At 47.6% G+C, this 121,896-nt stretch overlaps 4 protein-coding genes across 5 annotated transcripts; 2 read left to right on the top strand and 2 right to left on the bottom strand.

The window, feature by feature from the left end:
- The first annotated feature begins 2,985 nt into the window (after positions 1-2,985).
- Positions 2,986-6,459, top strand: DUOXA1 (dual oxidase maturation factor 1). Its single transcript, XM_068964114.1, has 6 exons — positions 2,986-3,132; positions 3,453-3,510; positions 4,473-4,607; positions 4,854-5,067; positions 5,331-5,548; positions 6,218-6,459. The coding sequence occupies exons 1-6, from the start codon at positions 2,986-2,988 to the stop codon at positions 6,457-6,459; spliced, it is 1,014 nt and encodes a 337-aa protein (XP_068820215.1).
- A 1,175-nt stretch (positions 6,460-7,634) lies between these two features.
- DUOXA2 (dual oxidase maturation factor 2) lies at positions 7,635-11,013 on the bottom strand. Its single transcript, XM_068964115.1, has 6 exons — positions 10,867-11,013; positions 9,731-9,788; positions 9,303-9,437; positions 8,834-9,047; positions 8,215-8,429; positions 7,635-7,828 (listed from the first exon to the last, which is right to left on the bottom strand). Exons 1-6 carry the CDS (start codon positions 11,011-11,013, stop codon positions 7,635-7,637), a joined length of 963 nt encoding a protein of 320 aa, XP_068820216.1.
- Positions 11,014-11,888: 875 nt separating this feature from the next.
- DUOX2 (dual oxidase 2) lies at positions 11,889-29,448 on the top strand. 2 transcript variants are annotated; one of them, XM_068966497.1, is made up of 33 exons: positions 11,889-11,958; positions 12,223-12,312; positions 12,570-12,734; positions 13,330-13,517; positions 13,673-13,874; positions 13,979-14,145; positions 14,510-14,570; positions 14,706-14,802; positions 15,257-15,347; positions 15,617-15,719; positions 16,166-16,329; positions 16,860-17,035; positions 17,256-17,374; positions 17,737-17,874; positions 18,097-18,210; positions 18,400-18,602; positions 18,900-19,085; positions 20,170-20,395; positions 20,476-20,569; positions 22,442-22,629; positions 23,141-23,210; positions 23,644-23,727; positions 24,264-24,442; positions 24,583-24,813; positions 24,996-25,095; positions 25,811-25,860; positions 26,147-26,274; positions 26,529-26,682; positions 27,916-28,148; positions 28,346-28,504; positions 28,648-28,803; positions 28,913-29,041; positions 29,326-29,448. In XM_068966497.1, the coding sequence occupies exons 1-33, from the start codon at positions 11,889-11,891 to the stop codon at positions 29,446-29,448; spliced, it is 4,638 nt and encodes a 1,545-aa protein (XP_068822598.1). The 2 variants fall into 2 exon arrangements, with proteins under 2 accessions (XP_068822598.1, XP_068822599.1); XM_068966498.1 differs by lacking the exon at positions 23,644-23,727.
- A 14,640-nt stretch (positions 29,449-44,088) lies between these two features.
- On the bottom strand, positions 44,089-75,953 carry SORD (sorbitol dehydrogenase). Its single transcript, XM_068964738.1, has 9 exons — positions 75,821-75,953; positions 65,584-65,617; positions 61,920-62,084; positions 59,908-60,067; positions 54,312-54,430; positions 51,319-51,384; positions 50,195-50,370; positions 46,536-46,657; positions 44,089-45,606 (listed from the first exon to the last, which is right to left on the bottom strand). Exons 1-9 carry the CDS (start codon positions 75,881-75,883, stop codon positions 45,441-45,443), a joined length of 1,071 nt encoding a protein of 356 aa, XP_068820839.1. The 5' UTR covers positions 75,884-75,953; the 3' UTR covers positions 44,089-45,440.
- Positions 75,954-121,896: the final 45,943 nt, after the last annotated feature.

Raw genomic sequence — 121,896 nt, 5'->3', positions numbered from 1 at the left:
TCCATGGAACAGCCAAGTGAAAACATACACAGGATAGCTGGCCCTTATGTGTTTCAAGCCCAAGTAGGACGTCTGTGTGGAGACAGATCTGAGAAGCATCAGCCATGAAGGGATGAACTTGCCTAGAAAATCATGAAGAGTTACTAGAAGAAGAAAGCCAAGGCAGAATCCTGGGGAGCATGACTGTTTAAGCGGGGAGAAAGAACTAGCAAAGGGGCCACGAAAGGGATGGCCAGAGGCAGGAGACCTAGGAGAACGTGGTGTCATGGAAGCCCAGGGAGGAAGTTAGAAGAAAGAGAAATTACCATGGGGAGGGCAAGAAGGATGAAAAGTGAAAGTTTCCCTTTAAATTTAGCACTTGGTGACCTAATGGGGAAGGATTCCCAGGTGGCTCAGTGGTAAAGAATACACCTGCCAGTGCAGGAGACACAGAAGACTTGGGTTCAATCCCTGGGTAGGGAAGATCTCCTAGAGAAGGGGATGACAACCTGCTTCAGTATTCTTGCCTGGGAAATTCCATGGGCAGAGGAACCTGGTGGGCTACAGTCCATCGGGTCACAAAGAGTCAGACATGACTGAGTGTCTGAGCTCTGAGCACACATGCACACAACCTAATGGAGAAGCTGGGGTTAGAGAGAAGCCAGATTCACTGGACTGAGGAGATAAGGTAGTGGACACACACGGAGACTGTTCTTCCCAAAAGCCTGGCTGTGAAAGGGAGAACATGGGACAAGGTAGCAGCTGGAAGGGACCCAAAAGTTCAACAGAAAGAGCTCCTTCTCTTTGTGTCCTTAAAATGGGAGAAATTAAAGCATGTTCTTGATAGAAAGAGCTGGCAGAGAAAGAGGAGCTGCAAAATCACCAAGAGAAAGGGGGATAACTGATGAGATAGGTGGTGGTGAAGGTGGGCAGGATTGGGGTCAGAGCCTAAGAAGAAAAGATTCCATTGCTCTAGGATGGGAGAGTTGAAGAGTTAAGAGAAAAAGCAAAACTTCATGTTAAAACTGAGGCAGAGGTTATTCGACTTGCCCCAAAGAGAGGACTGAACGTTTAAATTGTCTCTTTGCCTGATACCATGCTTCCTCCCATAGACAGCACCAGGAGGTGGCCAGCCTAGAAGGAGAGGGAGAGTCTGGGAGCCACAAAATTTAGAACTAGAATGGGTCATGGAGATCACCATGCCCAACTGCAGATGAGGAAGCTAAGAAACGGAGGTTTTCATTTGTCTGTCTAGTTATAAAATCAGTCAGTAAAGAACTGGAACTAGACCCAGAACTGATTCCAGCCCAGGGTTCCCTGTAAGGATTGTCGAAAGAGATAAACGGGAAGTAATGAAATGCCCCCCTCCTTCCCAATCTACTAGCTTCTACTTATTAGTATTATTCTGTTCCAGATACTATTCTTAACACTTTATAGACACAATCTAGTTTCATATTCACAATGACCCTATGAAGTTAACATTATCATCATCCCAATTTTAAAAATAACATCAAGTCTCTTTTGAGGTCAAGTAACTTGCAAGAGGCAAAGGCAGAATTAAAATACAGAGCTTCTAAACTCCTAAACTTATCCTTCCATTGTATCACTTAACAAGACACTGCCTGGTCAAACTATAAATTATGGAGCTTCCTGGCTACCAAGGCCCCAGTACAAATCATAGACAGGGAAATGAGCAGAGCTGGGTTCCATGATCATAAGAGGAATTTTTTTTTTCACATTTTGACATGTCTAAAATTGAGATGTATCTTACCAACAATGGCTATTATAGTTTATTTGTTTGTTTGTTTTGCTGCACTGCACAGCATACAGGATCTTAGTTCCCCAACCAGGGACTGAACCTGTGCCCCCTGCAATGCAAGCACAGAGTCTTAACCACTTAACCAGGGATGTCCTGGCTGTCGTGACTTAATTGGCAGGGATTTTTTTCTCTTTCTTTCTTTGTGATACATAAAATAACAGCCTCCATTCCATCTGGATTTCACAAGACACTGTTGATTCAGGTACCATTTTCCCAGTATTTTGTCTGCAAATGGACAAACTAGAGCCAAATAGCTTTGAGATCAGGGAACAGAGAGAACAGAGCTGAGCCAGGGCTTGAGCTGAAAGGAAGCCTGGGAATTTAAATCAAGGAGAAGAGCCGCTGTTGATGATGTGTGGGTGGAAGGACGTCTGGTCCCAGCACTGTTCCTAGTGAAGGGCGGGCTCCTTCAGTGCTCACTGAGGTGCACTAGTTCAGCTCAGTTGTTCTCCAGTTACCAGCGCAGGAGCCAGGGTGCTCCAGAGAGCTGGTCAGACGGGAGGGGGAGGGTCTGGGAATCAGCCCTCTGGTGCTGTAGCTGGATTACGTACACTTAGCAGAGCTCTCTGGCCTTTGTTCCTTTGGGGACTGAGAAGGAAAGCCAACCTTTTTGTAATCTCTACCATCTTTCAGCCTTATGCCTTACCTTGACAGTAAATACAGCTCTTTTTATGTTCTGTGATCTGACTGCTTGTGCTGGAAGCCTGAGGGAGATAAAAGAGAATTATATTTCCTAAGACAGTCCCAGAGGAAGCAGAGAAGCCTTGAGGGTAGCGGTGGCACTGATTTAGGGGACCTGGGGATTACGAAGAAAGCATGGGGTGACAGAGACTTATTGCCAAGACCTTTATTTTCTCACAGCTAAGGATGGCTGAAGGATAGTGGAATGGTGGTAATAGGCATTAGGCTGAAAGATGGTATAGATTACAAAAAGGTTGGCTTTCCTCCTCAGTCCCCAAAGGAACAAAGGCCAGAGAGCTCTGCTAAGTGTATGTAATCCAGCTACCTCACCAGAGGGCTGATTCCCAGATCTGGACTGGCCTCCGGTCTGGTGAGCTCCAGAGAAGAGGGGTCTGGTGTACTCTCTGCTGCATCTCCAGCACCGGGAACAGTGCCTGGCACAGAGAGGGCACTCAGTGAACACCTATTGTTGTTGCAGAGCCTCTGCCTCCCCTGAACAACCCAAAATGGCTGCCTTTGGACACACATTCCCCTTCTATGCTGGGCCCAAGCCGACCTTCCCAACGGACACCACATTGGCCGTCATCGTCGCCATCTTTCTGACTTCACTGGCCACCTTCATCATCATCCTGCCAGGCATTCGGGGCAAGATGGTGAGAAACAAAACAAACCCTGCAGACCCCAGCCCCAGAGAGACCTTGACCTTGGAAGGAGGGGTCCAGACTCTCTGGTTACAATCAGATTCAGGAGAGAGTCTAGTCCTGAGAAAACATCAGCCACCCTCCCAGCAGAGAGCTCCCCACTCCCTGACAGATAATTACTGAGTATCTGTTCTGGGCCAGGAACTTTGATCTCAGTTGACTGAGTGACCTCAGCTTTAGAGCAAACACCCTCCCCAAGTCTGGGAAGAGAAGGGGTGGATTTGGAAGGAGGGTGAGACATCGTGAGCCACCACTCCCGCCCTGTGACACAGAGGCTGTTCTGGATGCTGCGGGTAGTGACCAGCTTATTCATTGGAGATGTGATCCTCGGTGAGTGTGAAGGGCAGCTGACTTGGGCAGCTCCTCCGTCTTGTCTCTCCCATCGGGGTGTCCCCACAGCAGCCTTTGCTTCAGGGTGGACTTCTAGACCTCCCTTCCCACATCTCCCTCGCCCTGGACTTATTCCCTCATGTCTACCCTTTCCCTGAGAGCTGCAAGACTCCTCCATGTGTCTCTCCAACCTTCTGAACATTTTTATTCAGTGGAAAGCAGGTCAAATGAATGCCTGTGGGGAGAGGGTCTCTGGAGACTGGAGGGAAAGAATGGCGGAGGGCTGGCTTCGCTTTGGGGATTAGGCAATAGGAAACACAGAAAGTCTCTGTGTTGAAGCTCCCTGTGTTTGCCTAGAACCATTTATTATGTTAGTGTTTCCTCCCCCAGCTGGTTGAGTAGCGCTCCCTAAATGGGGGAAGAGAGGGGAGGGGTAAGAGGAGTATAACCAGGGGAGGGAGATATTGGATTCTGACCCATTTATTCATTTTTTTAAAAAATTTTATTTTGGGCTGTGCTGGGTCTTCATTGCTGCACGGACTTTTGCTTTAGTTGCAGCGAGCAGGGCCTCCTCTCTAGTTGCAGTGCATGGGCTTCTTATTGCAGCGGCTTCTCGTTGCGGAGCACAGGCTCTGTAGCATAGGCTCAATAGTTGTGGCGCATGGGCTTAGTTGCTCTGAGGCACGTGGGATCTTCCTGGACCAGGGATTGAACTTGTATCTCCTGCATTGGCAGGAGCTTCTTTACCACTGTGCCACCAGAGAAATCCCACTCCACCCCCATTTATTCATCTCATACATGTCGCTGGCAAAATTACTATGACCCAGGCCTTATGCTGGTTAATGGATACACAATTATGAGCAAAACAGACATGGTTGGCCCCCTTGGTGCTTTCCCCCTGGCTCTAACCCAGCAATGCCCAGGCCTCCCTGAGTTCTTGTGTATCCAACTCCCCAACCCAGCCGTGAATTTCAGTTCTGAGTGGTCTGTGGGCCAGGTGAGCACCAACACGTCCTACAAGGCCTTCAGTTCCCAGTGGATCAGCGCCAACGTTGGGCTGCAGATTGGGCTGGGAGGCATCAACATCACGCTCACAGGTGAGGGAGGGCTCTTACCTGTGAGGGAGGGCAAGGCGTGGCTCTGTGTCTTTGGGAGCTATGCTCAGAGTGGTCTAAAGAGCAGGATGCGGGGTGGTAGGAAGGGAAACTCTCAGACCTTGGAAATGGCCTTCTCTCACTGGAGACCATAGCCTGGCCCTCTGTCCAGCGTGATAAAATGCTGCCCAGGTACATCTCCACTCTGGCCCTTGGGTCTCTGTTGAGCACAGCTGCCCTCTTCCCCAGGGACCCCAGTACAGCAGCTGAATGAGACCATTGATTACAACGAGGAGTTCACCTGGCATCTGGGGGAGAACTACGCAGAGGAGTACGCCAACGCACTGGAGAAGGGGCTGCCAGACCCCGTGCTCTACCTGGCCGAGAAGTTCACCCCACACAGCCCCTGTGGCCTGCATGGCCAGTACCGCCTAGCGGGACACTACACCTCGGCTATGCTGTGGTGAGCGTGGCCGGAGGCCCTGCTGGCCTAGACTCAGGAATGGGGCTTCCACCCATCTCTCCTACACTCATGTGGAGATCCCTAGTGAGATAGTCTGGTGCCGGTGACCACAGTACTTGGTTGGGAAGCCTACAGGCAGGAATCCCCACCTCACCTCTTTGGGGTGTCCTTGGGTCCCTGAGCCTCCACCTCAGCCCCTCCAGGTAGAAGTTCGCCCCAAATGAGGCAGAGGTACCAGCCTTCACCAGGTCCTGGCTCTCCAGGGTGGCATTCCTCTGCTGGCTGCTGGCCAACGTGATGCTGTCCATGCCTGTGCTGGTCTACGGTGGCCACATGTTGCTGGCCACAGGTCTCTTCCAGCTGTTGGGACTGCTCTTCTTCTCCACGGCCACATCCCTCACCCCGCCCTGTCCCTTGCGCCTGGGTGCCGCCACACTGCACACTCACCGTGGGCCTGCCTATTGGATCACGTTGACCACAGGTGAGGCCCTGGGACAGGCAGTGGGGGGCTCAGGGCCAGGGCCCAGAAGGCCCATGGGGTTGAGGGTCTGCCTCTGGGGACCAAGGACGCCTTTCCCCTCTTTAGAGCCCCCTCCCTCTTAGATTCCTTATCCCCAGGCTTCACTTCCTTGCATTTGTATGTATCTGTCTTTGTCATATCCCTTATTCCCTAACTCTCTCTTCACCCAGCTCTTCCCAAAATCTTCTGACCTCATGACCCCCCCCCTTCCCCAAAACACTTTCCCGTGTCCCCCATTCCTGGAACACTTCTCTGTCCTTGCCTCACAGAGTCTTAAATTGCCTGGCAGTTTTATTCTTTTCTCCTGTCCTACTGTGTCTGCCCCCTTAAGCCATTTCCTATGTCTCCTCCTGTGTGTCCTGCCCTCCTCCAAGTGCTTCTTGGTTTTCAGAGTTTTCTCTCTCTACCCTGGGATGTAACTGAAGGAACACTGGGTTTAGAGTCCAAAAACTCAGGACAACAGACCCATAACAGCCATACGACCTGATACTGATCATCTCTTGGAGCACAAGTTGCCCTGAAGCAGGGACACCAGGCCTCCCTCAGGAGGGGCCTAATGCTCTTTGGAAAAGATGTCCTTGGGAGGGTGTTCCTATCACTGAGGTGGGATACTTGTTGCTCCATCACCAGGACTGCTGTGTGTGCTGCTGGGTCTGGCCATGGTGGTGGCTCACAGGATGCAGCCCCACAGGCTGAAGGCTTTCTTCAACCAGAGTGTGGGGGAGGACCCTGTGCTGCAGTTGAATCCCGAGGAAGGGGGACTCCTGAGCCCTCGCTACCGGTCCGCCACTGAGAGCCCCGAGCCGCAGGACATCCCTCTGTCAGAGGCTTCCTCCGAGGCCCCCTGCGAGGAGCCTGACTGTGCCCTGTAACCGTTCCTTTCCCTGGTGGCACCTGGACTTCCAAAATGGCTCCAGACTTTTCTGGAACCCACCCCCTCAAACCACCAGAACTGCCGACAGGCTGGGTTGTATCAGTTCCCAGCCCCAGTCTGAAAGTGGAATAGGGAAAGAGGCTCTATCTATTGGTGTTAAAAGTGGAACAAAACAAAAAGCTCTAAGGCAGACATCAAGGCTGCTCATAAACCAGACCAAGCAGAGATTACCTGTTTCTGCCTAGCAACCCTGCTCTCCCCTGGTGGTTTGCCTCAAGGTGGCATTTACTGAGACCCAGCTTCACCCACATAATGACATATGTGTGTGCGGGGTTACAATGTGATTCTTCTATGGTCCCTCTCATTCTTCTGCATGTCTTTGATTTCCTTTTTCCTGGGTCCCTTTTGTTTTTCTTTTACTGCCCCAGCTGGTGTGATTTCATTAATGAAAGTACTGCAAGGGAGAAGAGACCAAACTTCTTGTCTTAGATCTAATATTAACTGAGTGTGCCACATTCTCTCTGAGCGTCTGTTCTAAACTTGCCAAATAAGATTGTAGGATTTGCCAAGGACCTTAAAAAATTCCCAGGGTTTACATATTTATGCCTTGTTGACATAGCTTGGCCCTCAGACACCACTCCTTTGATGAATAAACTAAAGTAGTGAATAAACTCCAAAATAATATTTCTTTCAAGCCCACTCAGCAGAAAGGGATCCCAGGGGGCCAGTGGCAGGGGTGGGGAGCTGGGAAGACCTGTCTGGTCACTGCTACCATGTCCTTGGGGCAGCTCAGGAGGATGCTGGCTTTGGTTGGTTCTTCCCTGGACTCACTAGAGGGCACCCTCTCCCGGGTTACTCTGCATTTTTCAGACAGATAGAACCCGGCGTGAGTGGCAATGCAAAGAGTGTACTAGACTATCTCCAACCTAGGGAAGTCTCGTACGCCCGGAAAGCCTTAAAAAGCCAGGGAAGACAATGGGGAGAGTTTCTAGAAAACAAAAGAGAAAGAATTTATTTCCAGCTCACCCTGGGAGACTCTTTCCCCGGAGCGGGTGTCACATCCGAGGCCACCGGCCTCTCCCATCGCGCTCCCGGAGCTCCTCCGCTCGGCGGGCACCGCACCCCGGCCTGCGCGGGGACCAAGGCGGAGAAGGAGTCCGACGTTGAGTCCTTTCACAAGTTAGTACTGATGGTTAAGTCCGAGGCCCTGAACTGCTTATGCAGTGGGTTGCTGAGGACGAGAGGCGAGCTCCCCTTCGCTGGACTTTCGAGGTCCTTGACACTTCCTTCCAAGAAGAGGCGAAGAGCGCTGGGCCGAGCGTAGTGCAGACTCAACACCGCCGCTCCGAGCAGGAGGCACAGGACGCCTGCGATAGCGCAGTCGGGGCGGGGTTGGGGGTGGGTAAAGGAGGCTGTTAGGGCATCAGAGCCCAGCCTCCCCATCTCCATCTGTTAGAGGTATCTGCATTCACCCCCCCAGCCCCCCCACACACACCCGCAGAAAGATCTCTAGTATGGAATGCATGATACGCGGGTTCTCATGCTTAGTGGGGTAAGATACCGAAGGAACCCTTCCGAACTCCGTTCCCCTCCCTCATCTGCAAAGTAAGTGTAACAATGCCAGCGTCTACGAACTAGTGAGCGGGACAGATCAGATAATTTATGTGAACTCACTATGCAAACTGGAAAGCGCACACTGGTATAAATCCGTCCCCGCTCCCAGCCACCGGGGGCGTGTTCCCTCGGTCCTCACCAGTGGCCAGCGTGATCCAAAAGGCTGCGCCATAGTGAGTGGTGAGCTCGGAGGAGCCGAGGCGGAGCTGGCAGAGAGGCACGCTGGAGATAGAGGCGAAGGCGAACACCGAGAAGAGCGCGAAGGTGCCGGTGATGAGGAGAGCCAGGCCTCCGTAGTGCGGAACCGGCATGGAGAGCAGCATGTTGGAAAGGAGCCAGAAGCAGAAGGCCACCCTGCGGGGGGGGGGGGGGGGGGCCGGGGCGGTGGCGCTGTGAGCCTGGTCCTCCAGCACGCCCGGCTTCCCACGGGCTTGCAGGCTCTACATCCCAACCCAGAATCAAAGTTCGGGGCTGGGATGGCAGAGGCGCAGGGAAACACCGGAGGGGAGTAGCCGGCGTTTAGCCGTTTCTGGTTCTCTTCGGATTCCGGCGGCCGGTACCGACCTCGTAACTATCTGCCCCCGGGGCTGCGAGTCTCACCCCAAGCGCGTCAGGCTGCAGCGGGAACTCACATCCTCTAGCTCACGCGCCCCCACCCCACCCCACCTCCACCCCCACCCCTACCTCCACCCCCACCTCCACCCCCACCCCCACCTCTGCCACATACACACACACAGAGACGCAGAGTGTCTTCTCACCATAGAGTGGCCGAGGCGTAGTGTCCCGCCAGGCGGTATTGGCGGTAAACCCCGCAGGGGCTGCTCGGAGTGAACTTCTCCGCCAGATAAAGAATCGGGTACGGCAGCCCCTTCTCCAGGGCCTCCGCGTACGCCCCGGCATAGTTTTGGCCTAGCCGCCAGACGAACTGCTCGTTGTAGTCGATGGTCTCGTTCAGCTGCTGCACTGGGGTCCCTGCGGATGGCGGCGAGGTTACCGGGCTGCGTACAGCTAGGACCCGGCGACTAAGCGGATTCAGTTGGGAAAGTGAGACTCCGAGCAAAATGGGTTTGGCAGCGGTTGAGGAAAACACCAATCAGTGAGGGCCAGAAGTTATTTGAACTTGTGGGATCTGTCCTCACAGGTCCCCCAGCTGTTCCTGCCATCCTCCCCCGACCCATGGTGTCTGTCTGCCAACCCCAGGAGCTCACATAGCCGCAGCCCCCTCACCTGTGAGTGTGATATTAACACCCTCCAGGCCCACATGCAGACCGACTTGGGCTCGGACGCGTTCCACGCTGAAGGCCTTGTAGGATGTTTTGGTGCTAACGCTGCCGACTGACCATTCTGCGCTGAAGTGCGCCGCTGTGGGGAGACGCACACGGTGGGGGCGGGGAGAGGTCAGGTAGAAGACTGGGGACGTGGAATTGGGAGAGTGGTGATGGGAGGTGGGAACGGGCACAGAGTTGGCGGGGGTGGGTAGGGGGGCGTCTAGAGCCCAATCCATATACACGGTAAGGGTGGAAGCCTGGGTACTAGAAAGAGAATGGGAAGAGGGATTGGGAACCCAACTGAAGTTCTCCACTTGCCCAAGTGTCCTCTGGCCACCCCCTTCCTCACCACAGGTCCTCTCCCCATCCACTGCATGACACACTCACCCACAACTTCTGCTCCTATGAACAGGCTGAGAAGAACTCTCACCAACCAGAACCATCGCTGCAGGAGCACATACTGGGTCAGGTCTGGGTACTGCCTGACCAGATTCCCGCAGACCTCCCTTGACCCCATACTGCCCTGGCCTTGAGTGACTCTGCAACTTCCCTCTCCTGCCCACCTTTCCCAGTTACATTCTTGACCTTTAAAGGCTGAAGTCAAGTCATGCAAGTACCTCTGAACCATTGGCATGTCTGATGTTTTCTGGCTGCATGTTTCTACCTCCCTAGCCCCATTTCCCAGTCCACCCTGCCACTGGGCTGTCTCTACCTTATCCTCTCCCGCCACCCCCATCCCCTTTTTTCTCTGGCTATTGGTTCCTACTCCTGAAGCTGCTTCCTGCTTGGCTCACTGCCATGGTGAGGCTCAGTGAGTCCAGAAGTGCTAGGCAGGCAGGGGTCACCTCCCTCAGGAGAGGGAGGCCTCAGGGTCTGGTCACCAGGTAGAGGAGGTGGGACACTACATCTCAGATATTACTAGGCATGCCAGTTTCCCAGAAAACCAACACAAGACCTGGGGAGCCTTGAGAAGCAGACAACTTAGGTTCTGGGAGAGGGGGAAATCTAAGAAAAAGTGCCCAGTTTACCATAACTTTGAAGAAATTGCTTTAGGATGGGGGCACACGACAACAAAGTGCAGAGGCGAAACATAGCAGTCTGAGTTGCTGTTTTCTGTCCTCTTAGCCAGAGGTCATCACCCGGAGGTCAGGAAGGGGGTGGAAAGGGAGTGGAGGTGCAGCCTGGGGAGAGGAGGGGGTCCCTGCAGCAGGTGAAGCCTTGAACTGACCCCAGGATTACCAGACTGGACACCCACTCTCTGCAGCACCCTCCTGAATGTTCCAGCTTGGTGGGGCAGGGTCCTCTCTGAATGTCCTGCAGAGGCTTTCTCCCTATTCTTGGGAAGGGGTGCGTACTGGACCAGACTACTGGGGTGCTCCCCTTGTGTTCGCCTGGTTCAGTGTGCTTCAGCCTGACTCTTCATGAAAGACCCTGCTGCTCTCCTACCTGTCCTGAGTTCTCCAGAGACAAGCTGTCCAAGATGCCCTCCATCCCCCAGACCAGAGCTTCTACTACCCCCTTACCGAGTGGCCACGAATCCCGGGTAAGATGAGCAGGAAGCTGGCGGCCAAGACCAAGAACACGAGAATGACGATGAGTAGAGGGACACTGAGGCCGGCGGCATGCCGGGGCTGAGGGTAGAAGGGCAGCACACCATCCCACAGAGTCATGCTGCAGCCCGGCTGAGCTGGGTGTGTTCCAGCGGGGAGAGCAATCACTGGCCTTCGAGTCCAGGTCCCACTTGCCTTTACTCTGTCCCCTGGGTGCGAGCACTAGACCCAATGGAAAAGTCAAGTCTGAGCGTCTCCGCTCCCCTGTAAGGAAGCCAGCAGCTAACTGCTCTCAGGCGCTCTGGATTGGCCGATACCGAGTTAGGCAAGTGGGAGAGCGGGCTCTGAGGGTTCGCTCTGCGTTTGGAAGTCGCATGGGACCTGAAACCCCTTTTATAGCAGCGTGAGCCGAGCGCTGAGCGCTGTCGGGACTTTGCAGTTGGGTCCCAGAGGGAAAAGATCATGCAAATAAGAGGCGGAGGTCATTATGCAAATGAGAGGAGCCCCACCCGCCTAGCAAGAGGGAGCGGCCCGGTCCAGATGCTCACATCTGGCGCTGGTCTAGCCTAAGTGGAACACCTGCACAGCTGTCCTCAGAGGATCCAGAGAGGAGGGTGAGAGTGAAGCTGGGGGTGGCTGAGGATCTGCGGAGCTGGGGAGGGAGGAAGTGGGGAGAGGCAGGAAGCAGAGCAGAGAGGCAGAGATTCCAAGAAAAAGACTTCTGACCCGACGGGATCCCTAAGCCAGAGGTTGGACCGGTACTTGGGACTTGATCTTCCCATCCCTCAGTGTCCATGGACAGGTATTCACTGAGGGATATGAGAGGCTTGTGCCCTTAAAAACGTGCCCTGTGGGTGTGGGTTGTTGGCGATACTTCTAAAAGCTTCGCTCCAGAAATGGGGGTGGACACAGCTCGCGCCAGCTGTCAGCTGTGGGAGAGGCTGGCTCTGTGTTCCTCATGTACCACCTCCCACCCCACTGGTCGCAGGGTCAACATGCTCCGCGCAAGGCCAGAGGTGCTTGTGCTCCTGGGAATTCTGCTGACTCTACTCCTCGATCCAACGGGTAAGTACCAGGCGCTAGTTCCCTTGGGAGTTGGGGAAGGGATTGGTGCAGGCAAGAGGCTTCCTGCGGCTGGAATATGGGGTGAGATCGCTGCGCGGCTCAGCGAGATGGAAAACTTCCCGGCGCAGCCTAGAGGCCGCGGGAGCATCTCCACTTGGGTCGGGTTGGGGGCCCTCGGCTGGTTGGAGACGCGGACCGAGGCCATCGGGTCCCCCAGGGGTCGCAGGAAATCTAGCAATGAGCGGACCACTCTCTGACCCACAGGTGGCCAGGACTCATTCTCACTGACCTGGGAAGTGCAGCGCTATGACGGCTGGTTCAACAACCTGAGGCACCACGAGCGTGGCGCTGCGGGTGCGTCCTGCGGCCTGGGGTGGGGAACGGCTAGCGGAAGGCAGGGGTGCGGGAGAACCGGCGCGGAGAAGCCGGCGGGGAGGGAGCGCGCCAGCCAGACGCCCCGCTGCCTGCGCGGCCAGTTCCTATAAACACCTGAGGACTGAAAAAGGGGTCTCGTCCGTGGGAGTGGGGGTTGGAGGGAGGCGTAGGGCGAGGTTCAAGGGCTTGTTGGGAACAGCGTGCTCTGACAGAGCCCGGCTCCCTGCTTCCCACAGGCTCCCGACTGCAGCGCCTTGTACCGGCCAACTATGCGGACGGCGTGTATCAGGCTCTCGAGGAGCCGCTGCTGCCCAACCCGCGCAGACTCAGCAACGCCGCCACGCGGGGCAGCTCCGGGAGGCCGTCCGGCCGCAATCGCACGGTTCTGGGGGTTTTCTTCGGTGAGGGCAAATGGGAGAACAGTTCTGGTGAGGGTTGACCTGGCGCTTAGCTCAGCGCCTAAGGAGAGGGGCCCTGAGGCCGCTCTGCAAGTCCACAGGACACCAATCCAAGACTTCGAACCACGTCCTCACCGTCCCCCAATCCATCCCCTCAGGCTACACTTGGAGACTTTCTTCGTCTTGGACGGATTTGAGGGTGTTGACCAGCGGTATTTTGCTCTCCTAATCTTTCACTTAGCCCTTACTCCAACCCAGGAGTGCCACTAGCCTTCCCTGTAGCTCCTTGGAGCTAGGTCCCCTGCCGCCCCTCTCCTCCCATTGTGAGGATTAACTTCTTTACCCCCGGAGAGGGAGGGGGAGGCACGATCTGTTAGGAGATGGGGACTGGCTCCGGGGAGCCCTTATACTTATTGTATTATTTTGATTCTCACCACGACGTGATGGGGGTGGGCGAGGAGGGTACTATAACCCCACTTTACAGATTAGAAGAAAGTTTTAGAGCTGGTGGAGCGGCGCTTGAATTGGAACATCTGTCTTTAGGCTCCCTGGCGGTGGGCAATAGCAATTCTTACCAGATTGAACCCCACGCCCGCAGGCTACCACGTGCTGTCGGACCTGGTCAGCGTGGACAAGTCTGGCTGCCCAGCCGAGTTCCTCAACATCCACATCCCGCCCGGAGACCCGGTGTTCGACCGCGACCAGAGCGGGGACGTGGTCCTGCCCTTCCAGAGGAGTCGCTGGGACCCCGAGACCGGACAGAGCCCCAGCAACCCCCGGGACCTGGTGAGCGCGGCAGGCGGGGGTGGGGGGTTGGCGGGACCCGAGGCAACCGCGGAGAGGACCCCATCCCGCCGCACCCACGACACCCGCGGGCTCTCACCCCTCCCGGACCCGCCTGGCGGCTCGACCCCCGGCTCAGCCTCCCGCCGTCCCCGCAGACCAACGAGGTGACCGGCTGGCTGGACGGCAGCGCCATCTATGGCTCCTCGCACTCCTGGAGCGACGAGCTGCGGAGCTTCTCCGGGGGGGAACTGGCGTCGGGGCCCGACCCCGCTTTCCCGCGGGCCGCGCAGGCCCCGCTGCTCATGTGGACGCCGCCAGATCCCACCACTGGCCGCCGCGGGCCGCGGGGGCTATACGGTGAGGCGGCGGGGACCGGGCGGGGCGCGGTCGAGGGACGGCGAGGGGCGCCCCGCGGTCCAGCCCGCGCTCATCTCCTCCCTGCGTTCCCGCGGCGCGTGCAGCCTTCGGGGCCGAGCGAGGGAACCGCGAGCCCTTCCTGCAGGCGCTGGGTCTGCTCTGGTTCCGCTATCACAACCTGTGGGCGCAGAAGCTGGCCAGCCGGTACCCGCTCTGGGGGGACGAGGAGCTGTTCCAGCACGCGCGCAAGAGGGTCATCGCCACCTACCAGGTGGGTCCCCCGCGGCCTGGTCCCCGGGAGACTCCAGAGCCCTCGGTCCTGGACGACCCCGCCAGAAACCACCACCCCCTCCCCAGAGAGCCGCCATCTAGGACAAGCCCCTGAGGGTGATAAGCAGGCAAAGCGCTACTCATGCAGGAGGTTTTCTGATGATTATTTCGCAGCCCGCTCCCCACCCACCTGCCCTGGTTGCCTGTGGGGAACAGGAACCTCCGCACCTCTCCTGTCTGAGAGTCTCTCCCGTGACTGCCCCTGCCTGGTGCTCATCTCCCTCCTAAGGCTTCCTTGAGCTCAGATCCCCCGTGGCCTGGCTGCTCCAGCGCTGGCCTCCCCTTTCCCCTCTCTTGACCCTCAGAACATCGCCATGTATGAGTGGCTGCCCAGCTTCCTGCAGCAAACACCTCCAAATTACACAGGTGAGGAACACTTGGGTTGAGGGGGTTTGGGGAGGGGGGTGATTAAGATCCATAGGACAAAGAAGACTGGTGGGTTCTTGCGATGAGAGTATGTGAGGGTAAGGAGCCTGTTTTTCTTATTACCCCTGTGGACAGAGTATCGCCCTTTCCTGGACCCCAGCATCTCTCCGGAGTTCCTGGCTGCCTCTGAGCAGTTCTTCTCCACCATGGTGCCCCCTGGCGTCTACATGAGGTGAGGGAAGGTCTGGCTGAGCAGCACACTGGCAGAGGTGAAGTTTCAGTGGCCTTGGGGCCACTCATATACCTTTCATATACCCCACCCCCACAGTTTCATGGGGAAAGAGAAGCAGAATTTGGTCCCCTGAAACAGAACCCTGGGGTAGGAGTCCAGTCTTAACAGGGAGGTTTCTCCATTTCCTCCTAACAGCTGAACTTCAGCTGCTGAGAGCAGGATTTGTCCAGCAGCTGTGTCACTCTTTTCCCTCCTTCCCTTCCTACCCTGCGTGAACAAAGAGCAACCTCTACCTCCAGTCTACACTGATTGCCAAATCCCTGCTGCAGTCAAGGAAGTTCAGAGGACACCCCTTAGTACTCACCAAACACCCTCTGAATGCCTCACCCCACATCAGCCCCACCCCAGCCTCTTCCTTGAATTCTTTTACCGCATCCTTGATTCCCCATTTCAGAAATGCCAGCTGTCATTTCCAGATGGTCCTGAACGAGGGTTTTGGCAGCTCCCCAGCTCTCAGAGTCTGCAACAGCTACTGGATTCGGGAGGTCAGCCTGGGTTCAGGGACAAGGAAAGGTGGGTCAAGGTCAGTCTTGTCACACAGGCTCGGAAAAGCAACAATTCCAGTTCATAGGTGTTGCTGCCTCAGGGTGGTGGGAGATGAAGGTAGAGTGATCAGAAAATTATCTGGGGACAGCAGCTCAACAGGACTGGCCAAGGGCCCTTTGTCCTGGGGTGCTGCAGTGGTCTGAGTGAGAGGGACCTCGCACTGAGGAGGAGCCTGAGGACTTACCTTGAGTGTGCTGTTTCTTTCCAGAATCCCAATCTGAACAGCTCTCAGGCAGTGAATCAGCTACTGCTGGGAATGGCCTCCCAGATCTCAGAGTTGGAGGACAGTACTGTGGTGGAAGATCTGAGGGGTAAGCACTGGAAGTAGAGGGGATGAGGGCCCAGAGGCCCGTGAGCCTGGGAACCCTTCTGGGTTAGTCACCAAGTAGGCCTAGGATACCTACAATGTAAGAACACACACACAGCAAATAGCCATTAGAAAAAATTAGAGAAAATAACTGTATTCTAAATTACCTACATCTGAGTATGTAGGGGGTAGCACAATCTCTGGCACTTAGGTCTCTAAAGGTTTTTGTCCAGTACCATCTTGAGGTTAAGGAGGTGGGATGGGGAATTTGGTGACTAGAACCATCCTGAGTCTTAGGGAAAGAGTTTTGCCAGAAAAATTGCCCCTGGTCACAAATGGTGACATTGACATGTGCTGGATATGGGTAATGCCAGCAGCCCAATTCAAGGCTGCTGGGTAAAGAAGGGTTAGCGGGACTGAGCCTAGAGCCAGGTCCTCTCTCCTCCTTAGATTACTGGCCTGGCCCTGGCAAGTTCTCCCGCACTGACTACATGGCCAGCAGCATCCAACGCGGCCGAGACATGGGGCTGCCCAGCTATAGCCAAGCCCTGCAGGCCTTGGGGCTGAAGACCCCGAGGAACTGGAGTGACCTCAACCCCAAGGTGGACCCTCAGGTCAGAAATAGTGATGATAATAATGGCAACTAAAGCTTTCTTGAGGTGATACTAAGTCCTTTACATGTGTAACCCATTTAATCTGTGTGAAGAACATTATAGAGTAGACACCATCATTGTCCCCATTTTACCGATGACATAATTGTTAAGTCCATGTCGGAGGCAGGATTCAAATTCAGGCATCTGATTCCAGAGTATCCTCACCGCTCCTCTGTACCATTTCTGCAGAGTGACCCCTGGGTGGGGAGCCATTGTCCTATTCCTGCAGGGTCTTGCCCCATGGGATGGATGACCCTGAAGCTGCTGGTCACTGGAGACAGACAATCTGGGTGGTGACACACTGGTCCTCCCACCAGACTTGTCACTACCTGAGGGGGCTGCCTAGAAAGAGGAGACTCCCTCAGGGCTGAGCAGCAAGCCAGGCCGCGGACGGGGTCCCATGTTTGAGGGATGGGGCAGTAGTGGCCGCCCTCCTAACACAAAACCACACACGTATGCTCACACACTCCTCACCTCCTGTGGTGCTCCAGGTGCTGGAGGCCACGGCGGCCCTGTACGACCAGGACCTGTCCCGGCTGGAGTTACTCCCTGGGGGGCTCCTGGAGAGCCACGGGGACCCTGGACCCCTCTTCAGCACCATCGTCCTTGATCAGTTTGTGCGACTGCGGGATGGCGACCGCTACTGGTTTGAGAACAGCAGGAATGGGTAAGGCCTGCCTGGCTCCCGCCTCAGACTCTGTCTCGGCCTGGACCCCAGACCCTCTGCCTGTGAATGGCCTCCATGGGCCCCTGACTCTCAGATGGCCCACAACTCCCTCCCCAACCCCTCTGGGTCTATTTGTCTCATCTGGGTCCCCAGGCCTGAGTTTTCTGGAGACCTGTGATCCCTTCTCATCCCAAACAATTCCTGGCTTTCCCCAACTTAGGCTCTTCTCTCCAGAGGAAACTGCAGAAATTAGAAGCACCACTCTTCGGGATGTGCTGGTGGCTGTCACCAATGTGGACCCTGACACCCTGCAGCCCAATGTCTTTATTTGGCAGAATGGTGGGTGGCCTGGGAGAGCACAAGCAATGGTGGCAGAGAAGGGGCAGAGGTTGTGTGTGTGGGGTCACTTGGTGCTGTCTCAGGGGCTAGGTACCAGGCAGTTCCCTCTGTGTTGGTCTGGGAGGCCTGCATTAGGTGCCTCCCCCAGTAGAGACTAGACGGTTTGCAGGCTGCACCTTGTGGTCGGGTTGGGGTGATGCTGAGAAGTGGGATGTGGAAGAGGAACTTTTGAGGGGAACAAGTTCCAGGGAGGTGGGTCTGGGAGGGAGTGGTTACCTGGCCCTTTACAGGAGAAGAGGGGAAGGATGCCTGCGAAGGAGTGGGATGCTCAGGCCTTGAGACCTTCTGTGCCTTTCCCTCAGGTGCACCCTGCCCTCAGCCCCAACAGCTCACAACCGAAGACCTGCCCCCCTGTGTGCCCCTGACCGAGATTCATTACTTCGAGGGCAGTGGTCCTGGTTTTGGCATCACCATCGTGGCTTTGTGCTGTCTTCCACTAGGTAAGCCCTTCAGCCCCCTCGCCCATGTCTCTTCTCTCAGCTCCCCTCCTCTCCACGGACTGTCCCCACCCCTTGTTACTGACTGACCTGTAGGGTTCAGTCCTGAGTTCATTTGAAACCAGCCTTAGGATGCCTTGGGAAGGGAGGGGCAGCAGCCAGGGCCTTGGCGAACCCACAGGTGAGGGGCGCCTCTCCCCACTGGCTCCTTCTGACCCCCTTCAGTGAGTCTACTTATCTCTGGGGTGGTGGCCTATTTCCGGGGCCGAGAGCGCAAGAAGCTCCAAAGGAAAGGCAAAGAGAGTGTGAAGAAGGAAGCAGCCAGTGATGGAGTGTCAGGTGAGATGAGGCCAAGGGGAGGGAAGGGGGAAGAGAACTGAAGGTGCGGAGTGCTGTGAAAGAACCAGCTTACAGATGTGGGGAGAAAGCCAGGCTTCGGGGTGCTGGCTCAGACTGGAATTGGCCTGAGGGCTGGGGCCTGGGAAGCTCTGCTGAAATGCTCTGCCCTGCCCGTCGTCCCTTCCTTAGCAATGGAGTGGCCGGGCCCCCGGGAGAGGGGCTATCCAGTCACCATCCAGCTGCTCCCAGACCGGCAGCTGCAGGTTGTGGACCGGCGGCTCTCTGTGCTCCGCACCATCCAGCTGCAGCCCCCACAACAGGTCAACCTCATCCTGTCCAGCAACCATGGATGCCGCGCCCTGCTGCTCAAGATCCCCAAGGAGTATGATCTGGTATGGCCCAGCCAACCTCTCCGGCCTGGGCTGCCCTTGCCCATTTCCCTTCTCATGGTGGGTCCTCTCAGGTCACCCTGTCCTCAGCTGCGGGGCTCGTCTGTGAGGGCTGACACTGGGAGGAGGCGCTGCTTTCCGAGGTCCCCACCCAACTCTCCCTTTCACCCCCTTGGGCCACTCACTGGGCCCTAGCCGGGTTGGAATGGGGGCCTTTTAGTTTCCTTCCCCCAACCTAAGGACCTCTAAGGGGAGGCTGAGCCAGGAGCTTGAGCATTGGCACGGCCTTCCTTCTGCCAGGTGCTGCTGTTTAACTCCCAGGAGGAGCGGGGTGCCTTTGTGCAGCATCTGCGGGGCTTCTGTGAGAACTGGTTTCTGGGCCTGGAGGTGGCTGAGATGAGCGAGTATGAGCTCTTCAGGAAAGCTGTGACCAAAGAGCAGCGGGAACGCATCCTGGAGGTTTTCTTCAGACACCTTTTTGCCCAGGTGCTGTGACCAGGCCTTTTGGAGGCAGAAGGGGCCCAGGGGTAGGAGGAAACCTGGACAGTACCCTGTCTAGGGTGCACTGAGCTTCTGTCCTGCGGGCTGGCAACAGACAGCTCCGCTGGAACCCAGGATTTGCTACTCACTAGGGCATCGCCTTAGGCAAATTACATTGCCTCTGCTCTGTTTTCAGTTTCCTCGTCTATAAAAAAGTGATTAAAATAGGATAAATCCCCTTGGGTTATGAGGATTCAGGAAGATAGTCTACGTTTGTGGTCTTCAAAGTGTGCTCCCTGGACCAACAGTAACAGCCTCATCTGGGAATTCGTTAGAAATTCAAGTCCTCAGGCCCTTCCCCCGACTTAGGAAATTAGGAACTCTGAAGCTGGCACCCACAAGTCCTCCAGAGGATTCTGATTCACTCTGAAGTTTGATAAACACTGTTCTATGTACAATGTTTAGCCCAAGTGCTTGGTACATGATTGCATTTAATGGATGGAAGTTACATATATGGGCTTCCTTGGTGGTTCAACGGTAAAGAATCTACCTGCCAATGCAGGAGATGCAGGTTCAATCCCTGGGTCAGGAAAATCCCCTGGAGAAGGAAATGACAACCCACTCCAGTATTCTTGCCTGGGAAATCCCATGGACAGAGGAGCCTGGTGGGCTACAGTCCATGGGGTCGCAAAAGAGTTAGACATGACTTAGCCACTAAACCACAATAAGTTACATGTATGTGACTTTTAAAATCAGGCACATGGCAACCCTGTCTGAACTGACAAAAGAGCATATCTTTAGCCCCTTCCTGCCTTCCATTCATGTCTGCTGCAGTTTCTGTCACTGGTGTAGGCTCTTTCACTTGGCATTCCTAAACACTGTGCCTCCTTGCTCCCACCCCATCCCCTGCTACAGTCGCCCCTCTGCAGGAGAGCAGAAGCCCAAGTCAGAAGTTTGTCTAATGACCATGAGCAACCACCAGGGCTCACCTTTCTGATCCAGACTTCGGGAGATGAGAAGGGTCACTGAACTGCTTCCAGCCCAGGCCTCAACTCTTCCTCTCCCTCCCTCTGCTGCTGTCCAAGTACAGGTGCTGGATATCAACCAGGTGGATGCGGGGACCCTGCTCCTGGACTCATCGCAGAAGGTGCGGGAGGCCCTGACGTGTGAGCTGAGCCGGGCCGAGTTTGCCGAGTCCCTGGGCCTCAAGCCCCAGGACATGTTTGTGGAGTCCATGTTTTCTCTGGCTGACAAGGATGGCAATGGCTACCTGTCCTTCCGGGAGTTCCTGGACGTCCTGGTGGTCTTCATGAAAGGTGAGGGGATGGGTGGACCATCCCAGGTGCCAAGTATCTTTTAGCAGAGAGGTGACAGGGATCCCCCTGTCTCTTCCCAGGCTCCCCGGAGGACAAGTCCCGCCTGATGTTCACCATGTATGACCTTGATGGGAATGGCTTCCTCTCCAAGGATGAGTTCTTCACCATGATGCGGTATGGGGTGGGCCCCTCCAGTTCTGAGATGTCTTGGTATTAAAAACAGGAAAACAGGTTAGGTCAGAGGAGGGTAGGTGAGGAGGTTATGTGGCCATCTGCACTGAGAGGCAGCCTAGACACTGCATCCTGGATGCCCAGAGCATCCAGCTTCAAAGTTTATCTGGCCAGGCCCCTGTGCCCAGAAGGGTCTGTTTCTTCAGTCAACACCAGCCAGAAAATTCTCCCAACTGAAAAAACACAAGCAACATCAAGATGACCAGTAACAAAGCCAACCAACCTCTTTTGGATGCTGTCAGGTCTTTGCTAACTCTTGTTTTTAAAAAAATTTTTCTTATTTTGGTTGCGCTGGGTTTCATTGCTATATGTGGGCTTTCTCTAGTTGCAGTGAGCAGGGGCTACACTCTTGTGGAGTGCAGACTGTAGACAAGTGGGCTCAGTAGCTGTGGCACGCTGGCTTTAGTTGCCCCAAGTCTTGTGGGGCATTCCTGGACCAGGGATTGAACCCGCGTCCCCTGCACTGGCAGGCGGATTCTTATCCACTGGATCACCAGGGAAGTCAGGTCTTGGCTGATTCTTCTAAGGTTGTGCTTTACACAGTGAGAGCATGAATCCTGGAGGACAGATGCCCTTGGTCACTGCCGATCTTAATCACCAGGACAGGCAGGAGGAGAAAAACAGAATGTTGTTCTATATTTCAAACTTTCTCTCTTCCTGCTTCTTAAGCCATCTCTGGTTGTGGTGTGCCAATAAAGACCAGTTTTGGGCTCATAGACATCTAATTCCTGAAGACAGTGCTCCAGTAACCCAGGTTCCTGCAGCTCTACAAGGACAGGGTTCATATCTCATCCACTTCCTCCACACTGTGACTGGCACATAGCAGGCATTTGATGCATAGGCAACTGTATCAGATGAGACAAATGAGCAAATGAATAAATAGAATGCAAAAAACAGCTCAGATCTTTTTAACTTTTCTACCCCTGCAAACTTTACTCATTGCTTTCCATGATCTCCTTCACTGCCACTTCTTTTGCAGACCAGATACAACAGCTGGACATGGGCTTCTGAAAGGGCTTGGGTGAAGCGGATTGCAGTTGTCCCTTGCTGGGTGTGCTGCTGCAGGACCCTCTGGGAGAGGGTTTCTGCCCCTGGGGGCTAAGCTCCCACCTCCTCGTCCTATACTCAGCGTTGCTCTGGCTCAGTCTCACCCTGAGCAAGTGGGATGATGTATTTTTAAAAAATGTGATGGCAGTTGTTTGCTGTGCCATGCAGGCAAAGCTTTTTTTTCTGTTGGACTCAACACAAATGTGCGTGTGTGTTTGCTCGTGTCCCAAAGTGCACCGAAGAAAAAAGTATGGCCACTGTAGGTGCTGTCACATTGGGTGTAGAGACACTTCTGCCTGCGCCCCAGGGTGTTGGCACAAGGAAGCGGAAGCCATTGTGGCTACATCTCCTCCCTCAACTCCCGACTGTCTGTGCCCCCACTCGACCATGAATGGGGTGCCCGGCATGGATGTGGGAGGTATCAACACGAGAGAGCCTGCCACTCGAGTGGGCCGTGGCACACCTGGACATGTCCCTACACACAGTGGACATTTATCCCAGCTGTAGATGCCCCCCGTTTGAGGGCTGCTTTCTCTAACTGGTCAAGGTCACTTTCAGTTTTGTTCTGCCTTTCGGGCCGTGGCCACCCCACCCAGCTTAGCGTCAGCAGCAGGCTGGATGAACACCTTCTTGGTGCCATTTCCTGGGTCACTGGCAACCACACTAGATAGTCTGGGACCCGCCCCACCCAGCACCTGTCTGCCTAAACCTGACCTGGCCGGGTGACAGGCTGCTTTCTTCTTGGGTTCCCCTCACCCCCCGACCCAGGTCCTTCATCGAGATCTCCAACAACTGCCTGACCAAGACCCAGCTGGCCGAGGTGGTGGAGTCCATGTTCCGGGAGTCAGGCTTCCAGGACAAGCAGGAGCTGACGTGGGAGGACTTCCACTTCATGCTGCGGGACCACGACAGTGAGCTCCGTCGAACGCAGCTTTGTGTCAGAGGTGGAGGAGGAGGTGTGTGAGTTTGGAAAGCGTCAGGGATGGGCGCATCTTCGAAATGTCAGTTCCTGGTGCATAGCACTCAGGTCTTACTTCTCTCTTAGTCCTTGGTGCCTAGTACAGAGCCAGGCATATGTAACCAAGGGTGTCACCTACAGTTGTGCAATTTGTACACAAAGGTGCCCACGGAGGGGTCAGGGCAGGCAGAAATCTAGCCTACATGCTGCACACCAGCCACGCACATTGATCTGGGGTGAGTCTGGCCGAGGATGAGCCCCCATTTTCTGTATACAAAGAATCTGCAGGGCTGCATCCACCTGGAGGGGGACCCTTTTCTTAATTGCACAAAATTGCCACATTGTCTAGCAGCGGCCACCCTGTGTGGGTGCTCCGTGTGGGCAGTGAGGGGAGCAAGGCTGGAGAGGATATGGGGATGTGACCAAGTCACTGCCCTGCAGCCATCCTAGGACGGTCACCTCCCCACACTCTTGGGGAAGCCTGTCCAGCTTCTTGTTCTCCTCTCCAGGTGTTGGAGACATTTTTAAACCAAACATCACCTCTCGAGTGTCATTCATCGCTCGGACTTCTGAGGAACGGTGAGCGGGAATGGGGCATGGGGAGGTGTCCTGACTGTGTCCTCTGCAGAGAAACAAAGCAAGTAGGGCTGGTGAGATCAGCCCCTGGGCCAGATATTTGCCCTCTGAAAGTAGCTCTTAATGCACGGTTGTTCTGAGTCTGTATTCCGGCTGCATAACACACATACCCACATACCCACTACTGTTCAGGAGCCTGGCTCTCTCTGCCCCTCCAGGACACAATCATCACACAGAACAGATGACCTGACCATATCCATTCCTTTGGTCCTGCCTTCTGTCAGACCCCTCTCTGATCAGTTTTATGGGCAGGTTCTGTGGACAGAAATGAATCCCAGGATCTACCCCCTCCCAGCCCACCCTCAACCCTGACATGGCAGTTCTTCTCCTGCCTGCAAAGACAAAGGGATCATGAGCCCCATTTTTCTTTCCTCAGTTCTTGCCCTCAGAGAGTGGGGCTCTCTGCCTCAAAAGCCCCGGAGTTGGGAGGCCCTGGGCTGAAGAAGAGGTTTGGCAAAAAGTGAGTGTTTTCTAGAACCTTGATCCACAAAGACACGGGGAGAAGTCTTGGAGTGTTGGTCTGCCCACCTCCACCCACAAGAGACCATCCTGAGACTCATTCCACATGTCCCTGACCTGGCTGGCAGGCTGTTGAGTTGAATGACTCTTCAACCTCTTCCAACTTCTGCACCCTACTCTTCAGGCCAGGGGCCTGGCACTCGATGCGACACCAAGATGGCAGGGAGGGGTCCCCTGGCTCCTGGCTGCTTTGGGCACAGCAGTGAGGCCTGGGTAAGGAGCAGGAAGAGGGATGGATAGGACAGATAGGGGGAAGTGGAGATGGAGTAGTGGGGAGATGGAAGAGTGGGTGGACAGGGCAAGTCAAGATGAGTGGTAACAGCTTGGGAGAGTGGGAGTCACCCGCTAGAAGCTTTTTCTTTCATCTATTGTGGCCCATCCTGACCTCTGCCAGAGCATCAGGTCTCCTTTATAGGGTGGCACTTAGGGGAGGCCAGGATGCCCTGACCTCAGGCCACCTGCCTCCCATTGCTGCAGGGCAGGGGTGCCCCCTCCCCGGCTGTACACGGAGGCGCTGCAGGAGAAGATGCAGCGGGGCTTCCTGGCTCAGAAGCTGCAGCAGTACAAGCGCTTTGTGGAGAACTACCGGCGGCACATCATGTGCGTGGCTGTCTTCTCGGCCATCTGTGCCGGACTGTTTGTGGAACGTGCTTACTGTAAGAGTTTCAAGTTGCAGGAGGGGAGGTGTGAGAGCCTTCTGGTTGTTTTTCCCGAACCTCAGCATCCGGCCTGGGGGATGCAGGTGTTCTGACTCAGGCCTCTGTGCTGTGCTGATCCACCCCAACTCTACCCCCAGACTACGCCTTTGCCTCGCCACCCTCGGGCATTGCACAGACCACTTTTGTGGGCATCATCCTGTCGCGCGGCACGGCGGCCAGCGTCTCCTTCATGTTCTCCTACATCCTGCTCACCATGTGCCGCAACCTCATCACCTTCCTGAGAGAGACCTTCCTCAACCGCTATGTGCCCTTCGACGCCGCCGTGGACTTCCATCGCTGGATCGCCATGGCCGCTGTGGTCCTGGCCAGTATGTGGCACCTGGGCATGCTTGCCATGGCTTCAGGCCCCTGGGTCTAAGCTGTGGGGGAGACAGTGGGGAGACTGGAGCTACTTGTACTTCCTTTTCTCCTCCCTGTGCCTCCTGTCTCCTCGGGGCTGGAGTTAGGGTTGGCCCTGGGAGGCATCTCTAACAGGATCTGTCTCTTTCAGTTTTACACAGTGCTGGCCACGTGGTGAATGTCTACATCTTCTCAGTCAGCCCCCTCAGTCTGCTGGCCTGCATCTTTCCCAGCGTCTTTGTGAATGACGGGTCAGTTCTGGGGAGGGCCCCCCTTGGGAATTCTGGAGCAGGCCTAAGGGTACAACAGAAAAGAGGTAGATGGCTCTAGACTCTCCACTCTCTTACTGAGTGAGAGTAAGAAATTAGCATCCTGAGGAAGCTGAGAGATGACTTTTTTGCCCTCAGGAAGGAAGCTGGCCATAACTGGCCAGGAAAGGACTTTTGGAGATGAAGTTGGATACTCTTTCCCATGTGTACCTGACACACAGCTTGGTTTCTCAGCCTGCCATCCATTCACTGGGCAAATATTTATGGAACATGTCTATGTGTCCATCCCGGAGCCAGAGAGTAAGAATGCCAAGATATATGCAGTCGTTCAACAAGTATTTCTTGAACACTGAGTCTGTGCCTGGCATTGTTTGAGCATAGTGATAGAGCATAGAGGTAAGCTCCCTGCCCCCATGGAGCTTACAGAATATGAACCAGGCTTACAGAATATGAACTCAAGAAAGCAAAGGTTAGCTGCAGTAGGACAATTCAAGATTACACAGGAAGAAGAACTGCTTTGAGATCAGAGAGTAGAACACAGGAGGCTGGGGCCCATGTTCTTTGGAAGGATCCCTGGTCGTCTGGGTAGAAGCCCAGGAACCTCTGTATTCAAGGCCATCAGGAACAGAGTCACATTGCAACAGTGGTGGAGCTCTTCCTGCCCCAGCCTGAGGTTCTGGGTGTCTTTGCCCTACAGGTCCAAGCTTCCCCAGAAGTTCTACTGGTGGTTCTTCCAGACAGTCCCAGGTAAAGAGTAGATGGTATGTGGAGTCTGGGGGTTCTGTCTGAGGACTTCTGATTTTGTCTTCATCGTCCCATGAATACGCACTTGTCTATAGTGTTGACAGTTTCCCTTTGAAGGCTCCAAGACAAGCCTTAGTTCCAGCTTCTTTGGTTAAGCTGTTCTGGGAGCCAGGGAGGAATGAAGCAGGCCAAGGAAGGAGAGCAGAATGGGGACATGCTCTCTGCTACTCTTAGCGCAGGCTGAGGCCCTGAGACCAGGACTGTCTGACCCTGTCTCTGCTACCCCCAGGTATGACAGGGGTACTCCTGCTCCTGGTTCTCGCCATCATGTACGTCTTTGCTTCCCACCACTTCCGACGCCGCAGCTTCCGGGGCTTCTGGTTGACCCACCACCTCTACATCCTGCTCTATGTGCTGGTGAGGGGCTTCTCTGGGCAGGGCCAGGCCACAGGGCAGAGATGAGCATCATGATGTGGGGAGGGAGCAGGCTGAATTGGACTCCAAAGCTTAGATTGAGGCCCTGAGATCTGAGGCCACAGTCTGTGGAGCAGTGCCAGCTCCGTGCCCTCAGCCCAGGCCCAGGGCCCGAGCAGGAAGTGTCTGGGTAAGGTGGGTGCAGAAAGGGGACTGGCCAGCTGCGCCTGTGCTGTACTAACTGGCTATGTCTTCAGCTCATCATCCACGGCAGCTTTGCCCTGATCCAGCTGCCCCGTTTCCACATCTACTTCCTGGTCCCAGCACTTATCTACATGGGGGACAAGCTGGTGAGCCTGAGCCGGAAGAAGGTGGAGATCGGCGTGGTGAAGGCGCAGCTGCTGCCTTCAGGTACCAAGCTGGCCTGACCTCGGGTGGGGAGCACGGGAGGTCAACTCATGGGATGTGGGGAGACAGCTTCCCAGGCCTCCTCACCCCATTGTTGTTTCTGAGACACTCTGGGGAGCCCTATGGCTTTCTTGATGGAACTGCAGCCCCCAGAATGTCTGGACTTAGTTTCCAGGACTTGCACACAATGAAAGGTGACTATGAGAAGAGCCAGCTGAAAGGCGTTCAGAGGGGTTTAAGGATGAGAAAGACCAGTACGTGCATGGCCTGGGAACAGGGCAGGGTACCGAACATCCCTCTCCCATTTCTTCACTCGGAAAAACCCCTCCTCAGAGACAGACAAATGGCCCAGACCACAAGGGTCTGTTGAGAGTCAGTACTGGCCAGAGTGGGGATTCACATCACCATAGAGGGTGGTGGAAGATATTTAAGGGTTGTGGGGCTGGCTGACCCTCAGAACTCACATAGTAAGAAAGTTAGCCTCATTCAACTTTATATCAATCAAGATTACTTAAGAGCAAAGTCTCAGCACGGTCTTCGCATGCCTTTTGCACCCGCCAGTACATGCAAATCTCCTTTTTCCACAATGAAAGAACAAGCCTGAGGCTCAACTGTGGTCAGGCAACAAACAGGATCCAGCTAAAACGTGATAAAATGTGGTACTTTCTATTTAGAGCACATAACACTTAGGTGTGTAAGGTGGTGGTGAAGAGCTTGGCCTCTAGAGTGAGATGGAGCACATGACACTGGTTTTCCACCTGCCTCAGTGACCTAAATGTTCTTCTCAAGGTAAACTGAGTTGAAAAAATAAGTCAATTTAAAGAAAAACATCAGATCAATGATAATGCGGAAGGATAAGCACATAAGTCCCACCACAAAGGTAACGTTCACATGCTGGAAATTTGGTAAACACTGAGGTGGTACTTGGGGAGCCTGAGGTCCCCTGACCTAGGACACTGGTATCCAGGACAGTGGTGTCAGCCTGGGCCCTTAGTGGGACGAAGCAGCAAAGAGGAGGGGAGGGGCTAAAACAGGGGAGCAAAGGAGCCCAGCTCTTGAGTTACCCAAGAAATAGAGAAAAGGGTCCTCCAACCCCCAACCCAGAAGCCCTACTAGCTCAGATCACGTGGCTGCTCCCTGTGCCTGAGGTGTGTGGCGAGGACAGGGCACCTGCTGGTTCTCAGGTACCAGGAACAAGCCCTCTGATCCCTGCCCGTCCCTGCCCACGACCCTCAGGAGTGACCCACCTGGAGTTCCAGCGGCCCCAAGGCTTTGAGTACAAGTCAGGACAGTGGGTGCGGATCGCCTGCCTGGCTCTGGGGACCAATGAGTACCACCCCTTCACGCTGACATCAGCGCCCCACGAAGAGACGCTTAGCCTGCACATCCGGGCGGTGGGGCCGTGGACCACCCGCCTCAGGGAGACCTACTCACTTCCAGCGGGTGACAGCTCTGCCAAATATCCAAAGGTGCCCATCACTGGGGCTACTTTGGGGGGCTCCAGCATTGACAGAAAGTCCCCACCCTTCCTGACCCCAGGATAAGATGCTTTAGCTACCCCAAAGCCAGGCTGGGAGAGGGCTGGGGTGCCTCAAAGAGACTGGTTCTCCCTGTCCCTCTTCCCCCACATATCTAATCTCATCTCATCTTTTTCTTCTGTTGGCAGCTGTACCTCGATGGGCCATTTGGAGAGGGCCATCAGGAGTGGCATAAGTTTGAGGTGTCAGTGCTAGTGGGAGGGGGCATTGGGGTCACCCCCTTTGCCTCTATCCTCAAAGACCTGGTCTTCAAGTCATCCTTGGGGAGCCAAATGCTCTGTAAAAAGGTGAGTGTTTACTCTCGTCCATTCTTCAAAGAAATAGGGACAGACAGCCTGATTGTGTCCCCACATCACAGCAAAGCAGCATGATAAAAAGCCCATGGCTCCTTGAGCGGAGCTGAGTCAAAGCCCTAGTCATGTGTCCCCAGATCTACTTCATCTGGGTGACGCGGACCCAGCGGCAGTTTGAGTGGCTGGCTGACATCATCCGGGAGGTGGAGGAGAATGACCGCCAGGACCTCGTGTCCGTGCACATCTACATCACCCAGCTGGCTGAGAAGTTCGACCTCAGGACCACCATGCTGGTGCGTCAGGGCCGGCCAGGGGGCGACTCTGTGGGTGTGTGGGTGGGCCGAGCAAGGCAGGATGGCCAAGGCGCTGGCCGTGACCTTCTTCCTCTGCTCCCTCCCCCAGTACATCTGTGAGCGGCACTTCCAGAAGGTGCTGAACCGGAGTCTGTTCACGGGCTTGCACTCCATCACTCACTTTGGTCGTCCCCCCTTTGAACGCTTTTTCTGTTCTCTGCAGGAGGTCCACCCAAAGGTCAGTCACACCCCAACCATCCTGCCCCTGCCAGGACTTCCTGGCCCTTGAAGAGCCTGCAGCTGTGTCCTGAGCAGAGGACCTCAGGATGGGGTCCAGGGTTGGAGGAGGGCTTTAAATCCCACCCCTGCCTCCCCAGTTCAAGCCTCCTCCTCCTCAGCGCCTGAGGTCAATGCCCTGGTCACTCCAGTCAGGCTTGGGAAGCCGCTCCTGGGGAGTGAGCATCTCAAGGCCACAGGCCTCTCCTCTGCAACCACTGCCCCCTCTCCCCCAACACTTGATAGGTGCAGAAGATCGGGGTGTTCAGCTGCGGCCCTCCAGGAATGACCAAGAATGTAGAGAAGGCCTGTCAGCTCATCAATCAGCAGGACCAGGCCCACTTCGTGCACCACTATGAGAACTTCTGAGCCCACCTTCCCTGGTTCCCGGTCCCTCCATGGACAAGCCCCGCCAACAGTTTCTGTCAGAATTCACCTCAGGCCTCAGCCAGAGAGCTGAAAGGGCCTCTCCCTCATTGCCCCATCTGTCCCTGGCTCTGAGAAGTTAGCAGAGACACTTGCGCTCACATCACAGCAGGCTGTGGTAGATAAAAGTGGGGAAGTCTATGCCTTGTGATAACTGAGGTGAAGATACGACCGCGTTTTTTTCTGCTAGATCCCCACGTCCTTTTCCCTTCCACAAAATCAGTGTATAGTGTTGGTGTTTTCTTGGCCTAGGCATTTGAGGGAGGATGGGGTGGGGGTACCTGGTGTGAAGAGAGGGCTCAAGGGAAAATCTCAGAGCCCAGCTTAGAAGCTGCAGTGTTAAACCTGGCAGCCCAACTGTCTCAGTTCAGTCTCTGAGGGCTTTGCCCTCCAGCTCTGCCCCAAAGCCCTTCCTGCTCCTAGGAGATCAGGAACGCTGAGGGACCACCAGTGACGCCCACTGCCCTCACCTCTTGGCAGACCCACCTCTTCCTGCTGGAGCAGCCCCTCAGCTCCAGTACCACGGGAGCCCAGCCTCTCTGCCCATCATCCAGAGTCCCCTCTTGGCTCCCCACCTTCACAGGAGTTGGATGACCAGCTGTCCCAGTTTGCCCAGGACTCTCCCAGTCTTAGCACTGAAAGTCTCTTGTCCTAGGAAACCCCTCAGTTCCAGGCAAATCAGGACAGTCGGTCACCTTCCACAGGAGCCAACCTGGGACATCCCCTCCATACTCTTTAAGACCCTTCCTTTTCCTTCTTCAAGTGGCTCCTTCCTCAAAAGCTAAGCTTTAATTTTTAAAAAAAATTTTTAGTATAATTTACACATAGTAAAGTGCACAAATCTTAAAGCTACCATATACAACACGTGTTACTACTACTATCCCGATGAAGATCTAGGACATTTGCATCACCCCAGAAACTTCCCTTGTACCCCTGTCAGTCCACTGCCCCCAGCCCTTGGCAGCAACCACTGATGTGAATTATTTTATCACCCCAGATTCGTTTGCTCATATTGAATGTATTCTTTTGAAACTGGCTTCTTTCACTCAACACAGTGTCTCTGTGATTCACCCATGTTATTGTGTATATCAGTAGTTTGTTCTTTTTTCATGCTGTGTCAAGCTCCATTGTAGAGATGTACCACAGTTTGTTTATGGAGTCTTTTGTTGATAGACATTTAGATTGTTTCTTGTTTCTGAAAATTATGAATAAAACTCCTGTGAACTTTCTTACGACTTATTATTGTTTGGTGTACATACTGCACTCATTCCCAAGAGGGTATGTATCTTGGAATGGAAATGCTGGGTCATAGAGTCCACCAGCCAGTGGGACTTGTGGCAGGGAGAGTTTTAGGCCGTCTCCACTTTCCCGCCCCAGGGTTCTCTCCCCGTTGGTTCAATTCTACCTCTTCTGACAGGTCAAATGCCTTGAGCCCCCTACCCTCTGCACTGAAGGAATCTCTGAGAGAACTGGAAAGACACTAGATCAGGGGCCAAGAGACCTGGACACTACTGCTGACTCTGCTTATAAGTAGCTACAGAAGAAAATCCCGTAACTTCTCTGAGCTTGTTTACTCATGTATTAAAATGTCTGTGTGGATATTAGGAAGACAGACAGTGATACTGCCCCAGAAAATTATACAGATGAGGAAATGTATGAGAATATATTGTACATTGCAGTGGATGATGATTATTAACCTACCTATCTCCTAACAGCATCAGACCTATAGGCCTCCAGCCCTCCTGCCCCTCGCCGGGTAGACAACCAGTCATTAATTCCAAACTCCAGCCCCTTAAGTCTCAGCCTTAGCTGTATTCCCAAATGTGGCTCATCGGTGCCTTCCTTATTCCTTTCTAAAGACCATTCAAAATATCTATCTGTCTCATCCGAACTCACCTGTCCTTGTGAGGCTAGCACATGTTGTTGACGTGGCTGTCATGATTCTCCATAACCTCTACTCAGCCTTATATTCCCTTATGCTTGGGCCTGACTGAAGGTCTCCTGAAGACTCTGTGATCACTCTTGCCCAGGATCCAGACAATGGCGACAGGGGGACATCTGTGCCACCAAGATCTTAGGTAGCCTAGATGACACCCAGCCTGTCTAGCACTAGTCCTGACACCATACCCTAGCCAAGTTCCAGATGTCAGACTGAAGCATGTATTCATATGATCCGGCTACTGTCTAACCTTGCCCAGTTTCCAGAAAGCCACATGTTGCGTGACAGAAGTCAAGGACTCGCAGAGAGGATAGAAGTGTTTTCAGCGTGGTTATTCACCAGAACTTCAACTGGCCCCACCCTTCCTGGAACTTCGAGGCCAAGTCTTGGGAAATGAATTGAAAGGCAGGATCAGGCAGCAAGCAGGCAATGTACCTTTGGATTGAGATAATGAGATCACAGACTGCACAAATGAGACCATGAGTGCAGGGGAGAGGTTAGACACTGGAAAATATGTAAACATAGGAGGCCACCAAAACTTCCAGAGAAAGAGGACTAGGGAAAGATGACTCAGGAAAATTTAACAGACGTGTTTATATCTTATATCTGAGAAAGAAAGCAAATCTTTTCTACTTCAGGTCACAGATATAGGTCTCAGGTCCTAGGACAGAGCCCAGCCCAAGCCCTGCCTTGGGCATGGGAATGGGGCTGGGAATGGAACAGGGGTAGAGAAGGAATAGGGTGGGATTGGAGGGAAGTGGGGCTGCAGATGGAGAGGATGAGGATGAGACTGGGTGAAAAGGCTTCAGGGTCAGGTGGCAAAGGAGTACATGAAGATGTGGGGAGGTGCTGAGGCTGAGCTCTAGGAGAAAGACATGAAGGCTAGCTCTTTGCCTTTCCCCCCAAATTTCCAGACCCAGCACCATTTGAGAGGGGAGGAAGTTGATAAGATGTGGTAAACTTCCCATCCACTTCCCATCCACTTACTCACAAGCATTTCTGAGTGCCCGCGTGCATGCTAAGCCGCTTCAGTCGTGTCCGACTCTCTGTGACTCTATGGGCTGTAACCTGTCAGGCTCCTCTGTCCAAGGGATTCTCTAGGCAAGAATACTGGAGTGGGTTGTCATGCCCTCCTCCAGGGGATCTTCCCAACCTAGGGATTGAACCCATGTCTCTTATGTCTCTTGCATTAGTAGGCAGGTTCTTTACCACTAGCACCACCTGGGAAGCCCCATGAATTTTTGAGTAAGAGGAGCCAATTTAGCATAGTTGTTAAGAGTGAGGGATTTTGAGTCAAACTGGGTCACCAGCTGGGTGACCTTGAGCAAACAAAGGAACTCTCAGTGCATTTTGCCTCTTCATAAAAGGGGGAAAATCCAATGATAAAATTCAATTCAATTCAACAAATATATGCTGAGCTTTTATTAGGTCCCAGGCAAGATTCAGCTCCCATGGAACTTCTCTGTTAATGGGAGCAAATGGACAAGAAACAAGGAAAGAAAGAACAGAAAGATAATCCTAGATCATGATAAAGAGATTCAAAATAATCATTGTTTTATTATTTTTGAATCTCTTTATCATGATCTAGGATTATCTTTGAATTATATTTGAATCATTAAAGGGAGCCCTTTAGATAAGATGATTAAGGAAAGGCTCCTGAGGTGACTATGAGATTTTAACAATTAAATGACACAGAGCTTGCTGTGTGCCCAGTGCTATGGTGAATGCTTTATACATATTAATTCACTTGATTTTTACCTGTATTGCCCTCTATGTAAGTGAGAGATCTGGATTTGAGCACAGGAAGTTTTAACCAGAGACCAGGCCCTTAACTACCACTTTATTTTGCCTCTCAAAAGCAGGCTGCAAGCCTTCAGGCAAAGATAATGTATGATAGCCTTGAACTGTGCCTGGCACTTAATAATATTATTGTTGTTGTCACTGTTATTATTAAGAGAGGTTGAAGCTCTAGGAGTCAGAGCTCCATATTCTGAGGAGTTTGGAGTATGTGGGGCTTGAGTGATGCTAAGTGACTTGTCCTTTTTTAAAAAAAAGATTTACTTATTTATTTTTGGCTGTGGGTCTTCCTTGCTGCACGTGGGCTTTCTCTAATTGCCTTTCTTGCTGCACGTGGGCTTTCTCTAACTGCCGGGGTTACTCTCTAGTTGCAGCGCAGGGGCTTCTCGTTATGCTGGCTTCTCTTGTTGCAGAGCACAGGCTCTAGAGCTCGGGTTCAGTAGTTGTGGCCCACAGGCTTAGTTGCCCTGTGGCATGTGGGATCTTTCTGGACCAGGGATCAAGATCAAACTTGTGCAGATTCCTAACCATTAGGCCACCAGGGAAGTCCAAGTGACTCGTTCTGAGTCCAGATCTGTCCTGTGCTGACTGCTCTCTCCCCTTCCCATCTCTCTAGGAAGGGGGAGGAGGCCTGCCCTACCCTCTAGGGACATCAGGCCCTCAGATCATGTGGAAGTCACTCCTTCCTGGTAATACCTGGAATATGACAAGGAGAGCTAACCTCCCTGCCCAGTCTCCAGGAAGTTGTAAAGGACTGGGAATCTCTCCAGCCATCTTCTCAGGAATTATTTTCCTTCCTGCAGAGACTTCAGATAAACTGTAATATGAAGACACTCCCTTTTCTGAGGGTGAGAGGCTGGCAATAAAATTATAAAGTTGTAGGAGAAGTTGCCCCAAGTGCACTGGATGCTGTGTTGGCACCTGGGTTCTGTTTCTAGCCCTACTACTAAAATCATTGTGTGACCTTAGGGAAATCACCAGAGTCCTCTGGGCTTCAATTTCCTCACCGAGGAAATGAAGGGAGTAGACTAAGACCACTTCCAGATGTAAAAGTTTACCACTTCCCTCTGTGCTCATTATCCTAACTGAACAGAAGCCCTGTATTAGGAAATAGAAGCCCTTCTTTTACCTTCCATCCAAGGTTCAACTGGCCAGGAGAAGGAAACAAACATTTAAAGGTGTGTGTTCTAGACTCTATACCATATTTATACAAATTGCCTCATTTAATCTTCACATTAACTCTTTGAAGAAGGATTTGTTGCTCTCATTTTACAGAGAAGGCACCTGAGGCTCAGACAGTAATTGTGCACAAACATGCAAGAAGGAACAAGCAAAATCAGAATTTGAACCCAGGTCCCATGAAATCTCAGAATTTCTGCTCTTTTCCATCTTGGTGCTTCTAATGGTATAGAAAGAGAAGGCAATCAAGAAACAATCAGGGGCTTCCCTGGTAGCTCAGTGGTAAAGAATCAGCCTGTCAGTGCAGGAGACACAGATTTGATCCCTGGTCCAGGAAGATCTCACATGCCTCAAAGCAGCTAAGCCCATGCATCACAACTGTTGAGCCTGTGCTCTAGAGCTTGGGTGCCACAACTACTGAGTCCACATGCTGCAACTACTGAAGCCCACACACCCTAGAGCCTGCACTATGCAACAAGAAAAGCTACTGCAATGAGAAACCTGCACACCGCAACTAGAGAGAGTAGCCCCCACTTGCTGCATCTAGAGAGAAGCCTGTGCAGCAATGAAGACCCAGGACAGCCAAAAATATATAAAATTATTTTTAAAAAAAGCCCAAACTACAGCATGGTGACTATAGTTAATGATACTGTATTGCATATTTGAAAGTTGCTTTAAAACAGTGGATTTTTAAAGTTCTCATTACAAGAAAAAAATTTGTAATTATATACAGTGACAGATATTAATTAGACTTACTGTGGTTATCATTTCACAATATGGATCATTATGTTATATACTTGAAATTAATATAAATATTATTTTTCAGGTGGCACTAGTGGTAAAGAATCTGCCTGCCAATGAAGAAAACTCAAGAGACGCAGGTTCAACTCCATGGTTAGCAAGATCCCCTGGAGTTGAAAATGCCAACCCATTCCAGTATTCTTGCCTGGAAAATTCCATGGACAGACGAGCCTGGTGGGCTACAGTCCATGGGGTCGAAAAGAGTAAGACACGACTGAGCATATATACTTACATACCTAAATTAAGAAAAGAAACAGTTAAACATTTTCATAATCTGTTTCTCATTGTTAATTATTCAAGTAGCATTTATTGACCAATTGCTGTGACAGGTCATGTTAGAGCCTACAGGACTCAAGAGGACTGCAAGACATATCCCAGCCCTCTGGGAGTGAAAAATCAGTCCAGCTTTGGGGAGAAAGTGCAGTAACTCATTACACTTGCAAGCACAGTGCTTGTTCAAGGTCCGTCTTTCCTGTTATGCTGTGAACTCCTAGAAGGGAGGGCCTGGGCCCCTGCTGTTCACTGTCATTTCTCCACTGCCTAGCAAAGTGTTAGGCACAGAACAGATTCTCTCTGGCTATATGGTACATAGATTATATCACACAATAAATAACTGATTACACGCCAAGATAAGTGGTAGAGCTGTGAGGGAATTTAGGAAAAGTCTCTGGAGGAGGGAACCAATCCTTGAAAAGGGTCAATTATACAAACTCATCTCTGGGCTGGAGTCTGCATTCTACTTGTCCAGACTTGAGCTGTGTGCCCCTTCCACAACCAGACCTCCCTAAAGATGGCATCTTTAGAAGGAAAGAACATCTGTGAATTCCTTTTACCTTTGGCTCTGTTGACATCAGTGTGACACGGCTACCTCATCAGTGCTAGTGACCCCAACGAAGGATCACTTTATAAGAAACAGGCCTCACCTGGCCTGGGTTCAGGTGCTGGGGAACAACTAAGCCTATGGGTCCCACTGCTAAAGCCAGAGTGCCTAGGGCCTGTGCTCTGCAACAAGAGAAGCCACTGCAACGAGAAGCCTCAGTGCTGCATTAGAGAGTAGCTCGCATTCTCTGTAGCTAGAGAAAGACTGCACAGCAATGAAGACCCAGCAAAGCCAAAAAAATTTAAGACTACATTAAAAAAGAAACAAACATGCTGATGTATGGCAAAAAACCCAACGAAATTCTGTAAAGCAATTATGTTTCAATTAAAAAAATAAATTAATTAAAGAGAAAACGAAACCAACAAACAGAACTCAGTGTCACGGAGTCCACAAAACATGGCTAAGTCCAAAAGATGCAGGCATGCAGAACTAGAGGGAAGACTTGCCAATTATTGCCCTCATAAGAGCGGTTACTCCCTTAGTCATCAGATAAAGGACATGATTTACTTAAGAAGACCAAGAGATAAAAACACAAGGGGGCAAACAGTTCACTTCTCAGACCTGTGGTTCCACCCTATGGTCCTGAGGTTTCACAAGTGACTCCTGGGCCCATGATGTAACAGATCACCTTGCCCAGCCTGCCAGGGGTCTTCTAGGGGTCAGGGGTGGGGTTGTAACCAAGATTGGGTGGCTCCCTTTCTCTACCTGATCCTTGGAACTGACTGCAGCTGAAGGATTTCTAGGAATGGAGAGTGTCCTCTGCCTTGGGAGTTCATGATACGGCTCATGCACTTCTGCATTTGACTCTGAAAGCTACAGTGAATTGTGACATCCTTATTCACTTTTTAAAATGATACTGGTCAAACTTTTTTAACTAATAGAGATATTTATACAGTTTAAAAAAATGATGAAAGTCCTTCTGTTTCCCTCCCCTCAGACACCATGAAACCTCCTTCAAATCCTCTCCTCTGGGGTGAACTACCATTAACAGTTTGGTGTCTATCCTTCTAGACCATTTCCCCCACACACAGTCAAATAGATGTATGTATGGGGTCAGGGGAGGGTCTGGGGCAATTATTTAATCTCTGTACCTGTTTTCTCAGGTTTAAAATGGGAGAAATACTAATCCCATAGGGTTGTTGTGAGGCTGAAATGAGTTAAGATACCTAGCACTCTCAGAAGAGAGTCTGGCCCAGGACTTCCCTGGTGGCGGAGTGGATAAGGAATCTGCCTGCCAATGCAGGTGACACTGGTTTGATCCCTGGTCTGGAAAGATTCAACCTGCCGCGGAGCAACTAAGCTCCTAGGCCACAACTACTGAAGCCTGTGCATCATAGAGCGCATGCTCAGCAGTAAGAGAAGCCACCATATTGAGAAGCCTGTGCACCACAATGAAGAGTAGGGCCTGCTCACTGCAACTAGAGAAAGTCCACTAGCAGCAATGAAGACCCAGCATAGCCAAAAATAAATAAATAAACAAGTTAATTAAATAAAAAGTCTGGCCCATAGTAAGCATTCAAGAGGTTGGCTGTTATAACTATCCCCTCATTCTTTTCCACAGCAGCTTAGTATCCTACTGTATAGATGACACTACTGAGGTTTTACTGCCCCTATGACAGATGCCCAGGAACACACAAATAAACTAAATGGATCTCCTAAACTTAGGGGTGGGGGGCCTGGATCCAGAACCCAGGATTCTGCCTGTGGCCCAGAGTTGTTCTTATCATACCACAAGGCCCCCACAAACCCCCTTAAAACCAAAGAGGTCTGAAAGGGGCAGCTGGTCTCACTCCTTGTCCCTCAATGAGATCCTGCTCAGCTGCCCCATCTCATTTGGACCCCAGGCTGTCTCTGATGGGTCTCCAGGGCAAGGGGCTTTAAAAGCAGGTGAGCCCTCTCTTGCTCTGGACATACCCCCCAGGTCCTTTCTCTGCTACCCAGTGAAACACGCTGGGAACTTCTAGCTGCTCTGGGGTCAGCTCAGGGAGACTGCTGAGAAGCAATGGCTCAGAGCTCAGAGTGAGATTAAGCTACTTATCAGGCTACAGACATTTCCAGAGTTCCCTCTGTGAGCACCAGGCACCGCACCAGCCATTGAGGGGTACCTCCATAGTGTGGGTGAGAGGCATAGCCATGGCCTTGGGGAGACCCTAGCCAGTAGGGAGCAATTACTTGCTTAGGGCTCCTGGGTGCAGGGTTCCTCTGGGTGGTCACAGGGGCAGAGCAGGGAAGGCAGATAACAGGAAGTTCCTGAATGAAGTTACCTGGTTCCTACTTCTGCTTGTTCTCCATGTCTAGGTGCCATCTCCTCCTCCTAGCCCTGACAGGTTTATGGAAAAGCAGAGGACACTGGGTCAGCAGGCTGAGCCTTTTCTGTCACCCTGGGAACTTCTTTGAAGCACTTTTGCAGACTTGAGGCACAGAGCTGGAAAAGCCTTGGGGATCATCCACCCTGCCCATTCACCAGCTGAAGACAGGAAGTTTGGTGAGGAAGGGGCAGGGCCACAGTCACGGAGCCATTCATTCTGCCCCTGTGACCACCCTGAGGTGTTCTCTTCCCTACTTAAAGAATAAGGAACCCGAGGCTTTTAGAATTTGAGTTGCTCAAGGTCATAAGAAAATGGAGTAGCCTAACATGTACCTACCTACCTCTTTCTTTCTATGGGGACCCCAAGACATCTAAACACCCCACTGGCCTCTTCCTTTATCACCGCTTCCAAATCAGGCGAGCTTCTCCTGTAGTTAGGCCAATGACAAGATGCATATTGAATGACAGAAAACTCTTCCTCAGCCAACCCCAGCAATATCTGTCTTTCCCCTGGAAGATTCACTCCCTTTGGAACCCTGTTCTGGAAGAGGCAGTATGGCTTTAGGGACCAGCCGAGTTCTAGTTTTGTTGGGTGAGCAGCAAGATGTGGGAATTTTGTATGTGGTAAGTGGCTCAGACGGTAAAGAATCTGTCTGCAATATAGGAGACTCGGATTCAATCCCTGGGTCAGGAAGATCCCCTGGGGGAGGGTATGGCAACCCACTCCAGTATTCTTGCCTGGAGAATCCCCATGAACAGAGGAACCTGGCAGGCTACAGTCCATGGTGTTGCAAAGTCAGACACAATTGAGCGACTAATACTTTCACTATACTTTTCACCAGGGGAAGCCAAGTCTGGGGTGCCCAGGGGAGCTCTGGCTAGAGCGCCTGTGATGTGTTGTAAGCCCAGCTGTTGTTCCCCAGAACAACAGCCCCAGTTTCCAAAGGTCACAGATGAGTCACTTTCTTCACCTTACCCTAGATTACTGGCTCCATTTCCTCTGAGCTTTTTCCTCATTCACTCCCTCTAAGCTCATATGTTTTCCTCTCTTCTGCTTACATAGCAGTTTTTCCAGAAGTTCCTTAGAATCATCAATCGTTGAGATTATCAGTGCTGGCAGTCCTATCTCATCCCATTTAGAGAGTGACAAGGGAAATGATTCACTTTAGGGTTTCTGAAAACACATGACACAAATATGCAAGCAAACTTGAAAATCTACATTGTTAAGCTATATATATAAACATAGCGTTAAATATATATGTGCTTAAAAAAGCAATGTGACAACTGTATTTTAATCACTTGCTCAGAAATTCCAAAAGAGTACTACAAACTGTCAGTCTGCAAGGTCTGAGAATCCAAGATTTGCATGTTATTAACTATTTGAATTCTTTCTATACCATGTTGATTTGCATACATAAGAGAGGTCAGGGCCCAAAAGGAACACTCTATACACACCATCCTCACTTCCTCCAAGTGATTTATTGAAGTGAATGGCTCTCAGAATGCCCTGGCATTGAAGTTCGGTGGAGTGGAGAGAGCCTTCTAGTATAAGTTTATTTACAGGGGAGGGGTCCCCTGCTCCACAGTGATCCAGTCACAGCTCTACATGAATCCTACGCCAGCCCTTTACAGGGGCTGTTTGTTCTCACATCCTGCTAGAAGGGATACTGAGTTTACTAATAAGAAGATGAAGGCCTGAAGAAATGGTGTCCTGTTCAGGTTACAGATGGTGGAGGCCCAAGTCTCCAGCTTTCCCAGGGTTGGCCTGAAGCCAGAGAGCCAGTGACTGCATGGTCCCATCTTTGAAAGCTCTCCTACTCTGCAGAGTGCTCCCACACTGTATGTGGACTCAGGCACACCCAAACTCAGATTTTCTTAGGTGGTCTCAATATTCTGTTTTCTTTTCTAACCAAGTCTCCTTTAAAAGGTGTAAACTCTTCAACTCAGCTATTGTCATTCTAAAATACAACTTCAGGAAAGAGTAAGTTAGAAGTACAAAAATGTGTGTACAAGGATCATCATTGAAACTTTATCATAAGCTCAAAACCCTGCACAGTATCCAAATATCCAAACCACTGTGACTTGCTTTATAAATAATGGTACATCCATATGATGGGATATGGTGATATAGAATGATGATGTGTGACACAGTTAAGGGAGTGGCCAAGACGGTGGAGTAGGAAGACCCTGAGCTCACTTTCTCCCACAGGCACACCAAAATTACAGCTATTTACAGAGCAAAGATCAACCCTGGGATTTCTTTGGAAGGAATGATGCTAAAGCTGAAGCTCCAGTACTTTGGCCACCTCATGCGAAGAGTTGACTCATTGGACAAGACTCTGATGCTGGGAGGGACTGGGGGCAGGAGGAGAAGGGGACGACAGAGGATGAGATGGCTGGATGGCATCACGGACTCGATGGACGTGAGTCTGAGTGAACTCTGGGAGATGGTGATGGACAGGGAGGCCTGGCGTGCTGCGATTCATGGGGTTGCAAAGAGTCGGACACGACTGAGTGACTGAACTGAACTGAACTGACTGACAGAGCAAATTATTAATGAGAAAGACCTGAAAACTAGCGGAAAGGATCTACAACTAAAGATGTAAAGAAGGAATCACAGGCCTTCCCTGGTGGTCCAGTGGTTGGGGGTCTGCCTTCCAATTCAAGGGACATAGGTTTGGTCCATGGTCAGGGAACTAAGATTCCATGCGCCACAGGGCAGCTAGGCCTGTGCGCCACAGCTGGAAAGCCCAGGTACTCTAGAGCTCTCAGTCATCAGCTAGAGAAGCCTGCACACTGTAATGAGAGGTCCTCGCACCGCAACTGAAGAAGGCCCACATGCCAGCAATGAAGACCCAGCACAGCCCTAAAAGGAATAAAGGACTCACAACAAGACAAGTAGGAGGGGCAGGATAGTCAAGCCACACATCCCCCAGCGGATGACCCACACATGGGATAACTACAATTGCAGAGGCTCTCCCCATTAAGCAAGGAAACCAAGTCCCACATCAGGCTCCCCCTCCTGGAGGTCCTACACAGAGAACCACAGCCAGGCTGTGCCTCTGCCCACACACAAGGAAGTCAATCATGGGGCCACACCTCCCCAGGCCCAGCTCTGGGCCTGCAACCTCCACCTCAGGATCACACCTGAGAGCCTGAGGCTAAGGAGTAGAATAAGGTGATGCCAAGAACTTGGGTGTTCCTACAGACAGCTCCTCTCTCCTCCCTCCAGCCACCCATTAACATACAGACAAGAGCGGAACTGAAACCCAAGAATTGCACTCACATCTAGAGCCTAAGTGAAGTCGCTCAGTCGTGTCTGACTCTTTGCGACCCCATGGACTGTAGTCTACCAGGCTCCTTAGTCCACGGAATTTTCCAGGCAAGAGTACTGGAGTGGGTTGCCATTTCCTTCTCCAGGGGATCTTCCCAACCGAGGGATTGAGCCCGGGGTCTCCCTGTCTGCAGGCAGACACTTTACTGTCTGAGCCACCAGGGAAGCAAGGGACACCCCTAAAGGGGTCCTTACTCCACAGGGCCTCTGGATGATGGGAACCTTGTAAAATATCAGCACTCAAAGAGACCTTAAGATCATCCAGTGCAACCCTTCCATTAACAATGGAGGAAACCAAGGCCTGAATTAGGAAAGTGACTTGGGAAGTCACACAGTGAGTTAGCTGCAGGCCTGGGATTAGATACAATCCAGGACTCCTGTACCAAGTCCTTCACAACAAGCTGCCCCTTGCAGGCCTGATGGGTGCAAGACCCTAGAGGACAGAGTCTTCTCTCCAACACATCACCTTCAAGAAGCTCCCGCTGATGATAAGATCCACTGAAAGATCTTTTGGCAGGAACATCTTGCATGAATCCTGTACCACTTCTAGGTGCCCAAGGAAAGAACTCAGGGTCTGACTCAGAAAAGCTTTAAGCAGAGAGGACAGTCAGGAGGGAGACAGGAAGGCCATGGGAGTGTGGCTGTGCTGCTTCAGGATGGCAGTGGCTGCACTGGAGAGCCTCTGCTGCTGCCTGACAGACGCTCCCCTCGGGTTATGAGTTCCCAGCCAGGCCGCCTCACTGCTGCCCTCCCTGAGCCCTCAAGGACCTCGGTGACCTCGGTGTGTGGATGTGACAGTGAAGTTGGAGACCTGCCTGCTACCCAGGCATGTGGGTCCTGTATATTGGCTTTTGTACTCAAAGCCCAGACTGACATCGTGTGCAGAGGACAGTTCTGGGAAAAGGCAAATATCCAGTAAATTCTGTCTCTCCCCCCAACTCTTAAACTCTGGTCCAACCAAGTTCCCATGAGACTCCTTTGCTCTCCCAATGGGAGCAAGATAGGAACCACGAAGGAAGAGGCAGGACTGTGCTACACAGAAGTAAGACTGGGATGGCCTGACACCCAGGGACGGAGGATCCAGAAGTGACTTCTGACAACATCCACCGTAGCCAAATGTGGATGGCAAGAGGAAGTGGTTGGAGCTGTGTCCCCCTCTCCTTTGAGGTCCAGGGGGCAGCCTCCCCCTTGTACCCTTTAACCTGCTGGCAGGGTCCTTCTCAGCTCTCCACCCAAGTTGGGAGTGCCAGCTGGGTGGGGTCCTCAGTATTAACCGGTGCCACACATCAGTGACAGAGCACACAGAGGCCGGCAAGGCCACCTAAGTTTGGGGAGCTCGTGGGGAATTCATATTCTTGTTTCCGGAACTGATTCACTGAATCAATATTTATTGTATTTAGGGAAAGTGGCAGGAGAACTGAATTTCTGGGCTCCCTGAAACCCCTTGCAAACAGTGAAGGGAACATCTCAATAAGGATGCAAAGAGGCCCAGCATCCGCTCAGTTCACTGACTTGGGTCCTCTCACCGCCGGGAGGACTCGCTGGCCCCTCATCCTAGACCACTTCCTCTCCCACCAACCACGCTCTCTGCCCCTGCTAGGGAAGCTGTGAAACACCACAGTAGGTAGAGCTCTGGGGGGATTTGGAAATGGAAAGTGTTTCCTGAACTGTTTTCAGTCAGCCCATTCCCTCCTTGAAACTGCCCACATGGAGGTATCAGGAAGCCCATTTAACAGACCGGGGAGTAGCGGCTCCAAGACCTTAACACAGAAGATCTAGCCCCATCACCACTGTGAAGTGAGCCACATGTTTTTGTCCTTGGTGGTCCTACCTTTCCAGGAGTCCCCACTGCAACTCCTAAGTCCTTTTCAGGTTCAGTGGCTTCCTCCCTCCACCAAATCACAGTCAGAGGAAGAGTGGCTACTTGTGAATTTAACATAGTGAGTCCACCTCCTTTAGGGGTATTTCTATTGGAAGACTTCCATCTAGAAAGGGAAGAGTCTTTCTTAGCCCACGTTCCAGAACGCTGGGCATCACTGAGCTGGAAAGAGTTTTAAGAGAAGGGGGCCAGCAAGTTTGGCCCTATCTAAACAGGACTTGGGGAAGGAAGTAGTGTGGCTCCTGAGTGTGTGCCTGTGCTATGTGTAAATGCAAGATAACTCCAAAGATAACACAAGAAATGAAAAGTAGTGTGAGATCTCAAGCAAATTACTTGATTTCTCTGTTTCCTTAGTTGTAAAATAATTATATTTGGCTTGCTGTGAGGATTAGAGATCATTAAGTTTTCAACAGTCAAAGAAAATTGTACTTGATGCAGAAAATGAGTCACTTTCAAAAACCCCAGATGTTTCCTTTTGTGAAATGGGTAACCAAAGTCAATTTCTCCCCAAACAGGGCCACAAATTGGGGCAGCAGTCATGTACTACAAGCAGAATTTATTACCCAAATCAGTTTGAGGAACTCCAGGCACTGGTTATAGCCTTCCCTGGTCACAAGAAAACCAGAACCTCTTCAAACTCACCTGCCAACCCTAGCTGAACTGAGGGGTAGGACTGCAGCCCAAATCATGTCCCAGCTACTGTGTCTTCATTCGCGACCAGTAACCTCAAAGTCAAAAATGGCATGGTGTGATTTAGACACCAATCTTACCAAGGAAAATCCCATAATTAAAATAGACAAGGTTGGAGCTATCACTCAAACAGACGGAAAGGTACCAAGACCTTTAATTGGCTTTGAGGAGGGAAAAAGTTTCCTGCTCATAAAGACTGGAACTAAACAAACTGTCTAATAATCATTAGTGAACTTTGAGCCTAGAAGGGCATGCTAGTCCTGTGGGGTAAGACAGGTGTACTGCCCAAACTCTCCTGGGCTAGTCTGAACGGAATTTAAGGTCTCCCATGAGGACCCTTTGGTAGGCACCTCCTGGTTGCCTAGTAACAAAGGAGCCTGCAGTGGCTGCCTCCAAATGTGCAAAAGGGTGCAGGTGGGGCACGTTGGGAAGGTGATTCTTCATCTTGCAAAATAAGTCACACAGAATTCTCAGGATCTGAAGAGCAGTGCTGCCAAGTTCCTGGTCTGTTTCTACATTTAAGGAATACAAGCTGGTTTGATTTCACATGAGACTGCAATTTTATTTGTTTGATTTGTATATATCCTAGATCCAGGAAAGTGAATCCCTTATTCTTCCTTTTGTCATAAAACCAAACAGCCCTCATGTCGGGGGAGAGGCACTGTGCTCTGAAGTAGAACTGTTTACACCCTTTCACCCTCAACCCGGAGCTCAGATTTTTGTGAAAATCAGCTTCGGGGCCACTTCAGTCTTGATAAAGTTGTAAATGGTCTCTTCTTACCTGAGCTACCATCTCCCATCTGGCCATGGTCACACTAGAAGCAGGAATTCAATGGGCAGATTTCTTTCCTTCCAGGCACTCCAGGAAGAAAGGGAGTTCCCAGCACCTGTCTGCCAAGCTCTGCTCTACTTGAACTTTGATCAGCATAAACAGGTCATCCTGACTACAAGTTCCCCCAAATTCTCCTTACTTGTGTTTTTAAGGTACAACTCCCCAGCATAAGGCTCTCTGTTTACAATGAATTATTTTAATTATTCTAACTACTCAAAAGAAACTTCCACCACTCCCAGTCAACCACTGAACCCCAACATGCTGAGAGTGGGGACAACGACAGAGCTCAATTCACATCATGGATTCTGGTCGTTGGGGTCACACTTGATCATGACTTTCAACCCCAAACCCTTTTTGGATGTTTCAAAGGCCTCCAGAGCTTTCTCCAGAGGAAACCGATGGGTGACCAAGGGCTTTACATTCACAGACTTGGATGCAAGCATTGAAATCGCCATTGGCCATCTGGAAAAGATCACAAGCATTACACTCAACCTTCAGGAGGAAAGAGGGAGGGCCCCAAAACTACCAAGCACAAGATCAGCTTGGCCACACTTATTAGTTTTTCAGGTCTTTTTTTTTTGACATTTATTTGTAGCTTTGTGGTTCTGTAAGGTTGGTTCTACAGGCCAACAATGGGTGGAAATGATCTTATGACTCGTAATTCAGGAGAACAGTCTGTTCCCAAATGCAATGTCTGCCATGAAGCCTAGAATTTCTTAGGCATGAAGGCCTAAGGCAAGCGTAAGCCTTAGGAAAAGTGAAAAGGCAGATAGCTTCAGGGCGGCAGCCCAGGATGATCTCATCACACCATGTAGCAGCTCATTTGGCAGAGTTTACTGGAAAAGACAGCACTCTGTTGAGGGGACGGGTTCAAATTCTAAAATGGGAGAAAGGGCCACTGGTGGGGAAGATGGTCCTGGACAGAGTTCCCCAGCAGGGAGAGGGTCGAGCCACAAAACATACGCTGGCATTTATTAAGACCGTGTCACTTCCCGGGGGGACCTGGGGACCGGGAGTGAGAACCAAGGAACGAGTTCTTGTGGTTGCCCTCATTTCTCTCCTTCTTCTCTTTAAGGAGGGAAGATGGAGATCTGGCCACTTAGAACCGGAAAAGAGAGCACCTGGGCGATGAGGGACAGACATTCAAGAAGATCATGCCTCATAATCTCCCTCCCTCACTCTCTCCCTACAGACCTGTCAGCTCTGCCCTCCCGTCTTTAACCACGAGTGAATGCTCTCTCTTTGGGGCCTTATCATATCACATGGCTCTCGAGGCCAGGGAGTGCCTCTCATGAATAAACAGGCAGAGCCTCTTGGTCCCAGAGGCCGTGGAGGGCCTCCCTTGGACTTGCTGGCCGCTCGCCACCCTGGTTCACCCACAACATACTCACGTATTACAGTATCGAAACACGCCCTTGATGTCCACCTCCCTGGTGGCTGCGTGCACAAGGGGCACACTGGTCATCTCAGAGCCCAGCCCCACCAGCACCAGGGTCCCACCGGAATGAGTGGCCTAAAGAAGAAGTAAGGACAGAAAACCAATAAAATGAGAAAATACAGACTCTACTCACAGTAGCCCTGTTGCCATGAGGATGCATGCATGCTAAGTCGTTTCAGTCATGTCTGACTCTTTGCAACCCCATGGACTATATAGCCTGTCAGGCACCTCAGCCCACGGGATTCTCTAGGCAAGGGTACTGGGGTGGGCTGCCATGCCCTCCTCCAGGGAATCTTTCCAGTTCAGGAATCAAACCTGTGTCTCTTATGTCTCTTGCACTGGCAGGTGGGTTCTTTACCACTGGCACCACGTGGAAAGCCCATTGTTGCCATAAAAATAGGTAAATATCCAGAAATTTCAGAGACTTTGATTCTTTTTATACAGCTGAACTCTTTAGCATGTTAACCAAACTCAGCAGAGCAGCAGAGTGAACACGGTCTCCTTTAAAGGTCCTGAATGCACTTTACCAGTGGAGGCACAGTGGGAGCATCTCCTGCTGCCCACAGCACCCCAGGAAACAGCATAAGTTCTCCAGAGAGCAATGAGGATCTCCCCTGCAACCAAGGCTGACCCTTCAGCAGCCTCTGAACATCTTTCAAAGCTTTACTTAGTACCAGATGTCAGTGTCAGCCACCTCCTCCTCCAGAGTGCTCACCCACAAGACAGAGGGTCAAATTTCTAAGGGACCACCAACTACGAAGCACTACACCAATGGAGAGGGCTATAGCAATTCTGTGGTTCAACAACTACCTTAGGGGCTTCCCTAGTGGTCAAATGGTTAAGACTCCCAGCTACTACTGCAGGGGGAACAGGTTCAATCCCTGATGGGGGAACTAAAAAATCCCAAAAGCTGTGTGGCCAATAAATAATTAATTTAAATGCTTTAAAAAATAAAAACTGCCTTATACGTGAAGGCTGGCAATTAGAAATCTTTGTTCCAGGGACATTCACCTCAATGGTATAAGTCATAATGGAGTCATCAATGTCCTCTTTGGAGTGGTCAGGAGAGCAAAATTTCTGCTGACAACTTCCACATAACTTTACATGAGTGCTGAGCCTGCTTCAGAGATCTGGGGGGGTGGGGGTGGGGCGGCGGGGGGGGGGAATCATTGCGCTCAGTGTAGTGAGAGACAGAAAAATGGACAGTTTGCTCATGCTAAATTTTTATTATAGCTAACAGTAGAAAGCACTTACTGGGGGCCATTCTAAGTGCTAACCAAAGGGATTTAAGATAGCACACATCACAGCTTGTCTCCACGGGGAAGGATACATCCTGGAGAGAAGCCTGTAATATAGGGGTGACTCCTGGCATTTGTACTTTTGAGCTGTGGGCTCTGAGATGGTGCTGTCAGCCATGGTTGCCTCATGTGTAAGAATAGGACGATGCCTTCCCATAGCAGGGCTGATGGGGTAACAGTCACAGAGGCCGGCACTAGAATGGGCTCAATGCTTAGCTCATTTGCACTTTTGAGGAGCAGTCACTTACAGACCACCTGTGACATACAAACACTGTCAGCCAAGGAAAGGGCATCTCACAACGGGAAAATGTTGCTATCCTCACTGGAGGAGAGGGGTTCAGATTTGTGAGTGAGCCATGGAATACACTGAGAAACTTCCCAGGAAACCTGCTGTCCACGCAGCATTTCCTCTCTGCCTGGTAAGAAGGGAGAGAAGCACCACTCCACTGAACCGGTCATCACAAGCTGCCAGGAGGCCAGGAGCTTACTGATCACAGGCAAAGGAATGCTCAGGCCATTGCTTAGTGGGTATGACGTTCACAACAAGGAGATGACAGCAATTCTACCACAAGCATTTGCTAGGTCTCCTTATGAATATCATCCAGACACAACACAATGGAAAACTGACTCTCAAAAGAGGGCCTTGCCCTATGAAGCCATATCTTTTACTGCCTCTCTGTTGAGTCGGGGGTCATTGACCTGTCAACAACTCACAAACAGCACACACACCTTACTGGTCAAGCTCTCAAGGTGTCTGGCACAAAACCAGGCATATGGCAGGAACCCAAAATATGCCATGGGTTGACATGGCTCCACCGGTAACACACAGGCTCAATGCCTGCTGGATTTTGGTTTCTCTTAGCTCCTTCCATCAGATGGTGATGCTGACCATCTCCAACAGTGGAGCCGAGAGCTGGTTGATTCTGGCTGGAACAGGTCAGGGCAAAGTGGCACCTGCTCCTCCCTCTCCTATTGCTTCCTTGACACCCCGGGGTCACAGGCATCTTGGTAGGAAGAGGGGAAGGCAGCTCTGCTTGGGTGCCAGGCTCGAGGGCCGTGCCACACAGCTTAAGGGATCAGCTTTTCCCAAAAGTCTTGCATGGTGGAAAGTGCCCTTGTGTGTCACTCAGTGTGACTCAGAAGGAAGGGCAGAGGCATGTGCTGTTGTGAGAAAGCAGGCTGGGGGACAGGGCAGGGGTGCCCGGGGGTGGCAGCTGCCGCCATTCTCCCCAGCCCAGCCCCTTCCACCCCAGAATTGGCTCCTGGCCTCTCAATCTATTCCCCTCTGGGGCAGCCAGATGGAGCAAGGAAAGCCCCGGCATTGGAGTAGTGTGCTCCAGGCAAGTCCCTGGGCCTCTCTCATCATAAAATGTGTAAAATGAGAACTCACTGTCAGGGCTATTATGCCGATTAGGACCATGTCTATAAAGCACACAGCCAAGAACATGGCCCATGGTGGAGAGCAGAGCCGAGCTCTTATTCTTTCTTTTCCTCATACTTTGGCAGTGCTACTCCTCCCTGCCCCTCCCCTTCCAATGTCCATAAATTACTGGTGGGTTGCTAAGGGGTGGGTCAGGTATTGGCAGCTTATTTGTTCCTAGTTCTGGGAAAGGACAGCAGAAGACAATTGTGACCCTAAAAACTCCCCTCACCTTTGTGACTAACTGAATTAGTGCCCGTCACCTTGTATCAATGACTCAAAGACTGCAGTTTTCCTCCATAAAGCAAGATAGGGATTTCCCACACTCATCTAAAGCATGGTTCCCTGTTCCTCCTATTGATTTTCTTTTCTTCTTTTTTCTTTTTTTTTTTTTACCAAGAGCACTACTTGGTAAAATCCTATCCTAAAGGTATGAGTCACTTAACATCTTTGAAGGCCCATGTGTATCTGTGGTCTAGTTTGAACATCACAGTGACTCAATGAGGATGTTAGGGAAGTGTCATTACCTTCATAAGAGAGATAAGAAAGCAGATAACAAGGGATTATCTAATTTTGTTTTGTAGGGGGAGCGGGAGGGGGTGCCTTCTACTGGTTCACCACCCTGGGCTGCTTACTCGAAGCTGCCCACCAGCTTCAGCTACCCTTATTTCTACTGGGCCTAATGGCTCAAATGGTAAAGAAGCTGTCTGCAATGTGGCAGACCTGGATTCGATCCCTGGGTCAGGAAGAGTGCCTGGAGAAGGGGCTGGCAACCCACTCCAGTATTCTTGCCTGGGAAATCCCATGGACAGAGAAGTCTGGTGGGCTGCAGTCCACTGGGTTGCAAAGAGTCAGACATGACTGACTTAACACTTTCACTTTATCCCTACTCACATAGATGCCGGCCTGGATGGAGGTCTCCACCCCTGTGCACTCAATTGTGACTTCTGGCTTGCCGCCCAGCAGGCCTTCCACTTTCTTGGCTATTTCCTGAGGGCTCTCGTTGGAGATCTGGAGGATGAAATCAGCCCCGACTTCCTTGGCTTTAGACAACCGAGAGGCTGACAGATCTACAGTTGAACAAAAGTTTCTTTCAAACTAAGAAACTGGACGGTGGATTAGGGGGCAAAAATGAAGATGCAGATTCTGATGGCAAGGAAGCTCTGTGTAGTGGTGTGGCTGAGCCCAACACATACATTCTCTGAACACACACACCCTCACACACAATCTCTCGATAACTTCTCAAATATGCACACCCTTCTATATCCCCATATACCCCCATACCTACCACATAGCTCTCCACAGCTACACATACACTCTCTCACCTCCTCACACAAAACACGCAGTGACACCCTTCTGCACCCCATTCCCTTAAAATATCCACAACACCCCATACAGCACACAACTCTACACATTCACCCACACACTCTCAGATACGTTACACACATACATACACACCTCTCACAGATGCCTTCTCCACACACATACACACAGCTTCAGTTTACACCACAGTGCTCCACACTCACACACACATATGTTATCAGATAACCTCTCCTCACACATACACACTCATGTCTCTCGCTCATATCACATATCTCAAACATAAACATCTTCTTATAAACATATCACACACCCAACTAACTTCACATCACATACACACTCACACACTCACACACACACACACACCCCCTCTGAGTTTGGTCAAACAAGGGCTGAGTCTCTTCTTAGGATCAAATGGGCAGTATAAGTATCTGAGGTTCACATATAAAGAGCCAGGTTCTTTTCTCTGCAGTAGCCACCCTCTCCCGGAAGCTTCAAAAGAGTCTCCTCCTGAGCCCTGACTTGGTCATCCCCTGGAACCCAGAAGAAAAGAGCAGGAGCCTCTCTAAAAACCCAGTACTCCAGGAAGGAAACAGGTTTCATGCCCCTGCCTCAAAACTGTAGGCCCAGCTGCTCCCACCTTAAGAAGATTTGGAAAGAAGAAAAGCTTATCAGTGGTTTTCTTAAGAAAAACTTACCAGTTACCACTACTTGAGCTGCGCCCATTGCCTTGGCTGCAAGCAAACTGACCAGTCCAATTGGCCCTGAAAAAAAGAGCAAATAGGCAATTTTGAAATATCAAACACCACCTCTCCCCCTTGTCCAGGCCAGGGACAGAAACTGCATCTCTAGCATCTCTGCTCCAGTCCCTGATGTACAGTGAGACCTTAACAACTGCTTGTTGAGTGCATGAGTAAATGGACACCTGAGTGCTTGTTCTCTACCTGGAACCTGCTCCCAGTGCTGGGCTCCTGTTCTCTTGCCCCCCACCCGCCTCTTCAGAACCCCTCATGTCTCCCCAGGGTGAGACATATCCTTTAAGGTGCCCACTGAGGAGCCCCTGTCAGGATGTCCTAGGTTGGCTTCCCCGTTTTGGTGTGCTAGGTTTAACACAAAAACCGGATCACAAATAAAGTTATGCAGAATACCTTTGAGACTCTGCTTTTTGGACACTCCAAAAGTGAGTTAGTGAGTTTGCCCAGGAAGCAGAACACGGGGAAATAAGCAACAAATGGGTTAAGTAAACTACAGCAGGATACTATACAGTTAATAAAGAGAGGAATTCCCTGGAGGTCCAGCTGTTAGGCCTCTGTGGTTTCTCTGCCAATGGCATGGGTCTGATCACTGGTCAACAACCTAAGATCCCACAAGCCATGTGGTGTGGCAAAAAAAAAAAAAAAAAAAAAATATATATATATATATATATATATATATATGTCATCTAACTCTTATCTATTGACATAGAAAAATGTTCATAATATATTAATGTTTTTGTAGGTAAAATGAAGCATGATCATCTAGAATGATCTCATGAATAAAACAAACAAAAACAAAACTGAAAGATTCTACATCAAATTCTTACCAATGGTCCTCTCAGGCTGATGACGCCGTCAGTGAATTTTTGTGTGTGTTTGTTCACATGTGTGCAGGCATGGTATGGATAATTTAATTTCTTTTTCTAAGGCAAAAATGTATTACTTATGCAAATTAAAAAGAAAAAATCTGTCCCCTGGATCCTACAGTCTGCTTGGCTCATTGAGGCACATCTGTTCTACACCCATCACCCCTCATAGGAAGCCCTGCAGTCACTTATTTGGCCCTGCCAAAGAAAACCAATCACAAAGTGTATAAGGATTAACTCAAAATGGATTAATGACTTGAACATAAGACCTGAAACCCTAAAACTCCTAAAAGAAAACATAGGTAGCAAGCATCTTGATGTCAGTCTTGATGAGTTTTTGGATTTGACAGCAAAAACAATGGCAGTAAAAGCAAAAATAAACAAAGTGGGGAATTCCCTGGCAGTCCAGTGGTTAGGACTCCATGTTTTCACTGCCAAGGGCCCAGGTTCAGTCTTTGATCAGGGAACTAAGATACTGCGAGCTGCATGGTGTGGCAAAAAAAAAATGAAAATAAAAAATAAACAACCGGGACCATATCAAACTAAAAAACTTCTGCATAACAAAGGAAACATCAACAAAATGAAAAGAGCAACTTGTTGAGCAGGAGAAAAATATTGGCAAATCATATATTTGATACAGGTATTAATCTCCAAAAATATACAGAACTTACCCAACTTAACAGCAGAAAAACAATCCAATTTAAAAATGGGCAGAGAATATGACTAGACATGTTTCCAAAGAATATATACAGATGGGCAACATAAACATGAAAAGATGCTCAACATCAAAAATCAGAGAAATTCAAATCAATATTACAAAGAGATATCCCTGCACATCTGTCAGCATGGCTTTTATCAAAAACACAACAAGTAACAGGTGTCAGGGGGAATATGGAGAAGAGGAAAACCTTATGCATTCGTTGGTTGGGAATGTAAACCAGTCCAAACACTATGGAAAAACAGTATGGAGATTAAATTAAAAATAGAACTTCCATGTGATCTGACAATTCTACTTCTGCTCAGAAGTGGAATTTTATCCAAAGAAAACCAAAGCACTAACTCAAAATGTATCTCTACTCCCATAACCACTGCAGTATTATTTATAACAGCCAAGACATGGAAACCATCTAAGTGTTCATCAGTGGATGAACAGACAGAGGAAATGTGGTGTACACACACACAATGGGATATTATTCAGCCATAAAAACCCTGAGCTCATAGTTATGGCGACTAGACTGGATTGCCAGAGGCAGTGGTGGCAGTGAAGAAATGGATGAAGAGGGTCAAAAGGTACAAACTTTCAGTTACAAAATAAACAAGTCCTGGTTATCGAATGTACAGCATGGTGACTATACTTAATAATACTGTATTGCATATATGAAAGCTGTTAAAAGAACATATTTTAAAGTTCTCATCATGAGAAAAAAGTTTTATAACTATATGTGGTGATAGATGTTGACTAGACTTATTGTGGTGATCATTTGGCAATATACACAAGTATTAAAATCATTATATTACACACCTGAGACTAATAAAATGTTATACGTCAGTTAAACCTCAATAATAATGAAAAAAAAAAGTCTACACCAGATCACACCCACAAGGAGTGAAGCATGTTTTTGTAGGGTCACCTGAAGCAGTTAGAAGCCTAGATGATTCAATCTGAGGTTGCCAGGTTTGTTCAGCTGGGTGGAAGCAGAGGAGGAAGAAGGAGCTAGCTGTAAGCCTATGTGGGCAGAGTGCTGGCTCCCCATGGGTTGGGACTCACTCCTGCTGGTCCTAAGTAGTAGCCATCTCATTCTTGAAAGACCAGGATACCAGTTCTCTGGGATGATCTGAAAGCTCCAAAAGATACCCTTCCCTTTAATCCCAAAAATATTTCCCTAGTTTCCTGTCAAGGGTTGAAAAATAATCCCAAATTGCACTCTTTGAAGGAATGGCATACTTTAATCCTCCCTAACCAGAGAGATTCAAGAATCTATCTCGGCCCTTGGAGTAGGGAGGAGATGGCAGAGGGGTCTCACATTCCCCTTTAATGAACTCATAACCACAGTTGTATCTGTTTCTTACCAGCTCCACACACAAGGACCTTGTTCCCCAGGGTAACTCCAGCTCGCCGGCAGGCATGGATCCCCACAGACAGTGGCTCAATCAGGGCCCCTTCCTCAAAGGTGACATTGTCAGGAAGCCTGAGGAGTCATTCAACATACTCAGTGCCTCTAGGTTAACAATAATAACAATAGCTAATATTTACTGAGCTTTTATTTATATGCTGAGCAAAAGTGGTAAGCAATTTACATATATTCACTCTTATAAATCTTCAGAACAGTTCTGTGTAGACATTATCATTCCCACTTTACAGACAAGGAAAGCAAGCTTTGGAGGAGTGAATGACTTGCTCCGAAAGTTCAAAATCAGGGAGTACTGAGAATCTTAAAAGGGTTTAAATTGGAAACCAGGTACGTCTGATTCCAGAGCCCATATCATACTGCCTCCCTCTGAAAATGCCATCCAAGATAAGGTGCAGTGTGGCTGTCTTTAATAAACGAGTTCATTTCACAAGGGTTTAACTTAACCACATCCCAGCATTTCATCTGCTTCTCAAACTTATAGCCTTTCTGGTTTCATTTTAGCAAATAACCCAGACTATCAGCAGCTTTGCAAAACAGTGATTAGAAGCTGACGTCACTCTGTACATCGTCCCCCATATTACATGCTCCAAAAGAACCACATGTGCTAGCAGCAGCTGCCTGGCTGTCCCTGGACTGGTTAAGATGGGAAAGGGCCTGTCTCCACATAGCAGATTAAATGCTGTGTCACCTTCGTCACTGGGTTCTTGGCTTTCACTTCCCTGTCTACTGGCGTCTTGACCCTTTTCACCATACCACTGATGAAGACAGCAAATATTTGCATAATGCTTTACAGATTAGAGAGCTTTCTCCTCCATTATCTCATTTAATCCTTAGCATGACCTTGTCAAGCAGGAAGGGCAGGCTTTGTTAGTTTTTTCTTTTTTTGGCAGCTTGCAGGATCTTGGTTCCCCATGCATTCTTAGTTGCTCAGTAGTGTCTGACTCTTTGTGACCCCATGGACTGTAGCCCACCAGGATCCACTGTCCATAAGATTTTTCAGGCAAGAATACTGGAGGGGTTGCCATTTTCTTCTCCAGGGGATCTTCCAGACCCAGGGACTGAATCCGAGTCTCCTGTGTCTCCTCCATTGCAGGTGGATTCTTTACCCACTGAGCCATTGGCTGTGAACAGGGATTAAACCCAGGCCCTCAGCAGTGAAAGCCTAACCACTGGATTGCCAGGGAATTCCAGGGCAGGCTTTGTTTTTTATTCTACAGAAGCAGAACTGACTGAAGCCATGAAATTGAAAGACGCTTGCTCCTTGGAAGAAAAGTTATGACCAACCTAGACAGCATATTAAAAAGCAGAGACATTACTTTGCCAACAAAGGTCCATCTAGTCAAAGTTATGATTTTCCAGTAGTCATGTATGGATGTGAGAGTTGGACCATAAAGAAAGCTGAGTGCCAAAGAACTGATGTTTTTGACCTGTGGTGTTGGAGAAGACTCTTGAGAGTCCCTTGGACTGCAAGGAGATCCAACCAGTCTATCCTAAAGGAAATCAGCCCTAAATATTCATTGGAAGGACTGATGTTGAAACTGAAACTCCAATGCTTTGGCCACCTGATGAGAAGAACTGACTCATTGGAAAAGATTGAAGGCAGGAGGAGAAGGGGACGACAGCAGATGAGATGGCTGGATGGCATCACCAACTCAATGGACATGAGTTTGAAAAAACTCCGGGAGTTAGTGATGGACAGGGAGGTCTGGCATGCTGCAGTCCCTGGGGTCCCAAAGAGTCGGACACTACTGAGCAACTGAATTGAACTGAGCAGAACTGAAGCCAGAAGACATTAAAAAACCTGCCCCAGATTACAAGCCTAGTGAGAAAGAAAGGAAGAACTTGAATCCAGATCTCCTGATTTCATATCCCCTGCCTGTCCCACATCAGCTGCCTTTTGGCACAAGCAGTTCTGTAGTTAACTTTTGCTAGTTCCTCACTGCCCAGTACTTATTCAGTGCTCCCAAAACCTCCACATGCAAGAACATGAACTCAAATTCCAAAAAGAAATAAGTGGAAGCCAAAGCATGGGCTCATCTCCATGATCCTTCTGTTCACAACCCTCCACGAGATAAATGACAAGGTCTACATTCGGCCTGACTGGTGCTCACAACCCCTTCTTTCTCCCCTCCCCTCTGCTTCTCTTACACCATTTCCCCCACCCCAATCCATTCTGCTCTGATTGTTGTCATCATCCCTCTACCCGCTGAATCTATCCCATCAATTCAATATTAAGGAAAAAACTCTGAAGATATATACTGACTTGCAAACTCTCTCAAAGACCCCAAGTCACACACACAACTCTCTCCAACAGTCCTGCCTCATCACATCTGGGCCTCGCTCAAAGCTGGTACTGGGACTAAAGTGAGTGTAGCCTGTGGTCAGGAATTGTGTGCTCTTCTCATCCTCACTCTGACTTCCCTGTGACATAAGAATACCAAGGGGAGGGGCTTCCCTGGTGGTCCAGTGGTTAAGAATCCGCCTTGCAATACAAGGGACATTGGTTCGATCCCTCGTCCAGGAAGATCCCACATCCCTCGGAGCGGCTAAGCCTGTGAACTACAACTACTGAGCCTGAGCTCTAGGGCCCATGATCCGCAAATATTGAGCCCACCAGGCCACAACTACTGTGCTCCACAACAAGAAAAGCCACTGCAACTAGAATCCCACACCTGGAAACTGGCAAGTAGCTCCCACTTTCCACAACTAGACAAAGCCCATGCACAGTAACAAAGACTCAAAGCAGCCAATTAAAAAAAACACACACACACACAGAGAAATGGGATTGGAGATGGAGATGAGAAAGGATTATCCTGTGGGAGATTATTCCACTGACAAGGGAGATGTTGCCTTATCACACACAGTCAGAGCCAGAGTCCTGGGAGCAGCCCTTTTCACAGACCTGGGAAGAGCAGCTGGTCCTCCTTCCCCAGCCTTATTCAGTGAAAGCTGAGGGAAAGGGGATGAATTCCTTCCCAACTCCAACTGTTCATGATTTTCTAAACACCAGAGGAGAGTGAAAAAGTTGGCTTAAAGCTCAACATTCAGAAAACGAAGATCATGGCATCTGGTCCCATCGCTTCATGGCAAATAGATGGGGAAACAGTGGAAACAGTGTCAGACTTTATTTTTGGGGGCTCCAAAATCACTGCAGATGGTGACTGTAGCCATGAAATTAAAAGACGCTTACTCCTAGGAAGAAAAGTTATGACCAACCTAGACAACATATTAAAAAGCAGAGACATTACTTTGCCAACAAAGGTCCATCTAGTCAAAGCTATGATTTTCCAGTAGTCATGTATGGATGTGAGAGTTGGACCATAAAGAAAGCTGAGTGCCAAAGAACTGATGCTTTTGACCTGTGGTGTTGGAGAAGACTCTTGAGAGTCTCTTGGACTGCAAGAAGATCCAACCAGTCCATCCTAAAGAAAATCAGTCCTGAATATTCACTGGAAGGACTGATGTTGAAGCTGAAAGTCCAATACTTTGGCTACCTGATGTGAAGAGCTGACTCATTTGAAAAGATCTTGATTCTGGGAAAGACTGAAGGCGGGAGGAGAAAGGGACGAAAGAGGATGAGTTGGTTGGATGGCATCACCGACTCAATGGACATGAGTTTAAAAATGTCTGGGAATTGTTTATGGACAGGGAAGCCTGGCGTGCTGCAGTCCCTGGAGTCGCAAAGAGCTAGACATGATTGAGTGAATGAATTGAACTGAAACACCAGAAAATGACAAGGCAACTTGGAGGTTTTCACAGTGGGATTCAGGGAATAGGCAAAGGTTAAAGAATGATCAAAAAGCCAAGGGGGAAGCAGGAAGATAGAAAATAAGGTGGGTAGGAAAATAAAGAAGCTGTGGTGGTGTGCAAATCCGCACAAAGAGAAACAAGAGAAGAGGGTGTGGACCCAGGGCAAGGCTGGGGACACAGACAAAAAGTACCCTTGGAGAGGAAGAGACGTGGGGGTAGTGTGTCCCCTGAAGGCCCTCCACAGCCCTCCCATTGCCATTGCCAACCAGGACACTTCCTTCCCCACCTCTCCCTACAACGCCTGCTCCCCATTCCCAGTGCAAGGCTCCTTTTCAGGCCTATCCTGGTACCATCCCCCAGACATAAGGCCACAGCTATGACGCAGTCATGGCACTGTTTACTGAGCTCCTATTATGTGCCAGGCCTCGTGTTGAGTACCTGATATGCTTTTCCCATTGAATTAATGCACTAAAATGTATTAATTCTATGCATTTCATCATATCGATGCTATTATTTCCATTTCACCATCTAGAAGATTGAGATTACAAAGTTTAACTTGCCCCAGGTCACACAGTTGGCAAATAGCAGAGATCAGTGGTTAGTCTCAAGCTTTATCACTATGCTCTTCTGCCTTCCACAAAAATCTTGTCGGGCACCTTGACTTGGAAAGGGCCCAGGAAAGGTGGGCTGGTTTAGGAACCACTTGCTCAAAGGCAGACTCTGCCCTTGTAATTTGTTCCCTCCTCGAGTGCCAACTTAAACTCATGAGGTCCCTGGCCTGTGACTCCTCTCAAGGCTTCCAGTAGGCACTAGAAAACTCAGATCTGTCAGACTGCCCCTGTGACGAGTACCTGGGCTCCACTGGACAAGCCCCATCTTGGCCAAAAGAGCCACCGCTGGGGCCAGGCTGGGGTACGGAGAACACGCCTGGCCGGTTGAGAAGGAAAGTAGCACGCCAGCATCCCAGAGCCCCATGGCCAGCCCTGTGCAGAGGTATAGCACTCTGTTTCTGCCAGATATAAGTTCCCCAATCACTTTGAAAGCTGAACTAGGATAGTGAGGATGGGGCAAGAGCCTGAGAATCAGAGCCACCCTGTCTGGACTTCTAGCTCTGTTCTGGGGCCAAGCTAATCAGCCTTCTCCCGCCTCTGCTAATTCTCACATAATCCTGGGGTCCACCTCACCATCACTCTTATGGAAGTCAAATAAGCCATGCAGAGAACTTCATAGCACAAGGCCAGGCAGGTAATAACGATCATTGTGTCTTTACACGCATGGTTCTATTTAACCTCCAGGTGGTTAAAGAGACTGAAATGAAGAAGGTTCATTTCCACAAAGTCACTCACTAGGAGTGAGTGGATCCAGGATCCCAAAGGTCATGCCCTGTGGCTCTATGCCACAGTAGTTGCTAAGGTTCCTACTGTTACAAGATATCTCTGTTATAGCTGCAGTGGAAACCAATAACAGAGGACAATCCCAATAAGTCACCTCCAAGATGGCTGGAGAGGAGTGACCGATTTCAGCAATGATTTTCTATTATTGCTCTACTTGAGGGAAAGTTAGACTGAACGACTATATCTAAGCATTGAGGTTAAGTCCTAGCCCTAGTCAGGTGACTTGTCTTCAATGCATCCAAGAAAGGCAGGCCTGCCGAGAGAATGCTTAATGTCTGGAATTATGAGCGTAAAAGAAGGAACAAACCACTGTGGGAAACTAGAAGAAAGAACACCAAAAAACAGCAGGGAAGAGGTCCCGGGCGCTGTGGCTGGGCCCTGGGCACTGACTTGTAGCAGAAGTTAGCATTGTGCTTGTAGAACCGGCAGAGGTTCCCATCATCGGGGGGCGTGGCGCAGAAGAAGATGGTAGGTGACAGATTGTATCGGCCAATCTTGCAGAACTCATCGGTTTCTCGAGGAGCACCAGGCTCAATGGCAACACGATCACCTGGAGGAAAACAAACATACAGACAAACAAACAGAGGGGCAGAGATGCTGCTAAGAGTCACGTGCTCATAGGTAGACGCCAGCAGGGGGATCTGGCCGAATGAGCCTCCCTCCCCACTGGGGACCCAGGGTAGTCCAGGAAAGCCCAGGCTGTTCGTGTCTCCAAAGCAAATACCAAAAGCAGCACACACACTCTGGAAGAAAATGAACAACAGTCCACTTCTCCACAGGATAGTTTGGCCTGCCTGCCCTTTTTTCAACTCTTGGGTAAGTCCTCCAGTTCCATAGCTACCTCCCAGCTTAGGAAATACAACTAGTCCCAACAAGCCAGGTTTTGTTCCTGTCTCAAACTGCTGCAAAAGAGGTAGCTAGCGTGTGGAATTTGCAGCTTTTTCTTCCCTGTTTTGATAACATGCTGACAGGAGCCATAACGATGGCACATCTTGTGTCCAGTCTCCTAGACAATAACTGATTCCTGGTTAGTAGAACCACTAAGGCAAATGACCCGCAGAGGCTCCAGACTCTACATCAGAGAAACGCTAAGGCTTGTGAACGGCCGGCTCTACTGTACTCCTACTCCCTGCCTCACTACGTCCACTTTGAAACCCAGCCTTAGACTGGCTCTTCTAACTTCTTAGTATGAAAAATTTCTAACATACATCAAAGTCATAGGACATATCCCATGAGTTGAAAAACATACAGCAAAGTTGAAAGAACTGTATGATGAACACCCAGACATTCTCTACTTACTTCTTCAATTAACATTTAGCTACACTGATTGTATCACATATCCACCCCATCTATCGCTCTCTCTTCCACCCATCAATCCACCTTCTTTTCGAATGCATTTCAAAGTAGGCTGCACATACAGGTACATCTCACTCAGCTTGATATCATTAAACTGCAGCTTGCATATCATAACTACAGTTCAATACTTGTTTATGGTATCTTGTTAAGGTAAAATTTAGATGCTGACAAAATGCAGACACGTACCTAGCTTCTTCAGAGCTAGTGGATCCCTTCTGGTGGAGCCAGGCTCAGAGGGCCTGGTAACTAACACAGGATGACACCTCCTGAGAAGTCTCTCCTTCCCAGAGAGAATCTGTTGTTTCCAGGCTATGAGGCGGTCCCACCAGGAAAAGAAGGTTAAAGCCACAGCTGGTTGTTCCAAGACAGCTTGGATTTAATTCACTGCATTTGGGAACATCACAATCTGCCGTAGCTGAGAATTCCTCCTGAATTAAGCAAATTCCCAGGTAGCTCAGTGATAAAGAATCTACCTGCCAAGTAGACTTGGACTCGACCCCTGGATCAGGAAGTTCCCCTAAAGAAGGGAATGACAACCCACTCTAGCAATCTTGCCTGGAAAATCCCATGGACAGAGGAGCCTGGCAGGCTACAGTCCATGGAGTCAAAGTCAGATACAACTTAGTGACTAAACTATAGCAACAAAAAAATACTGATGGTTTCCAAGCCATCCAATAAAATCAATGCTGCATGGAAGGCCCTGGTTCCTGTGGCTGCAACATCTTCCCCTCCCCTTTACCTGGCTTATTTCTTACTTGTCTTCAGGTGTTGAATTAATTGTCTCTTCCTCCGATGAGCCAGGGTTCTGGAGAATAGTATACACTGATCACACCCTGTATTCTCTGCTGCCCTCAACACAATTTTGATTAATTAACTGTCTGTCCTAGTTGCCTTCCCCTGTGCAAGATCCAAGTATGTAGAGATTGAGACTGTCTCATTCACTGCTGTGTCCCCAGTGTTTACCAGAGGCCTGGGCCTGAAAAATCACACAGAAATATATGTGCTGAATGAATAAACAAATCCATTGGCAAAAGGGCTTTGCTGACCTGGTTGTAGGTGCCTGACCAATGATCCCACTTTTACAACTGTTCCTGAAGCTTCATGCCCCAGCACCATTGGCTTTTTCACAACAAAATCTCCAATTCGACCGTGCTGCCAGTAATGGACATCTGAGCCACAAATTCCAACAGAATGCATCTTCAGAAGCACCTCTGATAAGAGAAAGGAGAAGGAGAAAACAAGTGAGGAAGGGAAGGACCCCTCTATCTCTCTGAGGTGTTTTTCCTCTGGACAAATGAGAGGGTTTGTTTTCAAGGTCAGGTATAAAACTTAGATCACAGAGGAAAACAAGCTAAAAAGCAGCTTGACTAAGTCTTACAAGGCAAGAAAGCTTCCAAACAGCAAAATAACTGCATGTGAGGGCTAATTCTGCGCATCAGCTTGGCTTGGCTATGGTGCCCAGCTGTTTGGTCAAACGCTAGATGTTGCTGGGAAGTTACTTTTTAGATGTGATTAACATTTAAGCACATCCATGTTCACTGCAGTATTATTTACAATAGTCAAGTTATGGAAACAATCTAAGTGTCCACTGATGGAGGAATGGACAAAGAAAATGTGGCGTTTTTTATACAATGGAATATTATTCAGTCATTAAAAAAGGAAATCTTGCCATTTGCAACAACATGAATGGACCTTGAGGGCGTTATGCTAAGTGAAATAAGTCAGAGAAAGACAAATACTATATGATTTCACTTACATGCAGAATCTAAAACCAAAACAAAACCCTACCAAACTCACAGATACAGAAAATGGATTGGTGGTTGCCAGAGGCAAGGAGTGGAAGGTGGGTGAAATGGGCGAAGAGGGTCAAAGGGAACAAACTTCTCCTTATAAAATAAATATTAATAAGTCTGGGGAGGTAATGTACAGAACGGTGACTATATTTATAATACTGTGTTGCATATTTCAAAGTTGCTGAGAGAAAAGATCTTAAAACTGTACAATAGCTATTTGTGACGACAGATGTTAACTAGACATTGTGGTGTCACTTCACAGTATATACAGATATCAAATCATCATGTTCACCTGAAGCTAATATAATGCTATGTGTAAATTATATAATACTTTAATAAAACAAACATTTAAACCAGGATATTTTGAGTAAAGCAGATTATGCTCTATAATGTGGATAAACCTTCTCCAATCAATTGAAGGCCTTAAAAAAGTCTGAGGTTTCCTGAAGGAGATGGAATTCTCCTCAAGACTTACCTGAATTTTCAGCCTGCTGATTATCCCTACCGATTTCAGACTAGGCAGCTCCTCTGTCTCTGTTTCTCTATATATAATAAAGCTAATATAAATATAAATAATAATGTCTCTCAGTTCTATTTCCCTGGAGAACTCTAATACACCAAATAAAAGGTATTAGTAGGAAGAAGTGTGTCAACCACGTAAGAGGAAAAAAAAAAAAAACTGTTTTTTGAGGAGATAACTGTTTCCAGACAATTAATATGCTATGCTTGATTCTTGAGTTTCCCAGGTGGTGCCTCAGTGATAAAGACCTCGCCTGCCAATTTGGAGATGCAGATGTGGGTTCGATTTCTGGGCTGGGAAGATCCCCTGGAATAGGAAATGGCGACCCACTCCAATATTCTTGCCTAGGAAATCCCATGGACAGAGGAGCCTGGTGGGCTACAGTCCATGGGGTTGCAAAGAGTCCAACACAACTTAGCGACTGAGCATGCCTGCCTGATTCTTATCTATCGTGAGAAGGAGGTTGGTACGATTCAGGCTTGGCAATACTTTGTGTGCTATCAGGCTGAGTTCTTCATGCTTGTTTTGCTCAAAAGTGCAGCTTTAATTTAAACCATCCAAAGATTTTAACTGGCATTTCTCCTTCACAGGTTTGAATATAGTGAGATTTGGTGATATTGTTGTTGTCAGTTTTCCAAGTTTAAAACGATTGAACTGTGCCCCTTTGCTGAAATAAATCCTAAAGGATTACTGGCCTAGTGTGACTGAGTTTACCACATTACAAAGTATCTCCCTGAGAAAAAGCTCTGCCCTAGAAAGACAAAGAAACCAGAGCTCTGCTCTGCACTCGGATGTCTTACACACTACCCTGTCACAAACCACGGGAGATCCACCAGGTGTGACTCTGTAGAAACTTCCTCGTCCTTGGTGAACAGAGTAAGAAGTGGCAGGGCACATCCTGAGATCAAAGGTAGGGAAAAGTCATTTGAGTCATGAAAATTATCTCGGAGTTTCCTCTCTTGAAGTTAGCAATTTATAACATGAGATTACATTTGAGATGCTAGAACGCTAGCTGAAATTTACCATCATTTCCCTTTTCAACTCAAGGGTGGCAAGGGATAAGAAAGTGAGAGCAGAATGCTGCAGAGAGAAACTGAAAAGGATCCTTTGGGTCCAGAACAACCCTTTTCTTTCTTTTTTTTTAGCCACCTCTGGAATCCACACTAACTTTTCAGAACACAATGAACTGCCCTTTCACTTCTCTGAATATCATATCTTGGTAGATACACTTGAGCCTTAAATATACATTACTTGAATAACACTGATAGAAACAGCTATTATCTGTCTTCTTATTGCTATAAATCAGTAACCCAATTGACGTTTGAGTAACAAAACTCCAGAGGCTCCAGGAAAGCTGCCTTCAGTCTGATGTTCACACAGAAGCTACAGTTCTGGGGTGAGGCAGGGAAGCGTGCACCCAACTCATCAAGGACAGAAAGAGACCCGAGTGGCTGGGTGTGGGATGAGTGATCTATAGACACTTTGCCCCTTGCCACTTGCCTCACTTCCTGCTGTGGGACCCCAGGGCTGAAAGGAATTGGGAAACTGTCAGTTGGAAGCTGCCACAGCTAGGAGGGTGGCATGACCTCCCCAGGTAGAGATATCACCCCAGGAAATGTGCGGGTCAGCTCGGCCGGACAGGTTTGGCCAGAAGGAATGGAGCAAAGGTGGCAGGAACCCTGGCCCAGTGTGCTCACCCACTTTCTGCTCCTGTTTGATTAGGGTAGTAGGGAAGGGCTCCGTGCAGCTCCTCCCACTCCCACTGGAGAGAACGGCCTGGTCTTTGGAGACTGTCCTGGACGTTCCCTTTTGTATTTACAAGATTACGATCTATAGACTCACGCCTTTCCAAAGTTTGGGTTAGCGTTAGGACATGATCTGGCCACCCAAATGGCAGTTTATAGAGGAGAGAGTAACCTAATTCAGTCATTAGTTCAAAAGAGGGACAATTCTACCTTTGTCCATAACCTGAAGAATTTTATGTCAAATTCTCTGGGACAAGTCAGCAGTTTGATATGGTAACTCCTCTATCACTGTTTCTTTTATTTTGTGTAGCAGCCAGGTTGAATCTATCTAGTCATACTGTTGACAATAGAACTATGTTGAAAGCCTAACAAAAGCATAGCTTTCTTTAATTACTTTAATTGGAGGATAATTACTTTACAATATCGTGATGGTTTTTGCCATACACTGACATGAGTCAGTCACAGATGCCCATGTGTACCCCCATCCTGAATCCTCCTCCTATCTCCCTCCCCAACCCATCTCTCTGGCTTTTAATGGAGGTTTTTAAGTAACAAACAGTAGGAAAAGAGGGAGAAAGGGGCAGCGAACGCGTGTCTCCAGGGTAAACAGCAGGAAACAATAAAAGACAAGTTGAATATTCCACGGACCTACCATTTGGGCCTGGTTCAGGGATAGGATAGTTTTCCTAAAGGAAACAAAATAGAAAAATAATTTAGCATGTACAACAACTTTACCTTACGAACATTTCAAAGTTTCATTCAAATATTTCTTCTTATAATTAACACAGATTCAGACCATTCTGCTGCTGGGTAGATGTCAGAGGGGTTATCCTGAATTCTGCTGACTCCAGCTGCTGACCTCACCCAGCCCACTGGTGAAATGTGCCATGGACCAAGAAAAAGTATACAGCTTGCACACCCTGGCAGAAAGGATACTTCTGGGTCTCTAATGTGGGATGTGGATAATACATTCTTACATAGTTTTATTTGGTCTGGCGAACTTGTACTGGGAAAGGATGAAGCGTTTACAGGAAGGCTTTTGTCTCTGGACACGTTGGAAATGGTGTGTGCTCCGCTCACTCACATCAGTGCACAGACCAACACTTGTTACTCTCTTTCAAAACCTCCCACATGGAGTTTTAGTTTTGGGGGACACAGAGGACCTGCATTTTGCACATGCTCACTGGGTTAAAAACCAATCTGATGTTCACAGCTATTTATGATGAGGATAATGATAATTTACCAGGCTTTTTTCCCACTGCCAACTAGCTAGGAAGTTCCTAATGACAAGGTGGAAGGACAGTGAGTGGCCAAATCCAAATGTTCATTTTATTAATTCTTTGAAGGCAGCCAAGCAAGAAGAGGGAGAAGGGATACAAATAAACTGTTCACTGGACATACCATGTGCCAGACAGTCTACTGGGCTTTACATACATCATGGCACATGGCCCACCACTTGCAGATGGGAAACCTGACTAGCAAGTTAAAAAAACTTGATCAAGGTCATAGGGCCAGAATGGACAAACCAGGTCTAATCCCAGGTGTGTCTGACTCCCAAGCCTGCCTCATGGCATCCATTCCACCCTCAAAGTGGAATTTGCCTTTTCTCCTCTAGGGGTGATGTAAGGAGCAATCAGATGATGAGAATTTTGGAACTGGGCCCAGTGGTGAGTGCTCTAGAAGGAAGCATGGCTCAAAGCTTGCCTCCTTCACAAAGCCTCCCCCAGATGCTTTTATGGGAGCAATAAATAATCCTAGCACTATTTTGCTAACATGATAAGAACCTTGTTGCCAAAGACTATGCCTTCAATCTCTGGCACCAGACACAGCGCTCTGCCCCAAACCTGGGAGGCTTGGTACCTGTTAAATATTCACTCTCCGTAACAGTATTTCCACAGAAAGTCTGAGGTTCTTGCTCATCCAAGATTACCACCCTTTTCTGTTGTAACAGTTCAACGCTTATTTGAACTCCCTGTCTCCAGTGAATCAAAAGATCAAAGGGTTAATTCTTTTTTTTTTTTTCCAAAGGGTTAATTCTCATGCTCATTAGTTAACACTGACCAACTTCTTTGTGTCAGGTGCTATGCTCAGTGCTGCTCATGCATCATCTCAGCTCATCCCAGGACAAGCCTGTGTAATGCCTTTATTATCATCCCATTTTCGGTATGATGAGGTTGAGGAACAGGGAGATTTGGCCGTCTGTTCATAGTAACAATAAGGCAGTAAATGATGGAGCTGCACCCAAAGTAGCATGATGTGGGGACAGGAGGCAGTTTTTTCATCTTTTAATACATTTGGAAGGAAAAGAGGAAAGGAGAGGAGGCGAGAAGGGAGGGAGGGAAGAAAGCCATCTAGAAACAGGCAACTCCGGATAGCTGACTGTCACCCAAATCTTTCTCAAAGTTGCTGGTCCCGCATCTGACATATAGCATCAGGGACTGCTGTGTAAGGTTATGTTTCTGTTATACAGAATGAAAATTTAAATTACATGCTAAAATGAAACTAAGACTAAGTAAGGCTTTTTATTTCAAACATGGAACTTCACTCTCCCCATTCCCACCCATCCCCTACCCCCACAAACCCCTAAAGGTGCTAGTAGCAACTTTCCAGGCACTGGGAATTTTGGATGGAAAGATGGTAAGATCCAACCTCAAAGCAACAGTTAGGAGCACCAAGTTGCCCTTGGGTCACCACAGATTACTATTGTAACTGGGAGTTAACAGAGCTCACCAACTTTGGTCTTACCACATGGGCAAAGCTGCAGTGTCTCTCCTGGACACTAGAGGGTGCTGTGCCAATAACCTGTTTTTTCCTTAGTAGCAGAACAGACATGGGGAACTTAAATACCCATCCCTGAAAACCATCTGTCTTTTTCTGTTCTCTTTCTTGCTGAGTCTAAAGACTCTTACAGCTCAGTTTGGCTGTCCTCTCTCTTCTCTGCAGGAGGCATGCCACCCGAGCACAAGACCATGTTAAGATCAGGCCTTAAGATTGTAAATATTATCCTAAGCATGGCTGCAGGGCTCACAATGTTTTCAAAAGTTATTACAGCATGGTTATTAAAAAAATCTTGCTTTTCATTTATGGTTGGTTCCTTGGTACGATGTTGGCTAAATCCTGTTTACTTAATCTCCTTTTCTGTCTCATATTACGGTGGTGATATTCATTTGTCCTATTTCTCATGTATCAAAATTTCTTAGCTCCTCTGAGACCTCATAATTTCACTTTTAACCCCCTGGCCCCTTTCTTCATTCCCAAAAGTTTGTCATCACGCATATTCAAAGTCCCTTGAACAGGATTTCTTATCTTTCTGTGAGTGACAGTAACCAGGGGATAGAGAGGAGTTGAGTGACAGTCTTTACTGAGTTATTTGTGTTTTACAGCATTTTCACTCTGAGTCCCTTCTATGACCTTCAGGTCTTCCTCCTCCTCCACCACCACAAATAAATCACGTAAATACTTTGGGAAGAACTCTGTGGGAACACAGAATCATCTCAGGGGAATCTCACATCCTAAATGTTATCTTGCCTTTCCTAAATATATTTTCTCAAATTAGCTTAAATATATATTCCCTGAATATGCCCTATTGGCCTCCTTTCCTCAACTTCCAGTTGTCCATCTGAGTACGTCTTGCCTGGATGGTAGCAGTGGTCTCAAGATGAGGAGAAATTAGGAGAAAATGCCCTCCCCCTCCTCCAGCCAACATGACTCTGGAATCACCTGTCTGTGTTGAAACACAGGTTCCCCTCCAGGAGCTGTGTGTCCTTGGGGCAGTTACATAACGTTGCTGTACTTTCAATCTTCTTCCTCTGTCTAATGAAGATAATCATAAAAGAGAGAGCCCTTGGGAATTCCTCAGTAGTCCACTGGCTCCAAACTCTCTCTGCCAAGAGCCTGGGTTCAGTCCCTGGTTGGGGAACTAAGATCTCACTAGCTGTGCAGCTCAGCCAAAAAGAAACTGAAAAAAAAAAAAAAAAAAAAAAAAAGAGTGCCTGACTCGTAGTAAATGTTAGCCCTTATTACAAAAGAAATAAAATCAAAATGCTTTCTGTAAAATCAGCTCACAACATGGTTGAACCAGCTGTAGACAATCGTGTCCTTTTTCTTTTGAAAGGGCAACTTTTAAAACTATTTTGGGGAAAAGTTGTATTTCTCTTGTTTCTCATGTCAACATTCAGAACATGACTGCTTCTGAAAAGGCTGGAATTTAGGAGAAAAGTCAAGTAGGATTCCAGCATTTTTTAGGCTTGATTCTAACAGTTGAGTGTAAAGACCGTGCCCCCTGCCTCAGAGTAAGGGCAACAGGCATGGCTGGGAGAAAGCGGCCATTCTCACCCCAGGTCCTTGCAGCCCACCTCTGCCACCTCCTCTACCTGCCAGGCCTCCTGTCAACCTGCTGGCTGGCTGCCCTGCACCCTTAAGGAGACCAGAGCAGACAATCTTATTTTTGCTTCCCTCACTCCTCAATTTTCCTCCTCCCCTGAGGGCTTGAAGGGTGTTTTGAGGGTATGAGGAAAATTCAAAGGTATTCCATTTGGCCACTTTATCCTAAGAGACTTTGTTCTAGCCGGCACTGGTCCTGGCAAACTCTGGTCCTGGCAAACTTGAGGTCAAAGTAGAAGGGTCAGACATTCTCGCAAAGTTCACTGAGCCGGTCTCCAGCCTCCAGCCCAGGCTCTCTGGGCTCCAACCAGTCTTCTGCCGATAACAATCTTCCTAAATTGCAAATTCATTTAAAGTGCCCAGTGGCCCTGCAAAATCCTAAACCCCCTCATTTTGCAGGCTATTTACCTTCTTGCAAGCCTCCTGCAATTTCCAAACCACCCCACACTCACTCCCTCACCTCAAGGGGGCCATTTCTCCACTGGTCAATCCCCTTTCTCCTTCCCTGAGATCCCACAGGAGGTGAGAAGTGAGGGGAAGGGAGTCACCTGGAATGACTTCCTAATTCCTGTGGGAACTCAGGGAGATTTGAGGTTTGGATGTGTAGAGATTACAGTGTCAGGGACATCGAGGTGGGGTTGTCCAGTAGATGGTTGTACCCCTGGGACTGGCACGGATGAATCATGAACACGGAGAGAAACAATCACCTCCTGCAAAAAAACCCTTCTCTGTCCCCACCACCCTTCATCTCCTGAGCTTCCATAGCACCTACAATTGAATCCATACATGATGGTTAAAAGATTCTAAGCAGTGATAAACTAAAAAAATTCCTCCTGATTCAAAACGTATTGACATAACTACACATGAACCTATTAGGTGGTTCTTTATTGACTGGTTAAGTGCTCATTGTGTTCAGGTCTAGGTAACCAAACATTAACATTTCTAAAAAATTACTGAGCTGAATATCACTTCACAAAATCTGACCATATTTTCTCCAATAATTAATGTTCTTCATGTAAATCTGGTTTGGGGAAAACTGCCAGCTTTAACAGCCACACTAAAAGACTTATGAAGTGGACATCAATGTTCTATATGAGTATACATTTCTCCTTAATTTCTCTGTCATGCAATTTTGAAAGAAATTTACCCCACACCCACCCATAATTCTAGTGTTCCTACCAGAACAGGGTTACTTTTACCAGGTCTCTTAGTAGTGCTAGGATTTATAACATAAAGTGTTAAAGTCTGTTTGTGGTATCGTTTACTGCTCCTCCTGCTTTTAGGGGAAAATGTTGGCTTTGTACTTCCTGGCCTTTTGCATTTGACCTTTGGCACTGCCCTTCCATGGGATCTGTTGGCATAAATGGCAGTATTTGCTGGATCTAGTTGCCTGTTGTTATCTGGTTTTGTTTTGTTTTATTGTTGGAACATAATTAAGATAAAAAAGAAAGGAGTTATTTCTTTGGCCTATTTGCTACTACCCCATTTTCCTGTTTTCTGAAGGAGTTTTAGATTCAGCTTCATCTGCCTCTGACTGATAAGTCTAGCTCAGGTATTAAAGGGTTAAGCACCCTCCACCCTCCGTTTCCTCACTCACAGTAATCTCCCAGTTTAGCCCAGCAGTTCCTTAAAGCCTTTGGGGGCCCTTTAATTTAATCCTATAGAAGCAGGCAGCTCAGCCTACTGGCAGCAAAATCAGGGAGAGAGACCTGACATTTAGAATTACCCCAGCTGCCGTGTGTTCATACTCCCCTCTTTCTACAATCCTTTCCTCCTTAACCAAAATCTTAACAGCAAAGTGTATATGCAAGAAAGGGACCCCTTGAGTGTGTATTATAGACTCAGAATTATCTCTCTTTTTAAAATATCATTATAGATTCAAAGGAATTCTTTGGACATCAGATATAATACATTTCCTCACAGAGCAAAAACCAAGAAATAGCTTCATGGTACTCTGATTAATGTTTAAACTTGATGCCAATGCACTATTTTCTCTGCCCTTTAATATTAAACAACATCAACCCATCGCTCTGAAATGATTATTTTCCCTTAACTAGTTCTCTCTTCATACAGCTAATCATAAAACAAAAAAATCTGACTACATCCCCTCCACCAGGTGGGGGCTGTGCTGTTCTTGTTTTCCCTGTCCCCAGGCTCCTGCCTGAAATCTGAAAGAGGTGGTCGGCAAGAATAAGGGATATGCGTGTTCTCAGCATGGTCGATGGACTGCTGCTGATAGGTGATGCAATATGTACAGAAATTATTGGCAGGGGCATTTAGAAATGTTTACAGCATTTTGACATTGCTGCAACATCCAAATGCAGTGATACAAACATATTGATCCATGACCAATTGGAAACAAAACTAAATTGGTCTTTTATCTCAGAAAGTTTGGGAAACACAAACTATTTAAATAACTTCCCTCAAATAGCTTCTTCGGGGAAAAACTAATTAGACTATTTCACATCCCAACTCCATGAAATAATAATTCAGAGAAAGAATTCTGTAAGGGAGCAGAATTCGCCATCCCAAAATATGTCTCTTGGGCATATTAGTTATTTTAAGCTGGTTATTTTTGAATAAGTTCTGAAAACCCAACTGACACATTTGTAAGGAAAATTTCCATTTATAAGGGTGTCTCCCTCAATGTACCAAATAGAGGAAGATGACCAAATCTCTCGAAACTCGTCAGTGGAGAAGGCAATGACTTAAATCTGTATAACAACCTTACCCGTGTTTTCTGAGCTTTCCCTGGCAACCTCCCATAAATGAGTCTCCCCACCCTCAACATCTTCTTTTCTCTTTAGTTGTAGATGGTATTCAAGGTGAGGGCTTTGACCATTTTGGCAAGTTTCTCAGTTGTCCTGGGTCTCTCTCATGTATGCATATTTAATAAAATTTTGTTTGGTTTTCTCCTATCTCATGTCAAGGTCCTATCTCAGACCAGCCAGAAGAACCTAGAAGGGTACAGGAAAATTTCTTGCTCTTCAATGCTATCTAATTCTCACATAGGTCAGAGGTGAGTACTACCATCATCCCCATTATAAAGACAGGAAATTGAAATGGAAAGTAATCTGGCAAGTCACACAACCAGAAGCAGTAGAGCTGCTGGCCACTCTGGCCCCTACTTGGCTTGTGATCTCATTACTGTCTCCATTTGAAGAGGACCTGAGTGGGCTGAGTGTTTGCTGATAAGCTGTGTGTCTCTGTGCATCAGCTTGGTCACCTCTTCCATTGTTTCTTTCAAGTCCACATGTTCTCTATTTAAAATGCTGGGGGTAAGGAAGAGTGAAGGAGTGACAGTCCTAAGTCCTCATTATAAGGAATTATAAAGAAACCCACAATCTCTCAGTGTATATATGTGTACACATTCCCACTCTGATTTACCACCCAACTTACAAATGCCCCAGAGCCCAAACCACAGTGCAGGCCCAAGTCCCCAGGCCAAGGAGCACTGACTCCTCCCTTGCTGTGACTGTGGTGATCACTAGTTACCTAATAGTGAAAGAAAGTGAAGTCGCTCAGTTGTGTCCAACTCTTTGCGACCCCATGGACTGTAGCCTACCAGGCTCCTCCCTCCATGGGATTCCCCAGGCAAGAGTACTGGAGTGGGTTGCCATTTCTTTCTCCAGGGAATCTTCCCGACCCAGGGATAGAACCTGGGTCTCCTGCATTCCAGGCAGACGCTTTAACCTCTGAGCCATCAGGGAAGCCCAAAGAAAAGGGAATCTTGCCTTTTTCATAGGCAGGTTAGAGGAAGGCTGGGTATCAGGTTTCCTTCCTGGTAGGCAGGCCACAAGTTTCAAGTGGCCGCTGAGATGTCTACTCCCAACTCAACCCCAAACCACTTAGCCTATCTGCTTTAAGGAAGGGGGTGCAAGGGCAGAGATATCCCACCAGTTGGCTCCCTATGGAGGTGCTGGGGGACACGCATGCTCAGGAGGAAGTGGCAAGGGCCAGAAGGGTCTGTGTTAGGTTGCAAGTGTTTGGAGAAGGAAATGGCAACTCACTCCAGTATTCCTGCCTGGAGAATCCCATGGACAGAGGAAGCTGGGAGGTTCTCAGAGACACCAAAATGTCCTGTCCCAGAGACATCTTAAATTCAAACCAAACTTATCATTTTAATCTACTGTCTTTTGTCCAGTAAATGAACCCCATCACCTCCAAGAGTTGGGGTCTTCCTGAATCCACCCTGAAGCCTTTCACCCTGTGAGTGTACCAACCCTACCACCACAGGCTACATTCTTCAGCCTATCACATTCTCATCTCTTTCAGATACATTCACCCCATTCCAGCCCCTAATTTGGGCAGTGGGTGGATTCTAAGGCACAGTTGATAAAAACAATTTTAGGTGAGCCTCCCCACCCTCTTCTATGTTCAATACTTAGTTCTACAGAGCCACATAAGCAGTCTGGCTGAGCAGTGGGAGAGCCTGAGTTTAGGAATTAAGGGAAAGGAGAGCCTGGGGTTGTAATTACAGTTCTGCTTATTATTAGGTACACTGAGTTTCCTTACGGCAGGCCCTGGTCATTCAGTGCCTGTGTGATAAGCTGTGTCATTTGTGTCTGCCTCTCTGCAACCTTATGGACTATAGCCCGCCAGGCTCCTCTGTCCATGGGGATTCTCCAAGCAAGAATTCTGGAGTGGGTTGCCATGCTCTCCTCCAGGGAATCTTCCTGACCCAGGATTGAACCCATGTCTCTTATGTCTCCTGCCCTGACAGGGGAGTTCTTTACCACTGGCGCCACCTGGGAAGCCCGAGCATTCGGTATATCACATATTTATAAGACCAGAAAAGAGGACATGCAATTTTGTACTGCCCTTAGTTTGTACTTGCTTTTCCACTTGCCTGAATGTCCCCTAGTTTCCGTCCTCAAGTAGCATCCATCTCCTCTAGGGCCTCTTCCCTGGGCTAAAGGCCCCTGTGAGGCCTTTACTCCCTGTGGCCTCCAGCAAAGCCCTCACACTTGTACCGTTAGTGAGTGTCTAGAGCAGCTTGGGTGTCAGGGCTGTGTCCTCCTCCTCCTCTCTGAGCCCCCAGCCCAGTGTATGGCACACAGCAGGGTCCCTCTCATCCAGTAAATGTTTGTAGGATGCAGGGCTGAGTTTGAGATCACTCTGTAAGCTGTGTATAGCTGTACCACTTTCCTTTCTTCATAATACCATCTGGTGTTTGCAGCAATAAAAACTAATAGTGTCACTTTAATTCAGGATCTTGGCTGGAGGCTCCAAGGGGAGTAGAAAGAGCACTGGAATAAGAGTCTGAAACTGGGTTTTTCTGGGCTCTGCTAACTAATGAAGCCTGTCACCTTGGGGATGGCACTTCCCTCAACTGAGTTGGCTCTGGGCAGGCATTCTGGGGTCCACAGACCTCTAGAGGAGCTATGGAGGGGCAGTAAAGGAAGTCCATGAACTCTGAAATTGCTGCCAAACTCAATCTGTTTGCATTCTATGGGGAGAGAAACCACAAATTATCAAATAGTCAAGAACTACTTGACTACTTGACTAAAGCCGGATAATTTTCCAAGTCTCTCCAGTTTAGATCCTGGCGTACGTTCTCTCTGAGGGGGAAGGAAGTGCTAGGGAATAGGAGAGATGGCTGGCACAGGACCCGTCCCACATACCAACTGCCCAGGCCCATTTGAGACGGACTTTGTCAAAGGAGCCCTGGCACAACTACAGGGCTGACTCCGCAGCTCCCAGAACTTTGGTTCCATGAGCCAGGGAGCAGAGGCAGGGTCTGGGGTGGAGGAGACACATACATATTGCTCTTAAAGGGACCAGGGAGAAGGAATGGGAAGGAAAATGGCTGAAACATAAACCAACTGTGGACTGAGAGGTAAGGAGGAAAGGCGGTTTAGAGACATGAAGACTATCAAGATCCAGAAACTTGGCACAGGCATGGCAAACACCAGGAGTCCTGGAGATGGAGATGTGCTGGCACTAAACGTGGAAGAAGCTGGCACTTTCGGAGTATCTATTAGGTGCTAGGAATTCTGCTGATCATAATAATCCTGCAAAGGGTGTGTGATCAGCCCCAAAGCAAGAAAGATTAAATACGAGTTCCACAGCTTTTAAATGTCTCTGACTCTCCTTTCTGCCTGCACTGTCTACCCAGAAAAGAAGCCCAGCACGTGTCCTAAATGAGGCAACCAGTCTGATATCACTTCTGCAAAATGCAATGACAAGGGGCAGGACTATGAATCCGAAGCTGGCAAAGGAGGGAGAGGGCTTCAATCATTTTGCAACCTTCCTGGGCTCTGGCCACGTGCCGGCCACGGGGCTAGGTTCCGGGAGGCACGTTACAAGAACCCTGCTCACAGCACCTTATAACGAACGGCCAACTGTCCCCCTCCCCCCAACATGGTAACCAGCTCGATCGCCGGGCCAGGACGCGCAGTGTGGGACCCGCACCGCGCTGGAACTGGCAAGCGGAGACCGCGGCTGGGCTTGGAGGCGAGTAGGGCAGGAACAGGCTAGTCTTCCCACTCCCGATCCAGTTTTACCAAGCGCAAGTCTCCGGGTCCGTGCACCACCAGGGAGAGGTTCTCGGGCTTGGCCGCCGCCATGTCTGTCGCTCTCTCCCTCCCAGGTCGGGGCCGCTGTCCGCAGCTTGTGAGGTGGTTTGGTTGGCGGCCCCTTGGAGGGTTGGGGGTGAGGGGCGGGAGGCTGGGCTTTGACTGGGAGCGCGCGCCCGGCCCGGGGCGGGGCCTCCTTGTCCCTGACAACCAGGGCGGGGCTAGCGGAGAGGGGCGGGGCTAGCCTTCCAGGGCTTGCCGGGGGCGGGAGGGGGGAGGGGGAGCGGGTGGGGGGAGGGTGTGAAGAAGGTTAGAGAGTGAAGGGAGGGGGTAGGGAAGGGATAGGGAGAGGTAGGAATGGGGTGGGTAGGGGTGAAGGAGACCAACCCAGCTCCACCTGCAGTGCACAGTTGGTCTGTCTCACATCCAAGGGGACCAGTCTGCTCTGAAAGTAGTCTGCAGAGGCAGTACCCCTCAGACCAGAGTTCTCAAGCTTTAGCTGCGGAGTAATGAGGATGGGCAGTGTGGGGCGGTTTCTCAGGACCAGCACAGGGATTTTGATACATTAAGGCTAGTCTCAACTGAGGCCTTAGGGTCTGTATTATTAGCATTGAGAATGCTGAGGCTGCAGGTGGCCAATGGTCTACAAGTGGAGAACAGGTGCTGCCCTGATGCAGTGTCTATGTTGGTCGCATGTCCCCAGAATGCAGCAAAGTGCCTGGCACCAGAAGTGAGTGAATGAAATGGTGCATCCCCCTGTGGGCCTGATGCACTGGTGTAAAGAAGCCATGCAAGGGAATCTGTGAGTCCCTTTCTCTTACCCAGCTCTGCTTTTTATATTAGAAGCAGGATTTCTCCCCAAATTCTTCCTTTAAGCCTCTCTCCCCTTCAAGAAACAGGGAAGTTTAAGGGGAGAGAGTTGCCCTCTGGGAAGGCCTAAGTCTGCAAAGACCCCACAGTGCTTTGAAGACTTTGAAGACAGTGTATGGATTTCATTCCCTACACCCTTTCCTCCTCCAGACACTCTACCAGATCCTTTCACCTACTCCTGGACACTTTCCCCAGCACCTTATTTCTTGACGATGTCTCAGTGTGGCACCTACTCCGTGCCTCACATACGGGGCATGGCCTGTCTTTTCACTAGTAATCATCCCTTCCTCAGATGTACTGGAAACCGACTGGGGCTAAGGCCTCATTTCTTAAACACAACCTGGTAAACTGGTCTATACAATGAAGGAGCTCAAAAAAGAATATTTGATGATGAACATGGATCAGACTTTGGAATGCCAATAATGGCACAAGGGAAGTGTGTATGTTGGGGCGGGGGGGGGAGGGGAAGTATTACAAGGTATAACAAGGCAATGGGATGGATTTTGTAGGGGACTTACAGAGTCAGTCATGTTTTTGCTTTGAGACTCCTCCCACAAGTTTTGGCTGTGCTTGGCTGGTTCCCCAGGCTGCTCCTGCACTCTGCTGAGCAGGCCGTAGAGAGATGACTAACTAGGGGTTGCTTGCCTTCACTCTGGCACCTGAATTTAAAACTCAGCTTCACCTGCTTGCCTTGTAGCATTTCATCACAGTCTCCCAGAAGGTTTTTCCAATGAGTAAAGCTGAAGATGGAGAAAGCCTCAGGAATGGCTTAAGAGCTGAAAGCTACTTGAAGTAGACACTTCTTGAGTTTTAAGAAAACAGAACATCAGAACCAAAAGTCACTAAAATAATGACACAACTGCCACACTTGGAGTGGTATTTGCTTTCTCCTGAGCAATAGTACTCTTGAAGGTTGTTGGCTGAAGACCAAGAGATCTGGCAGGGCAGGAGAGATACTTTTTGTTTTTTGGCTGTGCTGGGTCTTCCTTGCTTTTGTGTTGGCTTTCTCTAGTTGTGGTGAGCAGGGACTACTCTCTAGCTGTGGTGAGTGGGCTTCTTATTGCAGTGGCTTCTTTTGTTGCAGAGCACAGGCTCTAGGGTGTGCAGGCTTCAGTGGTTTTAGCTCACAGGCTCAGTGTTGTGGCACAGGGGCTTAAGTGCTCGGAGGCATGTGGAATCTCCCCAGACCAGGGATAGAACCTGTGTCCCCTGCATTGGCAGGCAGATTCTTATCCACTGTGCCACCAGGGAAGTCCAAGAAATATACTTTAAGATATATTCTGTGACTAGGGCCCTTTATAGAAAAGTTAACATGGTGAGTTGATAAAGATTCTTAAGAAGCTGACATTTTTAAGACCAAAAAAAAAAAAAAAAACAAGTCTTTATTACAGTATTTAAACAACTAGTTGTCATCTTTCTATGTAATTTCCTAACAGAGACCAGCATTCACAGTGGTGAGGAACAGATTTTTTTTTTAAGGCATTTTACTGAATAAAGGATAAAATGCTGGCTTTGCCTTTGCTGCTGGCCTGCTTAGCACAGCTTCTCTGGGCCTCGGCCTAACTTTCCCAAACAACACAGCACTTTTAGGGACTCTTTCCACTGACTACAACTTCAACAACTTGTCAGTAGAATTCTGCCAGAAAAACTTAATTTGAAATTTAAAAATTAAATCACAGGATGCATATCTTCTTGGGTCACATATCCAGAGAAAGGGGGAACATCCTTCACTGATACTGGGTTACTACAGATCTGGAATTTTACACAGTGCATTAACAATAAAAATCAGTGTGTCGCAAGGCCTTAGTTTTCCAAAGGTCAAAACAGTTATAAAATCTCTGATTTCCAGATTTCTCCATTTTGTCATCAAGTATTCAATTACTCAAACCTGGTTATTTACAACTAACTAACTAAATAAAAACAACCACAAAAGCAACCATGAGATTTCCTGCAGATCTTAAAAATAAGGTTACTCAAGAGAGTTAAGCCAGTAAAATTCATATGCAGCGCATGAGATTAATGGACTTCCTCCAAGGAACTGGTAATATATCCGCCATTAACAAATCTCAAGAAAGAAGGGTTAGAAAAGAACCAAGAGAGCAGGGAATTTTAATCTAGAACCATCCAAGGGAGAGCGGCGCTTGGTAGTGGTAGCAGTGCAGCTGGGACAGAGAAGTGGAAGCAAGTGGACAGACAGGTAAGGTGACTGCCAAATGTCAGCTGAGGATGGTAACTTGGACTTAGACAAGTGGTGGGAGATGGAGTGAAGAGGACAGATCCAAGATTTTTATTTTTAATAATTTTATGTATTTATTATTTATTTTTGGCTGTGCTGGGTCTTCATTGCTGTGAGAACTGAAGCCATATGCTAACTGCTGGCTTTCAAGACAGAGAAAGGTGTCAACAAAGATGCAGCTCTGGATGCTAGAAAAGATGACTCATTAGATTCTCCCAAAGAGACTCAGGAGGAAGCAGACAGCTTGATTTTGGCCCAGAGAAACTGATTTCAGACTACTGACCTCTAGAATTGTAAGAGAATAAATGTGTATTGGTGTGTTTTTCCAGCTTTGTTGAGATATTTACATATAACATTGTGTAAGTTTAAGCTGTACAATGTGATGGTTTGACACGTTTATATCAGGAGATGTTTAAAACTACAGGGCTAGTTTATTAGCTTTAGCTCATCCTTTGGCTCATATAATTACTATTTTGTTGTCACTGTTTTGGTGAGAACGTTAAAGTTCCACTCTCAAGGCAATTTTCAAGGTTACTTGCTGTAGTCACTAAGGTGTGTATTAAGATCTCCAAAATTTACTCATTTTGATTTCATTATGTTGAGCCATTCTTGCATCAGGGATTAAGCTCACTTGATAACCGTGAATGATCCTTTTAATATGCTGTTTAATTTGGTTTGCTAGTGTTTGGTTGAGAATTTTTGTATCTATATTCATCTGATCTTTGGAATATTAGTCTATATCCTGTAATGTCTTTTTTTTGTTGTTTTTCTTTAAATTTGGCTGCAGTGCTTGCGGGATCTTAGGTCCCTGACCAGGGATCGAACCTGAGCCCTGGGAGTGAAAGTAAGGAGTCAATCTCCTTACTTGTTATTGGTCTATTCAGATTTTTCTATTTCTTCATGATTCAGACTCAGTAGATCATATGGTTCTAGGAATTCATCCATTTCTTCTAAGTTATTCAACTTTTTGGAATATAATTTTATTTTTCTGTTACTAGTTAACATCCTTTCATTTCTGCTTGAAGAACTCCTTTCAGCATTTCTTATACATTAATGGTAATGAACTCCTTTTGGTGGCACCAGGGCCGGGAGTCATGGTGACTCATTTCTCTCAGTCCGTCAGGGTCCCCAGCCCTTGACAAGTGATACTGGGAGTCCACAGAGACTGCAAGGGCTGTTGGAGTCCTCAGCAGTGTCTCCAGATCCAGCTGCTATGGACCAGGGCAAGCAGCAGTGGTGGCTGGAGCTACGCACACAGGCAGTGGTGGGGGCTGGCTGCGGGTGCCTGCAGCAGCAGGGGGTAACTGCAAACACACATGGAGTGGTGGGGACCAGAGCAGGCAGCAAGGGCCAGGGCCACCTGTGTATGCACTGGCACCTGCAGGGGCCCTAGCTGACTGTATGCACCACATGGCTGCTGGGTCTCACCACCAGCCTGTGGCAGTGGAGCCCACCTGGGACTGGGCTAAGGGCACACAGGTACACATTTGGAGGGGTTAGTGCAGGTGAGTGCCCTGGCAGAGGCCAGTGACAAAAGACAGAGCCTGATCCAGGCCCTCAAGCAGCTGCAGGGTCCCAGGTCACTGGCATGCTCTGCCTTGGCTGCAGTCTCCCCACGGACATTCATATACAATAGCGGAGTCTAGTGACAGGTGTCAGGCCTGTGGCATGCAAGTACACAGCTAGAGAGGCTTTTGTCAAGTGCATGCACAGTGGCAGGGGCGAACTGCGGAGGTCTAGCTGGGCATCTTCAATTCATGCAGCTGCAGAGGCCTGGGCTGGCTGCCAGTGTGGTTCCTGAGCTCCAGTGGGCAAGGGGAGGGACTCAGGAGGTTGGCATTAGCAAATCAACTACCTTTGGACAAGTGCCAGTGAAACCTGCAGAGCATCCCTAACAGCTGTGCAGGCTGTCAGTTTCTTCAGTGTTGAAATATTTGGGGCTCACCTGCAGAGCAGGTTGGAGAAGGCAATGGCACCCCACTCAAGTACTCTTGCCTGGAAAATCCCATGGATGGAGGAGCCTGGAAGGCTGCTGTCCATGGAGTCACTGAGGGTCGGACACAACTGAGCGACTTCACTTTCACTTTTCACTTTCATGCATTGGAGAAGGAAATGGCAACCGACTCCAGTGTTCTTGCCTGGAGGATCCCAGGGATGGGGAGCCTGGTGGGCTGCTGTCTATGGGGTCACACAGAGTCAGACACGACTGAAGTGACTTAGCAGCAGCAGCAGAGCAGGTTACTGGGAACTGTGGTTGCTCTGATTGTGTGGCTACCACTGGAATCACCTACTTTTCTTCCCCAAACCTAGCTATCTTCATACACCTCAGCTTTGCCAGTCTCTGAGTGGGGTGAACTGAAGCAGGTCCTTCCTGTGGGACCCCCAAAGGCAGGAGAAGCTGGTTGCTCACCCCGTTCTTCCTTTCCTCAGTTCAGTTCAGTTCAGTCACTCAGTTGTGTCCAACTCTTTGTGACCCCATGAATCGCAGCACACCAGGCCTCCCTGTCCATCACCAACTCCCGGAGTTCACTCAAACTCATGTCCATCGAGTCCGTGATGCCATCCAGCCATCTCATCCTCTGTCGTCCCCTTCTCCTCCTGCCCCCAATCCCTCCCAGCATCAGAGTCTTTTCCAATGAGTCAACTCTTCGCATGAGGTGGCCAAAGTACTGGAGTTTCAGCTTTGCATCATTCCTTCCAAAGAACACCCAGGACTGATCTCCTTTAGAATGGACTGGTTGGATCTTCTTGCAGTCTAAAGGACTCTCAAGAGTCTTCTCCAACACCACAGTTCAAAAGCATCAATTCTTCAGTGCTCAGCTTTCTTCTACACATGGACATCACCAGATGGTCAACACTGAAATCAGATTGATTATATTCTCTGCAGCCAAAGATGGAAAAGCTCTATACAGTCAACAAAAACAAGACCAGGAGCTAACTGTGGCTCAGATCATGAACTCCTTATTACCAAATTCAGACTCAAATTGAAGAAAGTGGGGAAAACCGCTAGACCATTCAGGTATGACCTAAATCAAATCCCTTATGATTATACAGTGGAAGTGAGAAATAGATTTAGGGGCCTAGATCTGATAGATAGAGTGCCTGATGAACTATGGAATGAGGTTCATGACATTGTACAGGAGACAGGGATCAAGACCATCCCCATGGAAAAGAAATGCAAAAAAGCAAAATGGCTGTCTGAGGAGGCCTTACAAATAGCTGTGAAGGCTGTCTGAGGAGGCCTTACAAATAGCTGTGAAGGCTGTCTGAGGCGGCCTTACAAATAGCTGTGAAAAGAAGAGAAGCGAAAAGCAAAGGAGAAAAGGAAAGATATAAGCATCTGAATGCAGAGTTCCAAAGAATAGCAAGAAGAGATAAGAAAGCCTTCTTCAGCGATCAATGCAAAGAAATAGAGGAAAACAACAGAATGGGAAAGACTAGAGATCTCTTCAAAAAATTAGAGATACAAAGGGAACATTTCATGCAAAGATCGGCTCGATAAAGGACAGAAATAGTATGGACCTAACAGAAGCAGAAGATATTAAGAAGAGATGGCAAGAATACACAGAAGAACTGGACAAAAAGGATCTTCATGACCTGAATAATCACGATGGTGTGATCACTCATCTAGAGCCAGACATCCTGGAATATGAAGTCAAGTGGGCCTTAGAAAGCATCACTACGAACAAAGCTAGTGGAGGTGATGGAATTCCGGTAGAGCTATTTCAAATCCTGAAAGATGATGCTGTGAAAGTGCTGCACTCAATATGCCAGCAAATTTGGAAAACTCAGCAGTGGCCACAGGACTGGAAAAGGTCAGTTTTCATTCCAATCCCAAAGAAAGGTAATGCCAAACAATGCTTACACTACCGCACAATTGTACTCATCTCACACACTAGTAAAGTAATGCTCAAAATTCTCCAAGCCAGGCTTCAGCAATACGTGAACTATGAAGTTCCTGATGTTCAAGCTGGTTTTCGAAAAGGCAGAGGAACCAGAGATCAAATTGCCAACGTCCGCTGGATCATGGAAAAAGCAAGAGAGTTCCAGAAAAACATCTATTTCTGCTTTATTGACTATGCCAAAGCCTTTGACTGTGTGGATCACAAGAAACTGGAAAATTCTGAAAGAGATGGGAATACCAGACCACCTAACCTGCCTCTTGAGAAATCTGTACGCAGGTCAGGAAGCAACAGTTAGAACTGGACATGGAACAACAGACTGGTTCCAAAGAGGAAAAGGAGTACGTCAAGGCTGTATATTGTCACCCTGGTTATTTAACTTCTATGCAGAGTACATCATGAGAAACACTGGACTGGAAGAAACACAAGCTGGAATCAAGATTGCCGGGAGAAATATCAATCACCTCAGACATGCAGATGACACCACCCTTATGGCAGAAAGTGAAGAGGAACTACAAAGCCTCTTGACGAAAGTGAAAGAGGAGAGTGAAAAAGTTGGCTTAAAGCTCAACATTCAGAAAACAAAGATCATGGCATCTGGTCCCATCACTCCATGGGAAATAGATGGGGTAAACAGTGGAAACAGTGTCAGACTTTATTTTTTGGGGCTCCAAAATCACTGCAGATGGTGACTGCAGCCATGAAATTAAAAGACGCTTACTCCTTGGAAGAAAAGTTATGACCAACCTAGATAGCATATTCAAAAGTAGAGACATTACTTTGCAGACTAAGGTCCATCTAGTCAAGGCTATGGTTTTTCCAGTGGTCATGTATGGATGTGAGAGTTGGACTGTGAAGAAGGCTGAGCGCCAAAGAATTGATGCTTTTGAACTGTGGTGTTGGAGAAGACTCTTGAGAGTCCCTTGGACTGCAAGGACATCCAACCAGTCCATTCTGAAGGAGATCAACCCTGGGATTTCTTTGGAAGGACTGATGCTGAAGCTGAAACTCCAGTACTTTGGCCACCTCATGCAAAGAGTTGACTCACTGGAAAAGACTCTGATGCTGGGAGGGATTGGGGGCAGGAGGAGAAGGGGACGACTGAGGATGAGATGGCTGGATGGCATCACTGACTCGATGGACGCGAGTCTGAGTGAACTCCGGAAGTTGGTGATGGTCAGGGAGGCCTGGTGTGCTGTGATTCATGGGGTTGCAAAGAGTTGGACACGACTGAGTAACTGAACTGACTGACTGACTGAACTGACAGCTTTCTTCACAGTCCAACTCTCACATCCATACATGACTACTGGAAAAACCACAGCCTTGACTAGATGGACCTTTGTTGGCAAAGTAATGTCTTCCTTTCCTGGTGAGTTCTAATTGGAGAGGTCTGTCCTGGTGTTGAGCAATGCCAGCTTGTGGGACGGGTTGATGCAGACAAAATGAAGCTGACTTCCTTCCTTTTTGGTGTGGTTATTCTCAAGTTGTTGTTGTTATTTTCAAGTGTTGCTGAAATATCTTAGGTGTACTCCAGAGCTGGTTTTTAATCCTAAATAGCTATTTAATTGTTGATCTTTGTTGGGGATGGAAGCAGGAATCTCCTACTCCATCTTGGTGATATCACTCCCAAATTTGTATGAATTAAGAGAGTAAGTTTGTGGTAATTTATTAGAGCAACAAAGGTCTATCTAGTCAAAGCTATGGTTTTTCCAGTAGTCATGTGTGGATGTGAGAGTTGGAATATAAAGAAATCTGAGCGCCTAAGAATTGATGCTGCTGAATGTGGTGTTGGAGAAGACTCTTGAGAATCCATTGGAATGCAAGGAGATCCAACCAATCCACCCTAAAGGAAATCAGTCCTGAATATTCATTGGAAGGACTGATGCAGAAACTGAAACTCCAATACTTTTACCACCTGATGCGAAGAACTGACTCATTGGAAAAGACCCTGATTGCTGGGAAAGATTGAAGGCAGAGGGAAAAGGGGACAACAGAGGATAAGATGGCTGGATGGCATCACTGACTCAATGGACATGAGTTTGGGTAAGCTCCAGGAGTTGATGATGGACAGGGAGGCCTGGCGTGCTGTAGTCCATGGGGTCACAAAGAGTCGGACACAACTGAGCGACTGAACTGAACTGAACTGATTAGAGCAACCATAGTAAACTAATATAGCCAGGAAATATTCTAAAGGCTTCCCTTGTATTAATCCAATTCTTATGTTTTTCCATCTCTTCATTAATTAGGTAGAGGTATATCAGTAAATAGATACTAATTTACCACCCTCCTCTGGTCTCACCAGCCTGTACCCACACACCATCAGGGAAAGGTATATTCGTATATAGATACTAATTTACCACCCCTTCCCCTCTGCCTCTCCCCCACCCCACCCCACCCCCACTGCTGGTCCCACCACACTCACCCTGTACCCACATGCCACACATGCAGAATCTTCCTGACTGTTTTATTCTGGGACAGAGAAGAATCTGAAGAGACTTAAGCCTAGGGTTCTTCTTCAAGACACTCCTACACCAATCCCATAACCCAGGGTCCAGAATAAGATGGAAAGAAGTAGCAACAGGAAAAAAAAATTATATTTTTGTTGACTTTTTTTGTAAATCTGGATTTTTTTTTTTATATTAGGTTAAGATGATACCTCTGTATCTACCATGTACCGTAAGGTAGATTATGGTACAAGATGGATCTGTCTTAGACTTTATCCATCAGACTTTATTCTACGTAATATCCCTGATTTGAACCCACAGGACAGTCTCAAACACACGAACAAACACAGACTTATCAACCATGGGCGCGTTCTCCTGGGAAAACCTGTTCTTTATGCAGTCGTGGGGGGAACAAAGGGCAACAGTACTGCTGTCCTTTCTCAGACATCTCTCTGCCTTGCAATTTTGTTTCAAGAGAAATTCACTTAACGTGCTTCTGGATGGTGATTTCTAATGACAGATTTGAGACTGCATGTTGGCTTTACCTTGGGTAAGCTCTCTGTTCCCTAAATTCTTCATCTGTAGAAAATAGGCTGATATCTATTGTCAAGGTTATTGTAAGGATTAACATGAGATGATATAAGTGAAAGTGTCTTGTTTATAGCAATCACGGTAACTGGTATACTCACCGCCCTTGTTAAGAGAGAACTTGGGCAGCTTTGTTGGTCCACAGTTGATTGGACCATGTGTGGACACCCAATTCCCCAAAATTAGCCAGATCTACAGGCTGATCAGATACCAATGGGACAGCTCAGTGGAGAAGTTGTACCTAAAAAGTAAAGTAGCAGCAGGTTGCTCCCGAGAATCTGAAATGGGAAACAAGAAGAGAATCAGGAAATTAGGGGCAGAAGCCAAAGCTAAAAAGATGTAAGGAGGGAGGAAGTTGTGGGGCCAGATGCAAGTTGTATTTCTTAAGTAGGGCTAAGTTATGAGGAAACAGAGACTGAGTATACAGAAGTGAGAACATCCCTGATAGTAGATGAGTCACATGACGCAGAACAGTACACTGAAGATCCTTAGTTCCTGCCACGGAGATTCCTGGAGTCATCTTGCAGCCAGAAGAGTTCCTGTTCTTGGATTTCCATGGTTTGCCTATCTTCCATATTGACTTGCATGCTCAGTTGCCTCAATCATGACCGACTCTGCAACCCTACGGACTGTAGCCCACCAGGCTTCTCTGTCCATAGGATTTTCCAGGCAAGAATACTGGAGTGGGTTGCCACGCCCTCCTCCAAGGGATCTTCCCAACCCAGGGATCAAACCAGCATCTCCTGCTTCTCTTGCATTGCAGGTAGATTCTTTACCACTGAGCCACCAGGGAAGCCCCTTTATTGACTTGTGCCATCTTAAAATAAACTTCCATTACGTGAGCTGGACTATTCATCCTCATGTCTTGCAAAAGAGCTTAATTAAAACAAAAAGAATCCATGTGGTAGTTTCATTTTAAAAAATGGATCATGAAACAGTAGGGTATAAGGGAAACAGGAGAATATTCCTGGCAAAGGGAATATCAAGAGTCAAGTCTTAGAGTTCCCTGGTAGTCTAGTGGTGAAGAATCTGCCTGTCATTGGAGGGGACGCAGGTTCAATCCCTGGCCCGGGAAGACTGCACATGCTCCAGAGCAACTAAGGCCACAGTTACCGAAGCCCATGTGCCCTAGGTCTCGTGCTGTGCAACAAGAGAAGCCACGGCAGTGAGAAGCACGGAGCAGCCAAAAATAAGTAAATAAAATTTTGAAAGTAAATAACCAAGATGGAGAAAAAAAAAAAAAGACTCAAGGCTTGGAGAGACCATTAAGGGTATTGGTGGGTGGGCAGAATCTGAAAGCATGAGTCAGAGGGTTGCGATAGATCCTAACCAAAGCCTAAAAGCAGTAAGGCAGGGTAGGGCGGTTGGGAATCCAGACGCCCATGATGGGCAGATTTACTGTGTTATCACTGGAAGCTCCTCCACTAAGGGTTTGTTATTCTCACACCCTTCAGGGTTTTACTTTAGTAATTCAAGCAATCTTAAAGATCTTTAAAGATCAGTCAACAACCCCCACCTTGGGCAAGCAGTATATCAACCTAACTGAACTTCAAGGAAGCTGCTTGAAAGAAATACAGAAAACAAGCCAAGTCATGTTTGACCTTGTGACCTTAATCACAGGGAAATGCAGTAAGGAGAGAACCTCATTTCCCATCTGTGGCCTAATTCTGACCCAGCCCAGACCCAGGTGATGACTGAAGTCCCTGGGGGTTTTGATCCAGTTATGTTCAGTTCAGTTGTTCAGTTGTGTCCGACTCTTTGCGACCCCATGGACTGCAGCACATCAGGCTTCCCTGTCCATCACCAACTCCCGAAGCTTACTCAAACTCATGTCCATCAAGTCAGTGATGCCGTCCAACCATTTCATCCTCTGTTGTCCCCTTCTCCTCCTGCCTTCAATCTTTCCTTGCATCAGAGTCTTTTCTAGTGAGTCAGTTCTTTGCATCAGGTGGGCAAAGTATTGGAGTTTCAGCTTCAGCATCTGTCCTTCCAATGAATATTCAGGACCAATTTCCTTTAGGATAGACTGTTTCGATCTCCTTGCAGTCCAAGGGACTCTCAAGAATCTTCTCCAACAACACAGTTCAAAAGCATCAATTCTTCAGTGCTCAGGTTTCTTTATGGTCCAGCTCTCACATCCATACATGACTACTGGAAAAATCATAGCTTTGACTAGACAGACCTTTGTTGGCAAAGTAATGTCTCTGCTTTTTAATATGCTGTCTAGGTTGATCATAGCTTTTCTTTCAAGAAGCAAGCATCCTTTAATTTCATGACTACAGTCACCATCTGCAGTGATTTTGGCACCCAAGAAAATAAAGTCTGTCACTGTTTCCATTGTTTCCCCATATATTTGGCTTGAAGTGATGGGACCGGATGCCAAGATCTTAGTTTTCTGAATGTTGAGTTTTAAGCCAGCTTTTTCACTTTCCTCTTTCACTTTCATCAAGAGGTGCATCAGTTCCTCTGCACTTACTGCCATAAGGGTGGTGTCATCTGCATATCTGAGGTTATTAATATTTCTTCCGCCAATGTTAATTCCAGCTTGTGCTTCATCCAGCCTGGCATTTCACAGGATGCACTCTGCATGTAAGTTAAATAAGTAGGGTGACAATATACAGCTTTATAACTTAGAGTTACCAAGAAGGAAAGGGTGTGGGGAGAAAATAGCTCATTCATATACACACTCCTAATTATAAAAAGATCCAGAAGGACCCACTGTATAGCATGCAGAACCCTATTCAGCACTCTGCAATAACCTATATGAGAAAAGCACCCTAAGGAATATATAGATGTCTAGACATAAGTGAATAAGTGAGAGTCGCTCAGTTGTGTCCAACTCTTTGCAACCCCATGGATTGCAGCCTGCCAGGCTCCTCTGTCCATCTAATTTTCCCGGGAAGAATACTGGAGTAGGTTGCCATTTCCTTCTCCAATAAGTGAATAAAGTTCTTATCTATTGGGGAAAAAAAATCCACAACATTGTAAATCACTTATATTCCCCAATTCAAATGATACAAAAAAAAGAAAGAAATGGGAATGCTGACTCGAGGCCCCTCAGACATGGTGACCTAGGCTGGTGTCACATCCCTGGAACCTAGGCTGGTGTCACATCCCTGGTGTCACATCCCTTGGACTTGGGTCTCAAGGCTGGAGTGTCTTGGATCTGAGTGGGTGAGGAAGATGTGCCTGGCAATGAGCCCTCCACCAAAGGACCTGGAGAATCTTCAGCTCTGGGGGGGGTGGAGGGAGGTCCTCCTGCAGCTAAACCAAGCCTACTGCACCCAAAGGATGCTGGAACTTCTGGGATGGAAGAGTTTCCAAAAGTCCCCTGGGCTCCAAGACTCCTGGTGGTGGGGATCCCAAGTCCAGAGGGAAGGGGGAAGAAATCAAGAGACACAATACGCCCTGGCTGTTTGTTACTTCTGTCACAGTTAGCTGAAGTGGACAATCCTGGAGCAAGGCTTTCCCTCAGGCTCTGGTTGCTTAAGCTACCAGAGTTGGGCAGGAAGAAAGGCTGCTGCCTTGGGACCATTTCCCATAACAACAACTTTAAAACCGGTGCTAATGATCTCTGAATAACGATGCACACAGGGTTGGAAAGGACACCTGCCCCCAAGTCCTTGGGGTAAATCACCAAAAAGAGTATTCAAAACAGGATCGATGTTCAAGAAGCCAATTTCAACAGGGAAACTATACTCACACTGTATAAGCTCATAAAGCACGCGGAAATATACTCCACATGATTAATTATCAAATCAAGGCAAATCAAAACAACACTGAGGAATCACCTCACCGTGGTCAGAATCTGGCCATCATCAGAAAGATCCACAAAGAATAAATGCTGCAGAGGTCGGAAACAAAAGGTAATCTTCCAACACTCTTGGCGGGGGTGTAAATGGGTGCAGCCACTATGGAAAACAGCATGGAGGTTCCTTTAAAAACTCAACACACAGGTACCATATGATCCAGCAAGCCCACTCTTGGGCTCAGATATGGAAAAAAATCATAATTTGAAATGACTCGTGCACCCCTACACCCAGAGCAGCACTATTTACTAGAGTCGAGACAGAGAATCAACCAACAAGGCCAAAGACTGAAAAATGAAGATCAAGTGAGACAGCTAGATGCTGGGACACTCCTCACTCATGAAACCGAATCGTAAGGCGAGTGCAGAGAAAGGGGGTGAGCCGGGCAGTCGGGCAAGAAAAGGGAAATTAATTAGAGGGAAGCAAGAGGGTGACTGGCCCTTAAGGAGAACCAGTGTCCTCCCTTTCTGATGGGGTCTCTCTTATACCCCACCAATGAGAAATTCTCTGATGGGATGGTTAATTTTTAGCCTGTAGTTGAGTCCTGTGGTCATGTAGCCAGATGTCTGGAATCTGGTGGCCTTGTAGCTTTGAGAAGGTAGGCACCAGTAAGAAAACAGAATGCTGTTTGGGCAATTTTTGGTCAGTCTCGAGGGTCACTGTGATTTTATTCTTTGTTTGGGAGGTCAACATAACGAGCCATCTTAACAATGAGCCCCCACATGGGATCTATCAGTCCTTTACCCTCAAAGACAAGAAATGTGAATCTGTATTAGATAATCCACAAGAAACATTATTTTCTCTCCTTCCATCCTCACTTCCTTGCACGGATACACAGAAATCTGTAACTCTAAGAGGTAATCCACAGTAATTATCTCCGAAGGTTTTTCTTTGTATACACAGAAAAGTATAACTGAGATAGATAATTCAGAAGGACCTGACGTTCAGCAGTCTTCTATGGCAAAAAAAAAAAAAAAAAGGAGAGAGAGAGAGAGAGATCCCACCCCATAAATACGTATGCCTGAGTCAGGAGGCTGTACGCTGACAACACTCACAAGACTGCAGATCCAGTGTACTGCACTGCAGCATCGACAGGATGGTAAGAAAAGGAGAGAAGAGCAGCGCGTATTTGCTTATCTCCGACCTCCCTGACTTGGGATGCTATCACGTCCCTGGAGCCTGGGCAGGCTTGGGTCCCACTGCTGAACTGGGGGTGGTCGACACAGCCTGGCAGGGTGCCTTTGGTTGACCCTTTTAAAGATCTACTCTCTCCTACATTCTGGCTGGGACCAGAGTCCTGTGTGGCATCAAGGCCTGAAGGGATTTGAGAGCAAGGTTCAGCTAGCCTCGACCTCTCCTGGTGCTGGGGATCCCAGCTCAAACCTTGCTCCTGAGAGTGCAGGCTCCTAGCACTAGCACCTAAGCACCCTCAGCAGTGCACTTCAGTCCTGGAAAGATTAGCCAGGGCAGGCTGTTTGTGTGATGCTTCGGGGGAAAGATAACAGAGACTAAAGAGACTCAAGTCCTTTCGGGTTAGCTCAGGCACCCTCCTCCCCATTTCATTACCCAAGAAGCAAACTTTCCCTCAGGTTTTGGTTACCCCAGGAACCAAAGGCAGGCCTGAATAATGCTGCTGCCTTACAGGCTTTTTCTGTAACCACAACATTTTCTTGGGTGTTCTCTGGCAACTCAAATCAGGCGGGCTGGAATTCTGTGAATGACAGAAATTAACATTAGCCGCCCCAGGATATGTCCTGGGGCAGGCAATGGAGAAATAAATTCCAAAGACAGCCGACTTGTCAACCCAACTGTCAAAGGTAAATTCTCCTGACAACTTTTTAGGGGGAAAAAAAAAACCCAAAACAAAATCAAACCTCCACAACGGACAAGATATTAAGGATCCCTAATTGCTGGAGGAGTGCCACTCAAAACGACAATGGGAAATCAAATCCCACCAGTCATAGCGGTCATCATCACCAATCTACAACCGATAAATGCGGGAGGGAGCCTGGAGGAAAAAGAATCCCCCTAAACTCTCTCTGGGAATATACACTGGCAACAGTCAGTATAATGGACAGTTTCTGAATGCCTGAAAAAAAGCTCTCAGAGAGATTAAAACTAGAATCTGACATCCCCACACCGTGGCCTATATCCAGAGAAAACCAGTGATCAAAAGACATGGGCACTCCAACAAAGCTTCAGCACTGCTTCCGATAGCCTAGACACTATCAGCAAAATCTCCGAGAGAGCCTAAAGTTTAAACAAGGTGTGGTACATATATACAGCAGACTATTCTCACTCATAAAAAGCCATCACTGAAATTAGGTAATTATGACAGTAATAGCCACAGGGAATGTCCTTGAAGGATCATACGCTAAGGGAAGTCTGTCAGGCAGAGGAAGACCATGGTGTATGAGGTACTTTCCAGCCAAAATAAAAGCAGGCATGCTGCTACTACTGCTGCTAAGTCGCTTCAGTCGTGTCCGACTCTGCGACCCCATAGACGGCAGCCCACCAGGCTCCCCTGTCCCTGGGATTCTCCAGGCAAGAACACTGGAGTGGGTTGCCATTTCCTTCTCCAATGCATGAAAGTGAAAAGTGAAAGTGAAGTCGCTCAGTCGTGTCCGACTCTTTGCGACCCCATGGACTGCAGCCCACCAGGCTCCTTCGTCCACGGGATTTTCCAGGCAAGAGCAGGAGTGGGGTGCCATTGCCAAGGCAACAAACTTACAACCCAAACTCAAAAGAGACTTTGAGAATTCAAAGTCAAATGAAGGGTTCCAGAGAAACATAGGTGACGGCCAGGGGATGAATTAGAATATCCGTGCCTACATACACAAGAAATCTGTATTATAATAGATAATCTACAGTGATTATCCCCTTCCTTCCTTTCTACGTTCCCTCCGTATATAAATAGCAATATGCATCTCTAAAGACAGAAATCTCTAAGAGATAATGCACAAAAATTATCTCCTAGCTTCCTTCTTTATGTACACAGAAAAGTGTATCTGAAATAAAATAATTCACAAGGACCTGATGCTTGGCACTCAACTTTCTATGGTAAAAAGTTCAAAAATGCAATAGAGATACACCATGGATATGTTATAGTTGAAGCAGGTGGCTGCACAACACTGCAAACTGACTATACTCCAGCATAGCATCAGCATGGTGTTAAAGAAAAGAAAGAAAAGCGGTGCCTGCTTTATTCTCTCTGATCTCCCTAACTTGGGATGTGATCCATCCTGGAGCCTGCGCAGGCTTGCGTCTCTGGACTAGACTGCTATGTTTTTGAGACAGCCTGGCAGGGTGTTCACTGAGCCCTTTTTCAGCCTATACAGTGGGCTGTGCTCTGGTTGGGACCAGACACCCGAATGGGATCAAGTCCTCGAAGACCTTGGGGGCAATAGTCACCTAACCTCCATGTCTCCTGGCGCTGGAGTTCCCAGCTCAAGCCTCCTTCCTGAGAGTGCAGACTCCTAGGCACTGAAGCACAGTCAGCAAGATGCTGTGGCTCCCGTTGGGATTAGTGTGGAAGCTGTGTGTGTGTGTGTGTGTGTGTGTGTGTGATGCTTTAGGGGGAATAAGTAGTGAGACACAAGCCCTTAAATGTTCCCTCAGGTACATTCCACTCTCGTTTCACAACCCTGGAAGCCGACTTTCCCTTATGCTCTATTTGCCCCAGGACCCAGAGAGGTCATCAAAAGTGCTGCCACCTTGTGGACATTTTCTGTAACTACAACTTGACCGAAGGCGTTTACTGGCACCTCCAATTCACAAGAGGGCGGAGGTGGGGAGGCTGGGGCGGTGCTGTTAAGACAGCTTGCCTCAAGAAAGGTCTTGGGGTAAATAGTAGAGAAATAAATTGCGAACACACCCAACTTGCAAGATACCAATCAAAACGTAAATTTTCCACACATGCCTAAAAGAAAAAAAAAAAAAAGAAAAAATACCCTAACCACCACAAGACAAGATGCTCAGCATCCCTAGTTATTGCAGGAGGAATGCTCATCAAAACGACAACAAGAAATCAAATCCCACCAGTCAGAATGGCCAGTCTCAGAAGTCTACAAACTATATATGTGGGAGAGAGCAGGGAGGAATGGGGAAACCCCCCACATGGTCGGCAGAAGGAACACTGGCAACAGCCACTAGAACTGACAGCCTCTGCATGGCAGAAAAAAAATCAAGAGAGCTAACCCTAGAATCTCGGAGAAGGCAATGGCACTCCACTCCAGTAATCTTGCCTGGAAAATCCCATGGATGGAGGAGCCTGGTAGGCTGCAGTCCATGGGGTCGCTAAGAGTAGGACATGAATGAGCGACTTCACTTTCACTTTTCACTTTCATGCATTGGAGAAGGAATTGGCAACCCACTCCAGTGTTCTTGCCTGGAGAATCCCAGGGACAGGGGAGCCTGGTGGGCTGCCGTCTCTGGGGTCGCACAGAGTTGGACACGACTGAAGCGACTTAGCAGCAGCAGCAGCAACCCTAGGATCTGACATTCCCACATCTCAGCCTATATCCTGAGAAAACCATTATTCAAAGTCACATGCACCCCAACATCCACTTCAGCACTACTTACAAGAGCCAAGACACAGGCCCAGCAAGATGCCCACTGATAGATTAAAGCTTAAAAAAGACCTGGTACTTACAGACAATGGGCTATTATTCAGCAATGGAAAACTGGCGCTGCAATCATGAAGTCATTCCACTTGTAGCCATAGAAATGGATGCTGGAGGATCACATACTGAGTGAAATCAGCCGGATAGAGGAAGACAAGAGTATATGATGTCCCTTCTAGGCAAAATTTAAAAACAGATACAAAGGAATTAAATTACAACACAAAAATTGACTCAGAATTCAAACACAAGAATTTTAAAAAATATAAAAAAAGAAAGGCCAAGGAATTAATTAGTTTGGGAATAACACACACACAGAGAAACTTGTGTCTATACTAGATACTCCACAAGGACCTAAGGATCAGCACAGGGAACTATGCTGACCTTCTGCAAAAACCTCTATGGCAGAAGAATACAAATAGAACAGATACGCTATATGTATATGTCATAAATGAATCAGAAAGCTGTACACTGACGGCAAACAGAAAACTGCAAAATTAATATACTCCAACATAGCACAGACGTGAAATTAAGGAAAATAAAAGCTTTTCCTTGTTTATTCCCTCCAACCTTCCTGACTTGCACTGCTATTCCATCCCTGGAGCCTGCGCAGACTTGGGTCCCATCGCTGGATTGGGGTGGAGTCGAGAGAGCCAAGCCAAGAGCCCTTAATTGAGACCCCTCTTCAATCTCTTCTGTCTGGTCTCCCTGACTGAGACCAAAGTCCCTAGTGCTCCCAAAGGATGGGGACCCGACCCTCTATCTTCCAGGACCTTGGGAATGTTACCTAACCCCCAGGACCTCCGGTGCTGGGATCCCCAACTCAAACTTCCTTCTTAAGAGTACAGCCTCCTAGACCCCTCAGCAGGGTGCTGTGGCCCGGTTGGAATGAGTCTGGAGGGGAGGGGTGAAGTTTTAGGGGGAAGAAGTGAGACACAACCCCTTAAGTTGTTGCTCAGGCACGTTCCACTCCAATTCACAGCCCAGGAAGCCAAGTTGCCCTAAGGCTCTGGTTGCCCAAGGAACCAGAGGTGGCCAGGGGGAAGTGCTGTCACCTTGTGGACACTTTCTGTAACTACAACTCTACCTCCCAGGCTTACTGGCCCCAGTACTTCTCAAGCATTGCGGTCTGTTAATGATAGCTGTCCTCAGGACATGTCCTGAGGCAGGAATTGCAGAAATAAATTCCAAACACAACCAGCTTTCAGGAAGCCAACTGCCACAGGTAAATTTTCCTCACACTGTTCATGGAAAAATAAAAGACCCAAACCTCCACCACAGGACAAGATGCTCAGCATCCCTAATTGCTGCAGGAATACCAATCAAAATGAAAACAAGAAATCAAGTCCCATCAGCCCCATCAGAGCATCCTCAGGAGGCCACAAACACTAAAGGCAGGAGAGCCTGAGGAAAGGGAGTGCCCCTACACAGTAGGTGGGATGGCACACTGACAACACCCAATGTAATAAACAGACTCTGAATGCCTGAAAATACACTATCAAGAGAGGCTAAGTCTAAGATCTGACATTCCCATGTCTGGGCCTAGATCCTGAGAAAAGCATCATTCAAAAAGGCACAGGCACCCCAACTAGCACTGCAGTACTACTCACAATAGCCGACACAGAGAGACAGCAAAATCTTCACCAAGAGATTAAACTTAAACAAGATGTGCTACATATAGACAATAGACTATTAGCCATAGAAACCAAAACTGAAGTAAGGAAATTATGCCACTGGTAGCCACAGGGATAGATCTAGAAGGCTCATACCCTAAAGGACCCTAAAGGAACTCAGCCACACTGAGGAAAGCAATAACACAAGATGTCCCTTCTAGGCAAAATTTAAAAAGTGAAACAAAAGAAAGAATTTACAACCTGAAGACTGAGAATTCATATTCAAACCAAGAGTTCAAGAAAAAAGTGAAGGGCCTGGGATGAATCAGGTTGGGACTAATACAGACACAGAAATCTATAATAATCCACAAGGATTATCAGCTTCCTTCCTTTCTCCCGTCCACACACACAGAGAAATCTCTCTCACCTATACACAGAAACATGCATCTCTAAGAGATACTCCACATAGACTATTTTCATCCTTCCTTCCTCATATACACAGAACACTGTATGTGAGATAGATAACCCACAAGGACCAGATGCTCAGCACGTTGCTCGACCTTATGCAATAAACTCCATGGCAAAAGAACCAAAAAAATACCAGATATACTCCATGGATACGTTGTACCTGAATCAGCCAACTGTACACTGATAACAAGCACAGCGTGGCAGATTGACTGTACCCCTACATAGCATCGGCATGAAGTCAAAGGAAAGGAGAGAAAATGAACTTTATTCCTTCCTACCTCCCTCATTTGGGCTTCTATGGTATCCCAGGAGCCCGAGAAGGCTTGAGTCCCAAGGCTGGACTGGGGTAGGGTCCAGACAGCCTGGCAGGGTGTCCTTCATTAAGCCCCTTTTTAGTTATTATTTCTGAGCCCCTTTGAAAATCACGACTGTCTGCTTGTCTCAGCTGGGACCAGAGTCCTGAGTGGGATCAAAGCCTGGAGGATCGTGGAAGCAATAGTTACCTAGCCTGCACGTCTCCTGGTGCTGGGGTTCTCAGCTCAAGCCTTCTTCCTGTTAAGATTAAACATTCCTGACAGTGCAGCCTCCTAGCACCTTAAGTACCCTCAGCTGGGTGCTGCGGCCCCAGGTGGGATTAGTCTGGGGGTCGGGTGTGTGAAGCTTTAGGAGGAAGCAGCAGTGAGACACAAGGCTGCAGGCATTTTGCTCTGGCACACTCCACTCCAATTGACAGCCCAGGAAACCCACTTTCCCTAAGGCTCCGGTTGTCTGAGGAACCAGAGGCGGGCAGGGGAAAGTGCTGCCGCCACCTTGTGGAGACTTTCTGTAATGACAACCGCACTACCTGTGCTTACTGGCACTTCTTTCAAAAGTCCTTGTTCAGTCACTCGGTCCTGTCCGACTCTTTGCGACCCCATGGACTGCAGCACGCCAGGCTTCCCTGTCCTTCACCATTTCCCGGAGCTTACTCAAACTCATGTCCATCGAGTCAGTGATGCCATCCAACCATCTCATCCTCAATCATCCCTTTCTCCTGCTGCCTTCAATCTCCCACAGCATCAGGGTCTTTTCCATTGAGTCAGTTCTTCACATCAGGTGGCCAAAGTATTGGTGCTTCAGCTTCAGCATCAGTCCTTCCAATGAATATTCAGGACTACTTTCCTTTAGGATGGACTGGTTGGATCTCCTTGCAGAAAGGGACTTTCAAGAGTCTTCTCCCACACCACAGTTCAAGAGCACCAGTGCTTTGGCACTCGGCCTTCTTTATGGTCCAACTCTCACATCCATACATGACCATTGGAAAAATCATAGCTTTGACTAGACGTGCCTCTGTTAGTAAAATAATGTCTCTGCTTTTTAGTACGCTGTCTAAGTTTGTCATAGCTCTTTTGCAAGGAGCAAGTGTCTTTTAATTCCAAGGCTGCAGTCACCATCTACAGTGATTTTGAAGCCCAAGAAAATAAAGTCTGTCACTGTTTCCATTATTTCCCTATCTATTTACCAGGAAGTGATGAGACTGGATGCCATGATCTTCATTTTTTGAAAGTAGTTTTAAGCTAACATTCAAATGTCTTGGAGGGTTGTTAATGAGAGCTGCTCTCAGGCCGTTTACTTGGGTGGGTTTTGCAGAAAGAAATTCCAAACACAATGGACTTTCAGGAAGCCAAGAAGAAAGGGAAATTTTCCACACACCCTTTAAGGAATAAAACAAAACAATACAAAACCCAAATTTCCACCACATGCCAAGATGCTCTGCATCCCTAATTACTGCAGGATTGACATTTTTTGAATGTCAAACAACCAGAAATCATACCCCACCCTTCAGGCTGGGCGTCCTCACAAATCTACAAACAATAAATGCAGGGCCTTGTGTAAAAAGAACCCCTACACAGTAGGTGGAAGGTACTCTGGCAACACAAAGGATAACTGACAGTCTCCAAAAGCCTGAAAATAAACTATCAGAGAGAGGCTAAGCCTAGGATCTAATATTCCCCCATCTGGTCCTAGATCCCAAGAAACCCATCATTCAAAAGACACATGCACCCCCAACGAGCACTGCAGCACAACCTACAAGAGGCAACACCCATAAACAGCAAAATCCTCCCCGACAGATTAAAGCTTCAGCACGTAAGTATGATGGACTCTCAGTCATATCCAAACACTAAACAAGGAGATTGTGCCCCTGGGAGCTCATCGGGCCCACACCGGGGCTCATGGTAGAAATGGCTCATTATGTTGACCTCACAAACAAAGAATAAAATCACGGTGACCCTTGAGACTGACCAAACTGCCCAAACGACATTCTGTTTTGCCGAGGGCGCCTACGTTCTCAAGGCTATGAGACCACCTCATTCCAGGCCTCCAGCTATGTGACCCCAAGACTCAACTACAGGCTAAAAATTAACCATCCCTTCAGAGAATTTTTCATTGGTGGAGTATACAAAAGACCCTGTTAGAAAGGGAGGGCACTGGTTCTCCTTAAGGGCCAACCACCCTCCCGTTTCCCTCTAATAAATTTCCTTTCCTTGCCTGACTGCCGGGCTCGCTCACCGTCTTTTCTCTGCACTTGCCTTACATCCCGGTGCCAAAACCCGGGAGGGAAGATCCACAGCAACCGGGTGGGCTCCTCCGGTGGTCCCCTCCCTTGGACCTTGCCGAGAAACTGAGATGAGCTCCGGGCGGGACTCTCCACTTGCCTTGCTGGACCGACATCCGCACACTGGCCCACATTTCATCCGTCGGTTACAAGGGCGAGAGAAATCGCATTCCCTGGATCCTCTTTCTCCCTCGTCTCGTTTCCAACTGCTAGCACGAGGCAGGAGGATGCCCACGGCCCTCAGGCCCTCAGCCTTGTGCCCCGCCTGACTGAAATAAGGGACGCCCATTTCAAAGCAGACCATCATTACTCTCTGAGAAGGCCCTGAAAACAGGGGTGCCTTTTCTCTCGGCCCTTTCTTCCTCGCTTTCCTTCGCCCTTGTCTGGCGCTTCAGTCACTAAGTTGTGTCCGACTCTTGTGACCCCATGGACTGTAGCCCACCAGGCTCCTCTGTCCATGGGGTTTCCCAAGCAAGAGTAGTGGAGTGGGTTGCCATTTCCTTCTCCAGGGGATCTTCCCGACCCAGGGATCCAACCCAGGTCTCCTGCATTTCAGGTGGATTCTTAACCAGCTGAGCTATGAGGGAAGCCACCCTTGTCTACCCTTCCTATTCGGCCACAATGGGAAATTCTCAATCCCAGCCCTCAAAATCTACTCCTCTAGGATGCCTTCTCCGAAACCTCAAACCCTTGGGCTTCCAAGGAGACATAAGACCAAAAAGACTTACTTACTATTCTAACACTGTCAGGCCACAATACAGACTTGATAATAGGTTCCAATGGCCAGAAAACAAAACTCTCGATTATACTACTCTATGGGACCTCAGTACCTTCTGCCGCCGCAACCGGAAGTGGATAGAGATCCCGCCTGTCCAGGCGCTCTTTGCTCTTTGCGCTCGATTCTCCTGCTGTTACTTCTCAAATACTCTTGGCCCACTCTGGGCCACATCCTCCTAATACAGTGTCTCCCGATTCCCGCTTGAGACTTTTCTTCTTCTTCCTTCACGCTTCCGACCACAGCCCCCAGCCTCTCGCTGCCACCCCCCTTGCAGTCGCTCCAGACCCATTCCACAACCTCCACCTTACGGCCCCTCTCCCTTCCTCCGTCTCCAGGGCAGGCCACCTCCGCGCCCAACCCCGCTCCGCCGCGAGCTCTGAGACCGCAGCCCCACCCTCCACCGCGGGGGTTCCAAGGCTCTACCCCGACCTCCCTAGACCCCCGATAAGCGGTCGGGACAACGTTAACGCCTTTGCCTGCTGCCCCCCTCCCTTTACGGCACGTAGCGGGAGCGGAAGGCGCTGTTCGGTCCACGTCCATCCTCCCTCGCGATCTGTCTCAAATTGAACCGCGTCTTGGCTCCTTCTCTTCAGACCCTGATAGTTATCTGAAAGAATGCAAGTATCTTACCCAGTCTTACAACTTAACCTGGCATGATATTTACATCATACTTTCTCCACTCTTCTCCCAGAAGAGAAGGAACGAGTATGGCAAGCCCCTCAGGCTCATGCTGATGAGACACACAGACTGACTAAGCCCGTAGGGGCGACAGCTGTCCCCCGAGATGATCCCAACTGGGCTTATCAGGCAGGGAGACCTGGGAGAGCAGCCCGTAATCATATGGTTGCTTGCCTCATTGTGGGCCTTCAAAAGGCCTTCTCACGGTGGCAGGGAAGCCGATCCCTTTTCTCATCAACACGGGGGGCGCTTACTCTGCTGCGCCTGCCTAATCCGGAAAAACCGAGGTTTCTCAGGTCTCTGTTACGGGGGTAGACTGTATAATATCTATGCCACGAATAACCAAGCCTCTGCTTTGCACACTTCAACATACCCCATTTCCCCATTCTTTTCTCATACTCCCCAAATGCCCCACTCTTATTCTTGGAGAGACCTTCTTTCAAAATTCAAAGCCTCTATTACTATCCCAAGCCCATCTTCTGATCTAGCCTGGCTATTGCTCCTCAACCCCACCTCCTCTTCCACCGCCCTATTGCCTTCCTCATCCATAAATCCTATAGTCTGGGATACAGACAACCTATCTGTCACCTCTCACCATGTTCCAATTCATATCCGCCTCAAAGACCCCCCCAAACTCCCCAATCAACCACAACACCCAATCTCCCAAAAACATCAACAAGGGTTAAAGCCTATCGTCACTAAACTGCTACATCAGGGCCTCTTGCGCCCAAGCCACTCTCCCTATACCACCCCTATCTTACCCCTCAAAAAGTCAAATGGCTCCTATCACCTGGTCCAGGACCTGAGACTCATCAATGCGGCTGTTGTCCCCATACATCCAGTAGTTCCAAATCCCTGTACCCTGTCTCTCTCATTCCCTCTTCCGCTACCCACTTCACTGTTCTACACCTCAAGGATGCCTCCTCTACCATCCCTTTGCACCCAAACTCTAAAGACCTCTTTGCCTTTATCTGGACTAATCCAGACAATCATTGCTCCCAACGGCTGACAGGGACAGTCCTCCAACAAGGCTTTCATGAAGGCCCTCATTTCTTTGGCCAAGCTCTAGCATCAGACCTAACCTCTCTTGACCTTACTCTGAGTACTGTCCTCCAATATGTGGACGATCTCCTCCTTTGTAGTCCTTCGCTTACACACTCTCAACAACACACTATACAACTCCTCAGTTTTCTAGCCAATCGAGGCTACTGAGCATCTCCCACTAAGGTTCAGCTTTCTCTTCCTAGAGTCACCTATCTTGGAGTCCTTTTAACACCAACAGAAAGATATATCACTACCGATAGAAAGCCCCTTATATCGACCCTACCACTCCTTACATTGAAAACAGATTCTGTCCTTCTGGGGGTTAGCTGGATATCGACGCCTCTGGATTTCTAATTTCCCCCTCTTGGCACAACCCCTATGTCAAGCTACCCTAGATCTTCCAGAACCCCTAGAGCTAAAATAAAATATCCATTCAGCCTTTAAGACCCTTAAGCAAGCCATTCCCTCAGCCCCAGCTCTCACACTTCCTGACCTATCTCGCCTCTTTATACTCCACACTACTGAGAGACACAAAATTGCCCTAGGAGTTTTGGGACAAAATCAGGGCCCCTCCTTCACCCCTGTCACTCATCTGTCAGAGCAACTAGATACCACAATTCAAGGATAGTCAGCCTGCCTACGTGCTCTGGCAGCAGCTGCAATTCTCACTCAGGAAAGTAAAAAACTTATTTGGAGCACCCACTTTGTTCGCCACACATGACTTTCAGGACTTACTTTCTCACAAATCCATGACCCTTCTAGCTCCTTCATGCATCCAGCTAATTCATGTCACCCTTCTTGAATCTCCCAAGTTCTCCTTTGAACGCTGTCCTACTCTCAACCCTGCCACCCTTATCCCTAGTTCTTCTGAGCCCCCCATCCATACTTGCAAAGAGGCTTAGAAGACCTGATGCCCCATTTCTCCCATATTTCCTCAACCCCTTTAAACAGCCCTGACTTTACTTGGTATATTGATGGCAGCTTCTCTACGACATCAGAAAGAGAAAAAGGGAGCTGAATGTGCAGTTGTCTCTGACACCGAAATTATTGAATCCCAGCCTCTCCCCTCAGGAACCTCTTTCCAAAAGGCAGAACTTATTGCACTAACTAGAGCCTTTACCCTCGCAGCTAACAAGAGAGCAAACATACATCTGACTCTAAATATACCTTCCACATCATACACTCACATGCTGCCCCCTGGAAGGAACGAGGGCTCCTATCTACAAAAGGCTCTCCCATAACTAACGCCCCGTTTATACTCCAACTTTTAAAAGCAGCTAACATGGCAACTGAAGTAGGCATGATACATTGCCGAGGTCACCAGGCAGCCTCAGACTCATTTTATGGGGTAATAACACTGCAGAGAGAGAAGCGAAAAAAGCCTCACTCTGATCACCAACTCAACAACTCATGGTAATCCCCAACATAAAGCCCCTTCACCTCCCGGAAGAAAACACGATTATTACAAGGAGCACAACCTCAAGGAGACTCAGTACAAAAACAGGGCTGCTATGTCCTTCCCCAGCCTCAGGGCACACAGATTCTTATGGACATTCATCAGGCCCTACATGCAGACACTAGACCTCTTTATCATCTCTTAAGACCTTTCATGGCATCACCTACTCAATGGACCTGAGTTTGATTGAGCAAGCTCTGAGAGTTGGTGATGGACAGGGAAGCCTGGAATGCTGCAGTCCATGGGGTCGCAGAGTCAGACATAACTGAGTGACTGAACTGAACTGAAGACCTTGTATCACTCCGCTAACCTTCTTTCACTCCTACAACAAATCACTCACTCTTGCATTATCTGTTCCTCAGTCTCACTGCAGGGAGCCCTAAAGCCTATTCCCTCATTCCCAACACATCAGGCTTTAGGGTATATCCCAGCAGAGGACTGGCCAATTGACTTCACTCACATGCCTCCAACTGAAAAATTAAAACTCACGCTCAGAGATACGTTTTCAGGGTGGATTGAGGCTTTTCCTACAAGATCAGAAACTGCCTCAGAAACTGAGTAGCATAGTTTCTCATACAAGAAATCATCCCACCCTTTGGCTTCCCACTCTCTCCAATCCAATAATGGGCCAGCTTTAGTCTTCCATATCACTCAACAAGTAGCCAAATCCCTTGGCATAACCTGGAAACCACATTTTCCTTACAGACCCTCCCTATCTCTCTAATTTATAACCAACCAAAATGGGCAAATCAATTCATTCCTCTATTCATAAGTACAGAAATAGTGGCTGGGATTGGAACAGGACAGCAGGACTCACAACCTTTTAAAATTACTACCAAAGCTTTTCTAAAGACCTCACTGAGAGCCCTGAAAAAATAGCTGCTAGCCTTCAGTTCAGTTTAGTTCAGTCGCCCAGTCATGCCTGACTCTTTACAACCCCATGAATTGTAGCACCCCAGGCCTCCCTGTCCATCACCAACTCCCAGAGTTCACTCAGACTCACGTCCATCGAGTCAGTGATGCCATCCAGCCATCTCATCCTCTGTCATCCTCTTCTCCTCCTGCCCCCAAACCCTCCCAGCATCAGAGTCTTTTCCAGTGAGTCAACTCTTCGCATGAGGTGGCCAAAGTACTGGAGTTTCAGCTTCAGCATCATTCCTTCCAAAGAAATCCCAGGGTTGATCTCCTTCAGAATGGACTGGTTGGATCTCCTTGCAGTCCAAGGGACTCTCAAGAGTCTTCTCCAACACCACACTTCAAAAGCATCAATTCTTCAGCACTCAGCTTTCTTCACAGTCTAACTCTGACATCCATACATGACCACTGGAAAAACCATAGCCTTGACTAGACGGACCTTTTTTGGCAAAGTAATGTCTCTGCTTTTAAATATGCTATCTAGGTTGGTCATAACTTTTCTTCCAAGAAGTAAGCGTCTTTTAATTTCATGGCTGCAGTCACCATCTGCAGTGATTTTGGAGCCTTATCACTATCCAAAACCAACTAGATTTCCTGCCAGTGGTCCTCCAAAACAGAAGAGGATTAGACCTTCTCATGGCAGAAAAAGGGGGCCTATGTCTATTTTTGGAGGAACCTTGATGCTTCTACACCCACAAATCAGGCGTTGTAAAGGAAGAAAGTGAAAGTCGCTCAGTTGTGTCTGACTCTTTGTGACCCCATGGACTATACAGTCCATGGAATTCTCCAGGCCAAAATACTGGAGTGGGTAGCCTTTCCCTTGTCCAGGGGATCTTCCCAACCCAGGGATTGAACCCAGATCTCCCACATTGCAGGCAGATTCTTTACCAGCTGAGCCGCCAGGTTGTAAAGGAGGCAGCAAGAAATCTGATAAACAGGGCCTTGAAAATACGTTGACACCTCAGTAATTCATGGGAAAACTGGTTAAGCAATTGGAACTGGACGCCCTGTGTCCTACCTTTTCTAGGTCCTCTTCTTCTACTTCAGTTCAGTTCAGGCCCTCAGTCGTGTCTGACTCTTTGTGACCCCATGAACTGCAGCATGCCAGGCCTCCCTGTCCATCACCAACTCCCGGAGTTCAATCAAATTCTCTTCCATCGAGTCTGTGATGCCATCCAGCCATCTCATCCTCTGTCGTCCCCTTCTCCTTTTGCCCCCAATCCCTCCCAGCATCAGAGTCTTTTCCAAGGAACTCTTTGCATGAGGTGGCCAAAGTATTGGAATTTCAGCTTTAGCATCAGTCCTTCCAATGAAAACCCAGGACTGATTTCCTTTAGAATAGACTGGTTGGATCTCCTTGCAGTCCAAGGGATTCTCAAGAGTCTTCTCCAACACCACAGTTCAAAAGCATCAATTCTTCGGCGCTCAGCTTTCTTCACAGTCCAACTCTCACATACATACATGGCCACTGGAAAAACCGTAGCCTTGACTAGATGGACATTGTCGGCAAAGTAATGTCTCTGTTTTTTAATATGCTGTCTAGGTTGGTCATAACTTTCCTTCCAAGGAGTAAGCGTCTTTTAATTTCATGTCTGCAGTCACCATCTGCAGTGATTTTGGAGCCCCAAAAAATAAAGTCTGACACTGTTTGTTTCCACTGTTTCCCCTTCTATTTCCAATGAAGTGATGGGACCGGATGCCATGATCTTCGTTTTCTGAATGTTGAGCTTTAAGCCAACTTTTTCACTCTCCTCTTTCACTTTCATCAAGAGGCTTTTTAGTTCCTCTTCACTTTCTGCCATAAAGGTGGTGTCATCTGCATATCTGGGCATATTAATATTTCTCCCAGCAATCTAGATTTCAGCTTGTACTTCTTCCAGCCCAGCGTTTCTCATGATGTACTCTGCATAGAAGTTAAATAAGCAGGGTAACAATATACAGCCTTGACGTAGTCCTTTTCCTATTTGGAACCAGTCTGTTGTTCCATGTCCAGTTCTAACTGTTGCTTCCTGACCTGCATATAGGTTTCTCAAGAGGCAGTTCAGGTGGTCTGATGATTTTGGCCCATGTTTAATGTGTCCTTTTTCAAAATTTCTTCAGAACCACTTATGAGCCTTCACCAACCCAACTATCCATGAATTGCTTCTAACTAGCTCAAATTATCAAAAACTTCAACCTTATGCCAATTCCCTTGACCCACAAACATGCTTTTCTCATCTCACCTCCATAACGCCCTTGTCCCGCAGGAAGCATTTATGGAAGATTGACCTTTGGCCCTTATCCCAAATCAAAAAGGCTGAATGCCAGGGTCTGCATGGGGGCTCATGGTAGAAATGGCTCATTATGTTGACCTCACAAACAAAGAATAATATCACAGTGACCCTTGAGACTGACCAAATTGCCCAAATGACATTCTGTTTTCCCACTGGCACCTACCTTCTCAAAGCTATGAGACCACCAGATTCCAGACTTCCAGCTACATGACCACAGGACTCAACTACAGGCTAAAAATTAACCATCCCTTCAGAGAATTTTTCATTGGTGGGGTATAAGAAAGACCCCATCAGAAAGGGAGGACACTGGTTTTCCTTAAGGGCTAGTCACCCTCTCGTTTCCCTCTAATAAATTTCTTTTTTCTTTGCCTGACTGCCCGGCTCGCTCTCTTTTCTCCGTATTCACCATACAGTAGCCACAGGGATAGATCTAGAATACTCATACACTAAGGAAACTCAGCTAGACAGAGCAAGGCAAAAACTCAAGATGTCCATTCTAGGCAAAGTAAAAAGAAAGTGAAAAAAAGAACTAATTTACAACCCAAAGAGATTTTATTGAGTCCCAGCTCACTCTGCTCACCACAAAATGATGTCTCTGCCTTTTAATATGCTGTCTAGGTTTGTCAGAGCTTTTCTTCCAAAGAGCAAACATCTGCCGGGAGCCAGTGTGAGGAATCCCGCCCGTGACAAGGTCATGAGGAAGGAAGCTGACATACGCAAGGCGTGCTCAGACTTCAGGGACCCCTCTGGAAATTCCTAAGCATGTACCCCAACAAAAATCTGCCGGCTTTTGTGCTCTGCTTTTCTGCTTTTCTGGTATTCTCTGGGAAAAAGTCAATTCAGGGTTTTAGTCTTCTGCATTTGAAAGGGATGTTTCAGTTAAACCCCTCTGATAGCTCTCTAGCCTGCCTAACAGGTTCCCCAGACCTCTTACAGCTTGTGAATTGCTTACAGCCCCCCAACCGCGGGAGGCACAAAGCTTAAAAGCATCTTAAAGATACAGAGCCTTTTCTAAAGAGTTAAAAATTATATTGGTAGAGGGTTTTCACTGTTGACTCAAGGATTGCTGCCAGACCTCCTTATTCTTTATCTTTTAGGCACCTGGAAGGATGTTAATGTAAGCAGGATGTAGAAAAAGATACATAGTAGTTTTGATGTTAGCAACACTAGACTTTTGAGTTAATTGCTTCTCTTCTGCTGTAAATCACTGTACTCCCTCTACTTGTTATAAGTTGCTGTATCCTTGCTGTGTAAGAATGTAACTTTATTTAGTGCTTTCTGAGAGTGGCACCAGACCTTGGGAAAATCAACACAAATAAGTCTTGTGGTTGACAAACCCTTATCAGAAAAAAGGCTGTAAAATGTTAAATTGGCCCTTTTGGTTGGAAGATGATGTAAATTACCTAAGACTTGTGTATACAATTAGGTATGCAGAGAGAAAAGCCTGGTTTTGATAAGAGTCTGGACTGCTAACGCTGCATAACTTTGTGTTACCCATTGATCTCCATGTTTTATCAAAAGTATAAAAGGCCTTCTGAACAATAAAGGACGGGACCAGATTCTCGGACCAGATTCTCGGACCAGATTCTCAGACCAGTTTCTCGGACTAGTCTCGGCCTGGTTTCTTGGGAATCTGGCTCCCCCCGTGTCTCTCTCTCTCTCTCTTTTTCTCTCCCTTTTCTTCCCTCTGCTCTTTACTTTAATTTCAGGCTGAATTTCCATCTGGGGCGCGGAGGCTCGCCAGGTCTACTTATTTGCCCTGGTTATTAAGATCCGCGAGAAAGGGAGCTTAAGGCGAGGCACCCTTAGATATTCAAGCGGGCACCGGTGGCCCAACGTAGATGGTGCAAATTCCTTGTCTGGAATTTTATTGGTCTTCCGCGTAAACCAAGCTATTCAGCCCTCTTTCTCCACTTAATCTTCCTACTGCACTACAGTTTCTTAATCTAATCTTATATTAATAAATAAACAAGTCTTTCCACGCCAACGCCGTCCACCCTTCGAATTCCCTGGATCCACCGGGGCTGGACCCCGGCAAACATCTTTTAATTTCATGGTTGCAGTCACCATCTGCAGTGATTTGGGAGCCCAAGAAAATAAAATCTGTTACTGCTTCCACTTCTCCCCCCTCTGGTGGTTCAGTCACTAAGTCATGACTCTTGCAACCCCATGGACTATAGCCCACCAGGCTCCTCTGTCCAGGCTCCTCTGTCCATGGGACTTCCCAGACAAGAATAGTGGAGTGGGTTGCCATTTCCTTCTCCAGGGGATCTTCCCAACACAGAAATTGAACCTGGGTCGTCTGCATTGCAGGTGGATTCTTTACCAACTAAGCTACGAGGGAAGTCACCTTCTATTTGCCATGAAGTCATGGGATCAGATGCCATGATCTTGGTTTTTTGAATGGTGCGTTTTAAGCCAGCTTTTTCACTCTCCTCTTTCACCTTTATCAAGTTCCTCTTCACTTTCACATCATTAGTTCCTCTTCACTTTCTGCAAGTAAAAGTGGCTTATCTTTAGAAATACAACCAGTGCGATCTATCACATGAAAGATCAGAAGGGGAAGCCACTGATTTCTGTTGAGAATTACACTTGAACCAGCTACAAAGAAGAGATGAAGGTCATAGGAATTGGAAACTAAGAAATACAAAACTATCATGTATTAACAAAACAATTGTGTCAAAAATCCAAACAACTTTTTAAAATAAATTTGAATTTAAGATGATCACTGGACATAAGTCAGTGATCCATTGTATTCCTTTATAAAAATAAAAAGAAATTGAAAACAAAAGAATTTTAAATATGATTTACCAAAAATGCATAAAAAACCAAATGCCTAGGAATAAATCTAGTACAAGTTAGACTGCAAACTACAAAATGTTATTGAAGAAAATTAAAGGGGAAACATTTTAAAACCTAAATAGAGGATATATCAGATTTGTGGATTAAAAATTTCAATATTGCAAAGTTATCAGTTCTCCCCAGATTTATCCATAGACTCAATCTTAATTAAAATCCCAGTAGAATACTCCAATAACTTTTTTTTTTAATCCCAGTAAAAGCTGTTGTGGAAATTATCAAGATGGCTGTAAAATCATGTCAAGTCAAAGGGTTTAGCATGTCCAAGCAAGAAGAACAAACCTGGAGAATTTACATTATCATCTATGGAGAATTTTTATTGTAAAGTAATTAACACAGTAGGAAATTGATCCATGGAGAGAAAACCCAACTAAGGGAAGAGAATTGAGAATTTGGAAGGAAATACGCACAGAGAGAGAATTACCTGATTTATGAAAATAGGGACAGTGTAATGGAAAGAGTGACTTTTTGATGATGGCTCTGGGTTGATTGGCTCACTATAGGGGAACAAAATGCCTTGAAACCCAGCATAAAAAAATATCATTGTCCAATGTATTCCAGGTGTAAAAGTGAAACGTGGAATCATGTGACTAGCTGCCTGAGGGTATTAAATATGCCTTAAACACTGTTGCATTATGTTGCTTCTCCATGTCTGTTCATGACATGCGTGTGGGTGCTCAGTCATGTCTGACTCTTTGGGGTACTTACTAACTACTGGTTAACTGAATGAAACAGTGGTTTAACTCAAACTATGAACTGGAGTGTCACATTCTTTCTTTGTAGAAAATATCTGTAACTCCAACTATAACATTATTAGTCTTTTTGCTATAGACATCTTTACTGTGTGGTATTTAATGAGATGACTCTTTGTGACTCCATGGACTGTAGCCCACCAGGCTCCTCTGTCTATAGGATTTCCCATGCAAGAATACTGGAGTGGGTTGCTGTTCCCTTCTCCAGGGGATCTTCCCAACCCAGGGATCAAACCTGGATCTCCCACACTGCAGGCAGATTCTTTATCAGCTGAGACACCAAGTGTAGTATAAAACTGTGTAGCTCCACATGAATTTTAAACCCCTTTGCTGGAGGTAGAAATCACACCTATTTACCAATAATCTAATATTATATTTTGGCCATAGCATAATTTAATTGGCTAATTACAAAGACTGATCAAGATTGAGCTCTCTAAGATCTAATATATGAAACAAGTCTTCAAATATGAGGAACAATACCTCTTGAAGATATAGTAAAAGTTATAATTAACTTCCAAGTAATGGAAATCACAAGGAAGTCTGGGGTTGAAAAACAAAAATAAAACCTCTTCAAAAACAAATAAATGAAACTGCTTATAAACCTTAAGAGATGGTAGAATGCTAAAACATTGTGAAAAGTCAAACCTACTCCATGTAGTTCCTGACATATTCCAAAAAGGCAGAGAGGAGATCCAATAGGTTTCATCAACCAGTCAGTTGCTAAGCAACTCATCACTAAGGTGGATGTAAAGTGCCTTGACACAAGCGTAGAGAAATACAAAAATAAAGAAGGATAAAAGCCAGGTAGTCCTCAGATGCTAACCTCAAATGACTGACCTTTGCAAAGGTCTTATGTCAGCACAAACGTAAGTACTGAACACTTGACCATTTCACAGCAGATATTCTTCATTACAGGAGTACTTCATGAGTCACAAGAGTACTATGAAAACAATCTGAGTAATGATGCGCTTAAAATAAAGCAAAAATCTTCATTTCCATTTCCACATTTTCAATTTATGTTGAAAAGTAGTATGCTTAACATTAAATCCCAAGTTCTCAAGTTATTATCACCGTCGTTTTCACTGCTGATGAGTAAAAACTTCATTTATGATTAAAAAAAAAAAAAGTTCTAGAAAGTGTACTAGTTGCTTGGGAAAGTTTTTGAAAATGCACCGGGTACCTTTTACTAACTAGTGGCGATTACATTTTTTATAATTATACAGTCATGCAGAGAAATAAGAGCATACTGAAGTTAAAGAGGATAATAAAATAGTCGAGGTAAAATAAAGCCCTATTTGCCAAAGTGTAAAGACAGATTCTGCACTACAAGGACTTCTGTACTGGTTTCTCATAACAACTGACTCGCAAGGAGGACAGATCAGTCTCTGGTCCCAGCGCAAGATGGAGGCTTTAAAGCCTCAGGGGAGCAAGGAGAAGCCGAGAAGCCGTGAGCTGTATGCGCCCTTCCCCTTGATCATAAATTTTCAGGAGACACAGATGGGGACCCTCTACAAATTGACGACAGCCTGGAATAATCTTGCGGCTTCCCTGGTGGCTTAGAGGGTAAATAATCTGCTGCAATGCAGAGGACCCAGGTTCGATCCTGGGTCGGGAAGATCCCCTGGAAAACGGAATGATGGTAACCCACTCCAGTAATCTTGCCTGGAGAATCCCATGGACAGAGGGGCCTGCTGGGCTACAGTCCATAATCTGGCTGTGTGTGCACACACCATTGAGGTCATGAGTTGTTTCTGCTTTGGAGTTCACCCCAGAGCATTTTACATGTGAGTGTCTTATATATATCAGAGCAGACCTCAAAGGAAAATGAATGGTACTCTTCAATTTTCTTCCTCTCAGGGCAATTTTAAAATTGTTTTCATTCTGATTTATTTATGGTTTCAAAAGTAAGTTAAACCATCTTACTACTGACAAGAGTTGCCAACAGCTACACAGAACAAGGTTGAAAAAAGGTGGGACTAAAAGAAAGTGTAATTTTTTAATGTATTTTTATAATTATAAAAATTTTATATTTTTATAATAAATATATCTTTCACGGAAAGTTTTCTAAAAGTTACATTTGAATCTTAATTTCTAAAGATAAATTTTAAAAATTTAACAAAAAACTAATATAAAAGTGAAATGTCTTTGATGAATTAATTATGTGAACACTGGAAATACATAAAAATGATAAGCTAGTGTTCATGGTGCTGAATGAATTCACATGTCAGCTGTCAGGTCCAGTGTGAGTGCCTCTGAGCTGAGAGCTCTCTATTGCTGTCATTCACTCATTCAGTCGTGTCCAGCTCTTTGTGACCCCATGGACTGTAGCCTACCAGGATCCTCTGTCCATGGGGTTCTCTGTGCAAGAACACTGGAGTGGGCTGCCATTCCCTTTTCCAGGGGATCTTCCTGACCCAGGGATTAAACCGACGTCTCCTACACTGGCAGGCAGATTCTTTACCACTGAGCTACCTGGGGAGCCCCCCCAACTGCTCTGAGCCAAGATTTCTGGCCTGCTCTCTGTTTATTCGGTGGAAGCTGATATGGAAACCACAGCCAGCTCCCTGCCCCTCCTCAGTTTGCAGGCCAAGTGGGCAGCTCACACCTCCCCCGCCTTCATGTCTTGCCAAGCGTCCTATGGCCAGCATTTTCCCACTGGAACCACTGAACAGGCCATTTTCGTATATTCTGTGTGGATTAAGTAGAAAGAGCACTGTATACCTCCATTAAAATAGAAACCTAATTGTTCCAACATTAACAAACATAAATCAAGTATTATTAACAAATAAAAAGACTAACACCTTTGGGAGATGCCAAGGGTTTTCACAGATTCCTACCTTCAAAGAGTCCGTTCTTCTTTCTCCCTTTCCACTCCATTTAATCAATTAGAAAAGGCAAGTCTGCTTATTTTCAAAATCCACATTTCCCAATAGGAAATTGAGAGCCCAGAAAACAATTATGGAAAACGGGGCAGAGCAAAATACTACAGTCATTCCTGCTGTTTGAAGTTTCCTGAACATCTGTTTTCTGTTGCTTCTTTCTCACTTAAATGGGTTATACTTATGCCTTCAAAAAGCTAGAGTCTAGAATATGAAGAATTGTTTTGGCTAATACAGAAAGTACTTCCTTACGATACCAGAACTAAAGATCAGAGTCTTAGAGAGTAGGTAAAAACATCTTTTCTCTTTTGGTCTTCTAATTTCTTCAGTCTGATGAAGAATGATCTGGTTTCTTCGAGCTGATTTGGTCCAAGTCAAAAATAGAGCTAATGCACATAGGTTTGAGTTTGAAGTTTTAATAAATCAGTTTTAGCTCATAGTTACTGTTTTATGTGTCTCACAAGAACTTTAACCAACTGATCCATAAATAGGGTGACTAGAGTTTTGTATTGTATGTTTTTGAAAAATGATTCATCCTCTAGAGGCAATTGTATTACGGCTTTATTTTGAGAAATATTAGTTTGGATTATTTTAAATCAGGACACAGTTGAGAAAGGCCCTAATACTGCCTTTCAGAAAAAGTAAGAAGAACTATGTGCTGCCCTGCTGCCCTCTCTGCTCAGCACCGTGGAGACAGGGCTCAGTGCATACAAGAACTGTCTGCTGAAGAACTAGATCTTATCTGTGCTCAGTATTAGCAAGAGCCCCAAGGCAACAACGGAGATGATGTCAAAGTGTAGCTGGGGATCTGTTAGTGATGGCAGTTTTACAGTCATCACTTTGAAACTTGTAAGCCAGAGTTTTGGTAAGAGTGTACGCTTTCTGCAGATGTGTGAAGAAACACTTTGTGCTGTGGCCGTGAGTGTCTAAAACCTGTTGAAATAACTGTGTGACTTGGGAAATGCACTCAATTGTACATTTAGGTAATGTCACAAATCAAACTGGTTATCTCCGTTTTTAAAAATGAAATTTTCAGGGACTTCCTTGGTGGTCCAGGGGTTAAGAATCCACCTTGCAGTGCAGTGGGATTCAGGCTCAATCGCTGATCGGAGAACTAAAACCCCAAATACCAAGGGGCAACTGAATTTCCATGCCACAGCTACCGAGCCGCAGAGCCACAACTAGAGTTCACCCAGCGACTCAAAAGATCCTGCATAACGCAGCAAAGATCCCATGTGCCCCAACAAAGACCTGATGCAGCCCAATAAACACATAATAAGCAAACAAATTCTTTAGAAAGGTGAAAATTTTCAGCCGTTTCAAAGAATAATACATTTGAAATCTGTGTGAGTTAATACATTTCTGAAAGAGCTGATTTCCTTGTACCACATGACGGGGCTTTTAAAAGTCCCAAGAGAGTGGGATTTACGGGAAACACACAGGGATAAGAGAAGGCCACTGTAGCTGGCTGGAGACACAGGGGTGGAGGGGGCCAGACCAGACCACAGAGACGAGTGGCTGAGGATGGAAGCTCAGTTGTGAGGATGCTACCATCATCACTGTCTGCTTCCTGACAGAATTTAGAAGCTTAGGAAAGAGTTTTCTCACTCTCTCTCTACCTAAGATGCTTGGGGCAGGTTATCTGGGAGTTCAGTGTCTGCGGGATGCAGGTGGAATGTCATGGGCGCTGAGGGCATTGGAAGGCTTGGCTGGAGCTGGGGCATCCACCTCTGTGTGGTCCAGCCTCACGGGTGAGGGCGGGAGGGAAGCCCCACTTCCAGGTCACCTGTGCCTTTCCAGAGCTGCTGTGTCCCCCTTCCCCTCAACAAGGACCCCAAGGGGAGGCAGAGGAAGTGGCCCATTCCATATCACGAAAAGACTACATCAAGGCTGTATATTATCACCCTGCTTATTTAACTTCTATGCAGAGTACATCAGCAAAATACTGGCCTGGATGAAACACAAGCTGGAATCAAGATTTCCAGGAGAAATATCAATAACCTCAGATATGCAGATGACACCACCCTTATGGCAGAAAGTGAAGAAGAACTAAAGAGCCTCTTAATGAAAGTAAAAGAGGAGAGTGAAAAAGTTGGCTTAAAACTCAGAAAATTCAGAAAACTAAGATCATGGCATCTGGTTCCATCACTTCATGGCAAATAGATGGGGAAATAATGAAAACAGTGACAGACTTTATTTTCTTGGGCTCCAAAATCACTGCAGATGATGACTGCAGCCATGAAATTAAAAGACGCTTACTCCTTGGAAGAAAAGCTATGACCAACCTAGACAGTAAATTGAAAAGCAGAGACATTACTTTGCCAACAAAGGCTCATCTAGTCAAAGCTATGGTTTTTCCAGTAGTCATGTATGGATGTGAGTTGGACCATAAAGAAGGCTGAGCAATGAAGAATTGATGCTTTTGAAGTGTGGTGTTGGAGAAGACTCTTGAGAGTCCCTTGGACTGCAAGGAGATCCAACCAGTCTATCCCAAAGGAAATCAGTCCTGAATATTCATTGGAAGGACTGATGCTGAAGCCGAAGCTCCAATAGTTTGGCCACCTGATGCGAAGAACCGACTTATTGGAAAAGATCCTGATGCTGGAAAAGATTGAGAGCAGGAGGCGAAGAGGGTGACAGAGGATGAGATGGCTGGATGGCATCACCGACTCAATGAACATGAACTTCAGCAAACTCTGGGAGATGATGAAGGACAGGGAAGTAGGGTGTGCTGCAGTCTATGGGGTTGCAAGGAGTCAGACACAACCAAGCAGTGAAGAATAATGCCTGTCCACCGCCTCCCAGTGATAATGGAAAAGGTGAGCAGCGAGCAGAGAAAAGAGAAAGAGATGGAAAGGCAGGACTGGAAAGGGAAGAGAAGAGCCCGTGGTCAGTTACTGGACCAGACCTTCGGCTCTGTGGGCTGTTGCCACCATCAGTCAACAGGGAGAAAGGGCAAGCGGACAGAATTCATTAAAGTAAGGAGCTCATAGTCTGCCTGCAATGCAGGAGACCCCGGTTAGATTCTTGGGTCAGGAAGATCCCCTGGAGAAGGGATAGGTTACCCACTCCAGTAATCTTGGGCTTCTGCTGTGGCTCAGCTGGTAAAGAATCCACCCACAGTGTGGGAGACCTGGGTTCAATCCCTGGATTGGGAAGATCCCCTGGAGAAGGGAACGTCAACCCACTCCAGTATTCTGCCCTGGAGAATTTCAATTCCATGGACTGTATACTCCATGGGGTTGCAAAGAGTCAGACATGACTGAGCCACTTTCACTTTCAAGGAGCTCAGGAAGTCAGAGAGATTCAGAGTCATTAGGAGGTGAGAGCTTCCTGTCAGTCCTGAAACCCTTGGTTGATAGATTACGCTCAATGACATGTATGTACATCAGTGACCCTTCCAAGCTTATGATGTGCATTACGCATCAGCAGCAGGGAACTCAAGCCTCGAAGTTTCTTGTGAGACAAATCACTTACCAGACTGTCTTAGGACATCTGAGGTGTCTCGTTTTTTTTCATTCTCTTTTATCAAACTTTCTGAGCCTAGTGGGCAAAAGCACTGTGGTTTAGTTTCTCAGAGAAGAGTTCAAAATAAATGGAAAGAATGGTGCAAATACCTCTGCTATTTTAACACAGAAATGCAAGATGGACCAAAGTTTGGGTTATTTCAAAATCAATCCTTTCAAATATAAAGACCTAACTACTTCCAAATAATTTGGAACATGCTATTTCATAATCAGATTTCTAACTTTGGTGGTACTATTTTTGTTCTGCTAATGCAGATGAGAAGGCAATGGCAACCCACTCCGGTACTCTTGCCTGGCAAATCCCATGGACGGAGGAGCCTGGTAGGCTGCAGTCCATGGGGTCGCAAGGAGTGGGACACGAGTGAGCGACTTCACTTTCACTTTTCACTTTCATGCATTGGAGAAGGAAATGGCAACCCACTCCAGTGTTCTTGCCTGGAGAATCCCAGGGACGGGGGAGCCTGGCGGGCTGCCATCTCTGGGGTCGCACAGAGTCGGACACGACTGAAGCAACTTAGCAGCAGCAGCAATGCAGATGAGAGGGTTCCCAAGTGGATTAGCCAGTAAATTAAAAAGAAACAGAAGTTATGTCTCTAGAACTTAGAGTACAATGATGAGAAAGCAGAAATAACACTAAAATAGAAAATATATTTAGTTCACCTGCCACCGACCACACGTTGTGTATCTATGTCACTATAATATGGAATAAAGGTTAATTTTAAAAGAATACTCAAGAAAAACAAAAGGTTTTGGGTGTTCGTTCAGGTACATTCCACAGTAAATTACAACCCTGAATTAAAATTCTCAAAAGTTTTCATTTCCCAGGTAATCACAATTGGGCTTCAGAAAAGCCTGCCGCCTTGTGGCCATTCCCTGAAATAGCAACCGTAAAAGTTTTGCTTGTGCGTCCTTGCTCAGTCGCTCAGTGGTGTCGGACGTTATGATACAAATTATTTAAGGCACATATAGTTCACTGTGGGCTTCAATGTAGTGGGTCGCCAGGTTGGGCCAGGCTCAAGGGCAGGGAAAGCAGGTCCAGGATCCAGAAGAAAGTCTTTCAGGGGAGATGCTCAAGTGCACTCCCTGAGTAGGATTCAATTTAGAGAAGTTAATACTCAAGTTGCCTCTTAGAGGATATTGGGAGTTTTCCAGGCAGTCAGGAAAGATCAAGGTGTGCAGAGGTGATGAATAGAAATAATCACAAATGACTATGCATGCCTAAGACGAAGAAGTGTTTGGGTATAACAGAAGGTGAGGGGGATTTACAAGGTTCAGATTAGGAGCATTTCTGTGTATCATTTCAGAGGCTTTGAATTTTGCACACAGGAACTGAAGAAACACTGAAATTTCAGAAGAGGTAGCTGGTGTTTGAAGGAAGACCCCCTGAAGACAGAAGGCTTCTCATGGGGCTGATCTAAATGACCCCAATAAGACCTATTTTTTTGGTTTGTTTTTCAATTTTAAAATTTATTACTTTTCCAGCTTTATTAGGAAATAATTAACATTCAGTTCAGTTCATTTACATACATCAATGAACAATTGACATACATAGCTGTATAAGTTTAAGGCGTACAGCATGACAGCTTTGATTGATATGCTATATTGTGGAATGATTACCACAGTTCTCATTCATCATTTTCTTAGCTCATGAACTATGCTTTGAGTACTTCATAAGCTTTAGAAGATTCATATATCTCTAGCTGAGTTGTGCTCATTCTATTGCCTTTAAGCAGAATTGTAACAGTCATTATTTTTCTTTTTTATTGGAGTATATAGTTACTTTACACTGTTGTATTAACTTCTGCTGCACAGCGAAGTGGATCAGCCACATGTCTACACATATCCCCTTTTTTGGATTTCCTTCCCATTTAAGTCACCACAGAGCGCTAGTGGTTTCCTGTGCTATACAGTAGGTTCTCATTAGTTATCTATTTTATACCTAGTATGAGGGCTGAGGGTTAATATCATATCAAGGCTAAATATCCTTTTCTTTTTTTTAACCATTCAATAATGTCTGCCTCTGAAGTCGCACCTTAGAATGTGAGTCATCAGCAGCACATCAGCTTGGAGCGGCCACGTTCATCCTAGGCCTATCCTGCCTGAGGCCCTGCAACGACTCCCACATTCTCCTGTGGTCCACACTGAAATGGGGCGGCACAAAGCCTTACCAGCAAAATTCCGCCACCCGATTCTGGTGACTCAGCCCTGGCATTACGCTGAAAGTCAGCATCAGTGCTGTGGACGGAACTGTTTCAAAGGCTGAATGCAGTAATCAGAGCCAATATTCAATCTATACACTATTTAAACCAAAAGTGGGTACTCTCATCTCCTCACAAATAAGTTTTTATTGATTCTTCTCTTTTTTAAATCTTTGTCCTTGTTATTTCAGTACTACAAACTGGACATTAAGGCATTAATTTGGAAGGCTGTTTTCTTTTTCATGTTGTTTTTAAATTGTCTTCTGAAACAATATCATATTTATTCATGCAAAACAAATGCCGTAGTCAGACAGTCTAAACTGGTGTCTATTTTAAAATAATTTCTGCTCTGTTCTCCAGATGATTGTACAGGAGACAGTGATCAAGACCATCCCCAAGAAAAACAAAAGCAAAATCAGCTGTCTGGGAGGCCTTACAGATAGCGGAGAAAAGGGAGGCTAAGAATGGCAACCCACTCCAGTATTCTTGCCTAGAGAATCCCAGGGATGGGGGAGCCTGGTGGGCTGCTGTCTCTGGGGTCGCACAGAGTCGGACACGACTGAAGCGACTTAGCAGCAGTAGCAGCAGTAGCAAGGGCAAAGGAGAAAAGGAAAGATGTACCCATTTGAATGCAGAGTTCCAAAGAAAAGCAAGGAGAGATAAGAAAGACTTCCTCGGTGACCAATGAAAAGAAATAGAGGAAAACAATAAAATGGGAAAGACGAGATCTCTCCAAAAAAATTAGAAATACCAAGGGAATATTTCATGCAAAGATGGGCACAATTAAGGACAGAGATGGACCTTCTGTATGGACCTAACAGAAGCAGAAGATATTAAGAAGAGGTGGCAAGAATACATAGAAGAACTATACAAAAAAGATCTTCATGACCCGGATAACCACAATGGTGTGATAACACACCTAGAGCCAGACATGCTGGAATTCAAAGTTAAGCGGGACTTAGGAAGCATCACTGCGAACAAAGCTAGTGGAGGTGATGAAATTCCAGTGGAGCTATTTCAAATCCTAAAAAATGATGCTGTGAAAGTGCTGCACTCAAAACGCCAGCAACTTTGGAAAACTCAGCAGTGGCCACAGGACTGGAAAAGGTCAGTTTTCACTCCAATCCCAAAGAAAGGCAATGCCAAAGAATGCTTAAACTACCACACAATTGCACTCATCTCACATGCTAGCAAAGTGATGCTCAAAATTCTCCAAGCCAGGCTTCAACAGTACGTGAACTAAGAAATTTCAGATTTTCAAGCTGAATTCATAAAAGGCAGAGGAACCAGAGATCAAATTGCCAACATCCGCTGGATCATGGAAAAAGCAAGAAAATTCCAGAAAAACATCTACTTCCGCTTTATTGATTAGGTGACAGCCTTCAACTGTATAGATCACAACAAACTGGAAAATTCTTCAAGAGATGAGGATACAAGACCACCTTACCTGCCTCCTGAGAAATCTGTATGTAGGTCAAGCAACAGTTAGAACCAGACATGGAACAACAGACGGGTTCCAAATTGGGAAAGGAGTATGTCAAGGCTGTATACTGTCATTATTTAACTCATATGCAGAGTACATCATGCGAAATGCCAGCCTGGACGAAGCACAAGCTGGAATCAAGATTGCTGGAAGAAATAGCAATAACCTCAGATACGTAGATGATACCACCCTTATGGCAGAAAGTGAAGAGGAATTAAAGAGCCTCTTAATGAAAGTGAATGAGGAGAGTGAAAAAGTTGGCTTAAAACTCAACATTCAAAAAATGAAGATCATGGCATCTGGTCCCATCACTTCATGGCAAATAGATGGGGAAACAATGACAAACTTTTATTTTCTTGGGCTCCAAAAATCACTGCAGATGGTGACTACAGCCATGAAATTAAAAGACACTTGCTTCTTGAAAGAAACGCTATAACAAATCTAGACAGCATATTAAAAAGAAGAGACGTTACTTTGCCAGCAAAGGTCCATCTAGTCAAAGCTATGGTTTTTCCAGTAGTCACGTATGGATGTTCAACCATAACAAAAACTGAGCACCAAAGAATCGATGCTTTTGAACTGTGGTGTTGGAGAAGACTCTTGAGAGTCCCCTGGACTGCAAGGAGATCAAACCAGTCAATCCTAAAGGAAATCAGTCCTGGGTGTTCATTGAAAGGACTGATGCTGAAGCTGAAGCTGAAGCTGAACCTGAAGGCCACCTGATGCGAAGAACCGACTCTTTGGAAAAGACCCTGGTGCTGGGAAAGACTGAAGGCGGGAGGAGAAGGGGATGACAGAGGACGAGATGGTTGGATGGCATCACCAACTCAATGGACATGAGTTTGAGCAAGTCTGGGAGATAGTGAAGAACAGGAAGCCTGGCATGCTGCAGTCCATGGGGTTCCAAAGAGTCAGACACAACTGAGCGACTGAACTGATGTAAACCAAATGCCATAGTCAAACAGTTTAAACTGGTGTTTATTTTAAAATAGTTTCTGCTCTGCTCTCCAGATGATTCACCTGACTTTGCTTCTTACCTGTCAACACCATTGACCTTTTGGACAAATTTAGTTGTTGTTCTGGATTTCCAGTGAAACTTTTTATGTAAATATACAAACCCAGAATTATTCAAACCATGGAGATGATATCATTATAGTGCCCACATAATGTGACTTTCAGGTATATTCCACTTGATTCAGCATCAGCACATGTTGATTCAGCATCAACATGTCTGACCAGATAAAAAGAAGCATCTTTAAACAAAGCAATCTGTATTTCACCCTGAAAGTACACTAACTAATTTGTTTGAGCACAGGCATTGGATTATCCACAACTTATGTTTGCTTTCCAGAGCTAAAAAGTGTCTTCTAATTTTATTGCTTGATTCTTAAGCGACTCCCAATCTTATTTTTACTATATCACCATTTTCTTATTCTAAAACACTTGTTTATTTCTTTGTGGAGAACAGTGTTCAGGTATTACAGTTTCAGATTTGTTCTAGGTGGTTTCTGTTCTTTTGTTCACACAAGGCCAAAGATTTCTGTGAGTTTTCAAAGAATAGATTGGAGTTCATTGAAAAGCAGCATTCTCTGTGATAAAACTCAACACATATTAAAGATGGGAAGAAAAAGTCACTAAGGGAAAACTAAACTCAGGTCATGGGAAAAATGAGAAATTCACAGGTACACATGGAGAAAACAACATAATTACTTATTTGCTGGGCCTTCTTCTTTCTTAGGCTTTTCTGGTCTCAAAAAATACCAGAAATGTATGTGGATCTAAAGGTAGGCGACAATGAGGTGAAAGGTTGACGTTTGGAGGTACTAAAGGTGTACTGCAGCCTCACAGAGTCGGACACGACTGAAGCGACTTAGCAGCAGCAGCAGCAGCAGCAGCAGTCATCCTAACCATGTTAGTGGTTAAGATGAGTGCGTCTAAGAAGGGATTTATTTCCCATGATTCCATACTGATTAATGACTGAAACTGTGCACTTTTGAAAATCGATTCTGGACGGGGGTAAAGACACGCATTTCTGAAAGGCACTGCAACTTCAGGAAGGGAAGATATACCTAGACGC

The sequence above is a fragment of the Capricornis sumatraensis genome, chromosome 2 (assembly GCF_032405125.1).
Source record: "Capricornis sumatraensis isolate serow.1 chromosome 2, serow.2, whole genome shotgun sequence".
NCBI lineage: Eukaryota > Metazoa > Chordata > Mammalia > Artiodactyla > Bovidae > Capricornis > Capricornis sumatraensis.
Note: the sequence above shows the minus strand (reverse complement) of the source record. Positions and strands in the feature narration are given on the sequence as shown.

Bases quoted from the DNA above. Each gene is read 5' to 3' on its own strand.
- SORD (XM_068964738.1), bottom strand. From the start codon at position 75,883: ATGGCGGCGGCCAAGCCCGAGAACCTCTCCCTGGTGGTGCACGGACCC. The intron at 54,431-59,907 runs GTCAGTGCCCAG...ATGACTCCTCAG, and splicing joins AATGCTAACTTCTGCTACAA to GCTTCCTGACAATGTCACCT. The intron at 46,658-50,194 runs GTGAGTAGGGAT...CTTCTTCTTTAG, and splicing joins CCATCCAGGCCGGCATCTAT to GCCACTCATTCCGGTGGGAC.
- DUOX2 (XM_068966497.1), top strand. From the start codon at position 11,889: ATGCTCCGCGCAAGGCCAGAGGTGCTTGTGCTCCTGGGAATTCTGCTG. The intron at 20,570-22,441 runs GTATGGGGTGGG...CCCCCGACCCAG, and splicing joins GAGTTCTTCACCATGATGCG to GTCCTTCATCGAGATCTCCA. The intron at 26,683-27,915 runs GTACCAAGCTGG...CACGACCCTCAG, and splicing joins GGCGCAGCTGCTGCCTTCAG to GAGTGACCCACCTGGAGTTC.
- DUOXA1 (XM_068964114.1), top strand. From the start codon at position 2,986: ATGGCTGCCTTTGGACACACATTCCCCTTCTATGCTGGGCCCAAGCCG. The intron at 3,133-3,452 runs GTGAGAAACAAA...CCTGTGACACAG, and splicing joins CAGGCATTCGGGGCAAGATG to AGGCTGTTCTGGATGCTGCG. The intron at 5,068-5,330 runs GTGAGCGTGGCC...CTGGCTCTCCAG, and splicing joins TACACCTCGGCTATGCTGTG to GGTGGCATTCCTCTGCTGGC.
- DUOXA2 (XM_068964115.1), bottom strand. From the start codon at position 11,013: ATGACTCTGTGGGATGGTGTGCTGCCCTTCTACCCTCAGCCCCGGCAT. The intron at 9,438-9,730 runs GTGAGTGTGTCA...GTCTCCCCACAG, and splicing joins CATAGGAGCAGAAGTTGTGG to CGGCGCACTTCAGCGCAGAA. The intron at 7,829-8,214 runs GTGAGGACCGAG...GCGCTATCGCAG, and splicing joins TTGGATCACGCTGGCCACTG to GCGTCCTGTGCCTCCTGCTC.